The 144179-nt window shown below is 37.1% G+C and overlaps 1 protein-coding gene across 1 annotated transcript; it reads left to right on the plus strand.

Moving 5' to 3' along the window:
* Positions 1-27522: 27522 nt before the first annotated feature.
* LOC131060668 (ATP-dependent Clp protease proteolytic subunit-related protein 1, chloroplastic) lies at positions 27523-89067 on the plus strand. Its single transcript, XM_057993989.2, has 9 exons — positions 27523-27879; positions 29040-29155; positions 62009-62200; positions 62365-62469; positions 62626-62688; positions 87678-87789; positions 88057-88118; positions 88253-88435; positions 88629-89067. The coding sequence occupies exons 1-9, from the start codon at positions 27654-27656 to the stop codon at positions 88728-88730; spliced, it is 1161 nt and encodes a 386-aa protein (XP_057849972.2). The 5' UTR covers positions 27523-27653; the 3' UTR covers positions 88731-89067.
* The last annotated feature ends 55112 nt before the right edge of the window (positions 89068-144179 follow it).

Here is a 144179-nt window from a genome sequence, read left to right on the forward strand (position 1 = left end):
GGGATAGAGCCTATTTACCAAAAGCAGGAATGTTCTTGTGGGCAACATTGCATAAGAAAATTCTGACAACAAATTGGTTTAGGAAACTTGGTTTTGAAGGCCCTTCAAGATGCATATTGTGTGAAGCCAATAAAGAAATAGTAAACCATCTCTTATTGAATTGTCCTTATACCTCTGAATGTTAGGAATGAGTATGTAAGAAATTAAATTGGAAGTCAGCATTATCAAATGATCTTTTAGTTACTTTGAAGGGTTGGTCAAAGATATGTAAGAATAGCTTATGTAAAATAATTTGGAGAATAGCCCCCTCAATTTTGGTATGGGAAGTTTGGAAAGAAAGGAATAGGAGAATCTTCCAAGGCAAGCATATGGAAGTAAAAATCCTATTGAATAAAATAGAAGCATCTATAGTTGAAACAACCAACAACAAACTTAGATATGGCAACTTAAAATATTGTGTATTTTCTATATGGGATAACAAAATCAGGAAATATTGGTTTGGTCTTATATTTCCACCACATTATGGGACAGGGGGGAAAGAGAGTAAGATCCATAGGGAATAATATAAATGGTCAAAACTTGACTTTGGTTGGTATAAACTCAACTTTGATGGGGCATCTAGAGGTAATCCCAGGATTGTGAGAATATGATGCATTATTCATCCTTGGGATGGCTCTCTTTGTGCCAAGTTGGCTAGACCTATAAGGAAGACCACTAACAACATTGTGGAACTGGAAGCTTTAATAGAATCATTATTGTTAAGTAAAGATCTAGGCATTAAAAAGCTAGCCATAGAAGGTGATTCACAAATTATCATCAACACAATTAGAACAAAGAATACACCTAGTTGGAAACTAAATTCAAGGTTAAGAAGAGCTATGGAATTACTAGAGTATTTTGAGGATATAATGATTAATCACATTTACATAGAAGGGAACACAACAACTGACAAACTTGCAAATATGGGAGCGGATGGAAAGTTTATTGAGGTAGTGGGTTGTGTTATTTAAGTTAAACTAGAAGGGGGCAACACATAAGTATTTAGAATTTAGTCTCTGAGGGGGGATATTTTTTAGGATAGCATGATGTTGTTAGTTGCTTAATAGTTATTTGTTCAGCAGCAATAGGCCTATATGAATTCTATTTTAGTATTAAGTAATAGGTAGTGGGCCTTTCTATCTAAATATTTATTCGCGATTGCATAAAGGTCTTATGGGCAAAGGTATAGGTGAGCTGGAATTAGTAGCTATTGATTGGGTATTAAAGCCACACAGGATACAACATAGTTGGTAGGTGGGTCCCTTGGAAGTTTTGAGTAGCCCTTATAAACATTTTGAATTAATATGAGAGCAATCTGGGTAGTTATGGGAATATAATTATTTCGTATGGGATAGACACCTCATACGTGTCGGGGCATGCGAAAATCTCATTTTTTGGATTGCCTGCAGAATAATGATTTTGAGCTTGTTATCTTTTTTAGGTATTATTTGTTGTTTAAGAGTGTATTCCGGAAATAGATTCAGGAAATGCGCAGAGAACCAGAGTCAAATTTATGTTTGGTGTTTGTCGTCGATAACAAACTCATGGTGTTTAGGGGAGAAGTCAAGATGGAGAGATGGGGTAGAATCTTAAATGAATTGGATGATTTGGTAAGCAGAGTGGCCAGGGAGATTATGGGTGAGGAATACATCAACAATTGTGATATCTCTACTACCTTTATTTCCATTTTGTTAATGGTAGGAGTGCAAAAGGGCGAAGCCATTCAATTATGTAGGACTTTTTTAAGGAATAGTTTATGGGCAACCTTGAAATTTTTGTGGAAAGTGTAGATGAAAATATGTTGATTCCCTTTCTAGAAGACTACCCCATAGTTGTGGAAATAGAGGAGGCTCGTAAACCTAAGATGGTGTAGTTAAGCATCCCCTACTAGAAATAAGAGATACAGAGGCATTTGAACATAGAAAAGAGGACATAATGAGAAACATTGTATGTCTCTTCAAATGGCTCCACTTGAAGGAAGCTTTTGGAAATGATTGGTGGGTAGAATATCTTCGAGCCGAGGGTTATAGGCCCCTTGACGATTTGTTGAATGTGGAGATGGAAAAAGTTCAAGTTTTACCTTCGGTGGTGATCAGGGCCAGTTGGGTTCAAGGGGATTCAAGGAAGAAAGGTAGAACCTTAGCTAAGGATGATGCAGGAACATCCTCACCCACAACAAATCATATGGAATTATGTGAACCGGTATGCGGACATAATGACATTGTATGTTGTCATTGATTTCAATATGTTGAAGAGGTATGAACCGACATATGTGAGAACCAGTATAACACTGTGAACCGACATTTGTGCCAAAGTGAAGTGCTGTGCTTGTTCAAGATGAACCAGCATATGGTTATGGGAACCGGCACATGGAAGCGTTGTATGACTACCGGTTGGTAGTCTCAACTTCAGGGTTTCTGGTTGAAGTGCTTCAAGCCTGTATGGCTCAACTGGTGATCTTTGTGTAATGAGTAAGCAGTATATCAAAGAACAGATCGTGTTGCCACATCAGCCTTGCGTGCGTGAAGAATCTTGCATGAAGAAGACTATCCCTATCTACCTCGAGAATGTGCGAAGTTTGTAAATGATGAAAACGCGTGATGGATTATCAGCCGCCATGAAATCGGTGGATAATGAACAATGGAGAATGTCTTGAGATTTGTTCAAGATCTACTGCATTTAATACAGTATGATCAACGATTAGGATTGAACTGTTTGAATTCCTTAACTTAACAGGTCTAGGGTTTAGGGTTTATGCTACCGACCTGTCTGTTGTCCTATAAGGTCGATGTTGTGATTCTTTCAGAGGTCATTGGAAAAAGCTATGTGTGAGTATCCAAGAGAAGGGATACGAGATCCTTGCCAGACCAGAGGAGAGAAGTGATACCTGCAGAGTGTAAGTGCAGAAGGTGAAGAGGAGCTTAAGCGGATCTGCATTGGCATTGAGTGCTATTACCAGATCATTGTAATACCTATTGATCTCTAACCACCTCAACAGTTGGAAAATCCCCTAACAGGGTAGCCTTAACCGACTTGCTGTAAATCCCTTAACAGGGTAACTCAAAGTTATTGAGATTTGGAAAGCTAGAGAGCTCTGGAAATCCTTTAGCTATTGAGTTCTTGAAATCCTCTAACAACGTACCCTTAACAGGGTTTAACCCTTAACCGGGTATTGTAGCCATCCCTTAACCGAGTGATCTCTAATAGGATCGGTTCCTAGTAGAACCTTTTGTAATGTCTTTAACCAGACAAGGCTTCTAACAAAGCGAACTTCCAAAGAGTTCAACAACAAGCTTGTGGGAATTCATCCCCACCGTGGTTTTTCCCAATTGGGTTTCCACGTGAAAAATATGTGTGTCATGTGTGATGCTTTTATCTTGTGATGCTTTGTTATTACCTATTAAGCATATGATGGTTTTGTGTTTTATGCCTGTCAATAAAACATGTTGAACTAGCTGTTGTGAAGATATGATGATAGATTACCTGTTCATACATGACGGTGAAATGGTAGTGTAGTTCTGAGTTGAGTGGAAAGCTTAGTGAGTAACCGGTTTATGATTGTTTTAGTTGTTCTGAGTTTTACCGGTTGCACTCTGTTTCAAACTGGTGTCACTGTTTGCCAGTCATTTGAAGTAATTGCTACTGAACCGGTTTAGGTCTATATTTTTTCTGTACTGATTCACCCCCCCCTCTCAATACCAGTTTGGTATTATTTGTTCATCATTGAGTTATCAATTGGTATCAGAGCACTCTAGGTACTTTGTGCTGTAAGCTTAACCACTTGAGGTAAAGATCCTAGTCAAATGATGAAGAGGGAAGGTCCAAAGTTTAACAGGGAAAATTTCGGTATATGGAAAGATAGGATGAAGATATTCATCAGAAGCATGGGTGCTCAACACTGGAGTTGTGTTGAAAATGTCTATGTTGTCCCTACCGGTACTCTCACCGATGACCAAAAGAGAGAGATACAAGAAAATGGGCAAGTCATGGAAACCCTTATTAGTAGTCTATCTGACATTGAGTTTATTGATGTTCAGGACAAGGTAAATCCCAAAGAGGTATGGGATGCTCTTGAAAATATCTATGGTGGTGATGAACATGTAAAACATGCTAAGGAAGAAAGCCTGAGAGGGAAGTTTGAAGATATGCAGATGGTTCAAGGTGAGACCATTCAACGGTATGGAATAAGAATCAAAACAGTTGTAGGAGAAATCAAGAGTGCAGGTGGTAAAATAGAAGATTCCACTGTGGTAAGCAAAGTCCTGAGATCCCTATTGCCGGTCTATGCAATAAGGGTTGTTGTTATTCAGGAGCTGAGATCAATAGACAAGACTAAGGTATCCTTGGACTCCATCATAGCCAAGTTGAAAGCCTATGAGCTAAATAGTTTTGATGGCAGTGTTCAAATGACTGAATCAACTTTTAAAGCCTCTGCTATACCATCCAGAAAAGGAAAAGAAGCTAGCACTAGTGGTGAACCTAGACAGAGCAGAGAAATGGATGATGAGGAGATTCTGATGGCATTTGAAGCTCTCCTTGTCAGGAAGCTTCCTAAAGGAACCGGTAAATACAAAGGTGTTGGTAAACGGATTTGTTGCTTTAAGAAACTTTCTTGAAAAACTCTGTTTTGCCCTGTAATTAGCAACAAAGCGTTCACAACAGTTGAAGAATCACAAAGAAATGGTAATTCTTCTCTGCGTTTGAGAGGGGTAGCTCCCTCGTATAATGGGGGTATTTGGATTTTTCAAAAATTTAAAGAACGAACAATAAAGAAAGATTGAACGCCATATAAGGTATGAATCTAGATTAAAATAAATTCCATATAATCAAGTTTGAGATACCACAACTTGAAATAAACTTCTTCACATTCAATGTTAAAGGGAAAGCATTAGGTAATCATCAATCAAACATAAGAACATTGATAATAACCCATGAGAATAAGTTGAACACACATTCAAATTGATCTCTATTGCTTAATTGCTTGAATAATACTATCCAAGTCTCTTATACAAAGCTTGTGAAAAAGTGGAAATCCCCAAACATTGAATAATAATGAGGTATATATAGGCGAAGTGGTAACCACCTGAGGTAACTACCCTAACCACCTTTATAACTACTTTATAACTTCCTCGACTACTTGAAATAACTTCCTCAACTTTGGGAGAATTAACTACTTAGAATAACTACCCAAAATGAGAACTTAGGATAACTACCTCATATGAAAAGAGGCAAGATTATCCTTTATTAGAATACAGAAATAGAGATGAGAGAAAGGAAAACTCGACCATGAGAGTTATTTACAAAGAAAGACAAAAACATGATGTGAGTAACACAACAAAAATGGAGACTATACAAAATGCAACTCTGCACTTATTCTAAGCTAACTCCTTGCATTGCCGATGAGGCTGTTGCTTCTGTAGGCACATTAGGTTGTCCAGGTCCTTTGTCTCTGAAGATTCTGAAAAGTCGAATGGCCGAAGTGACAGATTTTCCTTTGGGAATTAGGATGTTAGCTATCCTCATTTTCCATGTCTTCAAGTTTCTATGAATGCCACTAAGTTCTGTCACCATGCTGAGTGTCTGAGGCATAGAAGTTCTCAAGGAATAGTAAATATCAATCAACCTTTCGATGGTATTTTCACTGAAATTTGTCCTGTTAAAAAGCTGCTGATCTACCATGTTCTGGAAGCTATTCTATAACATCTGCAAATCTTCCATCAATGTCACATCTAGGAGAAGAGTAGTGAGTTGTCCTTGGAGTTTGGTACACACTTGATCACATAAAAGCATGAGCTTTTCTAATTCTAATGAAACTTGATCTATGATCACTAGTTTCCAGTTAATGCTTTCTATCCATATCTCTAGATAATCTTTTTCATTACTAGGCAAGATTTTCTCGGTTGCAAGGGTGTCCATTCCAATTTCTATCATTTCTAGAATGTATGGATGTATGTATGTATTATTATATGTGTGTGTGTGTGTACATACATACATACATACATACATACATTCCAATTTCTAGAATTAAAGAGCACCATGCTGACATCAAGCACGAGCGTACTCTTAAGTCAGCCCTTGCAGATCATTCTCTCTCAACGAAGCACCACATTTGTTTAGAGAGCACCCAAATCCTGTTCAAAGAAGACAATTTTTTCAAAAGAAAACTCATGGAAGCTATTCAAATCTACAATCATCCCACTAACCTCAATCGGGATGATGGCTGGAATCTTAGCGATTCTTGGCACCCCTTATTGTCTAAGCTCAGATAGCCCTCCTCCTTTCCCTTCTTCCTCTCTTAGACCCTTAGTCGGTGTTGCTTTACCTCTCTTTGTCTCCCCCTCTCATTCTCTTCTCTTCCTTCTTCTAGTCCCCCCCCCCCTTTTTTGGCCTCCTTTCACTTATCCTTCGGGTCCCCTTCTTGTTGTCCTTTTTTCTCCCCTCGTGTATTGTTGTTCGTGCTTTGTTGTGTTATTAATTTTTATTTTTATATTTATTCATTGTTTAATTGTTTGTTCTGTTTCATAGCTTAGAATTTCTTTTCTTTGCTTGTCTTTCTTAGCCGAGGTCTTGTCTTTTCGTTGTTCGTGTGTGTGGGGATTTTTACATGCCTATTTTTAGAGCTATATGCATTCAGATATTTATCCTTATATATATTCATACATATATATATACACACTTATATGTGTATATATATGGATGTGTATTTTCTTATATGTATACATACATATATATATACATATATATATATATATATACATGTATATATATGTATATATGTATATATATGTTTATGTATATATATAAAAAAAATAAAAATTCATATATAAATATATATATACATACATATATATACGTATGTAGATATGTATGTAGATATATATATATATATATATATATATATATATATATATATATGTTTATGTATATATATAAAAAAAATAAAAATTAATATATATATATATATATATATATATATAAATTTTTATTTTTTTTATATATATACATAAACATATATATATATATATATATATATATATATATATATATATATATATATCTACATACGTATATATATGTATGTATATATATATTTATATATGTATGTATGTATATATACATACATATATATATGTATGTATATACATACATATATATATGTATGTATATACATACATATATATATGTATGTATATATATATATGTATGTATGTATATATGTATCTATATATATATAGATATATGTATATATATACACATATATATGTGTGTGTGTATATATATACATATATATATATAGATATATGTATATATATACACATATACATACATATGTATGTATGTATATACATACATATATATGTATACATAGATATATATGTATGTATATATATGTATGTATGTATATACATACATATATATGTATGTATGTATACATACATATATATGTATGTATGTATACATACATACATATATATGTATGTATACATACATACATATATATGTATGTATGTATACATACATACATATATATGTATGTATACATACATACATATATATGTATGTATATACATACATACATATATATACATACATATATATCTATGTATATATATACATACATACATATATATGTATACATACATACATACATATATATACATACATACATACATATATATATATACATACATACATACATATACATATATATATATATATATATATATATATATATATATATTGTGTGTGTGGTAGAAAAAGTGACACTAAGCAAACATGCTCAAATCTCACTTTCAATCACACACTTGTGGAATACGAAAGAGCCTAGAGGTATCACACAATTGGCTACTTCTTTTTGTGGAAGAGAGAGCCACGGGCTACCTATTAGGATTTCTATTCCTTTGTTGTAATTGAAAGATAAAATGATGCAAGTTTAATCCCTAACCCCAAAGTGCAAGTATGAACAAATAACAAGATTGCAGAATTGAACTTAAACAATGGAAAGCTGTAAACACAAGGACAAAACAAGAATGTAAATGCGTACCCGGTGTTAAAATCTGAGTGAAAATGTTTGAGACGGGGGCGCGGGCGCCACTGTCCTGATTCTGCCCCTGAAACTGCTCCGGAAACTGCTGTTTTGCAACCTGAAAAGCTGTCAAAAATGCTGAAAATTGTTGTCTGATAGAGGGACCAGGGCGCCCAACGCCCCTGTCCTGGCAGGACCAGGGCGCCCCACGCCCCTGTCCTGGTCTTTTGCTCTGAAACTTGGTGTGGAGTGCTATCTCGGCCTGCTTTTCCCAGATCTGCAACTTGCGGCGTCGTCCGAATCCCGAACCTGCACTTATATCTGAAAAGGTGTGGTGGGCGGCTATATAGGTTTTTGCCTTAGTCAAACCCCCGCTTTGGTGATTTCCACCTCCACGAATAGCCAAGTTGTATTGTAAAAGTAATGTGTGTGCAGACCTTGTGTGTGTGCAAGATCCTAAAATGCAAGTAAGCAAACTAGAGCAACCTATAAAGTAAACCCTAATTGCTTATAAATGATAATGTAAATGCTCCAAATCAAGATGCAAAGTGATCTAAAACATGAATGAATGATATATTGAAGCTTATGCAAAGACATGAAAACAACATGAAATCATACCCAACCCCAAGGGAGGGGTACAAGCCAATCTTCAGTCGGTGATCTCCTATTGCTCTTCAATGTCTTCCAAGCCCTAAGTGGATGAACGAAATTGATGAATGCTTGATGGATGAATGTTGAATGTTGTTGAAGTCTTCAAAGATCTGCTCTTACGCTGCATAGAAGGTCCTTGAAAGCCAAAATTCTGGATCCTTTCAAATGAAGAAAGAGAGCTCTTATATATGAAACCCTAGGTCGTAATTTTGTCTTTTGGCCGACCTAGAGATTGAATCTCCCGCCAATTTCTTGGGGTTAAGCTTTATTTTATGATTGGATCGCGCTCCTAAAATTTCGAGAAAAATGTCCGGGACCGTGTGCACTCCGGGCGCCATGGTCCCGACAACTTTTCACCAAATTTTCAGGGCCATCGAATATGATGATTTTAGAGAGAATCCCAAAGTTATAGGTGATTTAGAGATGTTTTGACCCCCGAAATCAAGCCCCCAAGTTCAAAATAGGACCTAATTAGGGTTTTTGATTAAATGATGTATCGGAGGAATAAAATGAAAAGGGCACACTTTAATGAGAGGGCCCAATTTTATGATGTGGAAGATGATAAAATAGAACCTTAGACCTAATTAATTTAATTAATTAAGTGCCAAAGGGGAAATACAATGCAAAATACAAAATGCGCCAAGGCGGGTGCTAAACTAGGTGTGAAATTGTACCACCCTAGCAAGTGCGTACAATTTACGACACTACATTTAGCCCCCACTTTAGTGGTCATATGAACACTACGTGCATATACAAGCTAAAGTACAGAAAAGTAAACATTATTTGAAAAAGGATATATCCATAAGTCTGTCGAACGAAGCCCCCAGCGGTATCTGCAGTACACAGTTAGGAACCGCACCCTACAAAACACATGTTAGATCACAAAATCACCTAATGCTTACTAAGGAAGGTGATGAAAATTCAAGGGTAGCTATATGCCCCCCCCTGTTTCGGCTTGCTAATTTTAGTGAGTTGAAACAAGGTATCATGTTTACCACTTCGAATTGTTAAAGAATATTGATGACAAATGCTCACAAGAAGATTTGATATGAGGTCAAAAACTAATGGAGAATCAATTGGTAAGAAAGAGGACTAAATCTCAATTCCAACACAACAAAGAGTGTGAGGATTTGAGAGTTCTCTAACACAAGATGAAGGATGTAAATGGAAACAAAATGCAAAGAGAAGAAAAGAAAGGAAAAAAAAAAAAAAGCATGAATACACGCATTGGTGATCCATGAGAAGAATAGTGAGAGAGAAAACATGGACTCTTTGCCCCTAGATCTTGTCTATGTGATCCATGGGAAAAAGGACATGGAAAACTAGCCCCTAGAGTTTGTCTAGGTGATCCATGTAAGGGAGGAGAGTGAGAAAGTCTAGCCTTATGTCGCTAGTTCCACTCAACCTCGTGCATGTGTGTGTAAGGGAGGTTAGAAGCACCTCATAGGAGTCTATGCCCGAGTATGCTACAACCTGTATATGTATAGTACAAAAGCGTGACATCTCGCTCTAAGAGTCTGTGCTCTGGTTCCGAGAATAATCACCTTGCATAAAAGAACAATGGAGACATCTTGCTCTAAGAGTCTGTGCTCTGGTTCTGAGAATGACCCATTGCTCAAAAAGTGTAATGTTTATGTCATAAGCAAAGTAGAACAAGGATACCTACCTTCATCACAAAAGAAGATACCCCAAAAATGTAACAATGTCATAGATCCAAGCAAGGGAGTTTTTGCACTCTTTAAGCAAGGATAAGATAGTTGAAAAGGGATATCTTGTAGTATGTGTAAAGGAGATCCTTAGAGGATAAGAGATCTTTGTACAAAAGACACCTATCCCCGAGAGGAATTGTTTTAGACAAATATAACACCTTCTAGAATAAGACAAAGCAGAGAATAAGAATGCAATACTTCCTTCTTTTGTGAGGTGAAAGTGATTCTTAACGAAGGATGATGCTCTTTTTAACCCAATTGGGAGAGTGAATTCATTATGGATGCATTTTACCAAGTGCAAAAGAGGTTGTAGTCAAGGACTTACACCTCTTGTAAGAGAGAATCCTTGAACAAACAACAACAAATGCATACAAGGAATAACATCAAGTAATAAAGTTCACACCATCCACGAAATAGGAAAAAGTGGATCCTTAGATAAAAAAAAAGAAGGAAAGATCATTGCCTCCCAAGGATAAGGTCAATGAGAAGGACTTACACAATCTTCCAGGGAGAGATTTAGGCATAAACAAAATGTACTACATACTCACATGAGTTCATGCAAGCAAGACATTAGTGTATGTAAAATGCTCCTCACAAGAAGTGGGTAGGATAAGAAAGAGAATACACATCCTCTCCCATATCTAGGAAAAGAGAATTCTAAAGCAAAGATGATCAGTATTTCCACACTATTACCCCAAAGGGAAATTTTAACCATAAAAAGAAGAGATGTATGAAATCACTCTTGTCCCCATAGGAACAAGAGATAACATAGAAAATAGGCTATTATGTTGCTTCAAAAATATGATTGCACTTGAAATTGTACCATCATGAATGACAATGAGCCCCCAGCAAATGAGCTACCAATGTCACATAATGATGAGCAACATAATAGCCATTAATGTTATTTAAAGAAATGATAGATTGAATGAGGTATTTGAATATGACATGCTAAATGCTCACCTATAAGTGAGATCAAAAACATGTATAAAATGATAAAAATTGAAGAGGAAAAGTCACAAGAAATCTTAGAAGAGGGATGAGTGTAATTTATTAGAGCCTTATCCCTGGAGGAAAGGACTTTATGATGAATAGGAGATAAAGATTCATAAGTGGATTTAGAAATTTGAGGGGATTCATAAAGAGATTTGTTCGTCGCCAAGATTTCCTTATGAGGGGAATGAGAGTTGATAGGAGTAGAAGATTATTTAGTTGAAGTGAGATCATCATCACTACTAAATATAGCATTCACATTGAGAGATGGTCTTTTAGATGCTTTGGTGGGCTTAGAAAGATTATATCCAAGTCCAAATGAATATTCATGCATGTTATGTTCTAATGGAACTTTAATTCCTTGTTCATTTGTGCCACAACCATTTCCACTATAGCCACTCTTAGCCAAAATATGAAAACCACGACCATAACGATTAGCCATTTCAGAAAGAGAAGGTGGTTTTTCATAAGACAAAGAATCAAATTCTTCAGAATTAGAGGTGTGAGGAGAAGAAGTTTGAGAAGCAGCCACAAAATTATTGTTCATAAACCCAGGTGAGATTGATTGATTTTTAGTTTCTTCCTTCTCTTTAACTTTAAGCGCTCTAGGAGGAACCCTATACTCACCTACAAAGGTGGGATTGAAATCAAGAGATCCCCAATCATCTTCTACGAGAACCTTCTCAGGATCAAAAGCCTTTTCATGTGTAGATTCAAGTTGAGAAGAATCTTCTTCAAGAACTTCAGACTCATCCAAAGAATTTTGATTATCAGAGGGTGATGATTCATCCATAGGTATTTTGTTTAAAGAGTCATCACTAGAAGAGAAAGGTTTAGAAGAACTCCCTTTGGAAGTAGATGTTTGCAAACAGGCTTGAAAATTAGTATGACCTATCAAGGTATATGTCTTATTGTTATAAATAAATTTAACTTGTCTATGCAATGTAGAGGGGACAGCTTGCATACTGTGAATCCAAGGTCTCCCTAATAACAAATTGTATGTTAGATTTCCTGACATAACATGGATAGGAGTAGGAAAAGTAATAGGTCCCACTATGATGGGTAAGGTGATAATACCTAATGAAGACTTAGCCACATTATCAAAGCCTCGAATGGGATGAGAGTCAGGCTCAATAAGGGATGTATCCACATTCATCTTATGCAATAGATTAATGCTACACACATTAAGGCCAGAGCCATTATCTACCAGTGTTCGTCTTATAGCAGTGTCATTTATGATAACCACAATCATCAAGGGATCATATTGATGTTGAATTTCACTAGTAGGCAACTCATCTTGAGTAAACACAATTTGAGCTTTAGGATTCATCACAGAGTTAACCAAAGACACTATATTACTAGATGTATTAGGTGGAGGAACATTCAAATCTTTCAAGGCATCTTGTAACATTCCATGATGAACGAAAGAAGTTTGGATCAAATCCCAAAGGGATATCTTAGTAGGGGTAGCTTTAAGTTGTTCTATGAGATCATATTCCTTACCAAGAACTTGTAAAATATGAGGAGATTGAGGAAGAATAGGTTGGGAATTAGGAAGAGAAACTGGAGTAACAGGAGGAGGATTAGGCTGTCTATTATTTCTTGTGTTATAGGTATGAGCAACCGCATTATAACTCTCTCTAGTCAGTTGCTTAGCATACTCATAAGGGCTCTTAGTAGAGTAACCTCCTTGCACAGTAATAATAGGTTTCTTAGGAGTGCAAAAAGAATCATTAGCATAACCACCTTGAACCACTAAGATAGGCTTATTTAAAGGTTGAGAATTTTGAGAAGGACAAACACCTTGGATAGTGAAGAGAGGTTTGTTAGGTGTTTCATTCACATGTATCAAATTGATTGAGGATGGTTTAGAGGAATGAACAAAAGCGTTGGAAGAATTATTGATAGTCTTCTCTTGCACTAAAATCTTATCACGGATCAAATCAATTTTAGGAGAGAGACAAGGGTTAGGCATTGATGTTCTAGTAGGAAGAGTAATACTAGGAAAGGTCATATCATCCTTTATCATCAAAGGATCTACATGGGGAATAAACTCTCTAGGAGAAGGATCAACATTACTCTCTAAAGTCTCACTTTTGAGAGGGAGATCTTTGAAAGAGATGTTAACCATCTTGCTTTGAACTAGGGTTTCCTTATGAGTAGAACCAAGTTGAGGAGAGGGAGATGCTTTATTTTTAGAGGGAGAATAATTGAGATTCAAGGAAGGTGAGAAACTATCAAGGGAGAGAGAATAATCTACACTTTCTTCTAATGGTTCATCCCAAATAGTGAAGTGGTTGAAAGGAATGTTTGAAGTATTGATAATTTCGGGAGAGGAGATAACATTGTTTATTATTTCCTCATCCTTAGGAGGGAGAGCATCAATAGATGTGTTAAACTCATCCTCTTTCCTCAAAATATGTTCAATATGATCTTTAGGGGAGAGAGAATTAAGGAAATTGCTTATTATTTCATCTTATTTCTCTAAGGGATGCTTATGGGTAAGACAAACTTTAGGAGAAGGGTAAGCATTTATCATTAATTCATCATCTCTAGTGGGAATTTTGTTGGAAAAGGAAATGCAATCACTAGGAAATGTAGGGATAATGTCATCTTCTTGCACAAAAGGATCCTCATGAAGGGAGTGTTTTTTAGGAGGAACATGAACATATTTCTCCAAAGATTCATGCTTAGGAAGGAGATCTTTGAAAGAAGTGTTCATAACCTCTTGTTGCACTAACATGCCCCCATTGGAAGGACCAACTTTAGGAGAAAATAAGTCAATGTCCATCAATACCTTTTCACTTAGAGAGGCATCATGTAGGGAAGGTGAAGTAACATTAAGAAAGGTGTTTATGATATCATTCTCTTCCTCTAGGATAGCTAAATAGGAAGGGCACTTTTTAGGAGAATTGTCAAGATCACTCTTAAAGACTTCATCCTTAGAGCATGGGAGAGTCTCGAAGGGATTGGTAGCAACTCTTTTAGGCATGAAAATGTTGTTATAGATGGGGGGAGGTTCTTTAGGAGACGGAAAAATTGAAACAAGGGAAGCTAACCCATTATCACATCTATGAAATGAATGCATCATGACAACAATTTTCCTCTTCCAAATGATAACACATGCAAAAATAGAAGGAAATGTTTAATTTTAACCAATGCAAGCACTTAGAATGTAGATTTAGAAAATGAAATTTATGATTCAAATGAGTTCCTAAATCAGATTTGAAATTATTGATCCCAATTAAGCTATCCACAAGTTCAACTTTGAATTGAAAAATTAGGGTTTTAGCAAAAATTTCCTCTAAATTTTTTTGAATCTTGCAAGAAATTAAAACTTGTAAATACAAATTTGAATTTGAAATAGCATAAACACTCAAATTTGAAAACATAAATCAGAATTAGAGAAGATTGGAATTCACGTCAGGTTCACCAAAATGTGTGGTAGAAAAAGTGACACTAAGCAAACATGCTCAAATCTCACTTTCAATCACACACTTGTGGACTACAAAAGAGCCTAGAGGTATCACACAATTGGCTACTTCTTTTTGTGGAAGAGAGAGCCATGGGCTACCTATTAGGATTTCTATTCCTTTGTTGTAATTGAAAGATAAACTGATGCAAGTTCAATCCCTAACCCCAAAGTGCAAGTATGAACTAATAACAAGATTGCAGAATTGAACTTAAACAATGGAAAGCTGTAAACACAAGGACAAAACAAGAATGTAAATGCATACCCGGTGTTAAAATATGAGTGAAAATGTTCGAGACAGGGGCTAGGGCGCCACTGTCCTGATTCTGCCCCTGAAACTGCTCCGGAAACTGCTGTTTTGCAACCTGAAAAGCTGTCAAAAATGCTGAAAATTGTTGTCTGATAGAGGGACCAAGGCGCCCAGCGCCCCTGTTCTGGCAGGACCAGGGTGCCCCACGCCCTTGTCCTGGTCTTTTGCTCTGAAACTTGGTGTGGAGTGTTGTCTCGGCCTACTTTTCCCAGATCTGCAACTTGCGGCGTCGTCCGAATCTCGAAACCTGCACTTATATCTGAAAAGGTGTGGTGGGCGGCTATATAGGGTTTTGCCTTAGTCAAACCTCCGCTTTGGTGATTTCCACCTCCACGAATAGCCAAGTTGTATTGTAAAAGTAATGTGTGTGCAGACCTTGTGTGTGTGCAAGATCCTAAAATGCAAGTAAGCAAACTAGAGCAACCTAGAAAGTAAACCCTAATTGCTTATAAATGATAATGTAAATGCTCCAAATCAAGATACAAAGTGATCTAAAGCATGAATGAATGATATATTGAAGCTTATGCAAAGACATGAAAACAACATGAAATCATACCCAACCCCAAGGGAGGGGTACAAGCCAATCTTCAGTCGGTGATCTCCTATTGCTCTTCAATGTCTTCCAAGCCCTAAGTGGATGAATGAAATTGATGAATGCTTGATGGATGAATGTCGAATGTTGTTGAAGTCTTCAAAGATCTGCTCTTACGCTGCATAGAAGGTCCTTGAAAGCCAAAATTCTGGATCCTTTCAAATGAAGAAAGAGAGCTCTTATATATGAAACCCTAGGTCATAATTTCATCTTTTAGCCGACCTAGAGATTGAATCTCCCGCCAATTTCTTGGGGTTAAGCTTTATTTTATGATTGGATCGTGCTCCTAAAATTTCGGGAAAAATGTCCGGGACCGTGTGCACTCCGGGCGCCATGGTCCCGACAACTTTTCACCAAATTTTTAGGGTCGTCGGATATGATGATTTTAGAGAGAATCCCGAAGTTACAGGTGATTTCGAGATGTTTTGACCCCCGAAATCAAGCCCCCAAGTTCAAAATAGGACCTAATTAGGGTTTTTGATTAAATGATGTATCAGAGGAATAAAATGAAAAGGGCACATTTTAATGAGAGGGCCCAATTTTATGATGTGGAAGATGATAAAATAGAACCTTAGACCTAATTAATTTAATTAATTAAGTGTCAAAGGGGAAATGCAATGCAAAATACAAAATGCGCCAAGGCGGGTGCTAAACTAGGTGTGAAATTGTACCACCCTAGCAAGTGCGTACAATTTACGACGCTACACATATATAAATATATATATATATATATATATTAAACATATATATATATATACATATATAAACACACATATATATATATATATATGTTTATATATGTGTATATATATATGTATGTATATATATATATATATATATATATATACATGTGTATGTGTGTGTATGTATATATGTATATATATATTTATATATGTGTATATGTATGTACACACACACACACACACACACATACATATACATATACATGTACATATATCTTGGTGTTTGCTTCTTGAGTTCCGGTTTTTAGTTTCCCATCTATTTTTTTCCTTAGGTCTTGTCTTTCCTCTGCTTGTGTGTGTGGGAGTTTTCTTTATATTTATTTAGATATTAACCCCCTTTTTTTTGTGTGCTTGTTCTTTTTTATTGTTGTCCCCCCTTTTTTTATTTATCTTCCTATTTATTTGTTCCCTTGCCTTTACATATATATATATATATATTTTTTTGGTTTTATTCTGGTTTTTATTTCTCTCTTTCTTTGGTTTTATTTTATTTCCTCTTGTTTAGGTTTGACCTTCTTGGTTTTTCATTCTTCGTGCACCCTTCTCCAATCCTTCCTATTTATTCCAAGTCTGCAACTTTCCATCTTATTTGACTCTCTTCATCCTGATGATGGATAACAGAGTGTGATCCAAAACATTGATGCAAAAATCTTTCACACAATCGAATCCAGAAATACTCTCTTAATTATATGATGGATTGTGGAAATCTCTTAGAACTGATTTATACCCTTCATGGGAGGGAATTGAACTTTAAAGCTAAACAATTTGAGTCACTGAGGATAAAATTGGCAAAAAAAGTTGCAAACTTGGCTTTCCTAAAAAGATGTCGTGATTCCAAATTCATCTCGTCTTTCATCAGAGTTACCCACCACCTTTAGGACTGCAAGACCAAGCACATTTTCTGGCGTGTAGGCTTATCTCTCCTCAGATTGGTTATCAAATCTACCAGATCGATGATCAACCATTTGAATTCTAGATTGTTCCCTTTGCACTTAGAATTGGCTTCTTCTCTGCATCTTGATGTTTGGTTCCATCTCGACACCACTTCATATGCCAGAGCCGTTGGTTGCCAGGAAGTATGCATTAAGAGGCAAAAGAACAAGTTTCTAAGGTTGCAGCGTAAGACTCGGTGCCACTCTCCTCCTTCCGCCACCCATTCCAATCATGTGTCCTCCGAGCTCTCCACGATTCTCCTTCCCTCTCACCGCATTTCCTCTCCTCCTCATGCCACTTCTCTCCTCCACCTGGCCTCACATTCATCTTCCAACCCCCCTGTCTCCCTTCCGTCATTGTTGGATTACGTCCAAGGAGGTCGTAGACATAAATCTGACTCTTCAACTTTCCTTCCATTGCAACAACATTCGGTTGGTTCATCCAATATGTCTCGGTCTTCTGATCGCAATAGTTTTTCGCCTAGTGATCTGTTCTCATAGAGGTCTGCAATGCTACTAGACGCACTGGACGCCCATGCTCAGGAAGGCCAACGGTCACCTCCCAAGGTCTCCCTCCTTGGTACATATTTTGTTGGGAAAAATGGTGTCTCAACCTTGCATTTATGCGAGGTTACTATTTATAGTAAGTTTTCATTTGAGCACGAAATGGTGCGAAACTCTCCCTGAAGCTTCTGGTTGGCTAGATAAGTATTCCGGTAAAGTTGCGTCGCAAGGTCACAGCTAGTTTTGAAAATATTAAAGTTTTCATCTTGGAGGGGTGCGATAAAATGTTTAAACTTAATTTTGGGGGCTTTAGAGGCTCCGAAACGCCCTAAAAAGTGGTCGTGACCTGCGCAGCACTTCGCGAGCTTTCCGGCGCTTCAAACGGTTCGTCAATCGGACACCCGGTTCTCAAGTTATGGCCTTCGGAAGTTTGTACTCCTGAAATAGGAAAAATAATTTGTATCGGATACATAAATGAGCTGTAAAAGGGAGCGACACGTGTTGATGTGTGCTTTAACATGTCATAGGGCATCTAGAAGGGAGATAAGGTCGGCTACACCTTATTGGGTGTTTTTAGCCCATGGTTTTGTAATACCGTTTGATGGTTTCTTGTATTGTATCTCCTATTTATGAGGTGTGTGAGATAGAGGTTGGATGTAAGAGATTCTTATGGCTATTGAGTTGCCTCTGAATCTCTGATTAGTGGTACTCCTGTGAAGAGCTTGCTCTGCAAGTATGTTGTAATCTGTTTTTGATTGCTGAATAAAATATTGAGCTGCTTTTGGAGTGTGGGGTTTTTCTCCCGAAAGGGTTTTCCCCATGTAAATCACTGTGTTGTGGTATGAATGCTATTATATCTATTTCTATTTTTCTGTAACTGTTGTAATGATCTGAAAAAGTTTTGCATTGCCCTCCTCTCAAGGTTAGTGTAGGAAGTTGTTTCCGCTACTTAACTTCCTTTCAAGTGGTATCAGAGCCTTATCACCTTTAGTTTCAATTGTGGGCAGTTGGGTTTTTTGAACTAATCCAAATTTGAGTGGGAGCTTGTGCAGAAGACACTTTTTGATCTTGTTGCAGGAATATTTAGATGGCGAGTTCGTAAGGGAGAATAAAGGTGGAGAAATTTAATGGAAGTAATTTTGAGATGTGGAAGCTGAAGATGGAAGATCTGCTAATAGATCGAGATCTTTGGGATGCTGTTGATGCGAATGTCCAAAGGCCCTTAGATCCTACTGCAACAGCTCAATATGATGTTATGGACCGAAAAGTCAAGGGTCTAATCAGACTGTGTCTAGCAGACTCTGTTCTAATCAATGTCCATGAAGAGAACTCTGCAAAGAAGCTATGGACTAAGCTTGGTGAGATGTATCAAGCGAAATCTTTATTAAATCAAATTTTCTTAAGAAAGAAATTGTATTCCTTGAAGATGGAAGAGGGTGGATGAATTGCAGACCACCTGGAAGCATTCAATATGTTGGTGGCTCAATTAGTATCCGTCGGTGTTAAGATGGACGAGGAGGAGAAATGTCAGATCTTGCTTTGTTCTTTGCCTAATTCGTGGGATTCTCTTGTTATGGCTATCGGTAGTACTTCTATTGTTTTGAAATCTGAAGATGTGGTGGGTGCCCTACTCGGTGAAGAGATGCGAAGGAAGGTATCCATCAGTTCAAAGGAAGCCCTAACCGTTCGTGGAAGACCTAAGGAGAAAGGCAAGAAGAATGAGAAGCGCGACAAGTCTAAATCCAAAGGGAGATCGAAATCTCCTGGAAAGTCCAAAGTCATTTGCTGGAACTGCGGTAAACCAGGTCACATCCGTAAGGACTGCAAAGAAGAAAAGAAGAAGAAGAAAAAGAAAAAGTTTGATTCTGATTCTGAGTCTGACAAGGAAGATGGCGATGCATTTATTGCGGCTTTGGCGACTCGTGCAGGTAATGATGCCTGGCTAATTGACTCAGGTGCATCTTTTCATATGACTTCCAATAGAGATTGGTTTTCTGGATATGAAGGATTTAATGGAGGTAAGGTGTACTTGGGTGATGATTCACCTCTAGACATTGTTGGTCGAGGTAAAGTTAGAATCAGGTTTTCTGATGGTAGAATAAAAAGGATTAATGGTGTGCTGCATATCCCTGGATTAAAATGAAACCTGTTATCTGTGAGCAAACTGATAGATGCGGGTGTGCAGGTAGTCTTTTCTGAAGCAGGATGTAAGATGATTAAGGGTGCTATGGTAGTTGCTAGAGGTGTCAGGTTTGACACTTTGTATAATCTTGAAGCATACACTGTTGAGTGTAATAACACATCTATAAAAAGTAAATCTGCGGATACTTCACTGGAAGATTTGAAGGTTTCACCTTCAGCAGATGGAAATGGTTTTTTGGTACCTAAGGGTGCTCTTTCGTCTGAAGCAAAGTTACCTGCAGAGAAGACTATGTTATGGCACTAGAGACTTGGCCACATTGGAGAAAAGGGTCTAAGGACCTTGAAAAATAAAAACCTTGTTGAAGGTTTGAATGATTATAATCTTGACTTTGATTTTTGTGAGCATTGCATTTATGGAAAACAAAACCGCTTTCAGTTTTACTCAAGTTCTTATAAAACTTGTGGTGTTTTGGATCTTATCCATTCTGATATGTTTGGTCCAGTAGATGTCTCTTCGATTGGAAAATCCACATATTATGTTTCATTTATTGATGATTTTAGTAGAAGGACATGGGTTTATTTTCTAAAGAGTAAATCTGAAGTTTTTAGTCGTTTTAAAGAATTTAAAGCAATGGTTGAGTTGTAGACTGGAAAGAAAATAAAATGTTTGAGAACTGATAATGGCGGTGAGTTTTTCTCTAATGATTTTGATAGATTCTGTAAAGACTGTGGAATTAACAGGCAGAAGACAACTCCGTATTCTCCACAGCAGAATGGAGTTGCAGAAAGAATGAACAGGACATTGATGGAGAAGGCTAGGAGTATGTTGAGTGGTGCTGGTCTCGAACAAAAGTTTTGGGCTAAAGCTGTTGCCACTGCTTGCTACCTGATTAACAAGTCTCCTACATTAGCTCTTGTTGATAAAACGCTATGGAAGCATGGTCAGGTCACAAGCCTTCATTGAGACATCTTAGAGTTTTTGGTTGCGAGGCATATGCACATGTGCCAAAGGAGAAGAGAACAAAGTTGGAGAACAAGGCTGTGAAATGTATTTTCATCGGGTATAGTTATGGTGTGAAAGGATACAAGCTTTGGGACCCTGTTGCACAAAAGGTAATTCACAGTAGAAGTGTTATTTTTAGAGAAATTAAGTCTCCTTCTATTACATTGCAGCCAGAACAGACTAAAAAAGAAGATGTGATTCAACTTCCTTCTACACCTAAAAGAGTTGAATCGAGACCCCTAGATAGGCAAGAAGTTGAGGAGAGCTCGTCTAGCTCTGAATCTTCAGAAGAGGAGGAAGAACCTCCAACTCAGCTTGTTCGAAGGTCTACAAGACATAGACAACCACTTGAAAGGTATTCACCTAATGATTGGAGATGTATTTTTGCTTTGAATACTAGTGTGGATGAACCGAAATCTGTAGAAGAGGCATTAGGTACGAATGATGCAGAATCCTGGAAGATTGCTATGGAGAAAGAAATGGCAGCTTTGAAAAAGAATGATACGTGGGATCTTGTACCATTCCCTGAAGGACGAAAACCTATTGGTTGTAAATGGGTGTTCAAGAAAAAGATTGGTTCAGATGGAAGCATTGAGAAGTATAAAGCAAGGTTGGTTGCAAAAGACTACTCTCAGGTTGAGGGTGTTGATTACAGTGAGATATTTTCTCCTGTTGCAAAAATGACGTCCATTAGATTTTTGCTTTCTATTGCTACTGCTTATGATTTAGAGGTTGAGCAAATGGATGTGAAAACTGCTTTCCTTCATGGTGATTTGGAGGAAGATATTTATATGACACAGCCGGAGCACTATGTGGTGAAAGGCAAAAGTAATTTGGTCTGTAAATTGAAGAAATCTTTGTATGGCCTCAAACAAAGTCCTAGGATGTGGTACCATAAATTTGATACATATGTGTTGAGTTTGGGATTTGAACGTTCTAAATCAGATCACTGTGTTTATTATAAATCTGATGGTGATCATTTCTTATTCATTGCATTGTATGTTGATGATATGTTATTCATTGGTAAAGGGAAAGGTATGATTTCAGAACTGAAGTCTCAGCTTGCTGCTAAATTTGAAATGAAAGATCTTGGTGTAGCAAAGCACATTCTTGGGATGGAAATTAGAAGAGATAGGGTGAACAGAAAACTATGGCTAGGCCAGAGTAAGTATGTGAATTCAGTGTTACAGAGGTTCAACATGCAGAATTGTAGACCATTGAGTGTTCCTATTACAGTTGGAACGAAACTATCTATTTCAGATTGTCCTACATCCCCATTGGAGATGGAAGACATGAGCAGAGTGCCTTACCAGAGTGCGGTTGGAAGCTTGATGTATTCTATGGTCTGTACTAGACCAGACATTGCCCAAGTAGTGGGAGTACTTTCTAGATATATGTCTAATCTTGGTAGAGTTCATTGGGATGCAGTTAAAAGAGTCTTCAGATATTTGAAGGGTACTTCAGAGTATTCTTTGTGTTATCATGGTAATTCAGTTGGAGACATGACTTCCCTTGATATCCATGGTTATGTGGATTCAGATTGGGCAGGTGATATTGATAGCAGAAGATCCACCAGTGCTTATGTTTACTTTGTTTGGTGGTGCAATTAGTTGGATGAGTAAGCGACAGGCTGTGGTTGCTTTATCCACTACTGAAGCAGAGTATATGGCAGCTACTCATGCTTGTAAAGAGGCCATTTGGCTTAAGAGACTGTGTTCGGATATTGGAATAAAACAAGGTACAGTGACAGTTTACTGTGACAATCAGAGTGCAATTAGTCTAGCTAAGAACTCGACATTTCATGCCCGGACCAAACATATTGATGTTCAGTATCATTTTGTTAGAGATATGGTCGAAGATGGTAGGGTGAAGCTGGTTAAGGTGGAAACTTTGATGAATGTTGCAGATGCTTTAACTAAGGCTGTGAGCACAGAGAAGTTCAGATGGTGTTCAGAGTTTATGGGCCTTATGGCCCCTAGCAATTGATTCATTGTGTTGACATTCCCTTCCGCCCCTGCAAGGTGTTCGACAAGTGGGAGATTTGTTGGGAAAAATGGTGTCTCAACCTTGCATTTATGCGAGGTTACTATTTATAGTAAGTTTTCATTTGAGCATGAAATGGTGCGAAACTCTCGCTGAAGCTTCTGGTTGGCTAGATAAGCATTCTGGTAAAGTTGCGTCGCAAGGTCACAGCTAGTTTTGAAGATATTAAAGTTTTCATCTTGGAGGAGTGTGATAAAATGTTTAAACTTAATTTTGGGGGATTTAGAGGCTCCGAAACACCCTGAAAAGTGGCCGTAACCGGCGCAGCACTTCGCGAGCTTTCCGGCGCTTCAAACGGTTTGTCAATTGGACACTCGGTTCTCAAGTTATGGCCTCCGGAAGTTTGTACTCCTGAAATAGGAAAAATAATTTGTATCGGATACATAAATGAGCTGTAAAAGGGAGCGACATGTGTTGATGTGTGCTTTAACATGTCATAGGGCATCTAGAAGGGAGATAAGGTCGACTACACCTTATTGGGTGGTTTTAGCCCATGGTTTTGTAATACCGTTTGACGGTTTCTTGTATTGTATCTCCTATTTATGAGGTGTGTGAGATAGACGTTGGGTGTAAGAGAGTCTTATGGCTATTGAGTTGCCTTTGAATCTCTGATTCGTGGTACTCCTGCGAAGAGCTTGCTCTGCAAGTATGCTGTAATATGTTTTTGATTGCTGAATAAAATATTGAGCTGCTTTTGGAGTGTGGGGTTTTTCTCCCGAAAGGGTTTTCCCCACGTAAATCACTGTGTTGTGGTATGAATGCTATTATATCTATTTCTATTTTTCTGTAACTGTTGTAACGATCTGAAAAAGTTTTGTATTACCCTCCTCTCAAGGTTAGTGTAGGAAGTTGTTTCTGCTACTTAACTTCCTTTCATATTTTAGTCCCCAACGTTCCTTTTCTTCTGACAATATTAATTGCGTTGATATTGTTAAAGATTCTTCTGGTAATAGTAATTGCGTTGATATTTTTAAAGATTGCTTCAGACCTCGAGTTGTCGTTGTGTCCAATCTTCGTTCTCCTTCACCTCCCCATGCGACTAGGCCCTATCCCTCCTCTTCAACATTAATTTGTGGGTCCTTTCACTTGACGGGTGATCCTCCTTTGCTTACCATCACAGCCAATCCTCCTCCTTAAGCCGATCCCATCTCTTGGCTTCCCGAGGACCCTTTTCTCTCCATTTCTCCCGTTGCCCCTCCCCCGTTCAGTCTTGAGCCCATCTCTTCGGGCCATATCTCGAGGTGGGATTCTCGCCACAATGTTTCCCAACACTCTCTCTCCATCCAAGATTGGGATAACAAACTTGTGGTCAACCTCTCCAGTGTTGTCTTGGATCTGCTTGCGTTTAATTTTTTAAAAAGAGGTCTCAACTTTGCTTGTTCCCCTCGCTCCATTCCGCACGTGCAATTCGTTTTAGAGATTGAAAATATGGTGCAATCTCTTCCTGTTGACATTGCAGAAGAAGTTAGGCAAGATTGTGCGGTTGCGCTTAGATGCGCTAAGCCACCTAAAAGCAACTTCCCCAAATCCGAGCTTAAGGCCTTTGACAATCTCATGAGCAACAATGACCTTGTCATCACCAAAGCAGACAAGGGGAATGCCACAGTCTTGATGGATAGAGCGGATTACATTTCCAAAATGTTGGCCCTCCTCTCTGACACGAGTAGCTACAAAACGCTTTCTCGCAATCCTTGCTCAAAATTTTTAACGAAGATCAAAGCAGTAGTGGCTTCCTTGTCTTTTGACATGGAGACCAAGAAGCGCTTGTGCCCTTCCAAGGAAATTACTCCTCGCATCTATGGTGTTCCCAAAATCCATAAGGATGGCATCCCACTTAGACCCATAATGGACACTATAGGCTCCCCTACCTACAAGTTGGCTTCATTCCTCGCCAAACTAATCTCTCCCCTAGTTGGGAAACGTGAGTCCTTCATCAATGATTCCCCCCATTTCATTGATTTCATCAAGGACAAGAGGTTAGAGAGCGGGGATCTTTTAGTTAGCTTTGACGTGGTCTATCTCTTCACCAAAGTCCCCATTCCTGACTCAATTGAGATTGTCAGGAAAAAAACCAATGATGAAATTGCTTCTCTTGTTGAGCTTTGCCTTAGATCCACTTTTTTCTCCTTCCAAGAGGTCATCTATGAGCAAGTAGATGGTGTGGCCATGGGTTCCCCTCTTTCTCCTGTCATTGCTAATCTCTACATGGAGCACTTTGAAGAAGTGGCTCTTTTCTCCTTCCCTCTTAGACCAAAGTGGTGGAAACGATATGTGGATGACACCAACGTTTGTTGGCCACATGGTCTTGAGAAGTTAGAAGAGTTCCATACCCACCTCAACAACATTTCTCCCTGTATCTCCTTCACCAAGGAGGTCGAATCTAGTAACCAACTTTCATTCCTTGACATCCTTCTCATAAAAAAGCCTGATGGGTCTCTAGGTTGTCGAGTTTATCGCAAAGCGACCCACATCGATCGCTACCTTCATTCTTCCTCTCATCACCACCCGAGCCAAAAAATTGGCATTCTTAAAACCCTTGCCTTGAGAGCCTATCGTATTTGCGATGAGGATAACCTAAACCAAGAGTTGGTCCATCTCCGTCGAGTTTTCAATTTGAATGGTCACTCTTCCAAGCAAATCACCAGGGCCTTCAACCATGCCCATTATCGCTCGCACTCCTTGACCAAGCCCTCCCAACCCCTTACCCAATGCTTTGCCTCCATCTCTTACATTGAGGGCCTTTCCCACAAAATTGCCAAGATCCTCCTTAGGAAAGGCATCCGATGTTCTTTCAAACCAGTCTCTACAGTGAAGAAGCACATCCCGCATCTCAAAGACTATAGAGATCCTCACCTTGACTCTGGCGTCTACAAGATTATGTGTTCTTGTGGCTCTCCTTATATTGGGGAAATTGGTCAGTCATTCATCACTAGAATTAAAGAGCACCATGCTGACATCAAGCATGAGCGTACTCTTAAGTCAGCCCTTGCAGATCATTCTCTCTCAACGAAGCACCACATTTGTTTAGAGAGCACCCAAATCTTGTTCAAAGAAGACAATTTTTTCAAAAGAAAACTCATGGAAGCTATTCAAATCTACAATCATCCCACTAACCTCAATCGGGATGATGGCTGGAATCTTAGCAGTTCTTGGCACCCCTTATTGTCTAAGCTCAGATAGCCCTCCTCCTTTCCCTTCTTCCTCTCTTAGACCCTTAGTCGGTGTTGCTTTACCTCTCCTTGTCTCCTCCTCTCATTCTCTTCTCTTCCTTCTTCTAGCCCCCCCCCTCCTTTTTTGGCCTCCTTTCGCTTATCCTTTGGGTCCCCTTCTTGTTGTCCTTTTTTCTCCCCTCGTGTATTGTTGTCCGTGCTTTGTTGTGTTATTAATTTTTATTTTTATATTTATTCATTGTTTAATTGTTTGTTTTGTTTCATAGCTTAGAATTTCTTTTCTTTGCTTGTCTTTCTTAGCCGAGGTCTTGTCTTTTCGTTGTTCGTGTGTGTGGGGATTTTTATGTGCCTATTTTTAGAGCTATATGCATTCGGATATTTATCCTTATATATATTCATACATATATATATACACACTTATATGTGTATATATATGGATGTGTATTTTCTTATATATATATTTATGATATATATATATATATTATATTATATATATATATATATATATATATATATATATATATATATATATATATATATATATATATATATATATATATATATATATATATATATATATAAACACACACACACACACACACATATATATTAACATTTATGCTTGGTGTTTGCTTCTTGAGTTCCGGTTTTTAGTTTCCCGTCTATTTTTTTCCTTAGGTCTTGTCTTTCCTCTGTTTGTGTGTGTGAGAGTTTTCTTTATATTTATTTAGATATTAACCCCCCTTTTTTTGTGTGCTTGTTCTTTTTTATTGTTGTCCCCCTTTTTTTATTTATCTTCTTATTTATTTGTTCCTTGGTTTTATTTTGGTTTTTATTTCTCTCTTTCTTTGGTTTTATTTTATTTCCTCTTGTTTAGGTTTGACCTTCTTGGTTTTTCGTTCTTCGTGCACCCTTCTCCAATCCTTCCTATTTATTCCAAGTCTGCAACTTTCCATCTTATTTGACTCTCTTCATCCTGATGATGGATCACGGAGTCCGAAACGTTGATGCAAAAATCTTTCACACAATAGAATCCAGAAATACTCTCTTAATTATATGATAGATTGTGGAAATCTCTTAGAACTGAATTTTTATATCTTTATTTATTTTTAATACATTATCCAATAAAATAAATAAATAATAAAATGCATTAATATTCCTGCCTGGAACTATAATAACTAGTTAAAAGAGATAAAAGATGATGGCTTTTAAACAAAATTTAAACTACACTTACGATATTTCTATGGTCTGAACAAGATACACGAAGACGAAACAGTAAGGGTTCATTCTACAAATACTGAGAAATAAAACGGAATCTGTGTTATCCATGGCTACCCTTGGGGTTTCAGCTGGATTTACATGCCAGAATAATTTTGGAAGAAAATCAGATTATTCACGTGAAATTTATGCCAAGAGTTCATTGTATGGCGCTCAGGTGTTTTGTCCCTCGAAACTTTGCAATCGGAGGAAGGTGGTCACCAAATCCAATGGAGTCAAAGCCAATTATGACCACATTCCAAAGCAGTTTAGGGAGGAAAATCTGAAAGACGGAGGTAAGTAGTAGGACAGACGACACTGTCGCCTTAAAGTTTAGGGTTTCTTTTGTTTGAAATACCATTAGTTTTATACAAAGTCGTCTGTGGATTGGTTTCAAGTCAATTTCTTGTGTGTTTGAGGTCCAATGGTTTATCAGTGGACGTAAACAGCACTGTAGCTAGGTTCTGTATGCTCAGTTGATTGGTTAGTTCGAATTTGCCACCAAGCTCGATCATGAGGTCAAAATTCAGCAGTTGTGAACAATACACAAAATAAATGGAAAAACCAACGCCTTGCGGGTTTTCCACAGTGAGGTATTAGTCACCAAATTGGAAACCTGAAACTATATATAAATGTAAATCCCTAGAATCAAAACGTAGTGGTAGTCGAAGTTGTAGACAGATCCGACTTATTAAAAATGCTGGCCTTTCGTTCCATCTACCCACGGCAGGGACTTGCCTTAGGCTTCAATTCAGAATTTGAGGTTATGCATTCATCAGTTAGATATTTTTGCATCTGTCCTCTTAAATGAAGTAGGGTATGCAACTCAATTTTACCATGAAGATATCTTTTTGGGATTTGAACCAGAGTCTTTGCAATGAAATTCCATTAAATTATGGCTTTCGCTCCTCCTGATTGACATTAGATTACCTTATTCAGTTCTAATATCTAAAGCAAAAACTGTGCCCCGTACGTTATCTGCTAAATTACAAAGGACTTGTGGTCTCTACATTGAGGTACGATGCTGCTAGCATTGGATGTGGTATGTTACTCAATTTTACGCACTGCGTGTCTTTCAGGTATCCAAAGCTGGGTCTTTGCCGTGATAGGCCATCGAAATACTGCTTGAGCTTATCTCAATTAACATTGGATTATATTTGTTTGATCCCATTAGAAAAATGATTTTTGGAAATTTTGTTCATTTTGTTCAGTTTTTTTGGATCAATTTTGGACATTTTGTTCATTATTCCATGTACCTTGTTAAGAATTCTATTCTTTGAAATGCTAAAATCCTACTGTATTTTCAACCTTAAGTGAGTGATTGGTCTTTTAAAGTTATGACACTAGCACATATTTGACTTTAATATGTTAGACACGAGAGAAATAATTTTCTTTTAAAAATCTTTGGAGAAATGCCATTTTTGAGGGATGTAGCTGTTTTGAAAATGATTTGCAGTGATGGAGAACTTCAAAAATGTTCCAGAAGAGCTTTATGGTCTCCCTTCTAAGCAATTGGAAAAGCTCATGGTTGGAGATACTTTCGTTAAACGTCAGGCTGAGCAAGCTACTGCGGTTTGTATCTGCTTGCAAGAATTTGCTTTACTAACTTTTATTTTGAAAGAATCCATAAATGGAAATTTTTTAAATGCCATATTATATTGATAGTAGCTCTGTGCCTCCTCCAACCTTTGATTGCCTTATCCCATGGATAGTAGAACTATTACATCTATGTTTATACAATTAGTAAGTACATAATTTCATTATTTTACAAGTTCCCCTATAATCATGGGTAGAGAAATATGTCAGGTTTTTAAGAACTCATTTTTCCATGAAGCACTTTTATTGGCAAGTTTTGTACTAGATGAAGTATTCGGTTACTTTCTTGTCCAGAAGTATCAATGTCAAGAATTATTTTCAGTTCCAAAATAACCTTTTGTTCTTTATCTCATATATCAGTTTGGTCTCGATTGGGTAGTGTATTCCAAACTTCCTTTATACATATAATGAATTTGTCCGATGACACTTATATTTCAGCTTTGTCTCAAGGGGGACAAGGGGAAAAGAGGGATTTCCTGGTTCTTATATTTCAGATTAAGGGAAAACATTTCAGATATAGAAATTTTTTCCCTTCATTCTTTGACCAATTCTTATATTCCAGAATCCAGCATACAGCAACTGCTGACAGCTCTAAGCCCTAGTAAAGCAAATGGAAAATTACATAATCCAACAGCCACCAGTGCCTAAATTTTACGAAAGATCACTACATAACCAGCACAATTGTTCAATTCCAGGTGCGATGGGGCCATCACTGGCAATGGTGGCACTTGAGTTTTACTTTTGCTCCCTCGGGACATCTCTCTTGCTCAGCTTGGGCACTTGTGGCTGCATTTACATTCATTAACAAATCTTCTGATTGTCCATAAGCTGCCAATAAGCAGTATGGTTTTGAATGTTACAAACCAAAATATGAAGCTGTACGGAAACAAAAACTAAAGTATGAATTGAAAATCTCTGAAGAAAAAATCTGATTTTTTTTTTTTTTGTGAATATTTTGCTGGTGAAGAATTAGAACCATAGTTTCAGGAAACTTGTTGTGTTTGAACCAAAGAAGAAAATATAAGAATAACTCTCTACTTTAACTAAATGGTTTTCAAACAGAGTTAATAATTACTAAGCAAGCAAAAATTTCTGAGAAAGTGCAGGTGTCAAGTTTTGCACATTCCAATAGCAGTGTGGGTGTTTTCCTTGGTCACGAGCAGTCCTTTCTCTGCTCACAGTTCTATTCAATTGGAAAACACCTCCACTTCAGTTATGCTAGCCTTTTATATCTCATGTAGACTTATAAGTCTTTGCATAGCCAATCTAAGATTCCTTTTTCTTCATGTAGGATCAGTTTATTGCAAATGTTATATACCTAATTATCACTGCATAACTGATGGTTGACTGACTACATAACTAATGTGTATCTGATGACTGCATCAAGAAATAAGTGACACTCAACTCAATTTGATTATTTGGGACATTTCTGGCAGGAATAATGTATTGAGGCATTTGTGATCTATTCCAGCACAATTTTATTGTGTAGGTAGATTAAAATGAACTGTTATTCCTGGAGAAACTCTGCACCCAAAATCTGTGATTCTGCAATCTTCCTGAAAAATCTGATTTCAAATGCAAAAACCGCTGCTAACAAGCAACCTTTACTACTTATTGTTACAAACACAGAAAATTTGAACAAAACAAAACTGGTTCCAAAAACTAAAGCATGGATCTGAAAGCTAAAATGGAAGGGTGCAATATTTTTATTTAATTTTACTTCTTTGAACTGAACCATTTTTTCAAACAGGTCCAAGACCCTAAACTATTTGAATTCAAAAATGGATAACCCTATCTCCATAATGTTTTGTTGCTCCGGATGCTATCTATCTTAGCTGTGAAGTTTGCTGCATGATTTTCGTACCAAGTCAAGGCTGCATCAATTGCTGCTAACTTCTTCATTTTTTCTTTGCAAAAGGCTTGCTCATCGAACAGTTCTTCTATAGTCTCTTCAAATTCCTCTTTAATTATTCTGCTGTTGCATCCCTGACATTAGCCTTCTTCAAGTGTACTCCAACATCTGAGAGCTCTTTGTGGATGTCAGCTCTAACCTGGTTACGTTCCCTTAGCATTTGCTTTGCTCCTTTATATTTTTCTTCCAAAAGGAGTTTTTCCATTATATGCTTTTCCAACACATTATGCACCGAGGATCATCAACACAGAATAATTTGCTTTGCTGCTTCTTTGTCTAAGCTCATGTCCAAAATCTCCTTCAGCTCTTTGTCTACCTGCTGCCAATTAGCCTCTTTGTGCTTAGTATTTGCGATTTCTGTATTAATGGCATTTCTCAACAGGTTCAAATCATCATAGACTTTTCTGATACTTTCAATAAATTTGCCCCCTTTAACCTTCATTTCTTTTATCCATTTCTCAACAATTCTTCCATGTGACCTGTATTTCTGTACTTTATTTACCATTTCTTTTCTAGCTGCTGAGCTTGAAGAATAAGAAGTACCAGCTTGGGTTATTGGCTGGGGAGCAGGGCCCATTAGGTATTGTAAACAATCAGGCAAAATTTGCACAACTTTCTTTAATTCATATTTATCTTTTTTGTTCCTTGCTGTCCTCTCAACCAATTTAGAGGCTGCCACTGTCACTTGGAAGTTGTGAACGTTTCCATCTCTACTTTAAGGCCCTAAGTTGTTTTTAGTCAGGTTGAAATCATTGGTATTGGCTTGGCTGGGCTCCTTTTGAGCTTAAGGGTGAGCTATCTCCACATGTAGATTCCCACTACTGCTGTCCTCCATTAATCTAGATGCGGTCTTCAGTTTGTTTGCCTTTGGAGTTCTTTGCAGCAGTTGGTCTACAATATTTGTATAAGGTAGGTTGATGTCAACTGTCTTTGTCTTCTTAGAAAGGGTGTTTTCTAGCCATGAGGGAGAAGAGGAAGCACCTACAACTCTTGTTTCTGATTTGGAGCTAGGGGATGAAAATTGCAAAGCTCTCCTTAAGGGAGGGGTCTTGGTAACATTTTGTTAAATGGAAATGGGAAAACAGGTTTCATCTTAGGTGGAGCTTTTTTTGGGACATTCTGTTTGGAAGAATCAGGCTGGAGGGACTCACCTAGTTGAGGTACTGTCCCTCCAAGTTGAGGTACTAATGAATCAACAATAATTTCTTCTTTTATGGCTTCTTTCTATTTTTCTTTCTCTCTCCTCCACTTCTTTATATTTTGGTGGGCCATCACCTTAAGTCTTTTCAGGTTCTTATCTTCTCTCAGGAGGCTCTTCACTATCATCTCCTCCTCTTGGTGCAGCCAATTGTTCAGTAGAAGGAGGTGCTGTACCTGATGAAGAGATTGTTTGGCTGGGTTGCACTATCTAGCAACAGTTTGTGCTCCCTGTGGCTGTGTTAAGTTTTATACTTTCAGATTAATATAAAACTCAGAAATCAGATTTTAGTTTCTAGAGTGTTTGCTGTAAAATTTAGAGATTTCTAGATTTAGGCATAACATAGAAATGAACAAAATAAGAACAAAACACAATTACCCTGGGAAAACCTCCTAGGAGGAAAAACCCAGCCAGAAAAGATCCTCAGATCTGATTATGGATTATATTCAATATTCTGACTACAACACTTATCTCAAGTACTTGAAGAGGTCTGAGATGTTCACTCTTAGGGCTGATGAAATCTTCAAACAAGTCTGCACTTTCATAAGCATTAGGTCTGCCCCTTTAGCACACCAACCAGCAATCAGGTCCGTACTCTTGTTTGCACTAGATCTGCACTTTTTGTGCATCTTAAGTCTGCACTTTTGCTTGAAACAGGTCTGCAACCTTAGCGCCTTGAATCTAGAGCAATTCGCACTCCTTTATGATGGTATTGCACTTGATGTTAGCACCTTCAATTGCAGATATGATTCGCATATATTCCTTCTTCAATCTTCCAGATTTCGCACTAAGCAGATATACAATTCGCATGAAATGATTTGTGAGTGAATGAGCGTAATTTGAATGCTTCAAAAGGTCCTTTACTTATATGCCACCTTAACCTTATTTGAGTTGGCTTGATTTTATATTGGTGCCAATTTTCTTTTAGTTTTTCCATGCTAGATGAATGTAAATAGGGTCGGCCCTATCGAGGAAGGAGCACACGTTTCCTTTTAATGTGTAGGGTGAACAAGGGGCCCAGCCTTACATCAGATTCCAATGTTGCCTTAATGGCAATTGGAATCTGATAATATATTTTTCTTCCTAGTTAAAAATCAACAGGCTGCACTTTTGAAGTTTTATCCTTTTTTCTATACAAGCCGGTCTTGAGTCTTCTTCAGGACTACAACAATTTTCACCTTAATGTTTTCTGTTTCTTTAAGATTCCAATCTATGTACATGATTAGTTGCATCTGAATGTGATCAATGTAGATTGGGTCTACCAAATCTGATTCATCATCTTCAATGCCAGAAGTATCCCCATCCAATCTATATGTAACAATTTGTCTTGGTGATAGTCTCATCCAACTCCTTCCTTACTTCATAATCATCAACAAAGTCAGCCCAATAGTCTTCAAGTTGAGGAAGGTGGTGGAATGTGGGGCTTAGTTGCAAGTTATTTTTGACAAAATCCTTGCTTTCAAAAGAAAATCTCATTTCATAAAATTGCATAGAAATTTTGACTTGCGTAAGTGGTAACCAAGGCCTATGGGAAATGGGATACCTGCCTTCTCCCTTTCAGCACACTTTCTGTTAACCTGAGCTACCTGTCTACAAATTTCAATGAGAATAAATTTATCCCCAGCATACTTATGCAACTTATAAGTTAGACCATCAAAGCCACCAACCCTGATATAAGTAAACCTTTGGAACTGAATGAAGTAGCTGCCATACCGAGTGATCAATTTAATGGCCTCGGGAGAGATCCTTTGGCCTTGTAATTCTCTGACTAGTCTCATAGTAAGTGCATCATTTACTCTCCTAAACTTCTTGTAATTGTTCTCTAGTTGCAACTAGTAATCTTAAATCTAAACATTTACATTAAATACCTTGGCAGGTCAAAGTCTTGGCCACTGCCTGGGGCTAGCTAAAGCATAGAATAGATATGAAGACATGTAGAAAAAAAATATTTAAAGGGAAGCTAATTATCATGTGAGGCAGTTGCTCGCTAATAAGTAATGCCCAGTTTAAATGTTTTGCTCCCTTGCAATGATGTTTTGGATGAAAAAGAACATCCAGTCATCAAAATCATGGCCATTAACATTAACTTTTAATTTATGAAACATGACCACCATATCTGAAATTTCTTCAGTAGAGTGAGACCTATACAGTTTCTTAGGTAATTGAGATTTTCCCTTCTTAGGATAACAAACCACTCCCTAGCTGTTAAATTTCTGTACTGCCTCTTCTTTTCTGATTTCACTAAACCTCTGATGAGACAACATAAAATTAAAACTAGCATACACTTCTCTTTGTGGCAAGTGAAAACATCCATTGATGGCCTCCCTATTAATAGTGGTGAGCAAGTCATTGTCATTTGTTCTAATTTCCCTAGTCTCAAGGTCACAGTGATTGATGCTATCTAGGGCTAGGTCAGTGCATTGCATGGGTACAGGAAACCAGCAGCTTGCAACAGGCCACTTTCCACCATTCTCTGCATGATAGGGGTTTGGTTTTAGCTATTTACCCTCTCCCAGGATTCGTTTAGTTGATGTGCCCTAGCCTAGTATCCCCAATTTCAGGCATTGTACTTGTCAGGTCCAAGAGAAGCTCATGTCCCAGATATTTGTACTTCATTGTGACCAATTTTCAGCTTAAACTAGTATTTTTGGTTTTTGAGAGAAATTGAGCAAAGTAATGACAGGAAAAATGTGATTTTGTACCATTGAATTGCTTGAAAAATACCTTTCTGAGTATGATACTGTAACTAGGGAGCTAAGACAAGCATAAACTCACCAATTAGCTGCTGTTTGGTGCTTCTTTCTTCAAATTCTGCTTTGTGATGGCCAATCCTCTCGTCTGCAATTCTGATTGCCACATTCTCAAACCGTCCATGAAAGTCTAATGCAATGTGTAATATCATCAGATAGGGATAATAGAAAATAACAATATCTTTCTCAAAATTTCACACCTGATCACAGACAGTTCTGATTTGCCCCAAATATCAATCTGCTACTATATTTATTTCAGGTGGCATAGTTTATGGTGTGATACATTCAATAATGGTTATGACAATTTAAGAGGAACAGTATAATAGCACACTGGAGATCCAATGTTGCAGCAATAATAATACTCAGGAAGCAGATATAATCAATATATGCTATCTTAATGTTTAGCGTTTTAGAATGCGCTAACATTGATATTTATTGCTTCAATACAAAAAATTTACTCTCAGGTGATTACAAAAGATATGAATACTATGCACCTTGTCAGAACTGCTTAGAATGCACCATTAAGGCTCAAAAGACTTCCAGCTCGAACAGGACCAAGGTTGTTAACAATACCAGAGCAACAGTTAGAGGATATAGCATGCGTTGGAAATCGCTAGGCTAATTGATTTAGACTCCAAACTGCAACTAGAGACCTGTGCTTAGAGAAAGGACCCCTGATATGCTCCTGAACCGGTTACTTAGAAAAATATACCAAATGCAATACTCTCCTAATGCAGATAGGAATGCAATACTCCCGTGAATTGAATGATAAATGGTGTGGTTGAGTAATTCCGTCTCATACATGACCTGTAATAGCAAGATCCTTCTTATTCAAGCGACCAATCCTCCAGAATGGTTCATAGCAATACTCAGGCAATTAAATCAGTGCTATCTGTGCTTGGACATAAGCCACGCTGAGAAACGATAATCACTGGAACTTGAGTTTAAAGCCAATTCCCTTTATTATGTTTCCATGCCAATATGAAATCGCACAGATGAAGAATCCTGCCAAGCCAAGGCTTGTGCTGACAGAGAGACCTTGTGAATGTATGAGGGCCTGCTCTGAATCTCTTAGCTGTTTTGTCCAGCTTCCTTCAATATAATCTTTATATTTGCCTGAGCAATGATTTTCAAGGATTAATACGATAGTGCACATTAAAGTCCGCCTTAAAAATTATTCATGGCCAATAAGAGCAGAAAACTTAACAAATAATATAATCATTTGATTCTTGAAAAGCCCCGATAATCATATAAATATGAAGATATTACAATACAAATATTACAAATTTGTCTCCAATGGAGACTTCACAAATTTGGTGCAGCTGTGGACTCCGTCATGAATCCACTCTTTAGGAAGAGCTAGGCTTTTGTCCAACTTCTGAAGGTTTCCGTCCTCAAAAGTCAGTATCATATAAATTGATTCATATCAAAAAGCATAAAGCATGCCTTACTACAGCCCCAAGAACTTCCTTATAAAGACCTCAAGGCACTCTTTAGAAGAATAGGCTGACTTATTGGAGAATTTTATTTGGTAGAGTGACTTATTTTAATATTTTATTATTTTCACTTTATTAAATTAATTTATTAAAGTCATTCTTTTAAAATTAATAATTTTTGGACAACTTAATCAACTAATTTAATTAAGTCACTTTATAAAATTTTTGGGGACATTACAAAATGCTTGTGTAAAATGACTTGCTTTGAATTACTTTTACCCTTTAATACCTTTACATTTATTGTTCGCGGTTTTGATAGCATAATCAATGCTGGTAAGTGAGTCTCTCCTTTTGCGCCAACGCGCGAAAGATAGTGGTTAAATGAGAGTGCGGCTTTCTGATAGGTTTTTGAAAGCTTGTCAGGGATCAACAAATTTTTTGAAACCTCTTATTTCCTCTGCTTGTTTCTTTTTGACAGCCTCCATGAATCTCCACTTGGAAAGAAAAACATAGTTATGAGTTTGTTATCAGGTGCTGACAAGGTAATGAAAACCTTGTCAAGCTTTGAAAGAAGCTTTAAAACTCGTTTACTTTGGAGCCAAGTCTTCAACAACTTTCTTCTTTTTGAAAAGGTGAGAGCTCTTTAAGGTTGAGTTGTGAGTCAGACTCTAACAAGGTTGCGAAAACCCTATCAGGACCCGACAATGGTTTTGAAACCAAGTGATCAAGCGACAAGGAGAGTTTAAGTTCAAACTTTTAAGAATGAATTTCTTTTCGAGATAATTTTGAGACTTGTCCGAAGAAGACAAGGTTGTGAAAACCTTGTCTCTCAAAAGGATTTTGGAAACCTAAGTTATGCCCAACACATTAAGAAAGACTTCGAAATTTTTTAAATGAATTCTTTAAAGGGAGACTTAAATGAGTTTTAAAAACTTTGATGGAGACTGAAAGGGTTGTGGAAATCCCTTTGGGCCCTAACGACAGTTTCAGAACCACTTCAAAAGGCCTGATCCTTTCTCAAATAATCAATGTCGCAGAATTCATTTTATAAAAAATTGAAATTCAGTGAACATTTAAAAACCTCATAAATTTGTTTGAAATTGCCATTAAATTCATTCCTATGTGGTTGTATGGTTTGTGATGAATCAGTTCTGCAGGGATTTTGCAGGTGGTTGTGACATTGATCGGGTTGGGGTCTTTTTATTGGAAAAATATAAACAAACAAATTAGAAGTGCGGGTTGGCCATGGCCATTGCAGTCCTGGCAGGGCCGACGTCAACACAGTGAGACCAACACATCCCTTCAGTGCAACACTGATGGGGATCAAAGGCTACCCAAAGCTTTACCAGAATTGTTTGACACTAATGATAAAAATCAACCTGCACGTTAATTGCAAACAAGTGTATGTCAAATCACTCTTGTGATTCCATTATACAGACCGTAAGGACCACCATAATAACATAATTCACAAATTACACATCAACAAGCACACATTAATGCCACGTGTACAAATATACAAGATTAGAGATACATAATTACATATTTCAACATAAATTTAGAGGAAGCAAACAATGTCAAAACTAAACATAGGGAAGCATACACCTTTTCAATAGCCACAAGGTCAAATACAATAAATGCATAAGGAGCAAATCATGATGACCACCCTAACAAGAACTCCTGTTGACGTGTTTTTTAGGCACATGCGAACACAAAATAAAATACCAAGGTATCTTATCCTCTCTTGAACAAAGCCTCTCAAATGCTGAAGATTCGCGCAAGGATCACTTGGGACAACTCCAAGGTTCCTCAATGTTGGGTCACAACGTGTGGATAAGCTCAGTGGTTTGATGTGATTATGCTGGAATCGCAAGGGGACTTACGTTGTACATGAATGCTTGAATTGCTGGAACTTAGATTCTATCTGCTTGCTTGGAGAATAAAAAAGAGCAAAAGAAATAGGGTTTAGGAAGACTACGCTACTCCTAAGAATGCAAGAGATGATGAATGGTTAGGTGAAATTCGATCGAGCTTTGTTTCGCCATCAACGAACAACTCTACAAGGCTTAGTGCAATTTTCTAAGGAAATTAGATGATTTTCAAATCATTATCAAGCATAGACACCATTAATTGAATGCATATCATTGATTGGATAACAATTGAACTTAAGCTCATTCAAATATATTAGTTGATCACACAAGGTGAATTTGCAATCAACAAACTGCTAGTGGTATGGATTAGGAATTTCACCATTAATCATGCACAACACTTTATCATTTAACTAGTCAACATGAAAGCAAATGAATTAAGAAGTAAAGACCATGCAACCTGTTGAAATGGCACATTAATTCTATAGGAGTTGAGAAAATACAACACCACAGGAGCCTGAAGATCTTCTGCAAGCCGAATAACCTGTTACAAGGAGAAGCAATGAAGCAAAATCTGAAGAACATACAAAACACAGAGAATATACTCAAAAAGAGAGAGCTCAATATTCACAAAAATATGTAATGTGATTCTTACAATGAAAAGAAAGAACTCAACCTTTAATAGGTCAAGAAACCCTAAAAAGGGAAAACCTAGGTTTGCACATAATAATTAATTAAAACAATTAATTATATGCACCTAAAGTTAGCTTAAGTGTAAAAGAGATAAAGGGAACTTAAATAATTAAACAAAGAATGTTTAATTAATCAAGTAAATACCCGAATACTCTAACACCCCCCCTTAAGCTAGACTTAGGGAGAAGCTAAAACCTAGAACAACTACTAAAAGCAATAAAGATGGGTCCCGGCAACAAGGCCTGATCAGGTACCCAAATACAATGAAATCTCTATGAACTGGAGAAATAGAGAAAACCATGTGGGAACAAAACTCTACTCCAAAAAGAGATGGAAAAAAAATATCACTGAAGCATGAAGACCCTGCAAACTCTATCGAAGAATAACTGCTGATCTGAAGAACATCCACTGAACTAGAACATGACCAGGTAGAGAAGACTGTAATCTGCATGAGTGCCCTCAAATGACACTACTCGAATCAGGAGGCAAACAAGGCAAAACAACTGAAATCGAAGATACAGATGGCATGAGAAACCAAAGCCTGAAGAGCTGATCAATCGAACCACGGAAGCAATAGAACCAACAGGATAAACCTCCCCATAATGCGAAAGTGGGAGAGGGACAGGAACACTGAAAGGACAGCCAAAAACAACTGCATGACGAAGAACCAAGAACATCAAAGGTGTTGAGACACATCATCATGAGGCGAATGTCGTGGAAGGAACACTCACTTGACAAAGGAAGATGGCAAACAATAGGCAAACATCAACCCCCTCATGGCACTTGATCAACAGTGCATGTACAACAAGACACAAGATATGCAAGATTCCAAGTAAACAATGCATGATGGCACTTTATCTCAGTGCGTTTGCATAATTACAAGCTACAATGATAACAAGACTGGAAATAGAAACGAGAACCAAAACAGAGACACCCTACTCAGAAAAGAGATCCCAGGACCTGAAACAACCACGATATCCACCAGAGTGCTGAAAAGCAAAAAACTGAATAAAATATGCATGGAGCAGAATCTGGAAAAAAAACTCATATTTCTGGAAAGTACACAGAACACGCTTTCCGAAAATATAAAGTTTTTGAAAAACGGAGGTCGGATGCTCAATCTACGTCTCCCGGAGTGCAAAAAAGAGACCTCAATTTGACTGTAAAAAAACACAGTCAAATAGAAAAATTGAAATAAATTACCAACACCATGAGGATGGCCTCGAAACCAGCTTTCCGATGCCTATTCGTTCTCAAAAAAATGACTCCGTTTGCCCATTCTAGGGCCCTGGAAGTGCAAAAAAGAAGCCTGACTTTGACTGGTAAAAAACACAGTCAAACAGCAGATCCAGGAAAAAAATCTACCACCACGAGGTCCAGCTCGGAATCACCTTTCCAACGCCTATTCGTTCGCCAAAATCCGACTCCGGAGGCACGATCTAGGCCCAAAAAACCAACCCCCTCTCAAAAAGACTAGAGAGGAGGGGCTGGTGGTGCTCTGGGCGGAGGTGGCGCTCGGGCCGGGCGGAGGTGTCGCTGGGGCGGAGGGGTGCAACGGCCGGGCGGAGGTGGCGTAGCCTGGCGGAGGTGGCTTGCTGGAGCGGGGCTTGTGCTTGCCGGAGCGTCGTCGGAGCGGATTTGAGGTCGCCGACAACGGGGAGGGAGTGTGGCCGGCGGCAGGAGTTCGCAGGCGGCGGGAGTACCTAAATGCAGCGGTTGGTGAAGCACTGGTAAACGGCGGCACGGGGCCCGAGGGCAACAGCAGCGACGGCCAGAGGCCGGAGGCCGGACTGACAGGTCTGACAGGGCTGTCAGTCCGGTACCCTGCGGTACCCCCAAACCCCAAAAAAACTTTCCCAAAAAATTTTTTTTTCTTAAAAAGAAACAAATCTCCCTTTTTTTTTTGAAAGAATTTTTTAAAAACAAATTTCGGCCTACATGCCGTAAGAAGGCAAATTTTTATTTTTTAAAATTTTTTCTTGATCTGCGTGCCAGGGCCGTACGGCCTGGATCGGAGAAAAAAATAGCTTCCAGAGGCTTAGAAACCAAAATAGGTCGAATTTTATATGACCATAGGGGTTTTCGGGCCTTCTAAGCACGATGGTGAGGTCCGTTTAGGCCCAAAGTGCTCAGAAAAAAAGCTCAAACCCTAGATACACAAAAAAATTCCTGAAACCCCAGATCTGCTTCCAAAGCCAAAAATCTCAAAACAAGAACAGGCAGCTGCAGATTTGAGCTCTGATACCATATAGGAGTTGAGAAAATACAACACCACAGGAGCCTGAAGATCTTCTGCAAGCCGAATAACCTGTTACAAGGAGAAGCAATGAAGCAAAATCTGAAGAACATACAAAACACAGAGAATATGCTCAAAAAGAGAGAGCTCAATATTCACAAAAATATGTAATGTGATTCTTACAATGAAAAGAAAGAACTCAACCTTTAATAGGTCAAGAAACCCTAAAAAGGGAAAACCTAGGTTTGCACATAATAATTAATTAAAACAATTAATTATATGCACCTAAAGTTAGCTTAAGTGTAAAAGAGATAAAGGGAACTTAAATAATTAAACAAAGAATGTTTAATTAATCAAGTAAATACCCGAATACTCTAACAAATTCACCATAGCTTCAATGAAATCAAATGCTCTTTACAACAAGATTTTGGCAACAATCTTTCCTTCTCCTGATCTTAACTAATAATCTAACTATTTAACACCTATCAACTATCCAGTATTCACTATTCACTCTCTTATTATTTACCTTTTACAAATGAGAAGTTTTAGCTTTAAATAGAGAGCTCATTACAATTTAAAGGCTCAGATCGATTTGAGATCAATGGCTGAGATTACAAGATGAAAACCCTAATAAGGGTTTGTTACAACAAACTCATCTTAGCCAATGAGATCATTAAAATAATTTGGGCCCATGTCCATCTTGATTTCTAACCAATGAGAATTGAGGTTAGGTACATAAAATAGTATTTGATGAGGTGCCATGTGTCACTTGCTCCACCATGAAATGAAGCAGATTCATTGAACTTGGACTTGCTGATGTGGAATTCTTTTGATTGGTGGAATGATGACTAGGATGCCATCTCAACTTGCTTGTAGACTTGATTCATCATCATGAATGAGTATTGAGTAATATCTTTTGATACTCAACATTATCCAATTTGCTCAATGTGATGATGATGAGAAGCGAACTTTGATTAACTCTTCTGAAACTATTTGCTTCCTTGATCATGTTTGATGTAGACCGTGTGATAACCTTGAATGATCCTCCCTTGTTCATGATATACTTGATGAATGATACACCCGGTTGGATTTAGCTTCTCAATGTACTGACTTTGATTCTTGGATTCCCGAAGGGAATTCAAGATTGTAAAACATTCTTTCATCATGTAAGTTATCTTTTTTTCACGCTCTAATGCCTTGACCTTGATCTCCGCTTTGCATGACTCGAACTTTATCTTGATGTTGAACTACCCCTTTGGACTGTTATTCTGATCCTTCTACAAGCAGATTTGTCTTTGATTTCTTCCTTTGTCAGCTGTAAAGCAAACAAAAGTGGGTCAAATACAGAAAATACCTATTAATTTTACTTGCCTTCCACTTCTATATGTTTGACTTTGTGCTTGCTATAGGTCTGATGATGCACAAAATTTCACCAAAATTTTGCCTCTTGTCTGCCTTTAAAATAGATGAAAAGATGCCTTCAACTTGATCTTAAAAACTTTTCTCAACCAAACTTGCCTTCTTCAAGTGAATTTTGATCAAATATAATGATCAAAATGATCATCAAATCGCTGGACTGGGTGTGCTTTGTACACTGAATTGCAGATCAGAATGCAACTTGTTTGTATTTGTCACCAAAATCGCCACTTTGGAGATGAGATTCGGTGCAAATCAGAATGGAGTCTGCTGATAAAATTGTCACCTTGAAGACTTGGGCAGCCAGATTGACCTTCTTTGCATTCCATGATTCGAGCTTGGGTGGCCAAAGTAGTCCCCTTTGCATTCCAAAGCTTGGGCGGTGATTTGAGGTTCCTTTGCAGTTGATACCTTTGGCAAATTGTTTGCACTTCAAGGATGTTAGGTGGGCTTTTGGAGTCTCTTTACATTCCTTGACTTGGGCGACCTTATTGACTCCCTTTGCAATTGTCTACTTGTTCGGCCAATTGGAGTAGCTTTGCAAGTTGATGGTTGGATCGACTTTCATGGCACCTTTGCATCTCATGATGTGTTCGGCTTTCTAAGGCACCTTTGCAACTTTTGGTTGTGGCGGCTTCTCAAGGGACCTTTGCAAGACTTGGTTGGAGTCGGATTTTGAAGGTACCTTTACAACATTTGCTAGGGGCGGATTTTGGAGGTAGCTTTGCAATATGCACACCTAGGCGACTTTTAATAACACCTTTGCAACATTTGATGAAGGCGGATTTTTGAAGGACCTTTGCAAGATTAGATCATGGCGGCTTTTTGAAGGATCTTTGCAAGTTATTCACCTAGGCGGCTTTTGGAGAGACCTTTGCAATATTTGCTTCATGGTGGAAATTCAAGGCACCTTTGCAAGTCATGATTGAGGCGGCTTTTGGAGAGACCTTTGCAACATAGCATCAAGGTGGATTTTCAACTCACCTTTGCAACTTTTGCTTGAAGGCGACATTTCAAGGGAGCTTTGAAAGTCATAACTTGGGTGGCTTTTTCAAGTACCTTTGCAACCTTCCTCACTTGGTGGCTAAATTAACTTGTTTTGCATCTCCTTCGTTTAAGGTGGGCAAGTTGAATATCTTTGCAATCCATTTGCATTCCAAAGTTTTGTCAAGATTTTGAAACTAAGTTTTATCAAATTTTCATTTCTAAGACAAATCTTGATTCAAAACCTCATCCTTTGTTGTTAGAACCTCCTTCACTAAATCGGCCTTCTTAGGTTCCTTTGCACTAAGTTTTGACATTTCAACGTAGCTTGGGACAAACCTTGATTCTTGCTCCTCATGCTCCCTTCAAACCTTAATTGACCTAAGCCAAAAGATTTTGATAATTTCAATCTTTCCTACATACCTCTTAACTCATGAGTATCATCCGTAGTCATGGCGATTGGAATTGCTCTAGGACAAAGGGAATCTCCACCTTGGAGTCTAATCTTAGAATGCTAACCATTAGAAGCTCTGGAGAGCAAAGATTGTGTTATACCTCACTTCATCCTAATTAGAGAGACTTGATCAACCCTTAGCAACTACAAACAAAAGGTCAATATCAAAGATTCGACAACAACCAACAACTAAGCTAAGACAACCAACCTAGAAAGCGAAAAAGTGGGGGTCCCCATTTGCAATGGGGTGATGTGTGAATGTCACAACAACTCCCAACATGTATCTCTCTCGAGCAGACCACGGGTGAGAACATTGTCGGAGCACGTCTCCACCTTACCATGAAGTAGATACACTTCCTCAGAATCTTTCATGATATGATAGATACCCAACCTAGCATGAGGAAGACTAACAATGTGATATTGGCAAGAGTAATGGAATTTGTGTGGTATGATATATCCACATTCTATCACTAATGCAACGATATCATGGGCACACAAGATGTATATAACATACACGTGAAGATAAAAGCAACAACCTTTGCTGATCTATCTAAAGTCATTTCAATATCTCAATCCCATTTCAAACACATTTATTCCAAGAGGTAACATAACATGAATTTGGCTCAACATTGAGAAAACACAAGAAGGAATATAAAAGCATCTCAAAACCATACATGAGCATTCACAGGAATACAAGAGCACATAAGTGCATATAAGTGTTATAGTCTAGGCAAATCCACAAGTCCACAAAAGCATGCATAGGCTTACTGAAGCATCTATCTATATATTGTCATTTGATAGTAAAGCTCATGCATGAAGACTGGTTTAAACACATTGTTCCAAAATGACATTACAAGCACATGGAACCATAAAGAGAGCTTAACATGGCTACTAACAGGATTTAAGTTTCCCTTTAATCACAATTAATAAAAGATGAACATGACTACAAGCATGGTAACAACATCTTATCATTATCTTCATTCTCCAACCTAATATTTGATATATTAAGACCGGAACTTCTCATAATCATAGTATGTCTATTCCAAATGATGGAACTAGAGATAATAGAAGGAAGGGGTCATTATATTATATACCAAATTAATCCGTTAAGTAATTAAGAGTATTTACTATATTTTTGGGCTTGTGCAATTTATCAGTATGATCATTTCAAAATAACTTATTCTGAAATAACCTTAATAACAATAGAAGGTCAACCCCACGATTCTGATATGCACACAAGGTACCATTATTCCCTACTTGCATACGTTATAATACTACAATTGTAATGCTATCAAACACACATGAATTAAAAGAGCACTAGGGGTGTTACCATCTTAGCACTATTCAACTAACATTACAGTTGTTTTTGGGTGATCTCTTAATAAGGCATGGTAGTATGGAGCTGCAAGGAGAAGTGACAATAAGAATCAAATCACAAAGATTTTTCAGGTAGTATTTTTATGCAAAGTGAACTTCCATACAGGCGCACAGTAGGATCCCAAGCAACAATAAAGAGTGGATACCGACTCAGATTATGCTAAAACAATATAAGAGGAATTCAAACTTCTGAATTATGTTGGGCACTATAAACTCATAAATCTATGTCCCCATGGACTCTACTGTAAGGCACTAATTTACAATGAATAGCATAATCTGTAATTACAAAGCAAGAATGAATGCTGGAATTCAAAACACGGGTTATGAAAAGAGAGACGTATAGGCACTAAGGAGAGAGGTATTCCACAAATTTAGGGAGATTTTTATTTGCAAGAAATGAGTGCAGCAATAGGCACACAAATTGTTTGACTGGAGAATGCATTCAAAATCGTTTAGATGAATTTTAGTCAATATCTTTTATGCAGGTGTGGAGAAAGATGAGATATTGACAATTGTTTGTACCTGGATTCATAAAAAGGAAGCTTGTAAGATTGTTGGGTAAAGACTCCTATGCCATATCTTTATTCTGTCTACTCTGCTCCGTCTGAAAACATTCAACATTCCCTCCTGCTCATGCCCAATTCCAGCAACGTCCACACTATACAGCTTGATCTTTTGTTGTAGAATAAGGCTTCGCAGGTCTGAAAATATCTTCCTCTCCATAATGCCAATGTCTACCTGTTGTGACCATTTCACACATCGCCCCATTAAAATGGGGACCCCCTCTTTTTGCTCGTTTTTGCTCGCCTTTCTCTCTGCTTTTTAGGGTTTTGGTTTAGTATGTTAGTCGTCTGGATTAGGGTCAAGCCTTAGGGTTCCCGTTTTAGTGTTTTTGGGCCAGAGTCCAGTCAATCTTGAGAGCTATTGAGCTTCCTCCCGTAGGATGCAATTTTGAATAGGGTGAATTCGTCAGGTGGTCAAATGAATCTATCTAGTTTCAGTCGGAATTTTGAATGCAAAGTCCAATTTTTGCCTTAGTATTGATGAAGGGATTATGAATCTTTGCCCGGGTGATTTTGACCAAATTTTGAAAATTTTAATAATTGATCCCGAGTATTGGAAAGGTCTTATTGTTGCCTTGTCAAGTGATTAAACCCTTGAAATCGTGATATTTTGGCCTGTGGAAGCAAAGTCGCTCCTGTCCCTCAGCCAGGGACCAGGGCGAAAATGATGTTTTATGCATCTTGATTGTTAATTTGTTTCATTTGTCTTGTGCAGGGTCGCCAAGAGATACGTTTGAACGCAAATTGAAAGATTTGGAAGATTTTTGAAGCTTAAAATGGCGAATTTTTGGAGTTTTAGGACAAATCGCTCCTGTCCCCCACTAAAGGACCGGAGCTTGTTTCTCAAAATTTTACTGTCCTTGCAGGATCAAGATGATCTTTGGATTGGAAGAGATAAAGGGAGGCATGTTCTTTCCATTGAATATAATTTGAAGAATTTCGCAAACATGGAAATGTGCCAGGAGCAAAAAATCGCTCCTGTCCCTCACTGAAGGACCGGAGCTTAAAATCCAACATTCCCTTGTCCTTGCAAGATTTCAACAATTTCGCGATTTGAGGAGAACCAAGGAAGTACATCTTATCAGTTGAATATAACTTGGGAATGTCATCATGAGGAAAATGGACCTTAGAAGCAAAATCGCTCCTGTCCCTCAGCCAGGGACCAGGGCGAACTTTAATGGTAGCTCCTGTCCCTCTCCCAGGGACCAGAGCGAATTTCCTTATAAGGCAAGTTTTGGGCAAAGATCAAGTGAAGATTAAGTTTCAGGAAAGCAAAGAAGGTGTAACGAACCCATTGAAGATAAATTGAAGATTGCAAGACACCGAAGCGAGGCTCATATTTGCCTAGGCGCTCCTGTCCCTCAGTCAGGGACCAGAGCGATTTCTTCCTTAAATCAAATTCTCACCAAGTTGAAACAAATTCCATGCCAAGGATAAGTGAAAGGGGGCACAATGAGTCCGTTGAAGACAAATTTGGAAGTTAGCAAAGCACGATTGAGCCTACAAGTGTAAATTCGCTCCTGTCCCTCAGCCAGGGACCAGGGCGAAATCAAGTATACATAATGTTTCCTTCAAGTTTAAGTCACTCCAAGTCAGGGTACAAGGAAGCAATGATGTTTGGAACGCATCGACAAAGAATGAAGTTACAAAGATCGCCAAAGATGAAGAATTTGCACTATATGCCCAAGTTCGCTCCTGTCCCTCAGTCAGGGACCAGAGCGAAATCTCTAAATGAGCTTAAGTTTTGAATGTCAATCTCGTTTCATACGTTCAAGAAGGATCAAAGGACATTGTTTTACATTGTGAAGGCAATTGCGAGTTGATAGGAACAAGGATGAGCCCAAGACACCAAGGATCGCTCCTGTCCTTTAGGCAAGGACCAGGGCGAAAATCATTCAAACATCAAATGTACCTAGTTAAGGACGAGTAAAGTATGCGTGGAGTAAAGGGATAACGTTGTTATTTGCCTTGTGATATAGATTGGCGATCAAAGAAACAGGGATCAAGGAGAACACAAGGTTCGCTCCTGTCCCTCACCAAGGGACCAGGGCGATATTGACCTTAAGAGGCATTTATCCACAAAGTTGAATCGATCAAGCTCGAGATACCCAACGAAGATGCCAGTTTCCACGTAGAGAAGGTGGTTTTGAACGTAAAAGGCAAGAGAATCAAGGCTAAAATGCTAATTCGCTCCTGTCCCTCTCCCAGGGACCAGAGCGATATGGTTTGTATTTTTTCATCTCCCAAATTTTGGCACTAATGACATTTTTCAAATTATATTAAATGCTAAGATTGATGAAATTTGAAATATTTAATTAAGTTAGCATTTAAAAAAAAATTGCGCAAAACATTTAAATTAATTATTTGTTGCCTTTAAAAAATCGAATTAATTAAAAACGAAGGCATTAAATGAATTAATTATTATTTTAAATAAAAAATTGGGGCGCTTGGGTTTTATTTGCTTTATTTTACAAAGTCGGCCCTTAATTTTATTTAAAATTTGTTTTTAATTGTCTTATTTTACAAAGTCGGCCTAGAGGTAATTGTAGAGGAGAGCGCCTATAAAGGAAGGGTAAGTTATTACATTTCAAAACATCATTTAACATCCTTTGCATGCGAAATATCAAGAAGACAAGGAAGCGCGAAATTATCATTAAAGAAGTGTGCGAATTGTGTTTAAGAGTGCGAAATTCATCAAGGATACAAGGTGCGAAACATCATCAAAAGGGGGCGAGTTTGGTTGGAGTTGAGCGAACTTGCCATCAAGACATTGAAGACCCCCAAAGGTGGCGAGGTTGCTAAGGAGGACGTTCGCTTGAGAGAGATCATGTTGAAGTCATCAAACATCGATTTTTGCCTAGGCGAATTTCTTAATTTTGCATTCTAGAGTTAAGCTCTCAAGAGAGGTATGGCGATGTGATCCCTTGTCTTAATTTTGAATTTTGATTGTCATGGCCTTGAATTTTGAATTTTGAAATTTTGAATTTCAGTAGCTCAATCGTATTTAGGAAATGATAACTCAAGGACTTATCATGAAGTTTCCTAAATTTAATCTCTAATCTATAGTTATACATTGCGAAATCTAGTTTCTTATTATGAAATGTTGTGTAGGTGTTACAATGGCGACCCCGAAGACGAGAGCATCCACCAGTCGTCCAGCTCTCATGAAGGAAGATCAAAAGACCGAAGAACTGGAGACCAAGATCGTGTCTAAATGGAGCAACATTGGAGATACCAACTTGGGCAACTTCAGTACGAAGAAGTTTCGAGAGGTCCCTTACATTGGCAAGCCATCACCTGTCGCCAGGAGGATAATTGAAAGTGGCATCATTAAGGCGGCCGGCTTCCCTCCAGCAGTACAGTGCCATGAGTTGATGATCGAGTGTGCTCGCCATTATGATCCTCAGTCCAGAACGATCGTGTCCAAGGAGGGAAACACTTTAGCTTATCTTTCAGAGGAAGCTATAAGTGAGGCTTTCCATCTTCCAGAGCACAGAGATATGGTCTACAAAAGCATAGAAGGAGCCAGGTCCATGTACGAAGATGATCCAGATGCTTGCTTAAGCATCATCAACAAGAATTGGCTACTTAAGAGTCGTCCTCGCCTGAGCAAGATTCCGAACACACCGCATAGGATCGATTTCCAGGAGGAGTACAAAGATTTGATAACGATGCTCAATCGAGTCACAGGAGCCCCTCAAGCCTTCTATTTTGAGAAGTGGATGGTCTACTTCATCCAGGTGATAGTTCAAGGAAAAGGGACAATTCATTAGGCTAGAATGATTAGCCATTGCTTGGATGTACAGTTAAGGAGACTGAAGGCTACCAAGTCCTTCCACATGAGTTCATACGTCATATATGCCTTGATCAGGAGCTTTGAGTACGCAGGACTACCTCACAGAGGAGTGATTGGAAGATGACCCGGCGAGGTCAGAGTTTGTGATTCCTATGTTCACTTGCATCATCTGCCAGGAAGTAACTACAAGCTAGTTAATGATACCTTCACGATGAACATCACAAGGACGTTGCAAGGTGGGATTCACAATAGACTATCTCAGGATGCACAAGAGCTAGTAAAGAGGTACGGTGCTTGGTTTATCCAATTTCCGAAATTTACTTATATCAGAGTTCATGGATGTCCTTCACCTCCATACATGTTGCCGAGATATCCGACAGACAGAATAGTGTTACTTGAGGTAACAAGACAGTTGGCAGCTTATGTGAAGGCATTCAGACACAGACATGGAAATGGAGTTCCAGTACCTATCATCTTAGGCAATTCAGTTGAGGTATGTCCTAATGCTTTAGCCATGGATGACGCAGAGAAGGAGTTAGCTTTGTATTCATTTTCATTCTTTGCCTTGAGAGAGAGCTTTGATCCACATGGATATATAGAGGAGACAGTCGGTAGGAAATTTAAGCATGAGTTTCAGATAGAAGATTTTATGATGAATCTCTTAGACGATCTTGAAGTGAAAAGAAAGATGCATTCTAGATTGCCTTTGGATTTCATCAGGAAATGCAAGATTTACAGAGTGGCCGACCAAGCTCAGGATAGTGGCAGACATCTCCAATCATCCTATGATCGAGAAAGCAAAACAGTGAGGTTAGATTGGAATGAGCCCGAGGTTGTGGATCTAGATGCTTTGATGGCTCCAGTCTTGTCTTGTACTCGCAGATGGGTTGATGTGCAGCATCAGAAGTTGAGAGAACAGGGCATAACTATGACTTTCACCTTGGAGGAGAGACCAGCTGAAGGTGGAGCAAGTGTAAGCGAAGGCAATCCTAATCCTAGAAATACAAGCGAAGGCAACCTTCGAAGCGCAAGTGAAGGCAATCTCCATCCAAGAGGCTCGAAGAGGAAAGAGAGACCTGAGAAAAGAGAATCTTCGAAGAAGAAGCAAGAGGCCAACCGAGATCGTTCATCCGGCACATCTTCTCGACAGGAGAAGAGGACATTTGAGATAGAGGAGTCTATGGAATCAATGGTACAAAACGATAAAGAAGGACAGGCACCTCGAAGGTCACCAGGTGGATCTCTCCAAGCTAATGAGCTACATGAAGATAAGGAAGATAACGAAGTAACATCTCCTCCCAGAAAAGAAGAAACATTGCCTAAGGAGATACAGGTTAAAGAAACAAGATCTGCCATCCCAGATTGGTTGAAGGAAAGATTAACGAAGGTGATTGTGATCGAGGACGAGGACAATGTGATTGATTTGGAGAGCCTTGTTGGACATTCCCAGGAAGTGACAGAGAAGAGAAAAGCTACCAAGATGTCCAAGATGATTAGAGATGAGACTGGATCCAGAAAATTGCAGATAGCTACACTGGCAGTGGATAAGTATGAAGGTGAGATCCTTGCAGAGGAATATGATGTAGAAACATTTGAGCTTGGTCCATCCACAGCCGAACAGACGATGGATGATGCCACCGATTCATTTGAGGCATTGAAAGACAAGCTTAGAGAAGAAATGGAAAAGAATAGAAAGCTTGAGAGAGAGGTCGGTGCATGGAGAACATATTTCAGCCATCTCAATCAACCTTTAGGACGTCAGGATCCAGCAAGATCACCCGTACAGGCACTTCCCCTTCAATCAATTGGTGAGGCAGAGAGATTCAGGAGTTTGGTCCAGCTTATGAGCACTTGGATTGACAAATCTCATACAGTTGCTGTAGAATTTGCAACAAAGATGATGCAGACCATTCACTGAGCTATCCAGGTTCTTGAGATCATCCACAATTTGATGATAACGGTAGCCGCTTTTGCTCATACCAAAGATGTTATCATTCCTGTCTTGCAAGTAATCAGACAAACATCAAGGAAGGTCTTAGCGCAGGAAAAGATCATGGATGGAGGACCTCACAGTTTACGTCAGTGGTCAACCTTACTCCAGATGAAGGAAGTTCTCTTCGAGGACATCAGTACTAGATGTAGCCATGTTGAGGAGGTTATCCATCCGATCCAGGATAGAGTATTTGAGGTACTACGTACCATTCTTGGTAGGAGGATCGAAGTTGAGACAGATGTGGATTTGCAGGAATTGGAGGATAGAATTAAGGTCATCTTTTGCAAAGATGCTAATGTTATTACAGATGAGCAACGGGACCAGATGTTTGCTACCATGCTCCTGATTGAGAAGACTAAGGAACTTGAACCTGGATGGGACGCTGCTCTTCTCAAGGCATTTGATCAGGTCATCCACTTGGAAGAAAGAATGAGGAATCTTCCCGAGATTCCAATTGCTGAGATCGAAGGAATCGTATCAAGATTCATTGCATATGCTAAAAAGGAGCATTGGAAAGGGAATAAGATTCTAGATGAGAGGTTGTTATAGATGACATGGCACCTTAATTGTCATTGGTCTATGTCTCCTAGATTTTTGTGCCAAATTTAATATTTGGGTATGCATTTAATATTGTTCAGTAAAAAGGGGGCTATTTGTAATAAACCCTAATTAGGGTTTAGGTGTCATAATCTTGGCCATTGATCTTCTTTCAATCTGGACCGTTCATTGTAATTGAGGATGCTATTTATACCCTCATTTCTTTTCATTTTGTAATCAATCAGAGAGTTAGAAATTATTGATGTATTAGAGAATTAGAGATATTAGAGTTTAGAAGCAATTTACTTTTGTAGCAAGATTGAGCTTTGAGAAAGGAATTCAAACAATTGTTGTACATGATGGCTTTGAGATCAATAAAATATTGAAGTTATGGTGTTTTATTGCTATTCTTGTGGTTATCTTCATGGTTGTGCACTTTCTTGAATCATTCTCAATCAAAGTAGTGTTTTAGTTCGAAGGACAAAGTGTTGGACTTGATCTTTGGTAGGATTCACTATCCAAACCACTAGCTTCTTGCTGATTGTAGGAACGCCTTGCGTGGTCAACTGGAGATATTTGAATCGCTTAAACCTTCAATTGTTGTTGTATCTTGGATATGTACCTTCGTGGTAGTGTCTTTGATCTTTGATGTATTGAAAAATCATTTGTTACCTTAGAAGATCGCATCGATTTCAATTGAGTTGTTAATTTATGGCAATATTGAAATTGGTAGAATCTCACCAAGTCTTGTCCGCATTAAGTCATTCTTAGGGTTAGACTAGATTAGACCTCTTGTAAACCCTACTCTTTTGACATTCTTTGAAAGCTTGTTTAGTTTAGGAAATTCTTCGGCGACGTAAGGCCCCTTGATGACACAGCAATCACAACGACCACTGGTGCTTATCCACACGTAGAGACCCTACTAAAAAGAACATTGGAGTCATCCTAACTGATCCTTCTTGCGATATCTTCAGCAGTTAGCGACTTTATTCAAGAGAGGATAAGATGCCTTTGGGTATTTTATTCTGTGTATGATTGTGTACAAAATACATGTCAACACTACCGTGACTGAAAAAATACATGTAGTGAAATTTGTAAGCACAGGGATCCCTTTCTCCAATCTCCTTAATCCATCTCCCTTTATAAACTTCCTCCCCTTCTGATTTTATCTCTATCTCCTTTAAAGATTGCTTGTCTGTTTGTTTTTAGCAACTAAAGATGCTGTTCACTATAATAAATAGCCTCTTTACAAACCCACGTACTTTTAGTTTTTAAAGAATACAGTTCTTTTTCGTTGGATAGAACTCCAAGTAGCATTTAATAAAAAAAATAAGACTATCATTCGATTTGATTTAAAAATTCTCCTATATATATAAAAAGAATGCATTAGTTACCCTTTTTTAAAGTGGGCTTACTTAGCTTATTTAAAGTAAAGCTTAAATAAGCTTCTTTTTAAGTACATAATATATATGGTTTTATTTAAAATAAAACTTCTAGTTTTCTTTTCAAAAAGTGAACTCTAAATAATTTTTATTTAACATAATATAAGTTTAGTCTCTTTTTTTATAAGAGTTTTTTGTATTTCTAAAAAAATATAATATACGAGTTTTTATAAATATACTTGTTTATTAAAATAACTGAGACATGCATTTTGTTTTCTTTTTTTTCTAACATATGCATTCATATATATATATATATATTTATAAAATAAAATTAAAACATTTAATTTTAAAATAAATAGTATATTTTTAAAAACACTAAATATATATATTTTACGTATATATTTATATATATTATTAAAAATATTATATATATACATGTAAACACTATACATTTTTAATTTTATATATAAAAAATATTATATATATACATGTAAACACTATACATTTTTTATTTTAAAAAATGAAGTCAATTAAATAATTAATAATGTAGGCATTTTATTTTTCTAATAAAGGCAAGTATGCATTCATGCAAAAATATTAAAGCTGGCATAGGATCGGGATGTGACACAGACATAATGGGTCTGATACCCCATTCATTGCCAACCAAACTGAACCTCAGGAGAATAATATGAATGCATTTAAGAATACTGCAGCCAACTGGATTAGGTCTGCATTTCTAGAATTTGAATGAGCAGAAAGCAATGTTTACAATAGGTTTCAAGCAGCAAGAGGAAGTGCATTGAGTAATTGGCTGTAGAAAGCAGGTGGTGAAATTTGAGCGCCATCTAGAAAGAAGCAATGTGAATGAATTCTTAATGCCACTTATATTAAAAATTTTAATAATCTTTTGTTTATGAACTTTTTTGATTAGTTTTATTTTTAGGTTTAAATTTTTAAATTAAAAACATTTTTTTTTTGTTTGCTAAAGTGAGGGATTAGGTCTCTGGCCCTTTTGTAGCGAGTCAAAAAAGATATGTTAAAATTTCAAGTTTGTAATTTTGTCCTCAATGCCAAAAACGTATGAACCTGAAGCAAGCAGAGTCATATACAATGTGACTAGTAGACTAAAATAGAAAGATGCCAAAAAGGGAAACAAAACTTAGATGGACATCAGACAAACAAGCCAGTCCATATTCAATCACCAAGATTCCCCACCAGAGCTGCAGAAGACAAGCTGATATGGAACTTTTTATGACTGAAATGTATAGTGATTCTTAAATCTAGAAGTAACGGTCTGGTTTTAGCTTCATTTTTAGTTGTGTGGGACCATTTCATGTGAGCACTACATACAATATTTCCTTTATGTTCCTAAATTAAGTAGCTCACATTTGAAAGACAAGAGGTTCCCTAAGAAGCACTATTGAACTTCAGAAGGAAACCCTTAACTAGAGGGACACATCGAGCCTTGCTGTGAAGAGAAAGAGAAGGCTGAACCCTTTGGCTCCCATCAGCATGAGAAATTGAACACATTTATTAATAATTTAATAAGTATAATTTATAAAATATTAATATATTGAGATTTTAACAATTTACCTAATTACTAATATTAATATGTTTTTTTTAATACATTTATTTATTAAATAAATAAATAAATAAATAAATAAATAAATAAATAAATAAATAAATAAATAAATAAATTGTAGATTTATTTTGTTTGAATCTAATCCTAAATTTAATTGGTAGACAAACCTGTTTCCATTTTTGTCTTCAGTGAACTCGAACATAAACCTTGTGACATAGCAAATAGTCTGTGAAAAGTTGCCTTTTATTTTAAAGATATTTGTATTTTGATTCAAAGGCAGCATCGTGTCATTGCCAAAAGCAATATAGCCTCTGCCTCAATGTTAGTAACTTAGTTGCATCAGATGTACATGACACACAGGCCCTGAGAACCGTACCTTTGTTATCTCTGAGGAGCTTGCTTGCATCAACAAATTGAAATTCTTCATTGAAACCCCATCAATTTTTAATTTAATACTCACACTTTTTAAAGGTATCCTTCTCATCTATTTCCTATGAGAATGTTGGGTGGGCCTCATTTGTGGGGGGTAATTGTTAAGGACATGATTAGTTATATAACAAGTTCATTTTTTCAAAACCCGAGTAAAAAACTAAAATTTGTTCTTGAAAGATCTTACAAAACTTTATGCATGAGAGTTGCTCTGTGAACTTTCCTGATGGTGGAAAAAGATACTTTTTGTTGTCCCTTCATTTTTGTTTGTCAGAATTCCTGTCAGTTTTTGTGTAGCATTTAGTTATATATAGTTTATAGCTTGTTCGGAGCCTCTTTTTGGTTTCCTCGTGTTAAAGTTTGATCAGATTTAGAGGTTATAGTATTTTTAAATTTTTCTATATAATATGTTGATCACAATGCCTCTATAATTTCTTCTTGGATATATATTAATATCAATGTAATATGAATATCTATCAATCTGCAGAATTCTTAATATCAATATTAATAAGGAGATGCTTCAATACAATGAGATTGCAGTGCAGATCAGAACTGTATATATAATGCTGCCGATATATCCTTGATCCAACGATTCCAAAATATATATATATTGCTGAGACTTGTTTAGCACTTATCGATTTCGGTACCTCCCAAGTCATATTGGATCGAATATAAATATTAATGAGTGGAGACATGTCTCCGTAGGGACATGTCTCTACGGGGACATAGCGTAGGCATGTCTGTCCACTGAACACAAACTAATGTTAATCAACGTGTGTTGACTGTTAATTATCATCGATACTAATATCGATTCATATTATAATTTTAACCAAGTTTGATACTCATTATCGAACCGTAATGACATCAATGCAACATTAATATATATGATATCGGTATCATAGTATGCTATCATTGATAGCATAGTATGATATTGATATCAGCAATGTGGATATCGATACTCAATATCGATGTATGTCTAAATTAATATCAACAATGTGATTAGTATTAACAGCATGATTAACATTAATGATATGAACAAAATTAACAACATGATTAATGATAGTTATATTTCAATCATGTATATGATAACCAATAATCATAGCAGGATACAAAAGAAGGATAGAGATCAAATGCTCAAGGCCGGTAGGCCACTTATGCATTTGATTTCATCGACAGGAATAATCCAATCGAAGCTACAATTCATTAACACTCCCTCTTAGCTAGGGAGGATGATTACTATCCTCATGTAAACACCATAGATCCATATATTGTGTGGGAGGGATATCACCTCAATGTGATATCAGGAGTTATGGCATATCCACGAATATCAAGTCTAATGATATCGGCCATAAATGATGTCACCTCATGGTGACATCAAGAGTAATGGCATGTCCATGAATATCAAGTCACATGATATTCACCATACTCACAATATCCTTTCTGGTATGTGCACTAGCATCAAGTCACATGATGCCTACCAAAAGAATATCTGCTCATGGCATATCCACGGATATTACATCACATAATATCCACCATGAAATATCTTAGTAATATAACTCATTGTGGTTACTTGCCACTCAGTTAATATCACTTAAGAGATATGAACTATCATGGCATGTCCACGGATATCAAGTCACATGATATCCATCATGATAGTAAGGTTTAACTATTGTAAAGTCGTCACCTTACAACACTAACCATAAGAACAAGTGTACATCATTGAAAGATCGCCACCTTTCAAGATGTTCATAGGGGCCCATGAGTTCATGTAATCACACACATGACAAAAGAGTTTACACATTAAACATCTTTCAAATATATTAGTACAATAAATTTATATTGTTGAGGCTCAATCTCAGATAAGTTTACATTTCTACCATACCAAGCTTACCTTAAGTTAAGGTTCGGATCTGCATCATTCTTGGAGAAACCTAATCCTGAAAGATAGTTGTCTATCCTCTCATACTAGGTTCAAGGAGCCTGTTTAAGACCATATAGAGCCTTCTTTAATTTGCAAACATGAGAACCATTTCCATGTACCACAAATCCCTCAGGTTGCTTTAGGTACACTTCCTCTTCTATTATGCCATTAAGAAAAGCAGTCTTCACATCCATTTGGTGAATCTTCCATCCCTTTGATGCGGCAATAGCAATCACAGCCCTGACGAAGGTATATCGAGCAACTAGAGCAAATGTTTCTTCATAATCAATTCCCTCCTTTTGTGAAAAACCTTTGGCAACAAACCTTGCTTTATATTTTTCAATGCTCCCATTTGCAACATATTTGATTTTGAAGAGCCATTTAGATGAAACTACTGATTTGTCTTTTGGTCTAGGTACAATGTCCTAGAGATCGTTCTTAAGTATAGATTGGTATTCTTCTGTCATGGCATCTTTCCAAACTTGATGTTTGAAGGCTTCCTCAACACTAGAAGGTTCCGATTTGATGATTTCACTCATAAGTGCCACATAGCTGGAATATCTATTAGGTCTCTTACTTTCCCTGAAGGTTCCTTTTGGAGCCGCATAATTTTCAGCTTCTTGAATCATTTTTCTTGCCCATAGAGGTCTTTTACGATTCATAGTAGGGTCTCTAGGCTCGTCAGCAGAATCCATAGGTTAATTGTGATTATTATCTTCTATAGGTTCATGTGTCTCCCTCTGAATCTCAGAAGCATGATCCTCTTCCATATTTAGAGGAGACTCATCATCAATTTCATTAATGTCTTTAGATCTTTTGAATGCAACATCTTCTTCAAATATTACATCCCTGCTTAGCTCAATTAATTTTTGTCTAGGGATATAATTCTATAGGCTTTAGATGATTCATTGTAGCCAACAAATATTCCCTTTTTTTCCCTAAGGGTTTTAGCTTAGATCTTTTCTCTTTGGGTATGTGGATGTAAACAGGACAACCAAAGATTCTAAAATGACTTATGTCATGTTTTATCCCTGTAAATGCTTCTTCAGGGGTTTTGTTATCTAGAAGGGAGTGAGGACATCTATTTTGAATGTAAACAACAGTACTAGAGGCTTCAACCCAGAAGGAGGTATGAAGGTTTTGGTCATGCATCATAGCTTTGGCTACTTCTACAATAGTTCTATTTTTCCTTTCTTTTACCCCATTTTGTTGAGGGTTGTAAGGAACAGTGAACTCCCTCTTAATCCCAGCATTATTACAAATGTCTTTGAAGTTATTAGAAATGTATTCCCCCCCATTATCTGACCTTAGGGTTTTTGATTCTTTTGCCTGACATATTCTCTACTAGAGCTTTGAGTTCCTTAAATCTTATAAGGACTTCATTAGACTCTTTACATTTTAGAAAATACATCCATGATTTCCTAGAGTAGTCATCTACAAAAATAACATAGTACAAAAATCCTCCTAAAGAGGTTACTGTCATAGGTCCACATAAATCTGTATGAATGAGTTCTAATACTTTTTTTAGATTTACTTTCACTACTATGAAAGGTGCCCTTTGTGTTCTTTCCTCAGGCACACCCTTTGCAAGTTCTTTCATGATCTTGTTTTAGTTTAGGTAATCTAGTCACAATATTCTCTATTGAAGGCAACGCCCGAAAGTGAAGATGCCCTAATCTTCTATGCCATATCTCACTTGCAATAGAAGATTCATGAATTAAGGCTTGAGAAGGAGGAGTGTAAAGTTTGTATAGGCATCTATGTCAAACTCCTATGGTGTGAGCTTTCTTTATATTTGAGTTCTTAGGCCATGCTAGAAATTTACCATCCATGAAAGTAATTCGGTATCCTTTGTCTTCAAGGGCTGAAATGGAAACCAAATTTCGTTTGGTACCCTACACAAACAATACGTCTGTCAGTTGAAGAGAGATGCCTGATTTTAGTTGAATAGTGTAGGTTCCGATTCTTTTCATAGGGTAGTTGGAATCATCTCCAATGGTGACTTCTTCATCTGAATTTTCCTCTAGGCTATCAGGATGTTCTCTGAGTCCTGTTATATTTCAGGATGCTCCACTGTCTATGACCCAAGTATTAAGGCTGGTAGATACTTGGCTTGATAGGGCTGAATAGAATACAAGTCTTTCAGAGTTCTTATTTGAGCTTGTTTTACTAACTTTTGCTAGGGAGATTTGAGGCTTAGGCCTATCCGGACACTTCATTGCAAGGTGACCATATCTGTCACACCTAAAGCATTGTACTTTAGACATGTCCCTTTTTCTCTTGAATGAGCATTTTCCATGGGAGTCCTTTCCTTTCTTCCGTTTGAAGTTGCCTTTCTTCCCTTTCTTATGAGAATTAGAATTTAAGACTTGAATCTCTTCATTTGAGATGTTTAATCCAATTTCTCTAGTTATCAGCCTTGACTCTTCTTGAATGCATTCGGTTTTTAAACGATCAAACTTAGGAAGTTTAGATCGAGCACTTATCCCTTGTATGAATGCTTCCCAAGATGTAGGGAGTGCATTGAGAGCCAGCATTGTTAACTCCTTGCTATGAATTTTTTGTCCAATGATGGATAGCTGATCTCTTAACTCTGTTATCCTCATGAAGTAAGACGTGATGGTTTCTCCCTTGTTCATCTTGACATGGTGGAGTTGGTGTTTTAGAGCAAGAGCCCTGCTAGTATTATTTATTTCGTACATGTTCTCTAGAGTTGTGAACATTTGATATGCTGTATATAGTTTGGATATGATTGGAACTATGTGATCCTTCACTGCATCCACTAGTATCTTCATAGCCTCCTTGTTGTTCTTCGTCCATAGAAGTTTCTCATCATCTTCATCAGGTATAGGTATTGCCTTCTCCACGAATGTGTTAAAATCATGTTCTCTTAGTGCAAGCATGATTCTAAATTTCCAAGATACAAAATTTGCAGCTCCTTCAAGTCGGTCCTCAACTCTAACACCATTCACCATTTTGCTTAATATGAAAATCTAGAGAATTTAATGGTGGTTAGTTTGCCTTTCTTTATCAATCTAATCGGATCTTCCTTATGCTAGCTCTGATACCATGTTAGAGTTTGATCAGATTTAGAGGTTATAGTATTTTTAAATTTTTATAAATAATATGTTGATCACAATGTCTATAATTTTTTCTTGGATATATATTAATATCAATGTAATATGAATATATATCAATCTGCAGAATTCTTAATATCAATATTAATAAGGAGATGCTTCAATACAATGAGATTGCAATGCAGATCAGAACTGTATATATAATGCTGCCGATATATTCTTGATCCAACGATTCCAATATATATATATATATATATATATTGCTGAGAGTTGTTTAGCACTTATTGATTTCGGTACCTCTCGATTTCGGTACCTCCCAAGTCATATCGGATCGAATATAAATATTAATGAGTGGAGACATGTCTCTATGCGGACATAGTCCACGTAGAGACATGTCTCTACGTAGACATGTCTGTCCACTGAACACAAGTAATGTTAATCAACGTGTGTTGGCTGTTAATTATCATCGATACTAATATCGATTCATATTATAATTTTAACCAAGGTCGATACTCATTATCGAACCATAATGACATCAATGCAACATTAATATATATGATATTGGTATCATAGTATGCTATCATTGATAGCATAGTATGATATTGATATCAGCAATGTGGATATCGATACTCAATATCGATGTATGTCTAAATTAATATCAACAATGTGATTAGTATTAACAGCATGATTAACATTAATGATATGAACAAAATTAACAGCATGATTAATATCAGTAGCATGATTAATAATAGTTATATTTCAATCATGTATATGATAACCAATAATCATAGCAGAATACAGAAGAAGGATAGAGATCAAATGCTCAAGGATGGTAGGCCACTTATGCATTTGATTTCATCGATAGGAATAATCCAATCGAAGCTACAATTCATTAACACCTCATGCTATTGCCTATAGTTCTATTTCCCAGTTCCATTGACCTACACTTTGGTCATTTGTTAACATTAATATAATTTCTTTCTTTTAAATTTTCATGTATTCTATGTCATTAGCTTAAAGCTGTTAAATCAATGTTTAACATCTTGTTCCTTGAATAGCAGCTATTTTTATTAGTTTTTAACATTTTACTGATTTTGTTTGATCTAACATGTTTGCTATGATTGCATTTTAACTTGATGCATTTCATTGTTTCAATTTATTATATGTATTTGTATGGATAAGTTGATATGTTCTCTTTCACAAAAAGGTCTTTATGTTTGATTTACAGGAATCCTTATCAAGTTCAAGTTATTACAACAGTTATAATGGTTTGCTTAGTAAAAAGTATTCGAAGAATCCTGAAGTTAGTATGAGGGCTGGTACGACACTAGCCTCTGGAGGATTTAGGAAACCCAGGAGTCCACCACCAGATTTGCCTTCTCTGCTTTTAGATAATCGAATTATTTACCTAAACGTGCCTGTAAGTGTGACTGATATGAAAAGTGTATCAATGGTTTTAAGCATTATTGTTAGTTAATGAGCTTACCCTTTAATTATTGTGTAAAGCTAAGTAAATTGTTGGTAGATTATGGTTGATCAAGGAAGTAATAGTTCTTGCGTACTCATCTCCTCTCTTCTGCCCAGCTATATGCTGAAATAACAGAACTCGTTTTGGCTCAACTTATTTGGTTGGACTTTGATAATCCTGAAAAACCTGTTTTCTTGTACATAGACTCTACGGGAACACAGGTCAGTCATGTAATTTTGTCTGAAGAGAAAATGACTTATATTCTGACATTTTATAGAGGATCATTTCATTCAAACTGCAAATTTAATCTGATTTAAGCTGGCAAACATTGTTTTTCTTTTTCTTTGTTAATTTGTCACTGCAATTATTTATTGCAGAATGAAGAGGGCGAGGCTGTTTCATTGGAATATGATGCATACGCCATTGGAGATATGTTAAATGTAAGCAAGAAGATAATTTAAATATTAAGTGAATTTGAGCTATAAAATAAAATACTTAAACAGTGAAATGTAGCTTTGTGGTGGATCCATTTTTCTCTGGAGCTACTTTGGAAAATAGTTTATCTATCCCATTTAAATACAGAAAGAAGCAGATCTTCAAAATAAAATTCTCTCAAACAATAAAATGAATCCTTTTTCCTCCATGTGCTTTGAAATTTTGAATAATATTTTATCTATCCCCTTATTGCTTCTTCTCTTCAGCACCTTAAATTGGCACCCCTAGTACTTGAACATTAGACCTGTCTGTCAGGGAACTTCTCAGTTTCCGTGCATTAGAGATAAAATGCATTTGTTTAGGTTTCTGTTTTTTATTTTCTTCAAATTTTATAGTAGAAGACTATCAAATATTAGATTCATCGTCACCTATGTTATATGTTACTGTCATGGGACTCTCTAGATACCAAAATAGCAGAAATGACTAGAATATCAATGTTCTTTATTTGAGGCTGGAGTGATGATAAACATTTTAGAGTGTGATCGGTCAAAGATGATTTAATTCTGTAACTTGGTTCCTTAGATTTTTTGATTGTCTTAATTTATTTGTGAATTCATTTATTCATTACTTGGGAGCCTATAAACTTATATTTCTTGAAAGCCTGTAAATGTATTTTTCTTGAAATATAATACTCCAATGCAGCTTATCTTTTTTATTTCATGTGTAAGAATAGTTCTATATTGCATAATGAAATTGATAGGGACGGTCATAGCTGTTTCATTATGCTATTAAATGATCAGAGCAGATGAAAGGGAATAGCCAAAGTGTTGAATATCTGAAATATGAAAGTAGAGCCTCGTTGAGGAGGCAAACTCTAGACACAAATAACCTAACAATAGAACTCATCAATTGGTCTTTCATAATAAAGACCTTTCTATATGTAAACTTAATTAGGTTGGGGCAACCCTGCGAGTCCTAATTAGGTTGACAAAACTTGAACTGCTAGAAAAGGGTCATAGCACAGTTTAATTATCATAACATCAAGAAACAGATGGTAGACATGAAGATATTGGAAGAATAATACTTGAGAATGAGAAAGAAACTCATGGATGTAAATGCCAGTCTTGAAAAATGGGATGAGATGATCAAAAGGTTGCAGTTTTAAGGTACTCTCCCTCGAGCTATGATTCACTCCCTCTCTCCCCAATTTCAATTCTCACCTCCTCACACTAGGGTTGTCCTTCCACTACCCTAGTGCCAAAGTTGCCTACTACACCCAGTATTGGTGACCCAACACTAATGTGTTTGCAAAGGTCAAATGAAGCAGATGGTAGTTCAGATTGAATAGTTGGTGAATGAAAGGACAAGATTGATAAACCAAAATGGCATTTTGCAAGTAGAAAGTTGTCCTTGAAGGAGCATTTTAAAGATGCCATGTTAGAGCTACCTATGCCCAGATGAGGGGAAATTGAGAAGTTGCCACTTCTTTGTGGTACACGTTAAAGAAAGGAAGGTCTTGAGTAAAGAAACCGTTGTCATTTTAAGACACCTTTGGTCCATCAGTGAGAACTGATCAAAGATATGTTCCATGGACCAGCGTTGCCCCAGTTGATCAAGGACAAAACCAATGGAATCATGAAATGTTCAGTGTTGTCTTGTTAGGAGGTGGGTTCCAAGCCTTTTCCTTCTTGACCCCGAAATCTTGGAATTCCCAGTTCCCAAGTCTTTTCCTTCTTGACCCCGAAATCTTGGAATTCCCAATTCCCAAGTCTTTTCCTTCTTGAACTTGAAATATTGGAATCTTGGAATTCCCAGGTTCCAAGCCTTTTTCCTCCTTGAACCGAGAATCCCGAAATCCCGGAATTCCCAGTTCCCAACTTGGAATCCCCAGGTCCCAAGTCTTTTCCTTATTGAACCTGAAATTTCGAAATCCTAGAATTCCCAATTCCCAAGCCTTTTCCTTTTTGAACTCGGAATCCCGAAATCCCCAGTTCCCAAGCCTTTTCCTTCTTGAACCCGAAATCTTGGAATCTTGGAATCCCCAAGTTCTTAGCCTTTTTCCTCCTTGAATCCAGAATCTTGAAATCTCGGAATTCCCAGTTCTCAAGCCTTTTCCTTCTTGACCCTAGAATCTCGGAATCCTAGGCCCCAAGCCTTTTCCTTCTTGAACTCGGAATCCCGAAATTCCTAGTTCCCAAGCCTTTTCCTTCTTAAACTTGGAATTTCAGAATTTCGAAATTCCTAGGTTCCAAGCCTTTTTCCTCCTTGAACCCGAAATCCCGAAACCTTGGAATTCCCAGTTCCCAAGCCTTTTCCTTGTTGAACCCGAAATCCCAAAATCTTGGAATTCTTAGTTCCCAAGCCTTTTCCTTCTTGAACCTGGAATCTCAGAACCCCCAAGTTCCAAGCCTTTTCCTCCTTGGCCTCGGAATCCCGGAACCCTTGAGTTCCAAGCTTTTTCCCTCCGGACCTTGGAATCCTGGAACCCGCAGGTTCCAAGACTTTTTTCTTCTAGACCCCAGAATTTCGGAACGTCCAGGTTCCAAGCTTTTTCCTTCTTGACCTCGGAATCTCAAAATCCCCAACTTTCCCACTCCTCTCCCCTTGTGGCAGGGCTTGATGTCCGACATCTGATGACTTGCGACACTTTCGGATGATGTGATCAACACTCAAGGTTGTTAATGCTCCACCAACCTCTGCGACTTGGCTACTATCATTCATGGAGCTACAAGGGCACATTTAATGCTTTTTGTAGGATTGCCATCAAGTGGAGTACAAGGCCATGCTTATTTATTGTTACTTGATGGTCTTCATGTCAGGTTTGCATGCTTTGACTTTGGAATGTGTTGGTGTGTTTTATGCACAATCGCACACAGAATAAAATACCAAGGTATCTTATCCACACTTGAACAAAGTCTCTCAAATGCTATGTTTCACGATTAAATGAGACAACTCCAAGGTTACATAATGTCAGGTCTTGACTCGTGGATAAACTCAATGGTTTGATGTGATATTGGTGGAATCACAAGGGGACTTACGTTGCACATGAATGCTTGAACAATTAGACATTGCGGGAACGTGGGATTAACTAATCTAACAAAGAAAGATCAAAAGGAAAGGGTTTATAGAGTTCTATTCTAAAGCCTAGAGTGCAAGAAAAGGATGCATGATTCAATGGAATCCTACTAGGCAAGGTCTCACCATAAAGTCGAACAATTTGACACGAGCTTAGTGCAATCATCTAAGGTGTATGCCAAAGATTTTCAAATCATTACCATCAAACATTGATACCATTCAAGTTAATGCATAACAATGGACGTATAACAATTGAAGTTAAGTTCATAAAATTCCAATTGACCACGCAAGGCACACTTACAATCAACAAGGGGCTAGTGGTATGGACTCAATGGATTCCACACAAATGCATTCAACAAATTCTTTCATTCAAGCTATAAGATACTTGAAAGCAAATTCTAATCTAATTTGGAGGCAATGAGAACCACAAATGCATGCAACACTTAACAAAAATCACCATCAATGGAACAATGATTTGTATTCAAATTTGCAGCATATAATTGACAATTCTCAAAAATCTCTCCCTTACAAATGAGAGGTAATGGGGTATATATAGAGGTCTCATTACAATGAATGGCTCAGATTGATTTAAGATCAATGGCCAAGATCGAAAGGTAGAAACCCTAATTAGGGTTTGTTACAACCACCATTACATTGGCCAATGAGAGATGAGGGTAGGTAAAATAATATTTGATGTAGTGCCATGTGTCACTTGCTCCATCCTTGAATGAATGCTGACTTGGTACCCTTTGATTGAACGAATGGCGACTGGGATGCCACCTCAGCCTGCATGTAGATTTGATCAATTTGCCTTGAACATTCTTCATGATGCTTGGAATTCCTTATGATATTTAGCATTTCATTCTTATGTTAGGGAATTCTATTAACTGTTCCCTCCTTATGTTTGGAAAATTTTCCCAATCTTGGAATCTTGAAATATTTCCTTCCCTGGCGCTCTTTGATACTGAAATCCCTTGATGTAGTTCCTGATTTCTTGATGTGAAATCCTTTTGTGCTCATGTCTTGAACTTGCTTACCTTCATTTGTTCATCATCAAGGTGAAGTCTTCTTCATGATTGATCTAGTCCTCATCTTCGCCTTCTGGAATCTTTGTCCCGAAATCCTCATCCAATCCTTGAAGTGTCGATCTTCCTTATCCGCATTATTTGAGTTCCCTTGCAATATGCATCCTCCTTCACCTCAAGCCTTGATCATCATGCTTCAATATGTTGGTGAATATAAGTGATATAAAAATCTTTTGAATTCCTTAGAAGATAGCACTGTTCCTGTGTAGTTGTTGAATTTGGCGAAACAAGAATTGGTTTAAATTCCACTTTTGCTATTTCTGTCTCCAGAGTTCATAGGATTAGCTTAAGATTAGAATTATCTTCCTAAACCCTCACCCTTTTTTCCTTTTTCCAAGTCTTAGTAGAAGTAGGATTGAAAAACACTTATTGCAAAATCATTCCAAAAGAGAAAGTTACAAGTGTTGACAATCAGCAGACCCTTAGATTGATTTACTCAAACAATTATGTAAGTCCCCCTTGAGATTACTAGCGAATCACAACGAACCAACTATACCATCCGTACGCATTTGGGAACCTTGGAGTCGTATTTGTGATCACACAATTCAACTGTTTAGCACAAAGAAGATTTCAATCAAAAGAGAGTAGGATATCTCGGGATATTTTATTTTGTGTTGAATGTGCATAAAAACACAACCAATAGGTAGTTATCACATACCAAAGCATAAGACATTTTAAACTTGGTAATAACGTGTTATAAAATCTTGATTACCATCTGAGTTGTAGAATTATTCAAGGCTTGAACTTTTATCCATCGAGTTGATGAATTTAGCATGATTACTTAGTAGTCGAATTTCGATTGTGCAAACATATGAGTTTCAATAACTGGCTAGAGAGGCATTGTTGGGCTATTTTCATGGTGAGCTGCAACTTGAGAGGTATGAAATTGTGTACTTGTATATCTATGTCTTTGAAATACAATGTGAATATTACCTAGTCTATGACATTGATATGTAGTGGAGTTACTTGAACCATGCCCAATACCAAATTTGTTATGAAATTCCTTTAATCACTCTGCTTCCTCTCATTTGTCAGGAATCTCAAATAGATCCCTTTATGATTTCTCCTATCTAGAGTGCTTTATTTGATTGTGAAGGTAGCACACTTCATCCACAAAGCTCTCTTCTTTGTTGATTTCATATGGCGAGGACACCTTTGATTTGACAAGTAGGACACAATGTCGCTGTGGCAAACATTTGTCCCAATTATTTGTAGTGATATTATAGCATATTCATGGCATATTACGCGAGGATTGATTTAGACTATGCTTTTGCTCGATCGTTGGCCTTTGACTATTTTCATTGGTTGAATCTTAAGATCAAACTATTGCAACATGCGTACCCATTTCTCCCTCCTTTCTCCTAGATTGTTGTGTTAGTGTATCTTTTATTGGTAGGTTAAGCATAATGGATAATGTTTTACTACGTAATGTGTAGTGTGTAAACTTATTGGTAGCTCTTACCAAAGCAAATGCTTATTTATCAATCATAGAACTGACAAACTCTTAAAGTCTTTGATCACCAACTTCCTCTTTTTGGTGTCAATGCAACTACCATTGAATGCTCAGACACAAGGGAGTAGACATAAAAAGGTTGCATGTAGTCTGGTTTGATAAATACAGGGGCATTAGCAATAGTCCTTTTCATTGTCTGAAAGGCATTCTCTACAATAGGGATACATTCTATTTTGACATCTTTTTTCAACATAGCATTCAAAGTTCTCACTATTTTTGGGATATAAACTTCTTTACGAAATCAATTTTCTCGAACAATGATTATAACTCCTTTTTTCTTTGGGAGAGGGATCTTCAAGATAAATTCAACTCTTTCAAGGTCAATAGATATTCCACAATCTAAGATGACATGATGAATTAATTTACCTTTTGTAACCCCAAATATACATTTATTTTGGTTTAGGAAGATTCCATGTTTCCAACATCTTTCCATTACTATCCTTAGGTCTTCACTATGGTGACTTCTATCTTTTGAGAGCAGTGCAATTGTCCAAGTAAATGATAATGCATTTACCCACCAACTTCTTGAGTGCAATATCCATAGCCCTCTGAAATGCTTGTACCTACATTAATTAACCCAAACAACATCCTTTACTAAGCAAATGTTGTCATTTTTGTTGTAAAAGTAGTTTTGAGTCAATCACGAAGATTAAATATAGTGAAATCTATGATTTTGCAAATGGTGTTTGCTAGAAATGAATATAGTTTTTCTTTATTTGTAAAATGAATTGGAGGTTACTGATACTGAAATTGGTATATTTGAAAGGAAATAACTCCTTTTCTATATGGAAACTTGTTGACGTGTTTGGGATCGCATTGCTGTAAACTCCATACGGCCAACACAAAATAGAATAACCAGTTGAGTATCCTATCCTCTCTTGAGATAAGGAAATCCCTAGTGGTGTTTTTTTACGTTTGATCAAAGGGGATAACCTCAAGGTTTCGTTTGTCAGGTCTTGACTGTGGGATTTCTCAGTGGTTTGGTGTGTTTAGGTTGGGAACACAAGGGGGACTTACGGTGAGATGGGCTATTTATAGATAAGTTCCCTGGAATCTTTAATGATCTTTCTTATCAAATGATTTCAGTTGAGTTGATACTGTCTTCAATGGGACTGCAAATTCTCTTGATTAAAAAAAGGGAAAAAAGGAGGGAAGGATGGGAGAGAGAGATACATGAAACGTAAATTCTAACTAAGATAGCAGATTCAGGAAACAGACGGACACCTCCAAATAACTAGACTAAGCATCACCAACTACTTAAGCACAATGTTCGCCTAAATCTAGTGCAATCTTCAAAGGAAAACAAGATTTTCACGTTATCAACTACAACATTAGAACTTTTACATTCATAGTGAGTATTCAATAACCAAATGAAGCATGAAAGGTTCAGATTAACCATGCAAAGAGAAAGGCAATCAGCCATTCCCCAATGGTGTGAACTGCGAGGATTCTATCAGATGTTTGTTTGAAAATGCTATATAAAGGAAATAAACATAACTGAAAAATTTCTATACTAGTGAAGGAGACCATGCACTCACAAGGAAATTTGGAAACAATCTTAACTTTGCATTAAATCCTGTAAATTTCACCAGAGCTTTTGCAACAATTCAAGAACTTATTCTAAAATAAGGGAAACCAGTCCCCTTTAAATAGGCTCCAAAATTGGATGAATGTCCCAGATCTAATCTAAACAAGTGGCTCAGATTCATCCATAAAACATGGCTGCCCATACCCATAAATGGGAGGCAAATATCAACAACCACCCCAAAATGAGTAATAACTACCCAAAAAGGATAATTAAAACTTATCCAAAATTATCCAGAAAGGTGCATTCATAAAGTTTTACATCTTAGTTGACTTGAAAGTCAAATATGACCCTTTTGGCCAAAAGTGCATTTTTCAAAATTTAAAAAGGAAAAAAAAGTGCATTTTTAGGAAAACACTTTTTCTTTTCCAGTTTCAAATCCTTTTATCAAAAATTGACTTTCTTCAAGCAAATATTCCCGCCAGGGATGTCGACTTGCTGCACATTCCTCACGAACATACTCCTGGAACCTAATACATAATTTGAAAAGCAGATTGAATGGAGGCATAGGAGGATGGCGAATTTTATATTGGATGCCTTCGAGGTATTGGTCTACTTGCTTCAGACCATCTTGCCAACTGGAACGATTACGCTCGAAGCACAACATGTCCGAGTGGAATTGACCGGCGAAGCCTAGGTCCTTAATGGAATAAGTGATCTTATTTGTTCCCAATCTTTCCTCCCAGTCCGGCGGTATCACTTCATTAGATTGGTCATTTACCCATCCCGAAACCATTGATCGAAGGATTATCTTGCCAAGTTCCTGCATGGTTTTCAGAATTACCTCTCATGCATTGTATTTTCTATTGATGATTTCCTTCGCATCATTCTTCATGCTGATAGTCCAGTACCATTCCTTAAGAGTGCTGATGTTATGAGGATCTAGGATGGTGGGTAATGTGGGAATCTGTGCATGGGTCCAGAAAAGAGCGTTCATGAGGGGAAGAGTAGTGGCAGCCACTTCCTGGATGTGGAGGGATTCCCTCTTTACCTCTAATAACTTAACCAAAGTGGTTTCTCGGTGGTGAGCCATTTCCTTCACTTCTTCAAGGATTCGTTCTCCCCTTTTTCTGATGCCTTGTATCCATTCCTTGACAGCCCTCGCGGTGTCCCGTACTCCTTCAAATTCTGTTGTGGTCCTTTGTGCCAATGCTGTCGGGGGAATGTGGGATTCGGAGGCATTGTGTAATGGTCTCAGGAATTGATCGATGTACCCTTCGGCTTGCTCAGCACGAGCCCGATACATATCCTTCTCAGCTGTTACCTCTTCAAGTTGCCTGAGTATGTTCTGCACTGAATCCTTGAATTCTTCTTTTTCTTGCTCCTTAGTGGCTCGTCCAATGGGGACAGTCGTGATGCTATAATCTGCCAGTGTGATCTGATCTACTGGCTTATCTGCAGGAGGGGTGGCAATGTGAAGGGTGCGGTTCCTTTGCTCATCTTTAGTCATTCTGGAATATGCCTTGGGCTTTTTCTTCCCCTTAGCTTTAGCTTGGTCTATGCGTGAGAATATGTCCTCGAGGTCGATAGGTGGTTTGGTGGCGGCCTTGCGCTGGGCTCTGACAATTAACCATTCTTGAGGCATTGTTTGGGCTGATGATATGGTTAAGTTTGCATTCTGTTCTTTGAGGTTTTCAGCCGACTCATCACAGATTTGCAGCTATTTTGTTATCGGAGGGGTGGGGGAGGTGCCAAGTTCCTTACTTGCAGCTAAACTTTCTCCCATTCCACTGACAGTTGTTTGGCGCCTTCGTGTGATGGTTGCTCTTCAGTCCTTTCGAGCTCGCGGGTCTCCTCTGTCTTTTGCTCTCCTTCAATGGTAGAGTCATCTTTGGTCGTATTGTGGAGCAGCAGCTCATGGCGACTCTGTTGCGTGGGTTCATGCACTTCGATCCCTTGAATGGATGGCTCCATTGGGTTACCCGGTTGGGTTGATTCAATGGCTCTTAGCTCAGCTTCTAGCATGTCGGGCGCGGGAGGATCATCGGCTCCAAACGCATCAATGTCACTTTGAGAAGGCGGAGCAGGTATATAATCTAATTCCACTACATCGTCGGACGAACTGGGGTCCTTTGACGATGAAGTGACCTCTGGTCTTCTTATAGGAATCTTTTCCCCCCTTGTTCTCTTGGACGTCCGAGTCCTTTTGCAAGCCTTAGCTTTCTTTCTTTTCTCGGTTTTTTTAATTTCTTCTCTGGGTGCACTGGACGTTCCCTCATCTTCGGAAGATTGAGAATCGAGGCTGCCCAATAGGTGGTAAGTGAACTGGACTCCCTCATGAATTAGCCTCTCAATCTGCTGATGTAACCATTGGTCTGTGTATCTTGCTGGGGCTGCCATGACTGCCTCAAAATTAGTGATCAGGTCCTATGACCAATCAACACCTGGCAAAAGATGCCTTACTGCCTCAAATTCTTGAACTTGAAGGCAATTCCCTAAATCTGTGAGTTGATTTGGGACCCGACGGTATTCAAAGAGCCTCATTTGCTGCACACTCAGCCTGGAATATTCACATCTCCGGACTTCTTAGTCATCACAACAATTTTTCCAATAGTCTTCAACTGATTCCTTTGCTCTGTACCACCTGCCATAGGCTCTCTTCGCCAGATTATCGTGATCGAAATATTTTCTCGGAAAATGGTCTGTAGGCCATAAGAGGCCAGCTTTGCGAGGGATTCCTCTGCTAGGGTGGGGGTCTTCAGGTGGACATCCTGGTTGCCTATGATCATGGGGAATGCGAATCCAGCCTGCTTGCTCTCTCTGAGTAAGATTCCGGCCGGACGTGACTGCCTTGTGACCTCCATAAGAACTACTTTGTTGGTTGGGTACCGTGGAAGTCGGAGAGGGGCACCATCAAAGCCTGCTATTCGGATATAGGAGAACCTTGGGAATTGGATGAACCAGGCCCCGTATCTCTTTACTAGAATTGTAGCCTGCTCTGAGAGCCTTATGTGTAATCCTCCCTGCATTAGCTTGACCAGGCGTATTGTGAAGGCATCATTGACGCGCTCATATTGGCCAACTGCATAAGCTGGGGTGCTCTTTTCTCTCTGAGCTATATCTTGGTAATGCAGTTGCGGGTAACAATCATAGACCTTTACCTGACCAGGCCCATTCCCGATTTCACCTTTCATTATCAAACTTGGCAGCGGCTAGTTCTTGGCGAACATGTAGACCAAATAAGAGGTCATAGTGAAGTATTTCTTCGTTTCAAGCTCAATCAGCTGAGTGTGGATGTTGTCGCTTATCTGGGCCCAATTAAACTTAGACTTCCCAGCGAAGACTTGCTTTGTGAAATAAAACATCCACTCTTCAAAGTAGTTGGATTTAGGAAGTCCCATAACTCGACTGAGTAATGTGACCATATCCCCATGCTCATTATGAAAATCACTTTTGGGGGTCTTTTTCACAATCTTGGCGTTCAAAAGCCTTCTCTCCTTGTACCACTCTTTGTTGATCAATGCTCTGCATTGGGCCGGATTCATATCATATGCCCCCTGTGCTTCATCTATAGTCGTGGTTGTGGGATTGTTTGGGAAGGGAATGTCAAATGCATCGCCAATGGCCTCAGGAGTGAAGTTGGCGAGAGTCATATTCTCGAGCAGCACCAATCTGGAATTTGGCTGATAATGCCAGGCAACCTCTACTACTAACTCATAGTTCTGTACTGTTGGAGGAAATCTCGCCGCCTGGGCGATGCCACTTTCCACCATCTGTCTAGGCTTGCCATATGCATTAGGGGAGAAGACCCGATTCCTGAAGTCCTGGATGTCGATATGGCCTAGGTTGGTATCACCGATATTGTCCCAGACGCTCTGAACTTTTGACTCCCTCAATCCTCCTCTTTGATACTGATACTTCATCCTTTCAACTTTGCGTGGGATATCTGATTTGGGTGCTCGCGATGTCTCGGCTACAATGGGCTTCTTTGATGATTCTATCGCCGATTTAGGCATTTATCCTGCACAGCCGGATGCGGATTACGAGGCGATACAAAAGAAATAAGGCGGGTTAGATAGAGAATACTCTAGCATTCACGGATTAATTCAAAATTTAGATTGGACATGGAGCGACATTTCTAGCTAAAAGCTTGATTGATTTAAACCAAAGTATTCATGAAGATTTTGATTGCGAATTTACACTTAACACTTTCTGGATTAATTTTTAACAGGGACAAAGCTCGATAAATTCTCCTAAGTTTGAAAATGCAATTTCTGGTTAAATCTTAGGAGCAAATTCTAGTTTTGATTGCTTTGCACAACGTTTTACAAGCGGAAAGAGATGCGAACTTCGAAAATTTAAGCATTTTAATCGGATTTCGCACACACATCTATTTGATTTATAAGCATTTCAGATGATCAAGAGAGACAAAGCGTACTTGATGAAAATGGATGGCGAGAAATTGCCGACCCTGTTGCGTAAAGACGAATGGATAGTTCTGCAAATTTCGAAGATGAACGGTTATCTCCTTAATTCGAATTTTCGCGGTTGTTGTTTGAAAGGAATTTATCATTTTAGACTAAGTGATTTTTACCTTGGGCAATTGGTAATCTGAACTCGAGTGACTGGAATGGTTTGTGCAGTGTTTTACCTTGAATGTGAATCACGCGAAATTGGCTCTGTCTCTTTTTAACCCTTACACGATCCCTTTCTTCCGCAAACTTCGGCAGTATGGAGGGGTTTTACAAATTTGAATTACGTTTTCCTTGATGAAATGCTTGAGCGCTATCACACAAACTTCGGACCTAAGCGACTTTCGGGGGGAATGGAGGATTTTTATTAACTTCGAATTCCTTACTTGCCCTACACGTTGCAGTTTTGAAGTTTTATGGCTAATTTCGGAGCTATGGCGCTGTTTTGCAAACTTAAACTGCGTTTTCTAACCCTCAGGGCGAACTTCGGACCATTGGGCGCCCCTTTGCAAGCTATACGAACTTCGGATCCCAAGGCGTCCTTCGCGATTTTCGCGTCTTTTGGCAAAACTTCGGAGTTTTCATGAACTTCGAACCATAAGCGCATTTTGGAATTTTGCGACTTTCACCCACTTAAATAGACTTCGGACCATTCCTCGTTCTTTGGGATTGTTTGGGAGTTTTTTAAATGTTTATGTTAACTAAAGCATTTTCGGACCATCTGCCCATTTTTGCAAATTTCAGAGTGTTTAACGTTTTGGTGAACTGGAGGCATTTTCGGACCACGCAGCGCCTTTTGCAACTCAAAAAAACCTCGGACCTCAAGCCCATTTTCGCAAATTTCGGAGTGTTTAACGTTTTGGCGAACTAGAGGCATTTTCGGACCACGCAGCGCCTTTTGCAACTCGAAAAAACCTCAGACCTCAAGCCCATTTTCGCAAATTTCGGAGTGTTTAACGTTTTGGCGAACTTTATCATATTTTCAGATTTCAGCCCCAGGGTCCGAAATTAGTGACTTAAGTGAATTTCGAACCATTTGGGGTCTTTTGCAAACTGAAGGTAAATTTTGAACCTTTTGCCAGTTTTGGGGATTTTTGAATTTTTTGAGGATTTTACCCCAGGGTCCAAAATTTGGCCCCCTGGGTGATTTTGGCAATCTGTTAACCTTTTGAAGTTTTAAAATTTTGGCCTCTGGGTCCGAAATTCGGCCCATAAGGCAATTTTGGCAACTTTAAGCGAAATTTCGGACCTAGACCAGTTTTCGTAATTTTAACAAATTTTGAAATTTCTCTCAATTTGGCCTGGAAGTCCAAAATATTACTCCTAGAGTGATTTTGGCGATTTAAACTTTCTCCTTGAGAAGCGTGAGCTTGGGCACTTGGGCAAGTTTTGCCAACCTTGGCATTTTGGCCAAGAAATTCGCTCCTTCACCAGTAGGCGAAAATCATCATTCATTCAATTCCCACAAACATCGCAAAGACAAACCTTATGCAATCTATCTCATCGCTCTTGTGCGAAAAACGACAACTTTGGGTCCTCGTGCGACCTTTAGACGCACTGCTCTTTGCTTGGTGGGCTTCGCCAATCTTTATCACCTTATGCCTATCCAAGGCGATTTCACAATTTTGAACATACTCTTGGCATTCGTGCCCGAGGGCTTAGACTAGCCTGATGGAATTATCGGCTCTTTCCTTTGACATCATCACTTCATGGACCAGTCGCGGACTCGCTCGAAAGGACGCGAGATGCTCTGCGCGAAACTCAAGAGGGCGAAAATGAAAGGCTCAAAAATAGGAAGGGGGACCCTATCGGCGACAGGGAGCGTGTGCAACGCACAACAAAACTATTTTCATCTCCATATCTCTGTCTTCTGCAGCTCATGAGCAGAAAATTATTTATATGGTACTTGAAGAGGCTATGCATCTAACCTGTTTTCCGTTAATTATAGAAAATAAGGTTCCAAGTGTTGATGTTTAGCAGCAGGAGATATCTTTCCCTTGACTGCTATTTTTAGCCTTTTATTATCTTACTTATCGCTTAATTACCTCTGCGATTTCTTTTCTATTTGCATTTCCTACATGTATATATATATTGAGAGTGTTAATTTACTTAACTGATATTTAATTAGTATTCAACACGTTAGTGAGGGAATGTTGATCGAATTCACTTATCCTAATCACACCCTTGTTTTGATGGGTTACTCCATTTAGAATTTGAGAGTCATGTCCCTTTGTATGGTCTAGACAGATATATTACTTGTTAATTCTAGAGCTTTAGGGTAGTAGTTTTTCGATAAAGTTTATATTGCGAATATTCACAATATCTGTGGAGGCCATGCTACGTATCCAGTCTGCTGTGTATACAATTGTATCAACCGTGAGAATATTACTCTATTTTTGCATCATCTGTGGAATTACACTCTCTTGTTATACATGTGATAGTCAGTGTATAACCTGTAGTGATTACATGTGAAGCCTGTGTAGGTTTTATGCTGAGTCATTCAAAAGTTATATGCTGCGTCATCCGAAAATCATATGCTGTGTGTAATTAAAGACTAGCAAATTGATATCAAGCAATATATTGATATACGTTGCTTCAGGTTAATTAAATCAGAGAAATTTAATTCTGTACTTCCTGCATATATAATTCTGATTCTTAAAATTAACACCAAGATTCTACCTTTTGGTTATGGTGAATTTCTGTGGCAACTTGCTTTGTTTGTTGTCATTTTTATGGTAATATTTACACTTTAATCCACTGGATACAAACGAGACTGAGATTGTCCTAGGCATGCTTAAATATGTTTAAAGAGAGTGTCTGAAGGTGTGGTATCCTACCCCGGTTTTCCACTAAATTTTTTGCCTTATCCACTCACTGTAATTTTGTCAAATAGTGTGCTTGCAAGCTGATCACTGAGTTTTTCTGATTTGTTTACTTTTGCATATTGTTTCTTGCAGGCGCCCAAGTGTAAGTTACCAAGATTCATAAATCATTCTTATCCACATTAATAGAGCAAATGAAATAACAAACTGATCTGAAACAATAATCTTAACCAGAAACTTATAAGGACATTAAAAGAACAGGAATAATATTCCAACGAACCTTGATTGCAACAGTATTCGGTTTGAAATGTACAGCATCTGAAATATGTAATTATTAGATTATGATACCTCAGCTCCAGTGCGAGTTCCAGGTCTGGAAAGTTGATAATATAACCTGATATTGATCTGCATCTAACTCTGAAAACTCCCCATAGATTGCAGCACTCATAAATTAGCCAACAACACCGAAATAAACAAGGAACTGAGAATTTGTTGCAGAAGTACAAGTGCAGATTTTTCCAAGCATTAACAGCCAGCTACAATATTCTTGAAATCCAGAATTGTCCCCAACCAATCTCCAGCTGCAACGAGTATCATGAAAACCTCAAATGACACGGCTTCTCTGAGATCTGCCTGAGTTTGCAGTTTGAAATCGAACAACAAGCATTACACCTCTATTAAGCAATTTTAATGACCCAGAACATCTAAAACTGTCCACAGGAGTACAAGGAAGAGCAGGGGCAACTTAGGAACAATTTGTTATTAAGTTTCTGAAAGTCCCAAACCACAAGATACTGATAGCTATTAACATGTCCGAATTTGATGGACTTGATAGCCATAACATGAAACCAAGTCTCAGACACGCTGCCCAGCAACACTTCAAACTCTACGCCAAGAACCAAACATCCTCTGTGAATGCCCTCATACTGAAATTAAAGTGCTATGCCTGCAACATAAACTGGAAATGTTTGTTAAATTCTTGTAATCGTTCGGTTATATTCAAAGCCAAGCACACCCTTTGCTGGAGCTACTAACTGGCTCAAACAGCTACAGGAACCATCTATTTCTGAATTCCGACTTATAACAGTTTTTTCAAACACTTGCCCAAAGCCCTAACAACCGATCTGACCAAGGTAGGAGGCTGCTGCAAGCAAAAATGCCCACAAATATGGCTCAAACCAACTCAGACTTCATTGACAAGAAACAACAGCCACCATGAACTGACTTATGCCAAGACTGAAGCTATAGCAAATTTCTTTATTCGACCTCTTGCAAGATTAACACACAAATATTATTACCAATCTCCCATATGGTATGTCCAGCGATATTCTTTTAGTATAATTTTCTCCATAGGGATCTCCAACCAAATAAAATTATAACATAATTGCTCCATTGTGAAATCTCATGCGGTACTAGAAGGAAGCCAATAATGCATATAATAAAGCACCACCATAGAAAATATATGCCGTCTCCTCTTTTAATAAACTCTCGAAATCTTCATAGAGGATGAGTTCCCTTTATTCTTGTGCTCTTGACTTTATACAGTGTGGCCCAATAAGGATTTAGCCTTAAATAAGTCGTTCATAACCATGGTTTTGAAGTTGTAGCTTCAGTCGGAATCCTAAATACCGACTCTGTAGATCAAATGTGTAAGTGGTCTATTGGCCTTACACATTTGATCAATCAATTAACCTTACTAAAACTATTCAGACTTCCTTACATTCATGTCAATTCATTTGATAAGTATTATGATAATTTTGATTATCTATTGGTGTCACATAGTTGATTATTGTTTTTATCTAAAGTTTAAACTGATTCTATCTATCAGACTATTGAATATATTGGTTTAGTTATGTATTACCATTGTATATCGGGTTAGTGAAATATCCTGATAACTATCATCAGTTTAGTTATCGATTTGGTTTATATGCATCGGACTCTCGGTGAAGAGTCGTGACTCCTTCGTGGGTCTTATATTTGTATGCATTCATTTAGATCGATAAGATAGAAAATATATATACTACAGCTCGATACAACAAGGAGTTAATACTAAGCAGCCGGTGTCTATAGCAAACCAAACATATAGCACACATAGCAGATAAGTATACACACAGCAATTGAGATTGCAGCCAGCAGATCCATTGAATACCATATATGTTCTATCAGTATGAGATACTGATCGATTAATTATGGGATGAACGTAAATAGTAGGAAGTCATGCACAGCAGTCTGTCTATATTGCAGTCAAATACAATTTTGAATTCGATGAATTTCAACAGCATATAAAGGTTTGTAATCATCAAGAGATCAATAGATGAAAAGAAGATTGATCTATTGCATTAATTGGTCTATAGAAACTATCCACCATTATAGTGATCTTTATTTGAAGGATAAGAAACACAGCAGTGATAGAACAAGTAATATCAACACATCAAACAGTCCGTGATAGAACAAGTGATACCAATACACAGTTCGTGATAACTCAGTGCTTGGCATACAGGAATAAATAATAGTTTGTGATTATTGTCAACTTGGAGTAAGTTGATAACCTACAGCACTTGGTGAACACAACAGTTCATAATTATGATGAGTCATTATCATCAACTTGTAGGAGGTCGATAATATACTGCAATTCATCATTACTAAAGATCGTGGCTATATATATATATATATAAATCCTGAAGATCGTTTATATATTGTGACAACTTGAATTCATACCTTACATAGGTTGAATTAACATCAAACTGAGATCAAAGTTAAATAAAATCTAAAATTCCCTGCTCCTTCAAATCTGATCAAAATTCAACACATGGTAGCAATAAAACAGTTATCGCGCGAAGCTTTCGCATAAGTCGTGCGAATCTCTCGCGCATACTATTGATTTTTTACATTCGTCATGAGAAGATTTCGCACCTATGCATTAGTTTTGCGTTTGTCATGCCTTACTTGCACACACGTCACGCGTAAAGCTTTGATCAATATCGATTGCAACGAAGGAAGTCACTCAATGAATGTAGAACGAAGAAGCGTATAAGGTATAGGCGTCACGTGGTGAGGCATTACGCGATGCAAGTCATGAAATCAATAATGCCTTCCGAACACTCAATGAGCACTTGCATTGCATGACATATCTCTTGCGTTGCATTCTACGTAGAATTTTGAAAATCAAGATCAATTCAATCAGTTGGTGAAGACATTCAATGCAAGTGGTTATACTAATGAGCCGCATTTCGTAAGTTCAATGAAGATGACAATTAAGGAATGAGTATATCAATGCAAACATATGTGGTCGCTGCCTTATCATACAAAACTTGATGAGCTTCATTCAATCTAAGGCAAAGTTCTAAGCTGGCAATTAGATATTTGGAAGCCAAAATTTAATTTACTTCACTAATGATCGATGAAGAGGTATTTAATAAAGGTGGTGAACTTTGCAAACTCGAAGAAGATGAAAGGGTTGCATTCAATGATGTAATGTTAATTTCTTTAAGTGGCCTGATTAGCGAAATCAAAGCCTTATATGAAATTATCATTGGATCATATTTAGTGATAGGCACCGAATCGCTTGAGTTCAAAAGTGTCAAGCTTGATGCTTTGACATAATAAATTTAATGGTTGATGCCTTGCATTTAAAATTGACTCTTTCAATATACTATGTGCCACATCGATTCATTTAATGCAATGAGCGCAGCAAGTGTGATGAGGTATTGAATTTGTGAAGTCATTATAAGTGCGGATTTGATCATTCCATTGATCAAATTTAAAGTGACATTGTTCTCAGATCAGCGAGTTGATCAATTACAATATCAAGTTTGGGCGATATTTTATCTTTACACAGTGACTTGTGATTACAGATTGTGGGCGATATTCACCTTGGAGCTGATTTTGTTGCCTTCATAAACTGGCGATTTCACATCAGAGGCAAACAGCGAATTCATCCCTGCAAGCACAGCGAATTGATACTGTCTCCCATCACCACCGATTCAATCAGGTTGATCATCAAGTCAAGGTGGTATTCATCTTGAATGGATTTATGTCATCCTCCCAGGTTGACGATTTGATATCTGCATTGACAGCTATCTGACACTCCAGTCGTTCTTCATTGGGCTGCAACTTCACCTCATTTGCTGATTCGATTATATCAGGTAGCGACTTTGGGTTTGTGCAATTTGGAAGATTGTATGCAGCGATTTCCAACCTGCCTTCACTAGCAAGGTGATGGTGAGATCATTATATGCAGCGAATTTGTCTTCACAAGGGTGATTATGTTTCTCAAATCTCTGATAAACAATTCCACTTGCTGATTTGATTATCATTTGGACAACGACTCATACTTGATTGAGGACAGTGAATTTTGTGAAGACAACTCCCTATTCAAGGGTTCGATCTGATTCGATATCCTCTGTGACCACTATGATCAGCATACATAGTGATTTCATTGAGGTGAATTGAAGAAAGAATCAATTAGACGTTTTGCATCGGTGATTTTTTCATTTTGGAAGGTGCCGATTTCAACAGTGGTAAAGTTAATTCAAATTTTGACAGTGATCTGAGTTTTTACAGTGAATAGTACCAATTGTGATCAGCCACTTAAACAGCAATTTCGACTTTGAATCCATCCATAATCAAATTTGGAAGCAAGGTTATTATGTAGTGAGTTTGTAAAGAGGCAATTTGACCCATTCGTCTGATTTACCAGTCTGATCTGAGACATTGATAAGTCTAAAGTTAAGATCATTCCATTCGTTTTTTGAATCTTATTGTTGGCATATGATGAACCGGTATGATGATTATGATGATAATGTATGTTGTCATTGATGTCAATAAGTACAGGTGAACACGTATGAAGATTGGAAGAAGTTGTTATTGATGTTCAAGTTGGAGAACCGGTATGAAGAGATGTAGTGAACCGGTGTCAGGGTTTCACTAAGTGTGACTACCGGTTGGTAGTCTCAGCTCTAGGGTTTCCGGTTTGGCAATCTAGCTTGTGTGATGCAACCGGTGATATTCTGTGATGAGTTAGCTAAGAAATAAGGATGAGATAGACATGCCACGTCAGTTTTGTGCATGTGAAGGATTTCTTTGAGGATCTTGCATGTGAAGATCGATTGCATTAAATGACTACCTCGGGAATGAACATTCTTCTTAGCGGTATGTCAAGAGAGCGTGATGGGTTACTGATTTCTATGTGCAGTGAAGAATGGACGATGCAGAATGACTTGTGATCTGTTTGAGATTGTTTTATTCTATGCAAAGTGTTTGAACGGTCAGGATTGGACTGCTTGTAATTGTAAACCTAAATGTTTAGGGTTTAGGGTTTATGCTACCGACCTAATTGTTGTCTATAAGGTCGATGAGTTTTGATATTGTAAGTGTTGGCAAATGTTGTGTTTGTATCCGAGTGATGAGATACTTGCCATACCAGTGAGTGAAAACTGCAGAGTGTGATTGCAGAGTAGATGAGTGGAAAACTGCAGAATGTGATTGCAGAGTAGAGGAACTGAAAAGGATCTGCCTTAGCATGTAGTGCTGTTATTAGATCAGAGCTTTATCTATTGTCTTCTAACCATTTCAATAGTAGGAAAATCCCTTGATCGGGCAGCTTTAACAGGCTTATTGTAAAACCTCTAACCAGGTGACTCAAGATCATTGAGCTCTTCAAATCCTCTAGCAAGGTAACCTTTAACAGGGTATATAGCCATCCCTTAACCGGGTGATTTTTAACAGGATCGGTTCCTAACATAACCTTATTGTAAAGTCTTTAACCGGACTAGGCTCCTAACAGAGCGGCCTTCAAAAGAGTTCAAAAACAAGCTTGTGGGTATTCACCCCCATTGTGGTTTTTCCCATTTGGGTTTCCACGTGAAAAATCTGTGTTATGAGTTGTGCATATTTCATGTGATGATTGAGTATTCTTTGTTTAGGTGATTATGCATGTAGAGCTAATAGTTATGGTATTACTGATACAACACATGCATATGTATATTGGTGAAGTAGTTATCAAGTGTTGAATGATATTTGAAGTATTCAGTTTTACTGGTTTAGATGTTTGAAGTCTTACTGTGTTTAACCGGTATTGCCATGGTTAAGTTCAGTGATGAAGACAACCGGTTATCATTGTTTTAACTTGATAAGTTGTTGAGAAGTTTTTGTCTGTACTGATTCACCCCCCCCCTCTCACTACCAGTTAGGGTATTTGTTGTTCATCATTATTTATCACTTATTGCATCAATGATTTGGCTTCAGATTTATTTTATGCAACCTTTTAAAGGCTTAAATTTTAATATGTGGAGGTCATTCTAATCTTTGTAAAGGCATAATTCATAAGCTTGGATGGCCATGTTCAGCTAAGAATCAAATTTACGAGTTTAAGGGTTTCCATTTGGACTCCTAGGGTTATAAGATTTTCATTAGGATTTTCATGCTTAGATAATCAATTACATATTCGCAAGCAAATGCCATTACATGACACTAACTTAGTCAACTCTCGCAGGAGTAGGATGGCGGGATCACAACAAGCACTTATCAAGGAAGGCTCGAAGAACATCATTGTCGAGTCAAAGGTCACATCATATTGGGGCAATGTAGGCGACACCAACCTTGGACGCATTGACATGACGAAATTTTAAACCCCGCTTTACACCACTAGACCTACAAGATGTGCAAGAGCGATGATGGAAAATGGCATCGTCAAGGCAGCCGCCTTCCCTTTAGCAATGCAATGCAACAAACTCATCGTCGAGTGCGCAAGACAATATGATCCTGATAGAAAAGTGATTGCCGCACCAGATGGGAGAGAGATAGCTTATCTCTTTGAGGAAGCAATGCGCGAAGCATTTCATATACCTCAATTCACGAACATGATATACAAAAGCCGTGACAACACGAAGGCCGTTTACGACAATGATCCTGAAAAATGTCTTGGGATACTCAACAAGTATTGGTTATCAAAGAGTAAGGCAAGCTCTCATCAAGAAGGAAGATATTGCATTACATCACGTCACAAGCTCGAACAAGGCGTCCTAGACAATGACACAATTTGTTTAAGGCAGTGACACTATCCATCCTAAGCAAAGAACACACAAAGAGAAGTAGGATCTATGCACTTCAAAGCACAGTGAGGATCAAGTATAGTTAAGATAACGTCTACACCAAAAGCAAAATCAAAGCAAGGATAGGAGTCATCGTCACGTCAGGAGCTTAGACATGTTGAATATCAAGAGATATGCCTTATTCAATTACAACTTGTGATGAGTTACAAAGATCAAACAAGATGAGGTGGCACCCAATCATCATTTATCCAATCACATTTAATCAAGAGAAGCTGTCCAGATTCAATGAACCTAAACTCATCCTATAAAGAAGATAACTACCCCATGGATATGAAGTTTGATGTACCTATCGCTGTCACCTATTGGTCGAATTTTCTAAGGAGGACATGTTTCCCTCAAATGTAAATATATCATTGGTCAAGCATTAAATGCTTTGCAATATGGTTTCTATCTTTCGATCTTGGCCATTGATTGTGAATCAATTTGAGCCACTGAATTGTAATGAGAGCACTATATAAGGCCTCACTTCTTCATTTGTAAAATTAATAGCAAATAGCGAATAGTGGATAGTTAGTAGTTCAAGAACAGTTAGCAACTAGAGTAGAATAGGAAAAGAAGGCAGAAATTGTTGGCAAAGTTGTAATAAACTTCCTTTTCATTGAAGTTATGGTGGAATGTGTTGTTTCTTCTACAATTTCATGGTTTCTTGTTGGATCTTCATTTTAGATATTGATAATTGGATAAATGGAAGAACTTTGTATGATCAATGGTGAAGTTTGTATATCCATACTACTAACACCTTGCCGATGGGAAAGTGCCTTGCATGGTCAACTAGAATCATTCAGCTAAATTTTAACTTCAATTATGGCTTATTCATTGATATGCATCAATTAGATGGTGTCTATGCTTGCGGTGATGATTTGAAAATCCTAAAGCTATCCTTAGAAGATCACACTAGCCTTGTGGAGATGTATGATCAATGGTGAAGTTTGTATATCCATACTACTAACACCTTGCCGATGGTAAAGTGCCTTGCATGGTCAACTAGAATCATTCAGCTAAATTTTAACTTCAATTATGGCTTATTCATTGATATGCATCAATTAGATGGTGTCTATGCTTGCGGTGATGATTTGAAAATCCTAAAGCTATCCTTAGAAGATCACACTAGCCTTGTGGAGATGTTCATTGCATGTTGAAGCAAGACTTAGTTTGAATTTCATCAAAGATTGTCCATTGTTCTCACATTCCTAGAGTTAGAATATCTTTCCTAAACCTTATCCTTTTTTCCTTTTTTTTTCAAATCAAGTTAATCCTATTTTCCAGCATCATTTGAGCATTTAGGCATTCAACATAAGTCCGCCTTTTTATACCAGCAAAATCACATCATACACCATTGAAGCTATCCAACACGTTAAGACCTAACATAAAAAAACCTTGAAGTCATCTCAAGCGATCCTTATGCAAATCTTCAACATTTGAGAGTCTTTAGTCAAGAGAGGATAGAGTATTCAATACTTTATTTTGTGTTCGATTGTGCATCAAAACACCAACAGGGAGCAAACAAACCAAAATTCACCAAATTGTCACTTTGACCATTTGTCTCCCTTCATATCACTATTTAGCACTAACCATTCTTTATTTTTATAGGCATCTCTCCTTTTATGAATCTTGCTATTTTAAAGCAGTTGTAATTGTATTTCAATGTTCTTCATCAATATTTAGGTTTTTTTTTGGCCTATTGGATGTTTTTTTTCTATTGTGTTTTATTCTAATGATAGGTTCGTACTGCTTTGGTCAATATTGAAATGATAATTCGATGTTGTAATTAATTAAGGACAGGAATACTCCTTATATAGAAAATTACAAGACGATCTTTCCATAATGGAAGCGATCGAGAATAGAAACATGAAACACAGAAAGAAAACTTCTTAAAACTAACTAAAGTTAAGAGACAAACAAAAGTTTCTAAATACTAACTAAATGACTAGGATGACCATTATATCAATATTGTTTTAATACCCTCCCTTAATGATTATCCTTCTAACTACACCTACAAAAGACTTTACATAACCTGTAGGTCATTTGGCCATTAATGCATAGAAGGCTGCCCCCTTCTCTTCAGAACACTCTACGATATGAGCTTGCTAAGACCCTCCCTCGTTATGCAGAACCTCCGGATATTACCAAGAATACCACAATCCTTCCAACATGATGTTGGGTAACAAAGCTATCCCTCCCTTTATCCAGAGACAGCCGAGATCAGCTTCTCAAAACCTACGATTTTTGTATGAAAAAATTGTGCAAAAAAAGAACTATCTATGATTTTTTTGGAAAATAATCAAAACATTCGAAAAACAGCAAAACACCCTTGATGATTTTTTGTGGGAAAAATCAGAAAACCCCCTAGCGGAGATAGAACTCATGATTTTTGTGTGAAAAAGTCGTACAAAAAACGAACAGAGAAACCACAATTTTTGTGTGAAAAGATTGTGCAAAAATCGAATAGAAAAACCACGATTTTTGAAGAGAAAATCATGCAAAACCCTTTATGATTTTTTGTGGAGAAAAATTAAAAAACCCATCCACAATTTTTGAGGAGAAAATTGTACAAAACCCTCCATAATTTTTTGTGGAGAAAAATTAAAAAACCCATCCCTGATTTTTGAGGAGAAAATCGTACAAAACCCCTAGTCTGTTCAAAAACTTTACTCATGGCCTCACCAGTAGTAAACAGAAATAGAAACTCCTTGTTTTTTGTGGAAAAATTAAGCAAAACCCTTCCATGATTTTTTGTGGAAAAAAATCAGAAAACCCATGAATTTTTTTACTAAAAAAATTCGCCAAAAAAGAACCTAAGCTTTGATACTATGAAATGATAATTCGATGTTGTAATTAATTAAAGAGAGGATTACTTCTTATATGGAAAATTACAAGAATATCTTTCCCTAACAGAAACAATTGAGAATAGAAACATGAAAGACAGAAAGGAAATTCCTAAAACTATTTTAATTTAAAGACAAAGACATAAACGGAAGTTTCTTAATACTAACTAAATGACTAAGATGACCATTATATCAATATTGCAATATTATTTAAATAGATATTTAAGTAAAACAGAGATCTTCTGAATTCACATCTATAGAGAATGATTTCAGAGAGCACAAATATGCAGACCCCATTACTTGCAGCCTGTCTATCTTGTGAAATCTTGGGCTTGGAAAATAGTCTTTCTGGTCCTGCTCAAAATATCATCTCTGAGTTTCCGACTATTTATTGAAGATTGAAAGACATGCTAACATACTGAATTTCCTTGTATATTGGAAAGTGTATGGTCTCAAATATTTTGTCATAAAATTTCATAGAACTTAGCATTTTATATTTGTATTCTTTCTTTAAGCTCCAAAGAAGTTTATTGCTTCTGAACTAGCTTAAATATGTTATGTGCAGAATCTTAAATGCAAGATTTACACTCTGAATCTTGCGACAGCTATGGGTCAGGCAGGAATGCTATTGTCTTTGGGAACAAAAGGTTTCCGTTATACTCAGCCTGGTGCTGTGGGTATGTATATATTTTGACTTCTATCGTTGTTTGGGTTTGTGGCAATGCTGGGACAAGTCAAAGCGCATACATAGAATTTTTAGTGACATGGATTTAATTCTGCATGAATATAAATTTTCAAACCAAGAATCCAATGTTCTGTACATCAAGTATTTGAGGTTATTTCATCTGTATATCGATTAAGGAATTATACACCTACTGTGAGTTTATGACCATATTTTTATAGAATTTGGTTGACAAAAATGCTGACTAACCTTTTTATTGCAGTACAACTGCATTTGCCAAAAGCGATTCCTGAGGGTGGTCAATCTACTGACATGTGGATAAGGGTAATTGCCCCACTCTAAGAACTTGAAAAGAAATCTGAAAAGCAAATCATAAAATGACATGCTAATTTCTTATATATGATTTATTAAACCGGTTCTTGTTACAGGTTAGGTAATTAAATTGATTTCTTATACAGGCAAAAGAACTGGTAAATGAAACAGACACATTTCTTAAATTTCTCGCACAAGGAACTGGCAAAAGCAAAGAAGAGCTTGCAAATGACCTTGTAAAACGAAAGATTTTTAATGCAGAGGAGGCAATTGAATATGGAATCGTTGATAAGATAATGCAAAGTGAAAAGGTTCTCTTGGACGCAAAGGTAAGCATTATTAATTCATTTCTTCAAGTTTAAGACTATTTCATTTGTATTGCCTTAAATAATCAATGGAACTTTGGTAGTCAGGGTGGTTGTTGGACTTGAATATATTATTATACTGTTTGTCTTGCAATTGATATTTACAGAGGCCTTGATATTGTCTTTTCTTCTTTTGTTCACATTCTGTGATTTGCAGCGCTATGATACAGTTAGTTATGAAGAAAAAATTAAACGGATGAAAGCTCGACAGGAAAAGCGACGGACAGATCGACGGGCAGATCCTGCAATGTCACGTTAATGTAGATGCTAGATGCATTAGTTCTTCCATTTAATGAGTATTTTTGTTCAAAACTTCAAACATTGCTACAGTCCCTAAAATAGTTAGTAGAAAAGATTATTTAATTCTACTCTCAAAATATTTTATTGCTTAGTAACTTGGATGTATCATTTTACTAGTTATCTGATGTACATAAAAGTATTATATATTAGCAAAATCTTTAAGAATTCTTGCATAAGGGGTATGAGAAAATTGTCAAGCTTCTAGCAATAGTTATCCACACAGCAAGCGTTCCTGGTAAATGTAAATTTGCTGTTTTTTAAATTTCTATTTTAATCATCGGTTATCATGAATTTCACTTTGGCAGCCTATCACGAAGTCATGATGATGTCTTGTTTTAAATGTTTTGGTATTCTCAAATTTTGGACTTCACATTGTTATTGTCTTCATTAAATATTTGCATTGCCAGCAAAATTCTCTTCGTTTAACATGCTTTAGCATTCCCAAATATTAGACATCACATGGTTATTTTTTTCATTAAATGTTTGCATTGCAGCAATATTCTCTTTTACACAACATTTGAATATATATGTTGCAAGGATATTTATTCATGTTATTTTCTTTATTATAATACTCTCGGCAGAGAATATGAGTATCATCGTATCAACAACTTATTTCTGGCCACTATTATGTTCTATGTAGTGTTGTAGCATGTGAAAGGAATGTGATGGTGATGCATTTGATAAAATCTCAGTATCTGAGAACGGGATATGAATGAACAATCCAAATTGTGTTTATGATTTCTAACATATTTTTTTTGAAAGATTATGGCTAGTGAAACTAGGATACGTTTCCATATTGACATGATTTCTGTGGATACCCATTGTGATCCCATACCTGACCAAACCTTGTTCTCAACTATTTATTGTTAGGCTCATTAGTCATTCCATTATGCCCCCTACACAAACATTTTAGCCCTTTTAGTCTCCAGCGCAATTTTAAACTCCAATGACTAAGAGAAAGGGCAATGTTTCTAGTGCACGTGCAGTTGTCATTAAATAATTCTGTCGAGTATGAATTTTAGAGAATTGGAGGCTATGTGTACATATTTTAGTCCTTAGGTATTTTGTTTGTTCAATTCAAAATTGTTGAGAGTAGTGTTTGTGGGCTATCTTGCATATGATCATTGGAATTTGATTAGCTGCAGTTTAGCTATTGAGGTGGCCATTTCTGAAAGGCAAAAGAGGCAAGTGAATGAAATGATCTAGGTAGGTACAGACAAAAACAAGCTATGGCTGATATTACTCTCGAGCCAACCACAATGCCACTTCTGCATGGAGGTCAAATTAGACATACAATGAACAGCACACAACAATGGAGGACACCACTGGGAAGTATTGCTGATTTACAGCATTTGCTGATAGTTATGTCTTTACTCACCTATAGTCTCTCTGCATCTCTTACTGAAAGATAAAAATCTCCGTGTAACGTTGTACTAATGATCTTTATGTAATTCTTGCCTTTTCTTGTCCAGCTTTTGATTCAACAAAATGATCATGATACAATTGTCTCGAGTTCATTTCTTGCATGATCTTGATCTTTAGTAGCTTTCTTGGGAGCTTTTCTTTTCTTAAATTAGTGACCAATTCACACAAGACGATGCTTGACACGATCTTTCCATATATCTGCAATCTTTCACTTCATCCTGTTGAAGTTCTTCGCATGGCAACAAGGGAAACACTTCATTCAGAAAATTAGCACTAAGCTTACCCATGATTTGATCATCATTACTTATGATTTCCCTTGTGCTGAAATTTGTTCTAACTAGACAAGTCAGTTTCATTTGGAAATAGAAAACTAGGATGCATATAATAAGCCACTAGCTTTTAGCTTCTTGGTAATCTCACTTCCGGACTGGATTCTTTTTGTAAGATTTAGATATAGCTCGTTTTTGTGCCCAAGCTGTGTATTTGTTATACAAAGATATTCAATATATCTTAGGAGAAGCTCAAAACCCTAGTTTTCATATACCATCTCAACAAGGGTTGAGGTTTGTCTCACCTTAGCATTAGGAGAATTATGGGGCGAGTGGGGCACTCTTCTTTCTAAGTTGGTCAATTGTAGGTATGTTATTATATCTTGTTGAAGAAAATGCAAGTTCACCATTGAGTTTAGAGCAACTGAGAAAGATGTCTTTTATTTTGTTCTAGTTGAACACTAAAGACTAGATCTGCAAGGGATTGAAGATGAGTATTTTTTGTGAGATCTATTATTTGTTTATTTCTAGGGTATTGTGAGGCCACATGGAGAGTCATTGTGTCAAAAAGGTCAAATTGTTGACTTGGTGGTCAACACCTCCTTGGGGACTTGTGACATGGCTTAACTGCCTCCCATAGGCTAGGTTAAATCTGGTGTTTGCATTTAGTGTTGATAGTTCGAGCTTTTGGCGCAACGACAAAAAATTCCAACATTTGGTATCAGAATTTTGGGTCATGGTTTGAGTCTTCCTTTAGTGGGTGCTGAAGGCTCAGTCAGTGTTGAGGGGGGGATAGTTGACTTGGTGGTCAGCACCTCTTTGGGGACTCGTGACATGGCTTAATCGCCTCCCATTTTTGGTTAAATCTGGCGTTTGTATTTGACTGATAGTTCGAGCTTTTGACACAATGGCAAATGATTCCAACACAAATAACCTTATTTTTATATAAAATTTAGCTAATTTGGACAAAGTTGTATTTAGAGTAATTTTTTTCATTGCTAAGTAGTATAAAAACAAAAAAATTGTGTGCAATGAGCACCCTTGTGGTAGTGCTACCAGTAGCAATGCAATGAGTGCCACAACCAATAGTGTGGGTTGCATAGAGCTTAGCATCGATGACTCCAATCACACACTAGAGTAGTGACCCAAATGGAACCATACAACAAAGCAAAAACCCTCTACCCCTTAGCCACCAAGGGGTAACACAAGTTCCATTGTTGCCTCCATGGTGTGCACCATTAACTGGCGCCACTATTCGTGCCCCTCACCCAAGAATACTCTATTGAATATTTAAACCATAATTTTCACCCACAATTTTGTGCCAAAATTTAGCAGTTTTTAAATAAAAATTGGTGGTTTTGGTTATTACACGATAGTTTTCCAAAAACCAAAGCCATTTTTGAAATTAGAGTGGAATTTGACACGTTTCAAAAATTTTTCCATGTTGAACCCCTTATCTTTGAAACTTTTAATTTTGTAGTTTAATTGTAGACACCAAAATCTTGAGCGTACAAATTCTCTCTTTTCTTTGAAAAACAAAATATAGTTTAGACTTTTACGCTCTTCATAGTGATATAATCAATTTTTTAATAAAGAATACCAATTTTCTAAAAAAAAAGTCTTTTATCAGATTTGATAATTAGTCGTCGTTTTTTGAACTTTAGTTTCGTGACTTCTAGATTTGGTCTCAGATCGAGGTGATTTTTGAGGTTCTCATTTTGATCTCAAATTGTAGTTTTAGTATTTGATCCATTTTGGACATTGTAAAACTTTGGAGATAATTATAATATTATAGACATTAATTTATAGAGTGCCAAATCTTATCTATTGGGAGGTTTTTTGATAGAGTGAATTTGAGGGGGTCCTTGAGTGTGTTTTTGTGATTGTGCAAATCTTCTCTGTCTTCTGCTTATACTTTATTTTTTCTTCACAAATGGATCATTTAAGTTTCCATTCCGAACTCCATACATCTATATAAGATGGCATCAAACATGCAGCAACAAATTTCTACATCTTATGTTGAATAAAATATTGATGAATCCAAAGACAATAATGAAAAGATACAATTAATGCTTGGACATAATAAAGCACTTTCTTTGCAATTATATTTTCCTTGTTCCTATGTCCAAATTGAATTTTGTACAATTTCACATGATGCTTAGGAAAACTAAAATCATTGTACGGTAAAAGTAATGAAGTTAGGGGATATCAGATCTACAATGACTTGATGAGCCTTCATCTAAATAATGACTTGATGAACCTTGATCTAAAATGCTTTAACATGTAGGATTGCATTACAAAGGTTAATGATCTTAGAGCGCAATGTTAAACATGCAATAGTGATCAAAATGATATTGAATGAAGTCTACAATACACTATATAAATTTGGTTCTAAATATACAGTGTTTCTTTTTAGCTTTCACACATAGGGTTACTATTGAAATTGTATATACCATGCCTTATCTACATCCTTCTATGAGATGTTGAGCATAACCGAAAAAAGCTTCTTTCTATGGGTCTCTTAAAGCCATCTTACTCTTAGGTTTTGTTAGTTGGTTAGCCTAAGGGACAAAAAAGGTTAGTTCATCTTGATAAGAACCATAAGTCATCCAAGAACAAGCCACACACAAATCAAGCATAGTCTTCATTTGTCTCTAAATAGAACTCCAAATCTTCTTCACCTACAAGGATTTCATAGAGAAGGAAAGGCCAACTTGTGCCTTTTGTAAGAAGATTGAATGTGACAAACATTGGTGTTATGGGAAATAGACCAATGAGTTGAAACATCTTGACAAGAATAATAGATTTGACCTCTATTGCACAACAATTTTCCACTCTTTCAAAATTAGGCAAAGGGAAAGCAATTGCACTTGTTGCTTATGGATATTTTAAAGCAAAGGATTCTCGACTTAGGTGCTTTGCACAATATGGGTTCCAACTAAAAACATTTTTCTTTATTAGAGTCTTGTCTTGTGCTTGATATTATTATTCTTAATGATATTGTAGTTGATGTCATTGAGAAGGGTTCAATTGATGCTGATAATGATACATTTGAGGATGTTTATTGTGTGCTTCATTTGTCATCCTAACTTTTTTTTAGTAAGTTAGATCACAAATCTCAAGAATGATAGGAAATTCAATTTGAATCTTGATTTTATTGTCATCATTAATCTTGAAGATAATGCTCTTGTTAGAGTTGGAAAAGTTGATCATCATTTTTAGTTCTGTTCTTTTTCTCGTTTTGTACCTACAGATTCTACCGCTTTACTCACACATTTAAAATTTGTGAGCAAACTATGACATGAGTAGTTTGGTCATCTCAACTACCACTACCTTTAATAGTTTAGCACACAAAACATGGTCACAGGTCTTACTTAGATCAACTTTATAGGAGTATGTTAGGGTTGTGCCTCAGGCAAGCATCATGACAACTAATTTGACAAATGGAAAGCTTGGAGGGCTTCACATAGGCCATAATGAGTTGGTTCGTTTCCAATCTTGTAATACAAGAAGATCCATTACTTTCTCAAATAATCTATGTTTCTTCCATATATAGATGGGTCTTCTTCCTTAGACATAAAATCTTTTGACAAATTTCACGATTTCAAGGCTCATATAGAAAAATAATATGGAAAGCTTTTCTAGATTTTTCAAAGTGACAACAACAAAGAATATGTGAACCATCATTGCGAACAATTTTGTGCATTTAATTGTCTACACACCTTAGTAAAACAATGTTGTGTAGGAAAACCAAACCCCTAAAATAAATTGTTGTTTGCATGATTCACAATAATTCCATTGCACTTGAATATTGGGTCGAAGTTATCAACTATGTTAATTTGATCTAGTATATGGTTCCCCATAAGGCATTTAAGAGCATCACTCTCTTTAAAGCTTGGTTCAATAGGAAAGATATTGTGCAACATTTATAGAGTTTTTCACTATGGTCTTACATTTCTTCATATCAATGTGGAGCTTTAAGACCTCAAAGTTGGTCTTTATCTTTTTTGGATACCTTGATGGTTCTAAAGGTTATTGGCTCTTGGGTCTTAAGACACATGAGCTCTTCATTGAGCCTAGTATTTATTTTGATGAAACCTTTCCCATATTGTCCTCTCACACCCTTCCTCCATTGTAGCAGTGATACATGACTTTCCTCCATTTTCTACTCTTAGGGTTGATCATGAGGATTTACCTAGTTTATATTCAAAGGCTAAGGAATGATGGTGATAAAGAATTTCATGCATCTTCTACTCTTAGTGTTTTATGAGGCTTCACCTCTCCATTCACCTAGTTTACATTCTAGTTCTCCATCCCCTTCCTCTTCTATGTGTCAATGGGCTTGATTATTCATGAGTTCACAAGTGCTTTTATTGTGGATCCATTCAACACTTAAAGAACTTGATGAAAACATATGGGTATTCCACATTACTACATTGCCACAAGTTTAGATTCACAATCCTTTCATGAAGTATCAAGTATATTTTAGTGGGTAGTGGATCTGTCGAACCAAATTTGTTGTGAATGGACTAGCTTAAAAGTACAAAACACCACTTGTGGCTAAAGGTTTCTTACAAAAACCCATTTGCTTGACTCTTGCTATTGTTGCAACTCATGGTTGGATTGTAGATCACACAAATGTGAAGATTTTATTTCTTCATGCAAATATATAGGAAATTTACTTGGAATAACACGTATTCATTCAAGATTCTTTATTGGTTTGTCAACTAAGTAAGTCTCTCTATGGCTTCAAGTAGGCCTCATGGACCTATCATGTAAAGATAGTGTGTGCAATGAAATGTGATTCAAAAGGAATGAAAATAACAAGCAAAAGCACTCAAAATCACAAAATATAACAACAATCAAGATAAGGCAAGAAGAGAGCTCAAACCCACAAAATATTTATCAAAGACTTGATATGATCCTCAATGCAACGCTTTGTCAAATGACAATGAATTTGATGTGTGCTCAATATTTCAGCAACATAAGAGTCCTCTTGTGCTCAAGATTGCATAAAGTTGATCAAGTTGCATGATGAAAGTGATAGATTGAAATTTGGCAAAGTGTTGGTTGAATGAAGGAATGGGATGCAGGGCATGAGATCAATGGATGGGGATCATTTGGTCCTCATGTCTCATGGGAGGTTGATGAGTGTCAACCTAGGAGTGCATGTGAGGAGAGTTGGTTGGAGGACATGTCCACTTGGAGTGTAGACAAGACTTTTCTATAAAGGTAAAGTTTGTCTTTACTCTCCAAGCACATGACAGAATAGACTTTAGGAATTAAAAATTCCTTGAAGGGGGACAAAGGGGAAGGACCCATGTGGGATACCATCCCAAAAGTAGACAACATTTAACTCCAATTGGTCAACTTGAGTGGCCATTTATGGCATGATTTGGCCATCTCCCTAATCACATGATTAGGAGTGTACATAACATTATAGGAGGATTAGGTGGGGATTAGAGGGTGATTAGGATTAGGCTTAGATACAAGTGGGGAATTTTTGGAGGATTCGACATTTGGAGAGAAAATGAATGGAGAATTAAATTGAATTCAATCCCAATTTGGAAGAAAATAGAAAAGTTGAATTTAATTAAATAAATATGGATATTTAATTACTTAAATAGATGAAGGGTCAAGGGGACATATGCAAATAGGCAAATTGATCAAATTAATAGTTTAGTGATTTGGTTAGAAAATAGAAGAATAAGTCGTCAATTAATTGAATAATTATGAATTTATGGTAGTGACATGGTATGATGGTTAAGTTGTGGTGTTCTTGTTCTTGCCATCAAAGTTGAGACCTCAAGGGTGTGGTACTCGTGAATATTTAAATGGGGATGGGGTCCTCCCTTTGTGAACTCATCGGTTCATAGCTTCGGGTCAAAACCATTTACCCTATTAAAAAAAATCCTTATGAATTATTTAATTAACAAGATATGAGATCAAATGAACAAAAGAAGATAAATTGATCAAATGTTAATTGTCGATTTTAGGTGTCTACATTTTACCCTTTTGAAATGACACTAAAATAACGTTGTTTGAAAGAAAAATAAAATATAAGTGATGGATAGAAAGGAAGATGCCCGAGCATGATGAAATGGGGAGAAAATGATCATTATAAGTGATGACCCCTCGAGAGGACATACGAGAAAAGGGGCCTGGGTGGCCTCTCCATAAAAATAAAACAAATGCAGAAAGGAGAAGAGAGCAGGACGAGAAACGGAAGAGAAAGATTAGAATAGGAATAAGCAACATGAAAAATGGAGGCTAGAGGAAGAAACATGGCAAAAAATTACCCGTGCGAGCTCAACGTTAGACCGAGGTGGGGGACCCATGGGTGAGTACAATGAAATCTCGAACTTGGTCATACTTTGTTTTTTACAAGTTTTTAGAAGAAATTAGGGTGAATTTACCAAATCGCGTATGGCAGATTTGCTGTCATTTTGGCGGATTTGCGAATCCGCTAGAGAATGGCGGAACCATAGTAATTAGCGAGGAGAAAAATACAATGGCAAACTTGCTGTGAAAATGACAGAATCACCTAAAGATGGACGAAATTGACGATTCTGCCATGATAGAAAAACATTGCATAGGCTAGTGGGATTGGAATTATTTTGGTGGATTTGTCACTTGGAAAAAGGAATTGTGGAAGTGCCTATAGAAGGGCAAATTCACTAGTGAAACAATGGATAGTCCACAAAAGTAGAAAAGCGCGAGATTGATGAAACTTTAGTGAATTTTCCAAGCAGATGACAAAATCATTGAGGGAGCGAAACTGGTAGATTCGCCAAGAAAATGACAAGATGGCCTGAAATTGCTGGACAAAGAAAATGATAGATTTGTCAAAGACCAAGGAAAAGAAGAATTTGTTAAGTAGAGAGAGAAAGGGGATATATAGGTTAGGAGAAAGAGACTGATGACCTCATGTGTGACACACAATGATGTGTGGAGGCGTTGTAGACTCGGGAGAGGAGATCAACGGTTCTCAGATTAACAAATTGGTTTGAAGATGACACGTGTATATAGCTAGACCAAATTAGTCTAACATACATAGTATAGATGCCCTACATTCGAGTGCACACGATGTTATTGACAACACTAGCAAAGAGATGGAGGTTAGACACCTTGACCTTCCATCTCCCCATAGGAGAGATCACAATGACCCTAGAGGAAGTCTGGAGGATAATGCACCTCCAAATTAGGGGCCACGGTTGATGGTGTGGGAGAGGACAGTGCCAAACACATTATATATGTTGTTTCAGAGGACGACCTACCCTTATATAGAAGTCAGTTGATTTGGGATAGGGCCTTGGAGATAGCACCAGATCAAGGGATGGAGCTATTTGTCTATGGTTTGTTGAGCAGTTAATTGTGGCTAGACCAAGAAGGCCGACTCTTCTATTTGGGGATAGTGCAGGTGGTGGTCGATACATTGAGGGTGTAGAGATATGCATGGGGAGCCTACGTGCTAGTAGAGTTGTACATAGAGATGCATCTGATCTATTATCAGAGAGGGCAGAGTGTTGATTATGTGATACTAGTATAGGTATGGATGTGGGAGCATATCGTTTTCATGCAACCAGTGGGGGTCTAGATGGATAAGGACAAGGACAAGGACAAGGAGGAGACAATGGTCTCAACTAGTGGGGGATATTGAGGTATGAGGGCCTGGTTGTAGACATGTGGAGATAGATCATGAACAAAGTAGATGAGGGTAACATCACTTGGAGGCCTTACAAAGATATCGATGGGTGAGTAGATGACAAGAAGTATATGTCATACATGATCACACCCATGTACATCATCGATAGATGAGGATTTATCATAAAGAGATACAAACATGGTGATGTGCCACTTTGGCCATGTGACACAGGACATTCAGGGGGGGTGTGGGGGAACCCATTGCTTCACACTATTAGGGTTTTCAGGTAGAGTAGAATAATAAACAATATTAAATATAATGTAGAATAAGAGAGGAAAAATAACAAATCGCAATAATACAAAGATTTAACGTGGTTCACCCAATGTGGGCTACATCCACTAGAGAAACAACCATCCACTTCTTTTCTATTATCCAACAAAGAGAAAATTACAATATGATTTGCAACCATAATACAATGCCCTCATAAAATAGGGTTGCCTTCTAGGAAAAAACAAAATCACACACAATATCCACCATTATATCTATGACCTAATGATAAACAATTAGGATTCACAATGATAAATTATAAATAAAATTATATTTCGCCCACAAGGGGCAACCCCTCACACTCATGTATCAACAATAATTGATCTAGGAGAAAAACATGGTTGAAAAAGTCAACAAAATTTAAGCCCAACAACATGATCAGTCACCACATACAAACAATCTCCCACTTGGAGACTGATCAAGCTCCACACCAAACAATCTCCCACTTGGAGACTGATCCGTGATGAACACCATTGCAAGTGTAGGTCCCACTACATGTGCAAAATTGCCTTGTACATACCATTGCATACATCAAATTGCCAAATACTGAAGGGTATGGAACCATGGACATTTAATCCATATCCTCTTGTGTCTTGGGACACATCTCCTTAGTTAATTTAAAATGACTGGACAAAGGTGTACTAATAGGAGATTTTTTTGTCAAAATCAATACTTTTTTTCTATGTGAAACCTTTTGCCACAAGTTTGGATTTATATCTTTTCTTGCTACATGTTCTTCCTTTAATCTATAAACCAATTTGTTTTGCAATGCTCTTTTACCTTCAGGCAATTCAAGTAACTCCCAACTCTGGTCTTGTATCAAAGAGTCTATCTCCTCTTTCATTCTTTGCTCCCACTTCTTTCTAGTTTCAACTTGCATTGAATAACTTTTTGGTTCACCAGAATTGATCAATAATACATGATATAATGAGGGAGCATATTGTTCAGGTGGTCTATTTACCCTGATAGATCTTCTTGTAGGAGTTTGAGGAACATGTTGTTGTTCAATATTTTTTGGCACTTCAATAGTACTATATTTTTTAGGATTTCATGAAGCACCATGTATTTTGTGTGTTCCTTTTCCCGTTTCTTTTCTTGCAAATAATCTTTATACATGACCTTCTCATTGAATGTGCATTTTCTACTTTGAATGATTTTGTGATTTTCATAATCCCATAAATGATAACCAAAATCATTAGCTCCATATCCAATGAAAGGACACTTCTTAGATTTTGTCTCAATCTCTGTTCTAGTTTTTATGTCAATATGGACAAATGCTTCACAACCAAAAGTTTTTAGAAGTGAGTAGTTCACATATTTACCCATCCATGCCTGCTCTAGAATACCACCAAGGAACTTGAAGTCCTCTATTTATTAAGTAAATAACAATATTTACAACATTTGCCCAAAACTATAATGGCAATCCTGCATGCAATCTCATACTTCTTGCGTGCTCCATAATTGTTCTATTAATCTTTTTAGACACACCATTTTCTTGTGGTGTTCTTGGGACTATCTCCTTGTTAGGCCCAATATGGAAAGCTAATGTACTGAGAGGGGAGGGGTGAATCAGTACTCCAAGACTTTTCTTCAATAATAACTTTACTGTTATGCATAAACCAAATAGTGCAAAAACATAATATAAAGCTAAAACAAATAGATAACAATCATACATGATTCACTCCATAACACATATATTTTGGTTATGCAGAAACTCTTGGTTAGAGAGAAAAACTGCAGTGGGGATGGCACCCACAACTTCACTACTGCAATAATAAAGAGTGCTCGGTTAGAGCTACATGTTTAGCTATTTCTGATCGCTTACCCTGTTAGGAGTAACAAGATCTGTTAGATCTACCTTGCTAAAGGATTTTATAACACTTCATCTAAATGCTGCACCTAGTTAGAGGTTTTACAATTTATAGACTTGATTAGAGTCTTTTACCTTGTTAAAGGTTTCTCTTACAACTTCAAAATATTACAATAAAATTATTACAAATATCTGCAACTTTACATCTGGAATGTTATAGCAGATTCTATGTGCTCAGAATAAGATTACCTTGCTTATAGCATACCTTGGTAACCCATATAGTAACTCGGTAAACCCTTCTGTTTACTCTGTTCTTTGACTGTTCTCTGAAAACCTTCTTGGTGACCTCTATGTTTCTGTAACAGTCTTCTTACACTCATGCACACACCTCTTTAACTCTTAATTCATGCTGTATAAATAGATCTCTTATGACGGTGATCCTTCCATTGCTTCGATCTTACAAACACGATTTATTGAATGAATAACCATGCAAATTATTTCATTGGTTAAATGACCTCAAAATCATACACAATCTTTAAGTGCAATTTCCAATGTGATAATAGTTAGATGTGCCTCGATATTGTAACACATTTTCATATGCATGTCCAGGTTCAATGAATCTGGTAACACGTTTCACTCGGTGTATATCAACTCGGTGTGTCATCTTTGCTGCTCGATAGACATGTAAAGATACTCGGTAGACAGCTCGATGTATACTGCGTTCTATGACTACTTTCTTCTGTAACCGACTAGACTGTGCATACCGACTGAATATCTCGGTAATAGATAACTGACTAGAGTATATAGTATAACTTTGACATAAAACTAATGGCAATCTGATAAGTATTAACAGTCTCCCCTTTTGACATTAGTTGAGATGTTTGACAAAAACTACTTTCAAAGTTATAACTCAAAAATCTATATACTTGCAAAATTTGACTATACTGACAGTATATACAATAGTCAATAATATAATATATCAGATATACTCCCCTTATCGATATACTGTACAAATCTCTGATTTTGCATGCTCGGTGATCTGTTCTGTGTGCTTTGCTTAGTGTTCTGTTTACTGCTCGGTGTACTCCCCCTATATACTATACTCCGAATATGATACCATTCTCTTAATACTGTATCACTCCATATTACTCCCCCAAGACTGTATCATATTACTCCCCCTTTTTGACAAACATCAAAAACTTAATTACCATTCGGGGGTGGTAACTGATCAAAAATGGATTTGTACTTGGTCCAGGCATCGGTGAGAGCGACAAAGAATGCATCCTTTACACTGTCCATTAAATAATTTTGTGCTTGAATATCAACCAATAGTGATATTAAGCCATCTAGAGTGCTTCCCTCTTGAGTAGTAGATAAGTATGTGGCTCGGTTGATCTGTTCTTGGACAGATGAAAGATGAGGAAGGAAAAATGTCTGAAGGGTCATTATGTCCATCCTGATCTTGTGTTCTTCATTTCTTAAGTCCAATTGTTGAGCCATGAGCTGTTGTAACCTTGTATAAAAATTCTGAACTGAATTTGGCTCTGTGGTCAACTTGCTTGAGAGATTGGTGATCTCTTTCTCAATTGCCTCTGTTTTATTCTTAATGTCTTTAATGAATAAAGAAAATGTGCAGAGTTTCTGAAATAAATAAAGAATGTGCTTGAGTTGAGGAGTCAACTCAACAATAAATTTGACAAGTTTAACTTTGCCAATAGCTATAGCTTTTTGTACCTCTTGTATCATTTTTGCAGTGAGCTCTTTGTCTTTCAACTTGCTCAAATACTTCGATGCATCTACTCCAGATGTCTCTATCTTTGTGAGAAGTTCATCCAGTTGAATGTGGATGGCTGCATCAGTTGATACTGTAGCTTCAGGTAGTATATCTATTAGGAGTGCTTTTACCTTCTGAAGTACTTTATTTTTCTTTTGAATGGCCATTTGCTTCTCTTGTTCGGCCTTTGCTTTGCACAGTTCATCGAAATCAATGAGTGCTTGCCCTTTCAATTTTGATATGTCTACATTGGGCAACACTATTGGTTTTGACAAATCAACTTTAAAACTATACTTTTTCATTTTCTTTTCTTTACCTTTCATTGATGGAACTAAGACAAGGGCTTGTGAGGCTTGATGACCCTCGGTAGGTTGCTCGGTAGAGGCAACACTTTTATCGGTTCCTTTAGCCTCTGTAGAGTCCTTCGGTGTCTCGGTACTTGGTGTCTCAGTTGCAATAGTCTCAGTGTTAGAAGGTGCTTGAGATGTCTGTTCTTGAGTAGTACCTTCTCTTGCTGTAGACTTGTGACCTTTAGTGCCTTGATTTGTATCCTGAGGAGTTTCGGTTGAGACAGGTTGCTTGACCGGTGGATAAGGCTAAACTTGTTCCAAGATTGATTCACTAGATATAAGTTTTGCATATGCAGTGCCCTCTATCATTTCCTGTTCTGGTGCCTCTGAATCCATGACATCTTCATCTATTTGAATGGTGTCAGCAGGGTCTTGTTCGGTAGCATTAGGACCTTGCTCGGTGACATCAGGATCGTGCTCGATGACATCAACGATTTCAACTGTAGCTTGCTCATCGACATCTTTGATTTTGAAGATTTCCTGCCACTTTGCTTTTGTCTCATTTTCCACTTCAATATATAGCCCATTCATCAGTTTTAAGGCTCTTTGTTTGACAAGAAACTTTGAATTGTAGGTTGTCAGATGTTCCTTTATTTCAGCTACTGACATGTCAGGAAAGAGATGAACCAGACTTCTCTCTCTAATCTGTTTCTCTGAGTCCATTGCGTACTTCCACCTATTATCAATATGTAGATACAGTTCATTTGGAAGTGACTTAGCTAGTTCCAATAAAGCTAACCGAAACTTTAGAAGTGTGCAGATGACAACTTCTTCAATTTGTCTCTTTTCATCATTGTTCCTGGTTTCATACTTGACATATCTAAATCCTCCAAATCCACCATATTCTTTCAGATTAGCACATAAGTTTTCAACACTATGTATATTTACCTTCTTGCTCTTGACAATCTGGAATTTGCTTGCATCCTCTGATTCAGTATCGCTAGACTCTTTTGCCAAAATGAGTCTCCGAGTAGATTTCTTGTATGTCTTTGTTACCTTGGGAGTAGTAACACTTTTTGTTTTCTTACTCGGTGAGGCTGCAGATGCTCTTGTGTTAGGTCGCTTTACTGGAGGTGGAGTCAGTGAGGCCTTTGATGTGTCCTATTTCTTTCTCTTCAATACTTTTCCCTTAGGAAATTCAGTGCTCAATGTTATAGCTGCCTCTTGGGCTTCAGATTCCTCTTCGGTAATGGCAATGGTACCTTTGACAGGTGTAGAGGAAGAGTCTTCTCCGAATTTCTCTGACAATGCCTTAATCATTTTTGTTGCCTTTCTTGTAGCTTTGGGTACTACAATGTTCATCTTTACCTTTTCCTTTACTTCCTCATAGGTACCATACCTCAGCTCGGTAGCATGTCTTGGCAATGTAAGAAATGCATCAATTTGCTATTTTGTGATGTCAAAATCAATCTCATAACCCATTGGTGACTTGGTTCCACAACATTCACATAATAGTAATCGGTGTCAACTTCAAAACATATATCATTTTTGTATTTCTCTACTAGTTGGGGTGGAATCTTATATCTGTTATGCATTTTCTCTTGAAATTTACTGAAGTAATCATCCATAATATCATTGAAATTGTCTCCTAACTTCTTAATGAAGTCGTTAATCTGATGGGTGATTGGTCGGTGTAATTTCCAAACAACTTTACCGACTGATGGAAAGAATTTTTCAAAATAGAAAAACATGCATACCAGTAATGATCCAAACTTTAGAGTATTAACCGAGTTGTTCTTCTTCGACTTCCTGATGGTGTTTAGATTTTCAAATAGGTTCTTCAACAACACCTCACATAGGTCAATTTTCATTCCCTTTTTCACAATTTTGTATGCTAGGTCTACTGCTGCACAGGGAACACTATTTTCCCTTGCCGATTGGAAGAAACAGTAGCCCATTACTCTAATGGAAAATTTTAGTTCTTCATCAGTGACATTATTCAGTTTCAATCCTCTGCAATCAGATTCTACTCCGGTTAAACTGATCAATTCCTTCTGTGATATCATGTTCTGGGCTCGGGCATGATCATAGATAGGGTAATCGGTAATCAGATGAATGATTTCCTTAGTAATCTTAAATGGTTGCTCTTTTAGCCACATGAAATCATCGTGAACTCTGCTCAGAACAAACTTGACCCACTAGGGTTTGAACACACAGGGATAGGTTAGGGATTCAGTTAATCCTTTGATTTTGATGTGCTCATACTTGTTGTTCAATTTACCATTGGTACACAACTCATCATAGGTGTCTTTGATTTCAACATGACCGAGTTCTTCAACACGACATTTGGTGAAGAATCTCACATCCTCAACTAGTAACACTCTGTCCGAGATGAGTGAAAAGGCGGTTTTGTCATCCGGTTCAGAAGCGACTTTGGGAGTCAAAGAGTATTTTAGTGAGGGATTTTCTACATTCTTGACAACTATGGGATCTTGGATCTTGGGTGCCATTGAAGATTTTAGATAAAAGCTAACAAAAGATCCTTAAGGTTTCAGGATTTCAAACAACCGACGCTTTATGCTTAGCAGATAATGGCAACTAGATAAGATCGGTAAACTAGCTTAACGATGTGTTGAGATTGATGTAAATACCTTGAATTTGCTTTGTAGGAGGTTTGATCACCTTAGATTTGCTTGCTCTGGTTTCTCGAAAACTTAGTAAATGAAAATGACCGCGAAAATGCTTTTAAGTACACAAAATACCTTATCGGGCTCCGTGCGGGTTAGGTCAAAAACATTAAATGCACTCGGTTCCTCTTTAACCTATTTACTCACCTTTTTCATTTTGACCGAGTAACCAAACTTCCTTCATTCACCGACTAGACAGGTTTCCTGTATTCACCGACTTGACAGACTTCCTGTAAAGTGCTTCAAAAGACTTTGATAAAATTTCAAACTTACTAATACATCTTAATTATGCAGATTTTGAATTAAGTACATAAATAGAATAGGAACTGTTAAGATTTTAACCTTTAGAGAATGGAGTCCCTTCATACCTTTATCGATTAATTTGGAATAGGTGCACCTAACTCGACAGGTAAGGTGTTTTCTTCATTTGACATAATTTCCTTCCTTTTCCAAATCATCTTTATTTTTTCTTTTATTTCTTCAGTGTCTTTCTAGGTTGATCTCTGCAATCTCCAGCTAAGTGTCCAACTTTATGACAATGAAAACATGCCATACCAAGATTTCTCCATGATATTCGATTGTTCATTCCAAACCTTATAAAACAGTTGGCACTTATATGTCCATATCTTCCACAACATTCACACCATATCCTTGTATTGTAATCCCATGGTATTGCAGAATACTATCGGTAAGGATCTGTGTGAGTTCGGTAACCTCTAGCATTTTCTCGATGTGCACACCACATATAGTTCTTTTGCTTAAGCCAACACTTCTCGGTACTATGTCCATATTTATTGCACTTTTTACAAAACCCTTTGAATTTTGCCTTCTGATAATTGTTAATAGACTTTGTCCTACATTGATTAGATGTGTGACCATATTTATTGCAATTGTATTAATAACCATTGGACTTAGTGACTTTCGGTTGCTTACCTTTTCTGATTTGGCATATGTTGGTAGTGTGACCTTGATTTTCACAGTAGTTGCAAATAGGCTTCTTTCTTTTGATGTTATTCTTGTTTCTAGCTTGCTTTGATGATTTTCCTCTCTCGGTAGTATGAATTCCTTTCTCGGTAGAGACTTTTGCTTTGTAACCAAGTCCTGCATCTTTGTTGGGTCGTCTTGTATTCAGTTGCTCATCCAACATCTTTGATGCTTCATAACTCTTCTTCAGTGTTTCTTTGGATTTCTTCTCTGTTTCAAGTTCATCGGTTAACTTTGATACTTCAAGTTTCAATGCTTGATTCTCATCATTCTTCAGAATTGCTTCATGATGTGCATAACCTAGTTGATCTGATAGGTTTTGTTGAATTCCAGTTAACCTTGTGATTTCATCATTCTTATCAGATACTAAGACTTCAAGTTGTTGTTTCTCTCTCTGTAGATCTCTTGCTTTATCCTCAGCTGTCCTCAATGCATCAAGATTTTCAGTCATCTGTGTGCTGAAATGTTCACGTTCTCTTTTCATTGCTTTCAGTTGATCAGCCAGTGCTTTGTTCTTTTCTTTCAGTACTCCAATCATTTCTTCAGTTTCTTTAGATATACTGTTCTGAGATGATGTCTCAATTTGTTCCACTAACTCTTGAGAGTCTTGCAAATCATCAGATAATCTTCTTCTCACTTTCAGAGATTTTTGCATTTGCCTTTGCATTTCTGCAATCACTGGATTAGCATGATCCAACTCTTCTTGCAGATACACAATCCTCCGAGATTGTTTATAGCCTTCCATTGATAAGATCTTTCTCTTTAGGTAGTTAAACCCTTTTCCAAGATTCAAGCTCTGATACCAATTGTTAGGCCCAATATGGAAAGCTAATGTACTGAGAGGGGAGGGGTGAATCAGTACTCCAAAACTTTTCTTCAATAATAACTTTACTATTATGCATAAACCAAATAGTGCAAAAACATAATATAAAGCTAAAACAAATAGATAACAATCATACACGATTCACTCCATAACACATATATTTTGGTTACGTAGAAACTCTTGGTTAGAGAGAAAAACATCGGTTGGGATAGCACCCACAACTTCACTACTGCAATAATAAAGAGTGCTCAGTTAGAGCTATATGTTTAGCTATTTTTGATAGCTTACCCTGTTAGGAGTAACAAGATCTGTTAGATCTACCTTGCTAAAGGATTTTACAACACTTCATCTAAATGTTGCACCTGGTTAGAGGCTTTACAATTTATAGACTTGATTAGAGTCTTTTACCCTGTTAAAGGTTTCTCTTACAACTTCAAAATATTACAATAAAATTATTACAAATATCTGCAACTTTACATCTGGAATGTTATAGCAGATTCTATGTGCTCAGAATAAGATTACCTTGCTTATAGCATACCTTAGTAACCCATATAGTAACTCGGTAAACCCTTTTGTTTACTCTGTTCTTTGACTGTTCTCTGAAAACCTTCTCGGTGACCTCTATGTTTCTGTAACAGTCTTCTTACACTCATGCACACACCTCTTTAACTCTTAATTCATGCTGTATAAATAGATCTCTTATGACGGTGATCCTTCCATTGCTTCGATCTTACAAACACAATTTATTGAATGAATAACCATGCAAATTATTTCATTGGTTAAATGACCTCAAAATCATACACAATCTTTAAGTGCAATTTCCAATGTGATAATAGTTAGATGTGCCTCGATATTGTAACACATTTTCATATGCATGTCCAGGTTCAATGAATCTGGTAACACGTTTCACTCGGTGTATATCAACTCAGTGTGTCATCTTTGCTGCTCGATAGACATGTAAAGATACTCGGTAGACAGCTCAGTGTATACTGTGTTCTGTGACTACTTTCTTCTTTAACCGACTAGACTGTGCATACCGATTGAATATCTCAGTAATAGATAACTGACTAGAGTATATAGTATAACTTTGACATAAAACTAATGGCAATCTTATAAGTAGTAACACTCCTATCTACGAATCCAATGGTATGAATAGTGACTATCCAATTCTTTACTGCAATTTTTACCTCTATTATTTGATCTAAGACACTTCAATTTATTTCTTGTCTCATTCTCAACCAAAGCTTTCAATTTCTTAAAGTATAAAATGCATCACATTTGCTGGGAATAAAATAAACCCAAGTTTTTCTAGTTGCATCATCAATAAAAGTAACATATTAATAAGATCCACCAAGAGATGATACTTGAGCTGGTCCCTATACATTTGAATGCATAGGCTCTAACTTTTCACTCTTCTTTTCCTTCCCAACTCTGAGAAATATGACTCTTTTGTTTCCCATAAACACAATTCTCACAAAAATCCAAATCAACTTGCTTCAAACTTGGCAATAAAATCTTAGAATGGAGAATCTTCATTCCCTTCTCATTCATGTTCCCAAGTCTATTATGCCATATTGTTGTATCTGTTCATGTGGAAGCTAGGGAAATAGAATAGTCAGATTTACTGGTACATAAATACAATGTACCTACCTTTTTTCCCTTCTGCTATTATCAATGAACCTTTAGTAATCTATCACGAATTATTTGTAAATATAATTGTGCAAACTTCATTTCTCAATTGTCCAGTTGATATTAAATTTCTTTTTAAATCAACTTTTCTCACCTCTTTCAATAGCCATTGATTTCCATTTGGTAATTTTATTTGCATGTTTCATCCTCACCCAAACAAACCTATTCAAAATCACCTTGAACATAGTCTAGAAAATATTTGTTATGGGGTGTGGCATGACAAAAAGCCCCATAATCTAGCACCCATAAATTATTAATATTATCTAAAGAAAGAATTAAAACATCTTGTAACACATCACCTGCTACATTTGCTTATTATTTTCTTGTTGTCCATCCCCTTGTTTTCCTTTTTTGAGACCAACAATCTTTCTTCAAATGTCCTTTCTTTCTATAATGCCAACATTGCAACCTTGCCCTAGATTTGGAGCTGCCCTTCCTAGATTTCTCATGGTTTGCTAGGCTCTTTCCTCTTTCCCTTTGTTTTCCCTTGTTCTCAATTGTCAAAGAATTACCTAATGTCTCACTTGGGATTTTATGTCACATTTCCTCGCTAAGGATAACACCAACAACATCATCAAACTTTAAAGTGCTTGAACTAAAGACAAAATTAGTTACAACCATGACCAAGGTATTCCATCTTTCTAGCAATGAACACAAAATCAATAGAACCCTAAAATCACAATCAAAAGTTACGTTTACATAATTTATCTAACTAATGATCGTGCTAAACTCATTCAAATGATCAACAATAGACCCACCTTCTGAAATATTCATATTAAATAAACATTTCATACAAAATGCCTTATTGGAGGCCAAGGTTTTCTCATTAAATTTGTCTAAAGCTGTCATAAAATCCCTTCTTGTTGTTTCTTTTGCTATATTGAAAGCCACTGACGATGCCAAGCACAACCGTATTGTTCCTAGTGCCTTCCTATTGAGAACCTCTCATTTTGGATTTGTTATAGTCGTGGGTTTTTTTGTTTGTCCACCCAATGGTAAGTAAAGATCCTTCTGATATAGATAATCTTCCATTCACATCTTTCATAACTGATAGTTTTGGCCATTGAACTTATCAACCTAAAGCTTGCCTTCTTCTTCCATTGCGCCCACTAGAATCTGAAAAGTCTTGCCAAATGAATGAAATACATGACTTTGATACTAGTGGTTAGGTTTCTAAGGCAGACTAGAGAAACAAACAATATTAAATATAATGAGTAATAAGAGGTAAAAATAACAAATCACAATAACACAAAGATTTAATGTGGTTCACCCAATGTGGGTTACATCCACCAAAGAAACGACCATCCACTTCTTTTCTGTTATTCAACGAAGAGTAAATTATAATATGATATATTATCCCTAATACAATTCCTTCATAAAATAGTGTTTCCTTCTAGGAAAAACAAAAGGGCACACAATATCCATTGTTAGATCTATCACCTAATCATAAACAATCAAGATTTACAATGATAAATTATAAATAAAATTTTGTTTCTCTAGCAAGGGGGGTACCCTCCCCTGCAACCATCATACTCACATATCAACAATAACTAATATAGGGAGAAAATGGGGTCGAAAAATTTACCACAATTTAAGTCCAACAACATGAACAAGCCACATACCAACATGTAGGACTTGCTAATAGATAAGGGAGTGGGGACCATAGGCTAACAAAGTAGATGCCTTGGGAGTTGAGGGAGGCACGATGGGATCTTTGGAGGGGGGTGGATGACCTCAGAGTGACTGGTAGGTATAAGGATTGGTGGGCACATCATAGGCCATGATGAGTGAGTGTCATCGGGATAGATGATGGAATTCGGAGGGGGAGAGCCAAGAGAGATTGACGTGGGAAAGGCAGGCACAACGATTAGAATTTTGAGTAGCTATAGGGTAAAGGAAGATATATTGAAGAGGAGGTGACTGCATCAAAAGAGGGGGTGGAGGAGATAGGGTCATGAGTAAGCCTGACAAAAGGTATGAGGGAAGGTATAGGTAGATCTTATGGAGATTGATAGGGTAGCAGATGCACCATCACCTAGCTAGAAGAGGAAGAGAGTGAAGGTTGAGAGGCCATCTATGGTGCCAATACCAATACATGTATAGGTAGGTACAACAAGAGGGAAGTGACATAGGAGGATGACAACTGTAGAGACCCTACCCTAAGGAGTCGATCATGCTTAAGACATCCAATACCTATAGGCCATCGTTGAGAGGATACATGGGATGCTGAATGGGAAATTCATAGAGAGGGACTCTCTACGATAACAGGTGGATACATTGTAGGAAAAGATGGATTTAGTTCCTAATTGGTCTCTACTAAGTGCAATATGTTGATTCAGACAACTCAATGCATACTCTTAACGAACCAACAAATCCCAAATTAACCTATTGTCCTAGACAAGCTCATTAATTATCGACTAGGGAGATATATACTTGGATTCTTTTGGCACTGTATGTGCATCGAAGGACACTCTAAGATACCTATCAGTTTTGTAAAGTAAACTAATTAAATTTATGAATTAACTGAAACATAAGCAATGATGAAATATAAACCTATCTACATAGTAGTTGTTGCGAGTAATTGGCAAGTTAACTCAATAGTGGTTGCAGGTAGTGCAATGTTATGATTGTGCTGCATCTTTAACTCACAATCTAGACTACTAATATCATTAATAAAATACATGCATCTAATTGAAGAAGAACAATTATAACAACTGTAGACACCCAAAATTGTCCAGTCTAATTAAATAAATATTTTATTTATTTAATTATCTAAGCTTAATTCTTCTATTAATTAAATAAATCTTTATTAATTTAATTAATTCATTTATCCTCTTCTAACATTATTTCTCATTTAAATAAATACATTTATTTATTTAAATTATCCTTTTCCTAAATTGAATAAATATCTTATTTATTTAATTGATCTCACTCCTTCTATTAATTATATAAATATTTATTTATTTAATTAATTCATTAACCTTTTCTACCCATGACACATGTCATTCATCTCTTAATTCATACACTACCTACCCCTTTCATTATTTTATTATTTTTTTTACCTACCCTTTAATCATAGCCGACCTCCTTTTACACCTCTCAATCTTATCCCTCCATTTCATATAGTGTCTTCTATATAAGGAGATACTTCCTTCATTATCAAACCCTAATTAATCATTCTAATCAATCTATGCATTCTATCCTAACTACTTGATCAATTGACTACTTGGCACATGCAATCCTACTTGCAACCACATTCCGTTCTTTGTTGAGCTCTTGTGCACATAAAATCTAAGAGCAAATACATCAAACAAGATCAATGGAGATAGGAAGAATGGAGATCCAAACCCTATTAGACATGTGATGGTATAATCTTTGTGATTTCATTTGATTTGCATTGTCTTAGGTAATCTTCATATATTATGGTGGATCTTTGTTGTTGTTAGGCTAGGGTTTTGTGGTTGAATTCATTTAGCCTTTCAATATCGTTATTATTGTTATCCATTTTCACCATAAACATTTTGGCACACCCGGTGGGACATGGATTTTTGTTAGATCTGTATTTTTTGCAGGTTTTTCTAACCCTATATTGCTGTTTTGTAAAACAATTTGGAGAATAACCTTGTGCAACTAGGGTTTTGGACACAAAATCAAGATCTTGGAGAGATTCAATCATATCTCACAAATGGTTTAGAAATTTTACACCAAATTTTTTTTGCAGGTTGAAGAAAGTATCAGGAACTCTCAATCCAAAATTCAGAATTTTTGGAGCATATTTTCATTTTCTATGAACTTTTTATTATTTTTCATAAAAAATTAATTTTGAGAGCAAATGAGAGAATTTTTTGGGTTTTCTTACATTTTTCAAAATCTATCATAATTATACACAGGATTTGTTTTTTGTGATTTTAATTTTGATGCAAAATATTTTCCTAAAAATCGGATCTTTAAAAATTAGGGTTTTTCCTTATTTTGATCAGATCTCACAAACGGCTTTGAATTTTGGAATAAATTTTTTTGTGCAAGTCAGGAAAAGTATCAAAAAGATTCAATAAAAATTTCAGAGTTTTTGGATCAAAGTTTCATTTTATATGAATTTTTTATGATTTTTCATAAAAAATTAATTTTGAGAGAAAATTAGCAAATTTTTCAGAGTTTTTTACATTTTTGGAAATCTCTCAAAATTATACATAGGATCTGTTCTTTGTGATTTTAAATTTGATACAAAATCATTCCTCAAAAATCAGATCTTTGAAAATTAGGATTTTGCAATATTTTACTCATATCTCACAAAATGCTTGGATTTGTTGTAGAAATTTTTCTATGCAATTTTGGAAGACCATTAGGACTCTCCAGTAAAAATTTTAGATTTTTTGGATCGATTTTTCATTTTATATGAATTTTTAATGATTTTTCATAAAAAATTAATTTTTGGAGCAAATTAGCAAATTTTTTGGATTTTCTTACATTTCTGGAAATCTCTTGAAATTTTATACATGGTCTTTTTTTATGATAAATCAAATCTTTGAATTGGTCAATAAAATGTATTTTTGAAGGCCCCTATTTCACAAAGTCTTTTGGATCTAAAATTTACCTAACTTGTGTGCTTGTAGGAAGGGGTGACCATTTGAAATAATCCAAACTACTAACAAATCTTTGTTGCAAGACCTTGGCAAGGGTTTTTGGATTTTTATTATGTGCCTTGTTTTCATAGACTAGCAAACACTTTAATTGGTGCACTAAAATTGAATCATTGTCTTTTGTGTCTTGAGCAATAGGCTCTTTTTGTTTAATCTTTAGAGGTTCTGTCTTCCCGTGTGGTCATTAGGACTACTAGTGAGAAGAGAATGACCCAAGTGGTAACAAAAGAAAAGCCATCTTCTTCCAAACCACTATAAATAACTGTATTCATGGTGAAAACTATGAATAACGTGTGTTGATTAGTTCATACCAACACTATGTCTCCCCATAAACCCGTTTGATCAAATTTATTTGATCAGTTGTAGGGCATGACCCCTACCGGCTAGGAGCCTTCTGTATTTATAGAGCTGAAAGTGCCGCATGTATGGCCACACGAGTGGATGCCCTTACTAGCACCTTTTTGTTTTAGAAGCCCAAATCCTTCTAGTTGTTGGGGCAGGAGGTCAGACCTCTGGTAGCGGCTCACACACATATGGTTCTTAGTAGAGATACAAAGTTCGCCATGGGGAGTTTTCGTGGGGACTGATGCTTGGCTGACCCGAGAAGTGAGTGCCGAGGGTGGAGCTAGTGAGGTCAAGCATCTAAGTATCCGCTCTGAATAGCATAGCCTCGGGGGTAAAACCCCATGTGGGATCAACAACTATTGTCTTGGCCAGCCATAAGAATTGTGCTTGACTTATTTTAAACATTCAAAACATTCAAGACCAAACATCAAAACATTGTGTCTTTTGTGTCTTCAAGTGTATGCAAAACATTTTTGACATCAAACAACACACTTTTCTTGGAGTCATTTTGAGTCTAACACTTGCAAACATTGAGTCCTCATCAACATTGTGTCCTCTTGTCACGAAAAACAGTCAAACGTTCAGATTTGGTCACAACCAACAACTTCACAAATTGGAAAAATTTTACAGTCCAACAAACAAGAGCAATCAGTTTCGGAATTCTTGAGCTTCCTAGGTTGTTTCTCCTGGTTTTCATCTAGCATTGAGCTTGTCTTTGGGTCTCACAAAGTCCATCATTGCTTTACATCTTGCTTTAAATTTACATTTGTCTAAACTTGAGTCAAAAGGTCACTTGCTTGTTCTCATCCTACTTTGTCAACACACTACATACAACAACATTTTGCTAAGTGGTCCCTTATCAAGGTCTATCACCTTTGGGTCTCATTTGGTCTTACTTAGAGTCAAGATCAACTTACCTCATCAAGAGAAACTATCCTCTCTTTGGAAGTCACACCTACTCTACTACATACATACTTGGTCTTACACTTTGGACATTGCAAGTACATCTTAGATTCATTTACATTCCATCCAACTCTTGGTCTTCCATACTTTTTCCATTTTCATCTAGTCTCACACATCTTGGTCAATACCTAGTTCATGGTTGAAACCCGTTCCCAAAAATCTAGGAGAGAAACTAAAGAGGCTCAAGAGTTTGCAAACATGAGTTCTTATGAGTATGACAATGATATCTTTTTCAATTCTGATCATACTACATTACCTGACATGGATGCCTATAGAAACATTCCAAATGTTGAGAACATGGACACTACAAACAACAATGATACACACAATGATGATATGGACAACTTTTCAGTACATTCAGCAGATGTGGAAGAATCCATTATGGATCCCCGTTTCAATCGATTGGTTGAGGAAATAATGAGGAGGGATAGACAATACTTCTTACAAATGATGGCACAAAGTGGAGCCAAGATACGTCATGATTTTGACATGTCTCAAATAATGGAAAATCGACCTTTGCAACAAACTCACTCCAACATGGATCAAAGAAGGCCTAATAGTGGAGGCAATAGAGGACCACATATGGTACTTGAATCACCATCATCTTTGTTTCAAAAACCAGAGGTCCCACATACACATGGTCAAGCATATGATACCCACCTTCACAGACCATTATGGCAATCTCATGCAGAGAAATATGCTCAATCACATATCAATGCTAAGGATCAACCACCAAAGCAATTGGATAGTCAAAGGCATGCTCAAAATTTGGACACAAGGAAACCCCGTGTCAAATTTGGGGGCAACACATTAGAACATGACATGCCTGTAGAGTATGGTATACATGGACAAAATAGATATTTCGTTCCTCAACATGAATTTATACCAAGTGGTCCATATATGCAACATCACTATAGACCTCCTCCATATGAACATGTGTATGATCAATATCATCCATATATGCAACATGCTCCTCCTCCAATTGGTGCCTCAAGCATAGGGTATGGTCCAAGAAGTCGATCTCCACCTAAGAGAAATTTGGAGCAAGAAATCAGGGACTTACAAAAGGAAATGGAGGACATAAATACACCGAAGCCAACATACACAATGAGAGAAATATGTCCTTATCCATTTGACAAGAGCATTCCAATGCCTCCTTTTCCTACACACTTTGTGACACCTAAATTTGATAAGTATAAAGGAAAAGGGGATCCTAAGGCACACATAAGACAGTTTTTCACAGCTTGCATTGAGATGGCAGCAGAAGAGACATATTTGATGAGATTATTCCCATAGAGCCTAGGTGATCAAGCTATGGAATGGTTCTCCCAACTTCCACCTGGAATTAAGTCATGGGGTGACTTAGCATAGGCATTTATTCAACATTTCTCCTACAATATAGAGACAGACATATCAGTCACTACTTTGTGCAACACCAAGCAAAAAGAGGGAGAGTCTTTTGCATCATTTTTACAAAGATGGAGGAATCTAGCCAGCAGATGCTCATGTGAAATTCCACAAAAACAAATGGTAGAGATGTTCACCCAAAATGTTAACAAAGACATTGGCTATGATCTAAGGAAAGCTTGTTTGTCCACCTTCAAGGACGTCATTGAAAAATGCTTAGCGACAGAAAAGGTCCTAATTGAACAAGGAGTCATTAAGATATTCAAGGACAACAAAGATGACTTGAAAGGAAAAGACAAAAGGAGTCATTAAGATATTCAAGGACAACAAAGATGACTTGAAAGGAAAAGACAAGCCAAGATTTTGGAATAAAAACAAGAACACAGTCAATGATGGTGTTTTTGATGCCAATACAGTGCGACCCAAATTCATTTTTTTTGGATCAAATTAGGTGAATACTCAAACAACTTCTAAATCACGAAGGATGTACACTCCATTGGGAGAACCACTTGAGTCAGTTTTCAAAAAGCTAGTGGCAAACAAGGTAATGACTATTCCAGATTTTCCTCCATATGAACCAAAGGTTAAACCAAATTGGTGGAATGATGATGAATATTGTGAATTTCATAAGAGCAAGGGTCATAAGACAGGAAATTGCCATCGACTGAAGAACATCATACAAGATCTCATTGATAGGGGTGACATTGAGATTGAAGGGCACTCATCCAATCAAGAACATGAGATGTTTAAGGAACCATTCCCAAAACATGACAAAGGAAAAGCTAAAGTCACAGATGATCAAACCAACTATACCAGAGCATCCTACAACTATGATTCAACTATCAATCACATCTCGATGGACAATTACGTCTCTACCATTATCATCAAGGACAAAACCCCTGAGAATTCTACCCAGAGACCCAAGATTGTCTTAAAAGGCGTTGGATCTTCTTCCGAACCTACCTCTGAATGTCATGTTACAACCCGTCAAGGTAAAATCACTTTGCAAGGTGCTCCAACCAAGAACACCGCTTCCTCATCAACTAAACCTGAGTATGACCTTGTAGAACAGTTAGGGAAGACACCCATGCTCATCTCCATTCTTGAGCTCCTACGCATATCTCCCGCACATAAATCCATTCTTAACAAAATCTTGAGAGAAACTTCCGTTCCTACTGATTTGAACGTGGACCAGTTTCAAGCCATAGTGGGATACCTTTCCATTCCACACTCCATTACATTCACAGAAGCCGATGAGGCCTCCGTAAGTCAACCACATAATGCACCTTTACACATTGAAGCCTCCATACACAAACATAGAATAAAATGAGTCTTGATAGATGGAGGAGCAAGTCTGAACATTTGTACATTGAGCACTATTAAACAATTGGGATATTTTGATAAAGTTATGAATTCTACAAACAAAATTACCATCAAAGCATATGATGATGAAGAGCGTTCATCTAAGGGCACAATCACCTTACCTCTCAAAGTTGGGCTAGTTACAAAGGATGTGGTTTGTCAAGTCCTAGATCTAGATCTCACATACAACATAGTTACAAAGGATGTGGTTTGTCAAGTCCTAGATCTAGATCTCACATACAACATACTCTTGGGACATCCATGGATTCATGAGATGAGTGCAGTCCCATCTACATATCATTGATGTATCAAGTTTCCTCACAATGGAGTTGAAGTGACTATCAAAGCTGACCCAAATCCATTCAGATATTGCAACAATCTGCAACCTTGATCAGAAATAACAATTCTAGCCAATCGAGAGGGTATTCCTTCTTCAGCATATGTGAATCTAGAATCCTTGAAATCTTCTACGTCAACACAAGCAGAGATCAAAGAAAATTTCAAGTTTAAAGACATGGGATGTGGTGAGTATATTTTTCATGTTGATCAACTCCCACTATCTCCTAAGGTATTCAGTCTACAGGAACAATCTATAAATAATTTGCAAGGAATTGGGTGTGAACCACCTAGTGTTGTGGCTACTAAGTTTGAATGCCAATCTCCTCTAGTGGTGCAAGCATCTCTTGATATCAATAGTCCTAAGAGTGGTTCCAACGAAGAATCTATAGAACATATCGCCAACCCTCTTGAGAAATCACATAGCTTTACCATTTCATCCACTCATTCCATTTCCACTCCGCTCCTAGACTTGGATCAACAAGAATTAGAAAAGCCCTTACTAATTGGGGATAAAAAATCAAGCTTTGAAAAGAAAAAACTAACAGTCAAAACTAAAGAAAAGTCCTTTAGTCCAAATCAAAATCTAAAGCTATTGGACTCTGCAAAAATCAAAGTTAAGGATAAAAATCCTATTAGAGAAAAGGAAAAAGAGTTGATCTCCCCTAATATCAAAATAACTGGGGGCAAAAGTTCTACAATTTCAAGTAAAAAAGAACACTTGTTGATCCTAAGTCTCCATCATGCTATCCTACTTTCACTTCTTTTCACAGTCATAAGCCTTCATCACTCATTCACTTGTTCCACACATCCTTTCCCTTCTGGCGATACATCATGGACCTTTAATGGAACTTCCTTGAAGGACTTTGTTATCAGGGATGCCCAAAATTCTTTAGGTGACACACATATGGGCAAACGTAGTCCACACACTAGTAATTCTATCTCAGTTCCTTCATCAAGGAAGATAGTCACTCAAGCTACATATAATTCACTCAAGGCACATTGCAACTACAATTATAAGGTTAAGCCTCATACACTTGAGGTGGGTAACTTAGTTCTCAGAGAAAATCCTAAAAATCAGCAAGACAGAGAGAAGAAGGGAAAGTTCGAACCAAATTGGCCTGGTCCTTGCATCATTACAACAACATATGGATCTGGGGCATATCAGTTCTCAACCACAGAGGGTGAACATTTAGAGGATCCTATCAACAACACGCACCTTTGCAGGTTTTACACATAGCTCTTCAGAGTATCCTAATTCAAAAAATACAAAAAAATTCAAAAATTTCAAAAATACAAAAAAAATTATAAATCAAAAAAATCGTTACTTGGTGAAAACCTGGCAAACAGGCGCCTTGTGACACAAAAAAAAATATTGAAAAATCAAAAAAAGTAAAGAGAAATAATTTCGTCCAATGATGAAAACCACTTCGGTGGCACCCTGGGCAAGTACCATGGTGAAAACTGGGTCACCAGCGCCATGCGTAGAGACATTGCTCCTCCCTCCTTCAGGATTCCATTTCATCCTTTCACTTTGCACACACACACATCCTATCCATTCATAATAAACTTACCCATTCCCATCATGGCTTGTTATTGATCTACCCAAGATTGGTTAGCCATTCATAATAAACCTCCCTTTTCACCTCCCTTTCCATCCATAATAAATTAGATCCTATCTGTGGCTAAGGCAAATCCTACGTCTAGTGATGGGTGTGGAATTGAGAACATCACATGTTTTGAGGAGTACAGTTTCTTCCAGTTTTCTTCAGTCTTTCCGAGCACAATTCGCAATAAAGCAACATTTGCATCACAGATCCGCAATAAAGTTTCATCTTCTCTGCAATAAGGTATCAGTTTCATGGATTCAGTCAGTTTCAGATGAGACACAATAGCACCAATGGGCTTCAACAAATCAAATCTTTCAACAGACTCAGAAAACATATGGTTCAGTGTTATCTATCCTTTCTGTGAAAGTAAACATTGTGACCACAATCAAATAAGACTTATACAAGTGACAAGAGACACTAAATTTGAGGACTATAGTGGATGTTGGTGTCGAGTCTTGGTTTTCTTTTGATTTTATCTTTTGGTGACATGTCTTTTAGCTTTTCCAGGATGTCTTTGACTAGAGATTCTATCTCCAGGATGTCTTTGACTAGAAAGGCGAGGATGGGGTATCATCACCTATTTGTATTTGCTGTCTGTGGATTGTCTTTTAGTAATGCTATGACTTGTCCATGGATATTAGGACACTGAGAGTCTAGTATGAATTGGGGAATTCCTTGTTTGTGACTGTCTTATCTCCATGCAAATGGGTACAATGACTTTCTGGGTCAAACATATGCCTTGATTGTCATAACTTATTTTGCCATAATAAAGCTCAATGATGATAATGCACAAGAAGCTCTTTCACTTTCATATCTTCTGTCTTTCATCCCCCTTTCTTGATTGACTTCCATCATCCTTCTCGAGTCTGCGTAGCCTGCTATCACATGACTGAGTATAATGACACGCCAAAAACATTTGCATTTCATGTAGTTTCACCTACATTATCACATGTTAGCATTCCATACATACATATAGATATCACAATTGCATCACATCTTGCACACAACACATGTTAGAACATTTTATATTCTCATCATGTAAATAGTTATTTGCATTGTCATATCCATCTGCATTACATACATTCACATTTGCATCATGCATACACATATAAAACATAAAAGAACAAAAAAAAAAATATTGCATTGCATCATATACATATTTGCATCCATATCATAAGCATCACATAAGAACATCTCATCACATAGGTACACATGCATATAGCTGCCACAAAGGAGAATCATCTCATATATATAAATCAAAAGTGTCATGATACAATGATGTCAAAATCATATGGCTACAATCACCCGCAAGTGTCTACATCATCATACAAAAATGGTACAATATTGATACATAGGGAGCCCTCTACAGCTATGATGAATTCCCTCCCTCAGAGCCGACTGGCCTTGATGGAGTCTGAGCCCTAGAAGGACCCACCCCAAGATCATCTCTCTTGGCCCCTATGTCCTCTGCAGCCACCCCTCGTGTCGCCCTATCCAAACAGAGGAACCCACTGATAACTCCTGCCAACACTATTGGTAGTGCTAATCATGTCCATGTCATGGGATCCTAGAACACTCGTCTAAGGGCATCCCTGTCTCCATCTCAATCGTACGGAATCAACTCCCCATCAATTAGTTTCCGCATAATCCCGTATACATCCTCCAGGGTGACTGTCATCTCCCCCATCGGCAAATGAAAAGTGCAAGTCTCAGAGTGCCACCTCTCCACCAGTGCAGTCAGCAATCCCATGTTCACCCGAAACTCAGGCACATACAAAATATGTCTCAATCCCATAGCCTCAATTGTAGCTCGGTCCTCGGCTATCAACTCAGGTTGCAACCTCTGAGTCGATGGGAATCTCTCCCGTGACTCCAGCATAGGCAAATACTCCTGCAGTCACACAAATCAATCATCTCAGTCCTAGTGACACTCATTGTTCATCACAAAGTGTTGCTTCTATCCTAGTGGTACTCCCTGTTCATCACAAAGTACTACGTGTTTGGCACTCCCTATTCCTCACAAAGTGTTGCTTACATTTGCGCTCACTGTTCATCACAAAGTGCTACTCATATTTTAGTACTCCCTGTTCATCACAAAGTACTATATCTTGGTACTCACTGTTCATCACAAAGTGCTTTGATCTATCCTATCCTAGGGCCTATGCTTGAGTGAATCCTCTTGACTAGTTTCCTAATTGGCAATGTATATTCTATCACAGAATTGTCAATCCTAGCCCTATTTGCTATCCTAGTTTTCCCTAGAGGACCTGCTTGAGTGTATCCTCTTAGCAACTTATCCAATTGACAACGTATGTTCATCACAAAATTGCCAATTTGACCTAGAAGACAAAAATTCACATTTTTGGACACAAACGTGCTTTCCTGACATAAACGCGCATTTATTACATTACCTAGTATGTATTAATGACAACAATAAATGCATCAAAGTACAAGGAGGTTTTGTGGTACTTACTGGCTCTCCTGCCTCTGCTGGCCTCTGAAATCGACGAACACGATCGAATCTGTGAACCAAAGCCATCGCTGCTGATTGCTGCTGCTCTTTTCTCTCTTTGCACTCTAATCTCTTGGAGGTGTAGATGACAATGAGGATGTATTTCCCTCATGGTCTATCTTATAGACTATCCTAGCCCTCATTTCCCAAGTTAGTCTTCATTATCTCATGACTCTGTCACTTTATTCGGTCAGTCCATTCTAGCCTCTCTTTCTTATCGAGAGATTGTCTGCAATCTTTTCAGACATTTTCAGACATTTTCATCCAATCTCTCGAGGGGGCATATCATTCCCATCTTGGGGCAACTCTGTATCAGTTCATATTATCTTCTTTGAAACAACGCGACAAGCCGCATTGTCTCAAAGAGGGGCAAAATGTAGACACCCAAAATTGTCCAGTCTAATTAAATAAATATTTTATTTATTTAATTATCTAAGCTTAATTCTTCTATTAATTAAATAAATCTTTATTTATTTAATTAATTCATTTATCCTCTTCTAACCTTATTTCTCATTTAAATAAATACATTTATTTATTTAAATTATCCTTTTCCTAAATTAAATAAATATCTTATTTATTTAATTGATCTCACTCCTTCTATTAATTATATAAATATTTATTTATTTAATTAATTCATTAACCTTTTCTACCCATGACACATGTCATTCATCTCTTAATTCATACACTACCTACCCCTTTCATTATTTTATTATTTCTTTTACCTACCCTCTAATCATAGCCAACCTCCTTTTACACCTCTCAATCTTATCCCTCCATTTCATATAGTGTCTTCTATATAAGGAGATACTTCCTTCATTATCAAACCCTAATCAATCATTCTAATCAATCTATGCATTCTATCCTAACTACTTGATCAATTGACTACTTGGCATATGCAATCCTACTTGCAACCACATTCTGTTCTTTGTTGAGCTCTTGTGCACATAAAATCTGAGAGCAAATACATCAAACAAGATCAATGGAGATAGGAAGAATGGAGATCCAAACCCTATTGGACATGTGATGGTATAATCTTTGTGATTTCATTTGATTTGCATTGTCTTAGGTAATCTTCATATGTTATGGTGGATCTTTGTTGTTGTTAGGCTAGGGTTTTGTGGTTGAATTCATTTAGCCTTTCAATATCATTATTATTGTTATCCATTTTCACCATAAACAACAACTAATCTATGAAAGTAATGAACTATCTAATTAATGCTAATAAATAAAGCTAATTAAAAGAGTATTACACTACCTCAAGTGGTCCTTGCTTGAGGGGATGCAACCTTTGATGACAAAGTCATATTAACTCAACTTGTAATCAATCATTAACTTTATTCATATCCAACAATACATAACAAATAGTACTAATTCCTCTAATTAATTAGAATTCTAGGCAGAATCTAGTTTGTATCACATATTTGAAATATCTCCCAAACTTTGGCAAAATTGGACTATATACACAATCCAAAATAGTGAGATACTTACTGTTGACGTGTGTTTTGACACACCCACCAACAATCCGGTAGTTTATGCAAATACTCACCACCTCTCCTGAAAAGTAACGAGTTTGGAAGAACTCACTACCCCAAGGTCTCTATAGTTGGGTCTTGACAGTGATGGATAGCTCAATGGTTGATGTGGTTATACCTGTAAAGGGGCCTGCTGGTTAGAGCTAAATCTCGCTGGTTTACAAACAATTGCACTTCCTCTTTTTTTTGTATTTTTATGATTTAAGATTCTCTGGGGAAATAAAATGCGAAGCATAAGGGAAACAAGAAAATAACAATAAAGATCAATACAATGACATCTTAACAAACTATTCAATTAGTTCCCTGCAATCCAAGCAATTATCAAATATTATCCAAGTTAGCATTCAACAACGGACCTCCAGAAAACCTGCAAAATCATCAATTTCGCAAATCTGTGGAAATAAAATCATCAACAATATGGCCTATCCCAGTAATTCTCATACACCACTGATGTACGCAATATGATTCATAAAATGATAGACAAAAAGATTAAACCACGTTGCTAACCAGATTACATAGAACAATTTGGTAGAATATAAACGTAGGTCAGAAAATCTACAAGCTACTTTTCATATTAATCTCCATGAATGTATAACAAAAATAACTCAAACTTCTTTGACAATCTGCAAAATACTCTAAAATCTCTAAAATAGGCCACAAATCATCAATTTGGGACCCCTACAAATGAATCCAACTTCTCAATTTATAGAATCTCTTCACCCTATTATTTAGGAAATAAATCTACCCTAAATTAAGAACTAAAATTAGGAGTCGCAGTTAACTTGCAAGTTTCTGCCTGGACACTCCACTTAACAACTACAAAACAGACGCTGCGCGAGCACTACGAAGACCATGCTGGGTGAGCCACATTTTTCATAATCATGCAGGATTTCTTTCAAAACTGGAACTTGGGTAGGAGCAACAACAGAAGAAAAAGCTTTGCTATCTTTAGCAATTGTGTGCTTAACTTTTTATTTCTTAGTAAAAGCCTTATAATTTTCAATTATGCATGCAACTGCTTGGACTGGCAGATTGGCTACATGCTTAATTCTAAATTTATATTTCTTCAAAGCCTCATCTACATGTGCTCCTTGTTCCTCTAACTCCTTTACCGTATCCGCCACCTCTTGACGCTAAGTAATCAACTGTGTGTATCTATCCACGAGGGCGACGTCAAACTGGGCAACAGGTCCTAGGTTTTGTGCCTCATACACATCCCATTGATTCAAGACTTGCTGCTGGTCCATTATTCTAGTATCAGCTATTCTGAGGCCAAAAGGCCCTAGTATAGTACATTCGTCACAAAATTCTCAAATGACAAAATCTCCCTGAGGAGAGGGTCCCGAATGTTAGTCATCTCCTTGATATACTACTGATACATCTCTATTTTCAGCTCCAAAATGTATATGTAGGACTGTAAATTCTCACAACCGTCCCCTCCTAAGAGGTCTTCTTTTACTATCAGATCTTCTCCTAACCGTAGTATCCTTTTCAAAATTCGGAGCTGTTTATTAAAGGTGTTCTCCTTTTGCTCCTATTGTGTGGAGCAGGTTGCCAAAGCTCCACCCGCCTGTACCACCTTACGGTATATTTCCATTGTATTCTGTAGAAACAATCTAATCTTGGCCGCATTTACCCGAGTCCAAGATTTGGTGGCCGCAGCTACTTGACTCACCTCCAATAGTGCCTTTACCTCTCCCTCTGGCAGTGATGAGGTTGAAGGTAGGTCATCCGTTCTACAAGAGTCCAAAGGTTTACACATTTCTATCATTTCTATCAAGAGCTATTTATACTGCCCAAGCTACACCTTAAGCTCCATATTTGAGGTGTGCTCCTTTTCCACGTGCCCTCTGACAATGCTTGTGGCTAGCTCCAAGGTATCTAGTTCTCCCCACTTGGTTTGCTTACCCAAGTTTATCTGTGATATTTGGTATTTGGGAGAACCTTGTCCCTCGGCCTGCGATGGAACCGCCACATCTGTAATCACTTCACTAGAACTAGTTTTTGACTGGTGATGAACCGTCTTCAACTTCTTAACCTTTGGTGGTTCCTCGGTGATTGCTTGTTGTAGAGTAACCTTGGGGAGCTTTGCTTTTCTCTTTTTCTTCCCAAAGGTAAACTCCAACCATTGTGGTGTATCTTTAGCTTTATCACCTTGATATGATACAATATCTGCAGTTATGACATGAACCTTTGCCTTCTCTTTCACTTCATCTCTTACTTCAGCTCTCTTTTGCCCAGGATCTTGGAATGATGCGATCTAGTGGGCTAGGTTAGCTTGGAGAGCTTGTTGTTTGTGTAATTCTCCTAGCTTACCACTGACCTCCTCATTGAGTGCCATTTCTTCATCGCCTGGCTCCATCTTTGCTTGCCCGACTGCTATATCCTTAAGAAGGTCCTCTTGATCTTGAGGAGTTAGAATCGACCTTTCATTCAAGATGTCTTCTGCCTCACCCCCTTCTCGTTTGCTCCCTAGTGACCGTTGTTGCTCAAAATCCTCCTCTTCTTGATTAGAGTCAGACTCAATGTTTCTAACTTTTACCTCCTCAGTAGTGGACGTGAAACCTTGTACTCCGGGCTGCCTTGTAGATACATTAACTAATGTTGGTGCGAGAGCAGTGGTTCTTGAAGCACTTGTTGTACCTATGGAAGGTAGTTGAGCAGGTACCTCCTCAGTGGCTTCTACTTTCTCTTCTTGTCCCTGGGTACCCTCTCTTGTAGTGTGGCCTATAGCCGTCCTTGGTGGGAGAACTTTGGTGAGTGTCACTACGCCCAATCCATCGGTCACCCCTAGGTCTGCAACCTTCTTCAATAGTTCAGACTCCTTCATCTTTTCTTGGAGTTTCTTCAACAAGTCCTCAATGCTTTCTTGAGGCTTGTCTTCCTCACTTGGGTCAGTGGAGGTATTCTGCCTTGAGGCTGGCCTTGTCTTTCGGGCATACTCCTTATGAACTCTTGACTGAGGTACCCCTGAGGTGGATTCCTTTTGATTTGTTTTTGATACGTTGGGCCTTACCCTCTGGCTTAACCATTGTTTAGTCTTATTGATGATCGCTTGAGTGACCTTCTCCATATTTGTATCCCCAGTTGCAGACCACTTTACTGGGGAGAGGGGCCTCTTATCTATACCTGATTCTCTATAGAATGGATCAAGTAACTCTCCATCATCCCTTAGGTCTTTAGGGAGGTTAGTCTCAATACCAAAATCTCTTACCTGTGGGACAGATAACCTTCTTTTCCCTGAGCTCAAAATTGTCTTGTAAGTTAGCCCAAAAATCTTCCAGGCTGGGCTTGTGCCCCTCATATGCCTTAGGCATAGCTTGTTTGAGTTTCCCGTAGGGATCATAAAACTCCCTAGCATGATCGTATTCCTTCAAGTTTAGATCTTGAAGCTCTTGTTCTGCCAACTTTTCCTCTTGTATCTTGGAACAGGCGAAGTATCCAATAGATACCGAGAAATCAATTCCTGTTTTATGCTTTGATGATAGCAGTGATTGGAGGCCTACAAGTTGCCTTACATATTCCAACAGAATCACCCTATCATTGCAATAACGAGGTAGCAATATTGGATTCCCTGTGAATCTACTAACCCTGATGTAAGTGGAGCGTGGGTTTTGAATGAGCCAACATGCCCAGTCCCAGATGATAGCCATGGCCTCTGGGCTAATCCAATATTCTGCATCTCCTCTCAATTTGATGATTATTGGGAAAACAAAGGCATCATTAACCCTCTTGAAATGCATCTTAGAATTGGCTAGAGTGAGTTGGGAATAATACTCCCATATCTTCTTTTGTCCTTCCTGCTCTCCCAATTGTCCTTCCACCTGTAGGCCTGAGAATTTTCCAGCTCTAGTAGCTACCCAGATGACATATGATGTGAAGAAGAATTTTTGTGTGTGCTGCACCTCTTTCATCTGCCTACAGATATTATCAGAGAGGATCTGCGGCTAGTCAAAGTATTGTTTCCCTATCAAAATGGTGGTCATGAATTGGAACATCCAGGGATGGAAGTTCTTGCAGTCTGGCTTGCCAAAGGCCCTACTGAGCATGATGATTAAATCTCTTTGAGGCTCTTTAAAGTCTGCCCTTAGGATCTTTGTTGCCTTGAGCCCTGTCTTTCTTTCTTCTTCTAACCAGTTCACATTCATATGCCTTTTTCTGGCTGATGTCTTGTCATTTCATGCCTTCAAGGCCTCTTCTTTGGTCAATAGAAATGCTTCCTCTCTAGTTGGAATTCCAAAGATGAAACCAAACATATTTGGAGACAAGTCTATGACTATCCTTCCTTGTGCATCTGTGCATTTTCTAGTTTCTGGATTGTAAAATGGTGCAATAGACATTATGAATTCTGGTGCTTGTACTGACTGTGGGAAAATAGAGGCTTCAACTAAGCCAGACCTCTTAATTCTTCGGTGGAGGGCCTCCAGAGTAGATTTATCCAATTGAACCCTGATATCTTCAATTTTGATGTGGCCGATTTCCATATCGGTAACCCATCTGATTTGATCCTCCAGCTGTGAAACATATACCTATCCTTGGTAATGATACTTCATGGTGGCCGGGAGTCTATCAATTTCTTTGCCTCTTTTGTTGGAGGATGAGTCCATCTAACCACTTAAACCTTTAGGCAAAACACAAATCTTTAGTCCTTATTACTAAACATAAATTTTGATTCACTTCGAGACTTCGGGGTCCCGGGGTCCCGAGGTAAGCACAAAGGGAGAAGGCTCGGAACTCCGGGGATCTGGGGTTCTGAGGTGGAGTCTATAAAAACCTCTTGAAACTCCGGGGATCTGAGGTTCTAGGCTCCTGGTTTGGGGCGATCCGGAACTTCGGGGATCCGGGGTTCCAAGGTGGAATGGAGGTTGACACCCGAAACTTCGAGGATCCGGGGTTCCGAGGTGGAATGACAGGTCAACACCTAAAACTCTAGGGATTTGGGGTTCCGAGCAGGAAAACTAGGGCATGCTAAAAAAAACCAAAACACGAAAAACAAAGAACAAAAAGGAAATCTAATCTAGAAAAACATCACAAGGAGAGAAAATTCACCAACCCGATGAATTGAAAAACCCAACAAACACCAAGAGAGAGCTCAGAAGTACAGAGTTTCATGACTTGGGGTTAGGGAGGAGAAGCTCTGAATGCACAAATGAACTCAAAATCTCATCATCTCTTATATATAGCCTCTCAAATCCTTCTGTATGAAAACCATAAACATGATCCCAAGACTCCGGGGTCCTGGGGTTCCAAGGTTGACAGAAAGCACAAGAATTAAAACCACCTCAGGACTCCGGGACTCCAGAGTTCTGAGGTCGGAACAACAAGGACCTCAAGACTCCAGGACTTCAGAGTTCTGAGGTCAGAACAATAGCAAGACCTCGGCACTCTGGGACTTCGGAGTTCTGAGGTCAAAACAAAAAGGGACCTCGGGACTCTGGATTTCCGAGGTAAAACCAAAAAGAAAAAAAAGGGGTCCATATTTTGACTCAAGTAGACTAAATGGGGACACAGATATGCAAGGCATAACACTTACATCTTAGAAACTGATATGAACACTTATCAATCCTCACCAACATTGAGGATAAATTATTCTACTATAAAACTAAAAGTGACAACTAACTTAACATGAGTGTCAATTTTGTTAGGACTCTTATTCAACCAACAACAAAAAGATAGGAGGAATGTGTAGTAATCAACATGCATGATTTAATCAAGTTATCATCCTACAAAATTCTCCATATCCTTAATGCATTTATTCTTCGAAGACAAGGTCAATAGAGCTTCATAAAGCTATGTTTTTGTCAACATCCTTTGACTTCTTTCATGTGGGTTGCATGCCACATGTTTGTTTGGCTGTGAGATAGCCGTTAATCCTTAAGTTGTAGGTTAGTATCTTAGAGAAAGCATCCATTCACATCAACACCATTTATAACATTATGACATTATATCAACTATGATAATCCCTATAGCATATTCATTCATCACATGTCATATGTCATCTATTGAGTTAAACCATGCTAAGGATGTATTCTTAAAACATATAAAAGTCTTCTAAAAGAAGGGATAAAATAGCACAAATTTCAAGGCCCATCAATGACAATAGAGAAATATAGGATTACAACTAAGCGAGATGGTCTCTACATAGCACAAGATGCTCGGGATATGGAACGAGTGAGACTATTAGCAGAGATAGATAGGTTGTAGTGAGAGAGAGATGAGGCACATAGGAGTGAGGGTAGTGAATCAAGGGAAATGAGGTACTAGCTTAGTAGGTAGCTAGGTATTGAGCCAATTCATGGCACTATAAAGAATTATATGAGAAAATGGTGCCTCTGACACAGTGACAAACCTTTGTACTATCTGCATCATTGACATGAAGTGTGTCTACTTAGAGTGGGAGCTAATTAGTTAGAAGTGTGGAATCCCACTATAGGATAGGGTAGGTGGCGCCACCATAGGGGTCAACAGGGGGGAATAGCACCCAAGAGCGAGTAGAGGACAAGGACATGATACAACAACTCAATCTAAGGGATCTCATGATGGAGCTCGGAGTGGTTCCTAACTGGACCCATTTTTGAGCAATTTTTTGAGCTCATGAACATGTGTATCTAGGGGATTTATATAAATGATTCTTTTGTACACATTCGATGATTACAATGGACAATGACGTGGAAATTGTACACTTTTTGAGACTTTTTCAAGATATATGGATGGACTATTGGTGATGCATTATGATGTTTCATGTGTGTGATGAATGATTATATATGCATATGGAAGATTATGAGCTAACTTATTGTGATGCAGAATGTGATGCTTATATGGATATATGTGTAACTAACATGTGTGATGCAGGATGTGATGCACTTTGTATGTATGTCTATGATATATATGTGATGCGATGGTATTGACTACTTTTCTATTGGATGGGATGTATGGATAAATGTAAATTTTGATGTATGTATGCATGATGTATATGGATAATGCATGGGTGATAAATAAATCCAAGGAAATCATCTAGTAATGAATGCAATATGTAGGTTTTCAATATGCGAACCCTCTTAGAAATATGAGTCTTATGTACTACATTAACGTGGTCTAATCTACCTTGTTGCAAATGAGAAAGGTGAATCGAGAAAATATGGCCTAATAAATGAAAAAACACTAAATGACTTGAAAATGCAACTAATGCAAATGAATATGAAAGCTAAAAATGCAACTAATGCAAGATGAGTGATGTAATGGATGATGAATGCATTTAAATCTAAATTAAAATGGAAAATACAATCAAGTGATATGATAGGTAAAGCAGTTTACATGACTATCCTAAAGATTAATGCAACTAAATAAATGATAGTGCAAGGATAATCATATGAATATGTAAATGAATCTAAAGTAAATAATCCTAGATGAATTCAATAATGAAATGAATGATAGAAAATGGAATGAAAAGCTCAAAAATCACTCTTGCAATGACTATTAGCTAGGATAAAAGAAAGAGTTAGGAAAGTTGTGTGCACCCCTAATCTAGAGGATTAGGGAGAGGGAAACTTGGGAGAATAAATGAGAATGCATAGGACATGGATGGGTAGGAGAGTGAAAATGATGGGATTTTGAGCACCTTATGGGGGATGGCATGTAGTGAGTACTTATTTTGATTTAGAATTGTATATGAGGCACTAGAGTATGAGGAACCAAGGTGATTTCACAAGAAATACATTAGACTAGAACAACAAACAAAAAGGTTAGTCTAACATCTCATAGAGTTGTAGACAACTTTGGTGGGCATAATGCTAGAAAACTACAAGCAAAAAGATATGCTCCATCATAGAATGAGACCACAAGGATTAGATGTGAGAATAGTGTGGGATACATCAAGAAAACACACACAAGAAAAAAGTGAGATGTTGCCCCTAGTTCCACCATTTAGAGCGCAATGTGATATAAAGGATGATGGCAACCATAAGGAGGTAAAACAAGGAAGCTTAAGGTAAAAATAAAAATTAATAAAAGCATCAATGGAGAACAACATCTCAAATATATTTTGCCAAAAGGAGAGGGAGGATGGATAGGATTGATTGGCTTGATTTGAGGAAGGACACATTCCACACATCAAAGATGAAGACTAATGCTAAACCTGGAGGAAAACAATACCCAAGACACCTAGACTATGCCAAGGCTAAGAGATAATATTGAAGCACCGACTAGATAGGGACACCATCTTGATGACACATGATTGACTGACACAAAAGGATGGGACCTAAGGATAAGGATCTACATATGAGGCTAAATGGAGGCACATGACTAAAACCATGTACAAGACTCGAAGGGCGACCAATTGATGCAGGAGCATCCTCGGTTCATGGCAATCTTGCATCAACCAAAAACATTTTCCTTTGTTGTTTTGCTTCCTGTTTACAGTTTCAGTGTTTCTTTCTGTGTACTGGTTTTGGCTCACTGGAACCTATGGAATTGGATTCTACTCGAAGACTTGATCATCTTTCTTGCTTCCAAACCACATTGCATTTGGATCACTTTCTGGCAAGATATCGCTATAGGTTCCCATGACAGTTTCTTGTTACCAGCCTAAGACCTATTCTGGTGATCTACTAGAACCCATTTCGAATCTTGCGAAGCCTTGGCCATTGATCTCAATTTTTATTGGCGTGTGGCTGACCTTGTTGGTTGTACACGTTAGGTTTTGTCCTTCGGGCTTTGATCCTTTGGGCCGACCTATTTTCCTTGGATTATGTATATATATCAGTGTAATTGAGCATTAGGAAGACAACAAACAACAAATAGAGAATAGTAGAAGATAGAAGATGGAACTTAGAAGATAAATCTATTGATTCAAGGTCCTGATTGTGACCTATTCTGTATGTTCTTGCAGGCCTGTGTGTCGATCTATGTAACCTGAATAATTACCAATTGCTTTTATTAACAATTCATGATATAATTCCATTAGTTCTGCATTGCCTCCATCATATCTCTATGTATCCGTTGTGTTTACTCTTGCTAATTGATAGGACAAATCTCTTTGAGGTTTCTCCTTGCCGGTGGCTGCACCACCAGTTGACTTGGAGAAAATTGTCCCTGGATGAAGGGATCAACAAGGATAAGAAATCTGCAACCAACAACATAGGAAAGCAACATAAAATAGGGGAATGCATCAAATATATTAAATGTGGAAGTTCCCCAAGGTTGAGACTATCAACATGTCAAGTTCACTATACAATATTGACTGACACAAGGTGGTCCAACAAAAAAAACATACGTGAAGGAAAACAACCAATGTGGAAGTTTTCATTAATGTGTATGATAGACACAGTAATGAGCAGAGATGATGGAGACCTAACAAGAGATAAACATCAAATAATTTCATTATGCAAGTTCAAGGGAGGCAAGAATCACCATGGATTGAAAGTGCAACTAGGAATGATGTTTAACCAAAATTGTCATCTTGGGATTGGTGCTCACAACTCAAGTCTCACTTATCTAAATGTACCGTGGGGTGGTGTCTTCAGAGGGTTTGGAATAAAAATTTAATAGGATCACCTCAAAATAGACAAACAAGCAAAATCATATAGGAGAGTAACCAATGATGTAGGAAAAAGTTATCAGTAAGTAGATTTTGATGGATTTATCTCATTGAATACCCCAAGGGTATGAGGTAAATATGTCTTACTTGTATGTATAAAAATCATAGTGTTGTCACTTGTCATAAATGGTTCATAAATATTAGGAAGCGAGATAGGATATTTTGTTGTCCCAATTCATTGCTACATGAGCACAAAGATAGGGATGGGTGGGCAAAAAAGGAGACAAGGATAAAGGTTCACAGGAAAAATGTCTCTATCCAAAATTACAATCAGTGGGGGATAGGGAGAGAAGGATGAAGAGACAAATGGGGGGAGATGCATATGTGTAGATGGGAGGGTAGGGGATATATGCAAGGAGAAGTAAGGACAATAAGGATAAGAATTACCCTTTACACATGACGCTTGTTGCTAGGGTTTCACATGTGTCAATTTGATGAAGGGTACTCCCCTTACAAACTCAAACATACAAAAAATAGAGAAATACATAGAAAATGCAAGAAATAAAGTTTATTTCTATTATCCCAATAAAATGAGAACTACAACATTCAAAAAATTATATGCTACAACCCACATGGACTCAAATTTTTACAAATAAAATAACTTTATAAGAAAACCCTACAATTTGGAGCCACAATTTGTAATGATGGATTTGTCCCCTTATAAACCTCTGTTCGCCTCTTTATTTAGCACCAATAGCTGACTACAGTGTTCTAGATAGTGTAAGTTTTCTTCTTTTTGGCACCTAATGGTCCAACAGTCCATTTTCTCCCCTAGGTTGAGTTTTCATTGAAACCCGAGTTTTGGTGGCACAACTTCTGTGAGCCATAACTTTTGTCTTGGGCATTTGATTTTCTATTATAACACATTGTTGGATTTTCAAACCTTTTCAAGGCTTCTAAGGTTCTCAATTTTGAGTTTGAAACTTCATTACATAAATTTCTTGAAACAAAAAAAATATATTTCAAGTGATGTAGGATATTGAGATGATTCTTTCACCAATCATTTAAATTTTTTTTTTTCTCTTTGGGGCCAATTTTCATGTCCACATGAACCCAAATAGGCTGACTTACTAAAAATAGTTGGTGAATATTTTTGGTCATTTCAAGCTTTGACTATCTTACACCTCATAAGTGTCATTATGGGCTCTAGAACGACCAAATAAAACTATAAAATAAAGGAAATATACTTTTTTTTGGTTATGCAACACTATTGGATGCTCCTAAATCACAATCCAAGACACCACCAAGAGTGGTTTTCACAATAGGATAATTTTATCTCTTCACTATTTTTATTTTTGGATTTTTAGATTTTTTTTATTTTGAAAAGCAATGGTACACTCCAATGACTCAGGAATGGAACCCTTTTTGGTGAATAATATTGAGGGGATAACTCAAAAGGTTCCCCTTGTAGAGTTGACAACTAATAACCTCCTACATCATATTTTGTAATAATCACATAAGGACCAATCCAATTGGGTTCAAATTTTCCTTTCTGTTCATGGTCCTCTTGCACTTTTTGATTCTCCTTGAGGACTAGATCATCCACTTGACATTGACAAGGTCTGATTTTCTTGTTGTAATTTCTTTTAAGCCTATTTAGATAAAATTGGAGGTGGTCATAAGACTTCTGATACCTTTCATCTAATAGGTCCATTTGAGCTAACCTTGCCATGCAGTATTCTTCATTGGTGAAAAAACTCTTTAAGCACATGTGCAAGGATGGTAATTAGACACCAATTGATAACATGGCATTGAATTCATATATGAGGGAATATGGAGTGGAATTGGTATGTGTGTGAACTCTAATGCAATAAGCCCAAAGGGTGAGGTTAAGGTGGAGGTGTCAATCATAACCAGTTTCATTGACAACTTTCTTTAGGATTTTAAGCAAGGTTTTGTTAGTTGCCTCCGTTTGAGAATTACCTTGTGGATAATAGGGTGTGGACCAAAATGTTTAATATGATATCTTTCAAAAAGATATTTGATATGTTAGTTTTTGAATAGGGTGCCATTATCAGTGATGATGGTTTAGAGAATGTCATAGTGATAAAGGATGAATTTGGATATTTGGACACTAGTTGCAAGAGTGAGTGGAATGAATTCTACCCATTTAATAAAATTCTTAGTATCAATGATAATGAACTTGTGTCCATTAGATGAAGGTGAGTAGGTCTTACCAATGAGGTTAAGGCCCCACCAAAAAAATGACCATGGTGTGGAAATAGGTTTCAAATCTTATGTTGATGAATGTATGAGATCTCCATCTTGTTGACAAGGGAGACATTTCTTGACATATTTATAGGCATCATGTTCCATAGTAGGCTAATATTGCCTTTCTCTCAAGAGTTATTTAGAAAGGACCTAAGCACTCATGTGAGATCCACAAGCTATAGTATGTCCTCTTGCAACAAAAGTATGGCTTTTGTGGTGTCTAGACATTTAGAGAGGACATCCTGATAGCCTTGATATAACGTATCTCCAAAGATAGTGATATAGGATGAATGATGAATGATATTTTAGCGTTAGTTAACATAAGAAGATACCCGACTAATAATTCATGTTTGTGGATATCTTGTGGCATATCCAAGAGTCATTCAATAGTAGCCATGGCATCTGCAACTCTATTCTATAACCTGGGAACTTGGTCGAATTGATGGATTGGAATTTTTGCTTGAAATAATTGACTACCCTCTTGTAGGGTAGATATTTGTCATCCCTAGTTTTAAACTCATCATTAAATTGTTAAAAAATAAGTTGGGAATCACCATAGTCCTATAGATGATTGATGTTCCATTTTATAGGAATTCTCAATCCTTTAAGAAAAGCCTCACACTCAGTTTTATTGATTGTGATTGAAACAATAACTTGAATGCTTTCAAGATGAAATATCTTTGGTGAGTAAAAAAGATGACTCCTATTCTAGATCCATGTGATGTATTAGAGCCATCAAAATAGAGTTTCCACATAGTTTGTTCAGTGACATTGAAGAGTTTCTCATTTGGAAACTTTGATACGTAAGGGTTGGTATCAACCAAAGGTGCATTGACTAAGTTATTTACAATAAATTGATATTTTATTTATTTGTGATACATGTATTACATATCAAATTTACTCAATATCATGACCCATTTAACCATGCATCCTATGAGTGTGGTCTTGTAAATCATATATTTTAATGGATCCACTTTGGATATAAGTTTGTTTGTATGACTTCACATGTAGTTCCAAATCATTTGGGAGAAAAAGACAACATAAGTCATGCTTTTTCCATTGGATAGTAATTAAGATTAAACCCCACTAAAGTGCAAATGATGTAGTAGATAACCCATGCTTTGCTAGTGTCATCATGTTGGGAAAGAAGTTTAGTACCACTAAAGTAGTTGAGATGTATAGTAACAATGGTTTCCCAGGAATGAGAAGCATGAGGAGAGGCAGATTAGAAAAATAATCTTTGAATTGATTGAAGTTTACCCTAAAGACTTCTCAAGTGTTTAATGATCTTGGGAGGAGGAATCTCTATGATAGATTTGACCTTCATGGGATCAACCTCAACGCATCTTCTAGATACAATGAACCCCAATAATTTGTTGTTAAAAAGTTGAAGAAATATTGCAATATGAAATTTAAATTGGATATTACTACAAATTTGAAACTAAGATTAACCCTTATCAAAGTGATTGTCGAATAAAAACAAGAACAAGAAAACCATTACATATGAAACACTAGATTTACGCGGAGAAACCCTTATGGGAAAAAAACTCCACCACAAAAAGAGAGGCAAGTATATTACTAATTAAATGAAGAATACAACAACAATACACTTTTCTATAGTCTGTTGTAAAATTTGGCAGCACTTTGTTTCCCTAGAAATTAAACAAGGTAGAATTATAACTCTAGCTTAAGTCCCCAATTTGTACAGATTTGTAAGGATGAATACCACCATGGTATCACCAAAAAATAGGCTACAAACCCACCTATAAAGACTCATGCCTATCTCCTTGGAATGAGTCAAATCCACCCAAAATAATAACTTACAGATGCTCTTATAGCTGTGATAAGGCATCTCTCATGCATGTGCACCCGTGGAAGGAATCCATCATAAAATATCATAGGTGTTGAAGAGGGGAAAATCCAAGATTAATTATCAAATGCATAAACCAAATAAAACACTAATGAAAGCATTAAAATATTCAAAACAACCATCATACCTTAATTCTCTTCTCTTCCTCTGATTGAGTGGGATGAAGTGGAAGATGCACCCTTCCTCCACTTGATTTGATTTTCTCCTTTAGTGATGGATTGTGAGTTTATCTCCACTACACAACAAGATGGGGATTGTCTATGAAGATGATTGAGATGGATGAATTTGGCTTATGTGAGACATGAATTGGGCATGGTAAGGGTTCTTTGGATGATTTCAAGGCTCAAATTAACAACATAAGATTACTCAAATTGTTGATGAATTGTAAAGGGAGGAGACTCCAATTTATAGATTGGAGGAGGCGAAAATGGAGGGCCAAGATTGATTTGGAATGAAGGGCTGAGATTGAAAGAAAGTGAGAGAGGATTGAGAGGACAAGGTGTGGGATCCAATATATATGCCATACAGGCATTCCTTGTCTTCACACCCCTCAAGGTACATGGGGAAGAGCTACCAAAAATATTGGGAAGAGGAAAAGGATATAAAACTCCTTGGAGAAAGGGGAGAGGAATTAAAAATTCCAAACTAAGAGAATGTGTGGGAAGACCAAATGAGAAAAGGAATTAAAAATTCCTTGGGAAGAGGGGCATGAGAATGTACAAAGATTTGACATTCCTTGGAAGGGACAAAGTTGTTATAATTTAAGGTTTCAAAGATGAGATGGGAAATCCATTTATGACAAAGAGTTGACCTATCCCTAATCAAGGTGATTATGGATGTGCAAATGATTAGGAAGAGTGATTAGGTGGGTTAATGAGGGCTTAGAGTGCAAGTGGGAAAGATAGGAGGATGTGACATGAGGAGAGATAATGAGTGGAGGAATATAAAATTTGAGAATAATGATATGCATGATTAGGGAGTGATTAATTAGGCTAGATGATAGGATTAAGAAGGGTGATTTATAGGAATCACCCAGTTAGGTTTATTAATTGACATTAATTAACCAAGTGGGATTTACAAGAAATAATGACTGGGATGACCTTAGAAAAATAGGGGAATAATTAGTTTATTAATTATTGGACTATAGTGATAAGATTAATTAAATTTGATTTAATTAACCTTAAGAGGAAGGGGATCAACACAATTAAATTAATTAATTATGTGGAAAGACCTAAATTAATTAAATACTAATTTAATTAATTTTAGACATCTACAGGTGTTGTCATTTAATCTTATGACATCTGTCATAACCATAATGGATTCTCTTAAAATCCCTAACAAGTGTCCAAACACATCAAAATAGAAGATTCCAAGAGGGGACACCTATCTATTTTGTCCTTTTCCTAGAGGAAAAATAGTAAAAGTAACTTTACCTTTACATGATCTCTTTCACCATCGTTGGTTAAACGAATTAACCTCTTATGGGTAAATTATAAAAGAAATTAGGAAAATAATAATTAAAGGATTTATAAGGTTGATGACACCTAAATCCTAACATTCTCCCACATGAGATCAAACAATGGAAATTTCCCCATAGAGATACATAATACAAATCAAGTACAGTTATGAATGCCCATGACCTTCCTACACCAATAGAACTTATTCATGGTTATTGGTTTCGCAAGAGAATCTACAACATTATCCATAGTATGCAGATTTTCAATAAGGCCTATCCACTCTCAACCATCTCTTACACAAAGTGATATTGAATATCAATATGTTTAGTACGAGCATAAAGGATTTTTGGCCAAACATGTGGCACTCTAGCTATCACATCCAATTCTCATTATCCTGCAATCAAAACTTGTACCATTACCAAGTATCTGTAACCATATTGCCTCCTTTGAGGCATGTGTAGAAGCCATATAATCTGCTTCAGTGGTGGACAATGCAACTATAGGTTGTCATTTACTCATCCAACTCACAGCACCTCCAAACAAAGTAAACACATATCCACAAAGTAAACACATAGCCACTAGTGGACCTTTGACTGTCCAAGTTACCTACCCAATCTACATCAACAAAGCCCTATATGTCATGTTGGGATTAAGGTTCCATCAACCTTGTAAATCTAATGTAATTAATTATTCCTAATATTGTTTGTAAATTAATAATAAGGGCTAGAAGTTTCACCAATGGTAGTAAAAATATTTTACAAGACCAGTAATTATTTATTTACTAGAAATAGTAAGTTGATTATTTATTTACTATTCACATTTACCATGAGGTTGACCAAAAGTAAACATGGAGTGCCTAAAACCTATTATTAGTGTATTACATGTGTAAGAGCATCTATTATTCTTGGTGTCTTACAATTGTAAGAGAATATGCTAATATTAGATGGCGCATGTTATGACGGTTTATGACAACATGTAAGTGCTAATATTAGATGGTGCATGTTATGACAATTTATGACAACATGTAAGAGCATCTTATGAAAATTGTCATAAAGTTATAAGTGAAATAATGTGCTATTTTTGAATTGGTAAGAGGGAACCTCAATGGTGGGTCATATGAATTTTTACCATGGTTTTTTGGAAGCTTGTTTTGGCCCATGGTAATGTTCTCTAGTGGTATTTTGGGCCTCCATTAGCCTATATATTGAGGGCTTGAGATGGAGAAATTTTGGGAGCTCATTTTGTAGATAGGTGCTGCTAGATTGAAGGATGAAAAGAAGGAGATAATGATTGTAGGTAATCTCTATTTCATGAGGATAATACAAGCATTGTCCTCTCTTCTTGGTGGAGTTTTTTCCCAAAAGGGTTTCTCCACATAAATCATGTGTTGTGAGATGCTCTTCTTGTTATTATTGCTAACTTGTGGTGAAACAATGTTCATTTACATAATGTTTTATGTTCATCTAAGATAAATCTATTAAGAAAGTTAAAGTGGTGGTTTTTGGCATAACAAAGAAGATAAATATCTAAATGATTTTTTGTATTAAGACAACTTAATTTTCAGATTTGCATATAGTCACAAATTTTTATTGGGTATAGTCTAAGCATTGAATCTCATTAATATTTTTATTGGATTAAAGATTTCCAAAAATTGTTAGCAATTTTCCCAACATTTGGTATCAAAGCTTCAAGGGGTTCCATGGTTTGCATGTCCATGTATGTGAGTTGCATGTACTTGCATGAACTTACATGTTATTTTCATGTGCTTACATACCAAGGATTCATGGTGTTTTGGTTATGGGTATTCCTCCATTTTGATTTCTTACCTTGGCAAGCTTATGTGAATCAATTAGAAGGATTTGTGAATTGTGGGTGGCTTTTGGATTATAGTGGATATTTTGTGTGCTAACATTATTTTGCACATCTATGAGATTTGAAGCCATGACACCTCGAATTAATTTTGCTGATGGGAATTATGCTAGGCTCTTGAAGCTCATGGATGGTCTTGTATTTTATGGAGTTGATCATGGGTTTGATTATTGTATAGTAGTGATGTGGAGATTTTATTTGGCAGTCTGCTACTCTCATCTTGCATGGTGGTTATGTTCCTTTTCCAAGTGGCCATGTGTAGTAAAAGGTTGTGTGCTTTTAAACTTAAAGTCACATGTGAAAGCACCTACTATTTGGACTACATTATGGAGTGCGTATGTTAGGTTCGTGGTTTCACCACTTGGTTACATGGAAGCACTAGATGATTAGCCACTAGTTGTTTGTGACTTGTGAAGTTGGTTATTCAATAACTTGAATGCTCTTGGACAACTTGATAGGTTTATAATTTTTCCTATGTCTAAAAGTTATGGGTTTGTAGATCTATGTTTATTACATTGTTTAGATGTCATATTTTGATGTGAATGTCTAAATGTTGAAGTGGATTTTAGATTTACAAAGATGGTTTTGTAGATTCTACATGCTGACTAAAATATGTGGTACATAGTTCTGTTGTAAGAATGTATTCAGGGTATTTTGGATGAAGACAATTATAGTTTTGCATGGTTGCTTGGAGGGTTCTTATTGATCTATGGTTACTCCTATGTGCATTTGTTTGGAAAATCAGGTCTAACATTGATCCTGATGTTTGAGTCTTGAAAATCTGCATATTATTCATAATTATCTTTATTTTACATATTACTAAGATAGATTTTGTTTGGTAGGCCTTATTATTGGCCACCATTATTACATTTGAAAAAATGATTTTTTGGAGTACATGATATAGTTTTTCATTTGAATGTTAGTAGTACATAATGGCATATGAGAATCTTTGTTCAGTTTTGTGGAGTTTTGATAAAGATATTGGTCATGATACCATGCACAACTAAATATTACTTTTAGTGGGAGCTTTATGTAGCTACATTATATGTTCATTCTTCCTTGTTTCAAGATTTTGGTTCAAATATATTGTTGTTACGGTATACAGTGATGGATGGTCTTTTGCAGTAGTTGTTGATGTCGTATGAAGCTCTTGGATTATGTCTTTATATTGCAATGAGATTTTGACATTTTTGGTTCTATTGACAAAGGATGTGCAGTATTATATCTTCTTGTTTGGAGATTGTGGTTTGAATCTTGCCTTTGAGAGCTCTTGATGTTTATTTCTTTGATTGTGTTGGGGCCACAAAGGATCTTCAATGAGGAGATGGTTAGATCACAATGCTTGGAGGGCTTGGTTACATAGTTTAGTGGGAGCTTGTGGAAGTGATGTGGATTCACCATTCGAGTGGATGATCTTCTTCAGTGTTTGTTGGTGTCTTGGATGGACTCTTGGATTCCATTTTATATGCAATGAGGGTTCTTTGACATCTTCGGTTTCATTGAAAGGAGATGATTATCTTTATGTGTTTTGAGATGTTGTTTTTGGTTTAAAGTATGGTTTAAATTACGTCATGATGTACTCTTGATTTTAGTTTAGAGTGTTGACATGATGTAGGTTATCTTGAGACCATGATATGTTCTTTATGATAGACCATGATGTCATGATATGTTTCCTGATTATATAACTAGAAATTTGACAATGGTCTTGTTGGTTCTCTTGGTTTTGAGTTCTAATATTTTGCTTGGAGATTAATGATATTGCAGGGTTGCATTTGAAGTTAGCATGGAATTATTGGTAGATACTCATTGAGATTAAATAGACTTGGGTGAGGCTAGAATATCTCTTGTTTATGAGATCATGTATTGAGATAGTTACTCTTTAATGAGGATTTCAATAGAAAGACTGACAAGCCTACACCCGGTTATGGATGTGAATCCATTATGGACCTAAAGAGAAGATTTTCATTTATTATAATATTTTAATGCTTTGTGTTGTGTGCATAGGAAAATATTGGATCCCACTCTTGGTCTACTTGACAGGTGAAATATTTGAGGGGTATTGCTCACTTGAATATCAGATGCATTATTATTTTGTATCTTGTCTTGTCATATGAGTTAAGTCTTGGATATAGATATTTTGAGGACGTATTAAGAAGAAGATGCATGGTTTTATGGATTTTTGTCATTCTCCTTATTGTTGGTCTTGGGCTATGGATCTAGTTCTAAGGACTTATTTAGAGAGGTATAGGAATTGGTTTGTGGCTTTGGGCATATTCCCTATATTGTGGGAATGAATGATTTGTTTGATCTACCTTCAATATGAGAGGTTTACATCTATTGATGCTATGTTTTCATTATTCTTTGAATGCCAGATGTTTGTATCCTTTCAATTTGGGAATGGTGACAAAGATCTTACTTTACACAAATTGGTACATGTTAGTGTGGAACAAGGACACGATTTATTTGTAGGTTCTCTCTTTGGTTTTTTTCTTCTTTCTCACTTCTTTCTGTATTTTTGTAGTTATATGGTTGAGTTTGAAAAACTTGGGAGAGCTATGGAGACTAGTGGTGAGAAAGGTATTGTAACATATTTGTTTGGAGGATTTGTAGATCAAGGTATTTTTCCTTTATACTATGTGATAGAGGAATTAACCACATTCTGTAGGTGAAGTACTATGGATATAATTGATATGCTTTTATCTATTTTCATATTTGACATTACTCATGTAGTAGGACTTTCTGAACATATATCTAGTTTTCCTCTTTGATATCTTGGTTTGTTGATTACTGATGTGATTATGAGTTTTCTCATTTTTAGTGGATTGGGATCTTTGTGTTATGCAATTTGTAGGTGTGTACAACCTATTGATCACAATGGGATGACTCAAATGTGGATTGTCTATATCCACAAGATATTTCAATTTGATTGCAGAGTTTATTAGTTGGTCTTGTTTTTGGTCATTTATGCATTGGTATATTGCATTAATGTAGAAGGATGGATATGTAGAGACTTGATTGCAATTTTGAGTTGATATGTTGATGGTATCAAGTTTTTCTATGGTTAGTTTGGATGTAACACAATTTGTTGTGATTGTTATTATAGGTCGTATGAGTAAGTCAACAACTCAGAGCCTTTGTTATCATTTGAATTTGATGCTTGTGTTCAAGTATAGATTAGTACATGACTCAGTAACAATTGGTATACTTCATCTTGGTCGGTTCCTTTTCTTCCATAGATGGCATGTTGGAGGATGTGAGGAGTTATTGCTTGATGGTGGTTACCTTGGTTTCTATTGCAGGTATCTTGTTGGAGCATAGGAGCATGTTAAAGAATCAAGTGGTACATGTGTAGAAAAAAGATGGTTTTCCTTTTCTTGTGATTCCTATGGGTGTATTTACAATGTATAATGTCAAGTGGGAGAATGTTAGGATTAAGGTGCCATCAACCTTGTAAATCCTATGTAATTAATTACTCCTAATATTGTTTATAAATTATTCATAAGCGGCAGGAGCTTCACAAACAACAATCAAAATATTTTATTGGACCAATAATTATTTATTTACTAAAAATAGTAAGTTAATTAAATTTATGGGCAGTTGTTACTATTCACATATACCATGAGGTTGACCACAAGTAAATATGGGGTGCCTAAAATCTATTATTAGTGTTTGACATGTGTAAGAGCAACTATTATTCTTGGTGTCTTACAATTGTAAGAGAATATGTTAACATTAGATGATGCGTGTTATGCCAGTTTATGACAACATGTATGAGTATCTAATGATAATTGTCATAAAGTTATAAGTGAAATAATGGTGCTATTTTTGAACTTGTAAGAGGTAATCTCAATGGTGGGTCGTATGTGTTGGTTGAAAAGTTTGTAAACTTTTGAGGTTTACAAAATGATTGTTTCAGCCATAGCACATGAGATTGGATCTCTCAATTAAGGGAAGGTTCCCCCTTTTCTTATTACTC

This window comes from Cryptomeria japonica, chromosome 10 (assembly GCF_030272615.1).
Source record: "Cryptomeria japonica chromosome 10, Sugi_1.0, whole genome shotgun sequence".
Taxonomy (NCBI): domain Eukaryota; kingdom Viridiplantae; phylum Streptophyta; class Pinopsida; order Cupressales; family Cupressaceae; genus Cryptomeria; species Cryptomeria japonica.

What these genes read in the sequence shown, in the direction of transcription:
- LOC131060668 (XM_057993989.2), top strand. Translation starts at nt 27,654, where the DNA reads ATGGCTACCCTTGGGGTTTCAGCTGGATTTACATGCCAGAATAATTTT. An exon ending in CTACTGACATGTGGATAAGG is followed by an intron (nt 88,119 to 88,252) that starts GTAATTGCCCCA and finishes TTTCTTATACAG; the next exon opens with GCAAAAGAACTGGTAAATGA. An exon ending in AGGTTCTCTTGGACGCAAAG is followed by an intron (nt 88,436 to 88,628) that starts GTAAGCATTATT and finishes TGTGATTTGCAG; the next exon opens with CGCTATGATACAGTTAGTTA.